Raw genomic sequence first — 143,548 nt, 5'->3', positions numbered from 1 at the left:
TTGTATTCCTATTTATCTATAATGCATTTTATTCCTATTTATCTATAGCCCATTTTATTCCTATTTATCTATAACCCATTTGGATGTTTATGGTTTACACGGCTAAAACGTGTATGTGCTGTGCCTTGTTAATCAGGTAGACAGAAGTGGAATTTCATGCACTACCTGGCTATCACAAAGTTTAGACTGGTCTTTATGTCAACATAAACCAAACAGCTTCAGCCCTAAATTCCATAGAGCATGGGTGTAATTATGACAGCAATGACAGGACCCTTACTGTTTATATCATACTTTTCTACCACCACAAATGGATTACAGCAAAATGCCACTGTAGATCCCCATGAAACAGACAGGGTGTGCCCAATTCACCTTCAAAAAGACTTGCCCTCCCAGCGGGCAAAACTGGTTGCAATGGTGTCTAATGTCTTTAGTGAAGTCATGGTCAGGTTGCGGATAGGTATGCACAGGTATGCTGATTGTAAAAAGGATGTTTTATAACATGCTTTTTCGGGGACTTGTGAATTCCAATTTGAGACACTGAGAAGTTGTTGTGAGAAAGACTTCAGGCAGACACGTTTCAGCCTTCGCACTGCCTGTCCTGAGCTACTTGGCTGCTGAGTCACAGATGATGTTCTATCTAGTTTCAATACTGCAGTCCAAGGAGCATCTGGTTTTGTCACACATCAAACATTTTCGAGAGTTAGTAAGCCAATGAACTCGTCTCTAGATAGAGGCACTGCAAAATACATTAGGGAGCAGAGAGAGAACAGAACCTGTGAAGTTAGTTTGGAGTGCTTTCAAGTCTTTTCCACTGAACAGATATCCTTACCTGTTTTCAAAACTGGAATTGAAATTGTGTATGTCTGCCGCTTGGCATCGTAGAAAACACTGTTCGAAAGTAGCTGCTGAAACAGATAATATAGGCTCAATTTGTAACTTCTTTATGGGACTCCAGACATTGGCATTCACATAAGTGTGAGGTCCTTTAAATCGAAATCTTCTGCTATTCTGATTGGTCAATCGACACTATGGAAGTTTGGATAGCAGCCCAAGGTGATAATATAGCTGTTCAGATTCTTCGGGGAACAGGGATACAACGCTTGAGCAATTAGAATAAAAAAATCCCTAGCTGGCTGTCAACATTAGAATAAACTGAATCAGTATAGATAGAATAAAAGTGGGAGCGCTGTAGACTGAATTTCAAAAACCAGAAAGTTCACAAAATGGCTGCCTTTTAAACATCATCAGTGTATCATCCAACCCTCTGTTCAAACACAAGCCAGAGCAGACAGGGAAGGAGGTACCTGGCAGGACACCAGTAATAATAAAAAATGAGAAAATTATATTCAAGGCTGCAATCTGTGTGGTACTAGGCCATAAACCAAGTTACCCAAACCAGTCAGTCCTTCTCTCTCTAAAGCCTCTAATTTGGGGACAAAGTATTTTAGTAGTTTATATTGAATGTGCTCCCTGCGCAGAGTCCACATCACTTGAGGCAATGACCTTGCGCTATTCTCTTTCATATGCCACTCTTTTTGTGTAGTCTATGGTATGCAATCCCAAATAGCACACCCTATTCTCCTCATAGGGTTTGGTCAAAAGTAGTACACTAAATAGGGAATAGTGTGCCATTTGGGATGCAACTATGAGTCATCTGAGACTGATGGGTTGGTTAAATCGGCTCTTTATTTCAGGCGTCTGAATTATAGAGCACTGCGTTATGGGAAATGAGTGTCTCTGTGCTATGAGAACTAAATGGGATTTTCTAAAGAATATGATAGAAGAAGACAATGCCTATCCTCTAGTGCAGGGGAGACATGTCACTTCAAGAAGTGAAAAGTACAGTAGCTCTTCTACTAACAGTAGAATCATGTCTATTTAGGTTCTGGATAGTCAGCCATTTTGGAACAGATTACTTTTGTGTGAGCCCATTGTTACGTATTTTGCGTATGTCTTTGACCATGGCAATAGGAAGAGCTAAACAGAAAACGCTCCGTTGATATCGTGTAAAGAAAGTCCGAATTCAAATAAGCAGCCATTCTGTCTTTAAGGGACATTTTAATGACAGCAGTTAACTGAGGAATTGGGCCGGAACGGCCACTGGTTAAAGGGGCAATCTGCAGGTTAAACAACAAAGTGAGCACCCGCCACTGATTTAGAAAACAGCTGAGGGATAGAGCTGGAGAAATTTAGCCACTCTCAAATTCATATACAGACCTATGGATGCAGACTGACCATCCAGAGATTTAAATGATTTACAGTGTTTTTCCCCCCAAATAAAAACAATGGAGTATTTTTTCTTTTTTTGGGGGGGGTTCTGATGGGATACGACAGTTGGAACTAAGCTCATGAGGCATAATATATTCTTTGAGAATCGATGGGTATATATCATTATTTAAAAATCCCCCAAAATTGATGTCGCAATCGCAGATTGCCCCTTTAAATTGCAGTGGCCACATTGAATGGTAAGAAATGGAGGTTGAAAGAGAGGACCTAATGTTCAGTCCAGGTGACTGAGAGCTGAGTCTGAGAATTACAGTTGCATTTCCGGACATTGAAAATATATAATTTACAGACATTGAAAATATATATTTTTTTGGTCATTGATTCTATGGGCAAATTTCAACTGCTATGCATTCTCAATTAAGTAGACATTATATCACAATAATCATTTAAGCCTCTAAGTGAGGATCGGACCATTTAAAAAAAATGTTCTCCTAAAATGACATACCCAAATCTAACTGCCTGTAGCTCAGGACCTGAAACACTGCAGTTAGATTAACAAGAATTGAAGCTTTCTGCCGATATCAGATATGTCTATGTCCTGGGGGGAGATCCTGTATAGGTTAATAACAAAGAGGACCCAACTGAAGCTTTCTGCCCATATCAGATATGTCTATGTCCTGGGGGGCGATCCTGTAGAGGTTAATAACAAAGAGGACCCAACTGAAGCTTTCTGCCCATATCAGATATGTCTATGTCCTGGGGGGCGATCCTGTAGAGGTTAATAACAAAGAGGACCCAACTGAAGCTTTCTGCCCATATCAGATATGTCTATGTCCTGGGGGGCGATCCTGTAGAGGTTAATAACAAAGAGGACCCAACTGAAGCTTTCTGCCCATATCAGATATGTCTATGTCCTGGGGGGCGATCCTGTAGAGGTTAATAACAAAGAGGACCCAACTGAAGCTTTCTGCCCATATCAGATATGTCTATGTCCTGGGGGGCGATCCTGTAGAGGTTAATAACAAAGAGGACCCAACTGAAGATTGCAACAAAATATGTATTATTGCTCCCATTTAACATGGCATATATACATGAACTTTTTAAAAGTTTTTTAAAAAGCTTTAAAGATGTCCTCCAGTGGTTTTTGGAGAAAAAAAAAGCGATATCCCAAGTTTAAATACAATAAAGTACCCATACGTACCCATACTTAAGGGTAAAAGAGGCAAACTGCAAACTTCAAGGAGTTGGTCTGATGGGAATCAATCAACCTCTTGCTTGAGGAACATTAGAGGATACATTTTTTTAAACTAAAGAGGAAAGACCCACCCCCCTACTTGCACTATGTCATGACATACCTGGACCACCTATTCAGATGTGCCTTCACCTACAATAACATACTGAGTAACGGTTACAGATTTGTTTTTGTACAGTACAGTTTAATTAATTACAGTACAGTAGAGTACACTACAGTACAGATTCAATAGAGTACAGTATAGTTTAATTCAGTGGATTATAGCACAGTACAGTAGAGTATAATATAGTTTAAATCAGTAGAGTACACTACAGTACAGATTCAATAGAGTACAGTATAGTTTAATTCAGTGGAGTATAGCACAGTACAGTAGAGTACAATATATTTTGAATCAGTAGAGTACACTACAGTACAGATTCAATAGAGTACAGTATAGTTTAATTCAGTGTAGTATAGCACAATAAAGTAGAGTACAATATAGTTTAAATCAGTAGAGTACAGTTTAGTTCAGTAGAATGGAGGACATTAGGGTAAAGTAGGGTATAATACAGTGCACTACACTTCACTTTCCTTTACTGTACTCTAGTATGCTCTACTGTATTGTACTGTACTCGACTCGACTTTACTTTACTGTGCTGTGCTCTACTTTACTGTGCTGTACAGTACTGTCCAAAGTTTTGAAACATAGATGTCTATGATTGGTTTGTATTTGGTCCAGACCAAATCTGAACCAATTATAAACGTCTATGTTTGGGCTAAATCAATGCTGGACCAGAATCGATCTGAATGTCTAAATCAAGGCTGGCCCAGACCGGACCTGAACGTCTAAATCAAGGCTGGCCCAGACCGGACCTGAACGTCTAAATCAAGGCTGGCCCAGACCAGACCTGAACGTCTAAATCAAGGCTGGCCCGGCCCGGACCTGAACGTCTAAATCAAGGCTGGCCCGGACCTGACCTGATCTGAACGTCTAAATCAAGGCTGGCCCGGACCGGACCTGATCTGAACGTCTAAATCAAGGCTGGCCCGGACCTGACCTGAACGTCTAAATCAAGGCTGGCCCGGACCGGACCTGATCTGAATGTCAAAATCAAGGCTGGCCCGGACCTGACCTGATCTGAATGTCTAAATCAAGGCTGGCCCAGACCGGACCTGAACGTCTAAATCAAGGCTGGCCCGGCCCGGACCTGAACGTCTAAATCAAGGCTGGCCCGGACCTGACCTGATCTGAACGTCTAAATCAAGGCTGGCCCGGACCGGACCTGATCTGAACGTCTAAATCAAGGCTGGCGCGGACCTGACCTGAATGTCTAAATCAAGGCTGGCCCGGACCTGACCTGATCTGAACGTCTAAATCAAGGCTGGCCCGGACCTGACCTGATCTGAATGTCTAAATCGAGGCTGGCCCGGACCGGACCTGATCTGAACGTCTAAATCAAGGCTGGCCCGGACCGGACCTGATCTGAATGTCTAAATCAAGGCTGGCCCGGACCTGACCTGACCTGAACGTCTAAATCAAGGCTGGCCCGGACCTGACCTGATCTGAACGTCTAAATCAAGGCTGGCCCGGACCGGACCTGATCTGAATGTCTAAATCAAGGCTGGTCCGGACCTGACCTGATCTGAACGTCAAAATCAAGGCTGGTCCGGACCGGACCTGATCTGAATGTCTAAATCAAGGCTGGCCCGGACCGGACCTGATCTGAATGCATATGTTTGGGCCAAATATAGGCCGGTCCAGACCATACATCTGAGGACCTCTATGATTGGTTCAGAAAAATCTACGTCAGAGGACCAAAAGAAAGACGCCCACAAATACATATTAGCAACTACTTTTGACCAGGGCCCTAAGGTCAAATGAATTGCACATGAGCCTCATATGTGATGAGCCACATGACAAATAATAGTCACAACACTATATTTCCCATGATGGGAAACTTCCATCCATGCTAATTGAGTCAGTGTGTCTCTCACTATGTAACTCAAAGTAAGGTTAAGTCCCAAATCCCAGCCCATTTCCTATGTCATGCACTATTTTTGACCAGAATGCACAAAGTAGGGAATGGGTGCCATTTGGGACACAATCCAATAACATTTGTTAACTCAAATAAACCGTAAAGAGGGTCTGCTGCCTCCAGCCTTGGCATCCTATAGTAGTTCTGCCCACCAATGACCCATCTCCAATCCCCATCCCCCAAGCAACATCTGAAAGCTTTAAGCAACACATTTCCTGGGTGAAATAGGAGGCTCTGCATAAATCTTGGTTCTCGTCTGCCCCTGCGTCACAAAAGAACATGTGGCTGGCACCAGGCGAGCCTCAAAGCGCACCACATGAAATATCCCCCTCACTTGCCTCCATGACAGAATCCTCCCCAAAACAAGGAGAATAGACTAATACAGAGGACATGGGATCACAGGTCAACAACAGTATAATGTCCAGGTCTGCGTCCAACTAGTGCACTACATAGGGAATAGGGTGCCATTTAGGACACAGCCCAGGTTAATCCCGGCACCCAGAACCAAATCTCCGGTGGTAGGCTATACCACTCACTAGAGGCTATGTTATGACTAGGTTGAAGAGGACCACAATTGTGGATGTTGTGTTGTGCCTCCTCAGCGTTTCCACAAAGTCAAACCAGTAAAATGAGACAGTCCAAATGGATCTCATTCTTTATTGAAGAGAGGATTTAGTACAATAAAGAAATAATTCAGTGGATGCAAACATGTGCCAGCAATAACTTCATTTTGATCCCTATTCCCAGTGAGAACAACAGCAGCAGGGAGGAGAAATAGTCTAACGTGGCAACCAATGTTACACTGATCCAGTGGATGGAGGAGGAAGGGGGAGGAAAGAGAACGGTTGTGGCCATTTTAAAATAGGAAAAGGCTTATTCTCTCCCTCCACTAAACAGTGGGTTCAGGGAAGAACACGTATTGAGTTGGATGTTTAGGGGAGGGAGAATCAACCGCGGCGCTGAATTCTTTTCCATTGAGGTCACTGCTGCTGCTTCTCTCTCTACCATTCTGATCTACTCAGCGAGCAGAAAGAGCTCCTGGTCTGGTCCCTCTGTAAGCTGTTTCAGCACAGAGTTGGGGTGCTGGGCCTCTGTCTGCACAAGCTCAGAAGAGTTTCCATCTGATGGTGCTCTCCCCATGACCCACAACAGGTAGAGACACAGACAATCTGACTTTTCACAGTATACCCCTTCATATAGGTCTCATTGGTTTACAGTACAATCCTGTACTGTATATACTAGCTTCAACATTTGTACCTTTATTTAACTAGGCAGGTCAGTTAAGAACATGGACTATGTCAAATTATACCATGGCATTGTTGAATACACATTTCTGATTGGCTTGAAGGGCATTATAGGGCGTGCATTATTTCCCAATTATGCACAGTATATTTGCACGGTAGAATTCAATGGCTATAGTTCTTACATGTTCTATGTTTGTGCTGCTTTTGAAAGCAAACGTTGAATTGAAAACATTATTGGCATTGTTGAATTTGATTGTCATAATAGCAAGCTAGGACTGATGGTTTGGTTCGCTAAACTAGCAAGTCTGTTAGGTCACCGAGGAAACTACTGTTGCCATCTACTAAACTGTCTAGCTATTTCGTGGATGTTGGACACGTTTCTACCTGCAAATGAACACATTTCTAGCAGTAAATGTGTTAAATTATAGCCTTAGTATGAAAGGGATAATCATCGAGGGGCTTTGCATTCTCTGGAAAATAATGCAACTCAGTTGCATATAATAATGCAACGTCATTCATTATTTTCCAGACAATGCATAACCCCTTGCTGATTATCACTTACATGTTCTCACTGGTTGAATGAGCAACTCAACCAATACATAGGCACTATTCAGGTATATATTAGATACTGATATTGGTCCATGACAATTCCGTATTCCAGTTGGGCGCCAGCTGACAACATCACATTCACATTTGGCATTCTAGTGAGTTACAGTGATACAAAATTACATGCTATATTTCTTGCTCATTATTTCTTGCTCACACATACGGTTTGCACATGTATGAGCTTGTGGTGCACATAAGTAGACACACAAACTCACTCTCAGAACACAGCAAAATCACTGGTGTACATTTAACTCTTAAAGTGTAAATATTGTCAGTGCACACGAGTCCCACTGTACTGCTGTTACAATAATACTTTTGAAAGTCTTAAAGCTTTAACTTTGCATAGTTCCACTATAGAGTAATACGCAACACCTACAGTGTATAACATAACACTTGATTTAGAGCAAACTGGACTCACTTTGCTTAGTGCTGACTCTGTTACACTTTCTCAGTGTAAGAAATGAACACCTGTAGTTTTACAGTAAATCATTGTTGGGTGTTGTTTTAACACTGTATGGTGTAACACCTATTTAGCATATTCCCCATGGTGCCTATTCTTTTTAAGTAAAGTGTAGCGTTAACACCCATGACTGTATGTGTTAGTGACAGAGACTGGTTGTCGGTGCTGCAGATAGCCTAGTGGTTAAGAGTGTTGGGCCAGTAACCAAAATGGCGCTGGTTTGAATCCCTGAGCTGACTACGTGAAAAAATCTGTCGCTGTACCCTTGAGCAAGGCACTGAACCCGAATTGCTTCTGTAAGTTGCTCTGGAGAAGACCGTCTGCTAAAATGTAAATGTTGAACTAATTAAAGGACTGTAGCTTTCACCAAGTGAGTTCTTGGGCAAACATTATCATTAAACTAAGACAATAAATTACTAGTATCATAAGGCCTTAATATTGGCCTAGTTTTACCAAAACATAATGGTGTTAGGAAAGTCCTGGTTTACAGGCCACATCAGGCCTGTAAGTCACATTCTGAAGTGACTTGTAATTCCTGTTGGAATCCAGCCAGAGTTAAAATAGCCAAAAGATCAATTTTAGTATTCATTCTGCATTCAGAATGACTTTCAGGATTAGGAAACTTAATTTAAAAAAACACACTACCTAAACCATTTCAATCGGAATATTACATTTAGTAACGGGTGCAATAAATCAAACTAACTGATTGGATTAGTTTACAACAACTAATGTTATTTATCTTTGTGTAGCATAAGATGTATCAATCCAGAAACGTACATGCAAAAACACAGATTTTAAAAACAATCCCCCAAAACTCTGCTTGCAGTAGAGCATGCTGGGAAGTATGATAATAATGGGTGTGGTTTTAATGAGACCGTTTTACTCTACACAATGTTAAACTATAACTCTGGTTATTAACACCAACACTGGGGGCTGTTTTACATCACTGAATGTTAATTTCACTCTTACAGTGTGAATTAAAAATGTTCCCGCAGTGGGCTAAATCAGGGTCACACAGAGTGTTTGTTGGTAGCCTTATACAAATCTACTTTGAAACAAAAGTATACACCTCACACACATGGTTATGGGCTTAAAAAGAAGAAGACACTTGTATTATGTCAGTATTCAATTTTGAGTTTGCATCCCAATATTACCCTTTATATACAGTGCATTTGGAAAGTATTCAGATCCCTTGACTTTTTCCACATTTTGTTAAGTTATAGCCTTATTCTAAAATGTATTAAATAAAACATCAATCTACACACAATACCCAATAATGATGACGTGAAAACAAGTTTTAGAAATGTTTGCATATTTATTCCAAATAAAAACAGAAATATCTTATTTGCATAAGTTTTCAGACTCTTTGCTATGAGACTCCAAATTGAGCTCAGGTGAATCCTGTTTCCATTGATCATCCTTGAGCTGTTTCTTAAACTTGATTGGAATCCACCTGTGGTAAATTCAATTGATTGGACATTATTTGGAAAGGCAAACACCTGTCTTTATACGAACCCACAGTTGACAGTACATGTCAGAGCAAAAACAAATCCATGAAGTCAAAGGAATTGTCCATAGAGACAAGATTGTGTCGAGGCACATATCTGGGGAAGGGTACCAAAACAATTCTGCAGCATTGAAGGTCCCCAAGAACAGAGTGGCCTCCATCATTCTTAAATGGAAGAAGTTTGGACCCATCAAGACTCTTCCTAGAGCTGGCCGCCCGGCCAAACTGAGAAATCGGGGGAGAAGGGCCTTGGTCAAGGAGGTGACCAAGAACCCGATGGTCACTCTGACAGACCTCCAGAGTTCCTCTGTGGATATGGGATAACCTTACAGAAGGACAACCATCTCTGCATCACTCCACCAATCAGGCCTTTATGGTAGAGTGGCCAGAAGGAAGCCACTCTACAGTAAAAGGCACATGACAGCACGTTTGGAGTTTGCCAAATGGCACCAAAAGGACTCTCAGACCATAAAGAAACAAGATTCTCTAGTTTGATGAATACAAGATTGAACTCTTTGGCATGAATGCCAAGCATCACGACTGGAGGAAACCTGGCACCATCCCTACGATGAAGCATGGTGGTGGCAGCATCATGCTGTAAGGATGTTTTTTAGTGTCAGGGACTGGGAGACTAGTCAGGATCGAGGGAAAGATGAACGGAGCAAAGTACAGAGAGATCCTTGATGAAAACCTGCTCCAGAGCACTCAGGACCTCAGACTAGGGCGAAGGTTCACCTTCCAATAGGACAACAACTCTAAGCACACAGCCAAGACAATGCAGGAGTGGCTTCAGGACAAGTCTCTGAATGTCCTTGAGTGCCCCAGCCAGAGCCCAGACTTGAACCCGATCGAACATCCCTGGAGAGACCTGAAAAAAGCTGTGCGGTGACGCTCCCCATCCAACCTGACAGAGCTTGAGAGGATCTGCAGATAATGATGGGGTATTGTGTGTAGATTGACGAGGGACAATTTTAGATTTTAGAATAAGGCTGTAATGTAATTTTTTGTTGAAAAAGTCAAGGGGTCTGAATAGTTTACGAATGCACTGTACATCAAAGAAGACTGAAATATAACAAGACCGTTTGACATAGAAACACAGAGGTATTGTTGATTAATTATGAAATTATTTTAAAAAAGATGAATAACATTCAACCCATGAGTCCACTAAAGGGTGATTTGGTCATTTTACTGCAGGAAAGGGGTAGCTCCTGAATCTACACTAGAAATGCTGCACTGAAGAATCGTCACCGGCCAATTTGCTGTACATGACAGATGGTTCATTTCCCACACTTCCTGCTTAAGAGGGAATACCACCAACACAACACACAGTCAAGAGGCAGACCTTTTCTCATCATTCATTAACAGCCTCTCGCTGATGTCATGTAAATCTTTATGGCCGTTATGGGCTCTGTAAAAATAAGTTGGGAGTGAATAGAGACTAACCTTTGAACATTAACCTTTGAACATTAACCTTTGGACTTTAACCTTTGGACTTTAGACATCGAGGCAGAGAGGTATAGTGCAAAACTGGTGATGCACAACATTATTTAGATGGGTGATAATTCCATCCACAGGAGGCTGCTGAGAGGAGGATGGCTCATAATAATGGCTGGATGGAGCAAATGGAATGGCATTAAACACATGGAAACCATGTGTTGGATTTCTGTGATACCATTCCACTCATTCTGCTCCTCCCCAATGAAGGTGCCACCAACCTCATGTGACTCCATCTTATACAGTACATACCAGTGCAAACAGTATAGACAGCTCTTATTATGCTGGTGAACTTTTCTCATTGTTTGTCATTGTTCATGCTGAATCCCACCATGTGAAGTTACGTAATTGCAAAAAGCACTCCAGACTTCTTTCAATACTTGTTTTGATTTCTAATAGGTATTTATTGTGAGGATGTTTCCTTGTGAGTGAATGCTATTTAGGTTTTTATAAGTTCACTCTGACTGCTGTTGAAAGCCATCTAGGGTTTACAAGACCGATCAGAGTAAATACAAACCATATTTTCACAACAGGAAAATAGACCTGTTAAACTAAGGTTGCTATAACAAAGACAGAAAAAATATTTTTGATTCAGGAATTAATTGACTTGTTCATTGGTAGTTTATGTTTCTTATAAATGCATCAATGATTTTAAGCATCAATGTGATATGGTAGATCTGGAACATGTTTTTGTGTGCGCAGTTTTTGTTACATTACAAGGAACACTGTTTAGCTGAGCCAATCTCAATGGGAAAAGAGTCCCCCTCCAAAGTGCGTTGGCTTAGATACCGGGACAGATGGGTCTGAGGAACCGTCACGCAGCTGGACCGATGGATTTACCTGCTGTTCTGTAGAGAAGCATAGAATAGGGGGCAGAATATGAAGAGGGAAAATGGGAAAGCAGAGAGGGGAGAGAAAAAAATAGTCCGCTAACTATGGCTGCCATGTGCTACAGTATCATAACATGCTGTTTCTGTTTGGAAGTGAAGAGAAATATGGGAAAATCAGAGGATAGGGAGGATAAAGTATGCTAACTGTGGCTGCCATGTGAGACGATCACATGCTTGTTTTTGGGCCTTCTTCTCAGTAGCCTGCTGTGAATCAGACTAAACCACATGCCTCTGCTGAGGTAGAGTTATTTCATTTTTTATATAGTATATCAACATGGTAGCTGTCGGTTAATTGAACTTTCCACATGGTAGATTCAAATTCCACATGCTTTTGTGCAGCGCTAACACAAAGAACGGAAACAAAACCCTTCATATGAATAGCGTGTCTCACAGACTATAAAAGCATCCCTGCACAAAATGAGGTCTTAAAAGGTTGTGGTGAGTTTAGTTTTAGCATGAGGGGAGAACGTGAGTCATCCGTAAGATGTGCACATTTTCCTCCCAACGTTCCAATCTTCTCCACTTCCCATCCTGGCTGAGTCAAGGGTGAGGTTTCCCCATCCCTCTTTCTCTCTCTCTCTCTCTCTCTCTCGCTCCTTTTTCTTTCTTTTTCTCGTTCTCTTTCTTTTTCTCGTTTTCTCGTTCTCTCTCACTCACATCTCACATCTCCCTTTCTCTCTGTCTCTCAGTTCCTCTTTCTCTCTCCCTATCTTATTCTTGCCTTCTGCCCTTACCTCTTCTTTCCCCTTCTCTCAGACTATGAACATCTCTCCAGAGCCTCAGGATTTATGAGTGCTTGCTTTACACTGGAGCGTCAGGTAACCGGGGTAACTGAAGAGATTTCCAGACCAGTCTTTATATGAGCTCATTTCCCCTAATCATTTTCACATACTCACCTGTTGACATGGGCCTCGGTGTAATGTTTGGCCTTGGCGTAATGTACCTCGTCTGAGACGTTTTCCTCCCAGCCTGTACACTGTACTATAAGTTAGGGTTTGCAGTTGAGGACGTACTGAATTCAGTCTAGGAATCCAGACTTAATTTAAACTATCAAGTGTGTAAAAAAAAGTAAAAAAAGAAACAGGGAATTTCAAGGCGAGATCTTTATAGATTTCATATACGTTTTCAAACAACGGACCTCATGCAGAACTTTTGTCTTGATCGTTAAAGCTGGCTGGACATATAAACAGCGGGACAGCCTCAATAAAGATGATTTGAAGGAATTAAAGGGAACAAACAAAAGATAAAAGGAGAAATAAACTGTGAAACCCCCTTTTCCCCAGATGTTTCTCTGGCATTGAACCAAGATGGAGATGGACAGCCAGCCTGCCAGGGCGAATGGAAATGATGGCTTATGTCAAACAGGCTGAGTGTTTCTGAGTTCCTCTGCATATTCCCAAACCCTGAAACCCTCTGCCATGGATAACAACGACTCCATAATCCATTTGATCAAATGTAAAAGATACATGATTAGCGTCAGCACTCTTGAGGACAGTCTGAATGCCACACTGAAAAGCTTGATATAACGGCTTTGGGGCGGTTACATCGGAAAAGCACTCAGCATAAGATTTCAATTTGAACACCTCACATGCAAAAAATGCATTCCTTTTTCTCTCCTCAAATGCTCAACCCCACCCAAAGCCAGACTCCCCCTATTCTCCGACACAATAGTCTCTCCCTCTGTTTGGGGGGGGGGGTCATAAGTTGGTCATCACTCATATCTGTTGACGTGTCTACAATGGAGCTTTCTCCATAACGGCTGTCTTCATGCTTTGTGCTCCAACGTCTCTCTATGACAAATTAACTAGTTGAACCATCAGTCGGTTCCCTTATAGCAGTGGAGTGGAGGCATTGGATACAATATCTCACCTTTTCATACAAGAAGTCCTTAACTCCCCCAGAACCTTTTTTAGATCAAGAATAATCAGCTGCATGTACAGCCATAAAAATGATGAACAAGTTGGAAAAACTCTTAGCTCTGCCATAGACATTAAGTATGAACAAGTTCCACCATTGCCCAGCTGTGAAGAAGGTTTCAATTGATGAATGTGTCACACTGCATCCAGACCAGCAACACAACCCCAGAGAAACTGCTCACTGCCTGGTATGCTTTCTTTACCCCTGTGTTTAGGTGTGTCATGCCTGCCCGCAGAGCACCAGAGGCAGCAGCACCAGCCTTGCACATTATCTGAAGTTAGGGAAGAATTCAGTCATATTTTCCATGTACTCAGTGTGTCTGACTCTGAATGTCTGAGTGGTGGTGGAGCGAGAGTGGGATGAGTGGAGAACACAGAGGGAGGGAGAGAGGGCTGGAGGGAGAGAGGGCTGGAGGGAGAGAGGGCTGGAAGGAGAGAGGGATGGAGGAAGAGAGGGATGGAGGGAGAGAGGGCTGGAGGGAGAGAGGGATGGAGGGTGAGAGGGATGGAGGGAGAGAGGGCTGGAGGGAGAGAGTGCTGGAGGGAGAGAGGGGTGGAGGGTGAGAGGGCTGGAGGGAGAGAGGGATGGAGGAAGAGAGGGATGGAGGGAGAGAGGGCTGGAGGGAGAGAGGGATGGATGGATGGAGGGAGAGAGGGATGGAGGGAGAGAGGGATGGAGGGAGAGAGGGATGAGGGAGAGAGGGATGGAGGGAGAGAGGGATGGAGGGAGAGAGGGCTGGAGGGAGAGAGGGTTGGAGGGAGAGAGGGCTGGAGGGTGAGAGGGATGGAGGGAGAGAGGGCTGGAGGGTGAGAGGGGTGGAGGGTGAGAGGGCTGGAGGGAGAGAGGGATGGAGAGAGAGAGGGATGGAGGGAGAGAGGGCTGGAGGGTGAGAGGGATGGAGGGAGAGAGGGGTGGAGGGTGAGAGGGCTGGAGGGAGAGAGGGATGGAGAGAGAGAGGGATGGAGGGAGAGAGGGCTGGAGGGTGAGAGGGATGGAGGGAGAGAGGGATGGAGAGAGGGATGGAGAGAGAGATGTCTGGAGGGTGAGAGGGATGGAGGGCTGGAGGGAGAGAGGGCTGGAGGGAGAGAGGGCTGGAGGGTGAGAGGGATGAGAGAGAGAGGGCTGGAGGGTGAGAGGGGTGGAGAGAGAGGGCTGGAGGGTGAGAGGGATGGAGGGCTGGAGGGAGAGAGGGCTGGAGGGTGAGAGGGCTGGAGGGAGAGAGGGCTGGAGGGTGAGAGGGATGGAGGGAGAGAGGGCATCCTCCAGCAATGGCAGGTTCCAGAGAAGGAGAAGAACACTGGACCAAGACAGAGGAAAAAAACATTCGCTACAATTTGTGTTCAGGCTGAGTCGAGGACAGAAAACACAATGCTTTCCAAAGGTATAGGTTTTTACCAGTATGTGTAATGTCTTCCTAAACACCTGAACATTCTCAATCAAATCTGACAAAATCTGCTCACTAGGTTTAGAGGCAACTTAACCAAATATTCATATGAAATGAGGTTTGTGTCTGAGTGCTGTCTTGATGGCTTATTAAGGATGAAGACCACAGAGGATTACGGTTTGGAGTCCTCACTACTTGTCCCATGGCCTGTTGGGGAGGTAGCACCACAAGGGGAGGAGATTCATTCAAAAGGGAATAGGGTACCTCTTTCGTTATAGGCTATTATTTAAATAACAGCATAAAGTCTTCAAGTTAGTGTTTTTTTCCCATTTGTTTACATTTTTATGCATTGGTGGTAAATCTGTGATTCAATGATCTGTCAATGAAGAAAGCTCTCATGAAATAAAGAGATAAGTCATTCCAACACCCACTAACTACATGGATCCACCACCATGAGGTGAAATTCATGGCAATACGGTTATCCCAAAATACAATAGAAGCCCCACCACTGGTATTTATGAGTCTGTCCAGAGATATACTCCTACAGTATGATACAGTCCTCTTCCAACATTCCATCCCCAGCTTAAGCAGAAAACTACCACCCTGGATGAAAATGACTGGTATGGAGACGACAAGAGTGGTGCTCCACTACCACCACTCTCGTGGTCCCCTGAAGCCAAACCCATGGGATTTACATGATTACAGTCCATTACGACACCACTGACAACACAGCCAGGCCCAGGTTAAGTGAGGTGGATTGGGTTAGGTGAGGAGCATCCACCCTGTAATAAATGTAATTGAGCTTTTCCCATATGCTGCAGATAGACGTACCCTCCTGATAATATTGGACTCTCACTTTGAACAAACTAGTACAGAGCTTGGATGGTTCATTTTCACAGAAGCATTGAACACTCCAGGACTACTAAAACACCATATATTTGACCATGTGACTCTCTCACTCTGAGAGAGAGAGATGAAGAGAGAGAAATGGAGAGAGAAATACTAATTATAAAAATACTTGAATCAGTTACAGAACCTTTTTAATGTGTATAGTATTGCTTTCTAGGTGTTGTCCAATGAATTCTGTAACCACTCCCTCTTCAAATCAGGGCTGATTGGAAAAATCTGTTCAAAAGAGGACATCGTTTTATCATTTCTTTGTACTCCCTGGCGAAGGACATGCAGCCGAAACGCATCAGAGTTTTAAAACTTTGTTTCCATTGAACATGCCATAGAAATAAAGGCATTTTAATTAATTATATTATATGAAGAGTGCCTTGGTCCTCCTTTCTTTTTGATGACCAGTTATAGAACCCATTGCCCTTTATGGTTGTGAGGTCTTGGGTCCGCTCATCTACCAAGATTTCACAAAATGGGACAAACATCAAATTGAGACTGCATGCAGAATTCTGCAAAAATATCCTATGTAAAATGTAAAACACCAAATAATGCAGGCAGAGCAGAATTAGGGCGATACCCGCTTATGATCAAAATCCAGGAAAGAGCTGTTAAATTCTACAACCACCTAAAAGGAAGCGAGTCCCAAACCTTCCATAACAAAGTCATCACCTACAGATAGATGAACCTGGAGAAGGGTCCCCTAAGCAAGTTGGTCCTGGGGCTCTTTTCACAAACACAAACAGACCCCACAGAGCCCCAGGATCATGAGACCCAACCAAATCACGAAAAAACAAAAAGATAATTACTTGACACATTGGAAAGAATTAACAAACAAACTGAGCAAACTAGAATGCTATTTGTCCCTAAACAGAGAGTACACGGTGGCAGATCACTGTGACTGATCACTGTGACTGACACAAATGTAAGGAAAGCTTTGACAACGTACAGACTGAGCATAGCCTTGCTATTGAGAAAGTTCACTGTAGGCAGACCTGGCTCTCAAGAGAAGACAGGCTATGTGAAAACTGTCCACAAAATGAGGTGGAAACTGAGCTGCACTTCCTAACCTCCTGCCAAATGTATGACCATATTAGAGACACACATTTCCCTCGGATTACACAGATCCACAAAGAAAACAAACCCCATTTTGATAAACTCCCATATCTATTGGGTGAAATGCCACAGTGTGCCATCACAGAAGCAAGATTTGTGAACTGTTGCCACAAGAAAAGGGCAACCAGTGAAGAACAAACACCATTCTAAATACAACCCATTGTTATGTTTATTTATTTTCCCTTTTGTACTTGAACTATTCCCACATAATATGACATTTGAAATGTCTCCATCATTTTGGAACTTTTGTGAGTGTTAATTTGTATCGTTTATTTCACTTGTGTTTATTATCTACTTCACTTGCTTTGGCAATGTTAACATGTGTTTCCCATGCTAATAAAGCCCTTAAATTGAATTTTGAGAGAGAGAGAGCGAGAGCGAGAGCGAGAGCGAGAGAGAGAGAGAGAGAGAGAGAGAGAGAGAGAGAGAGAGAGAGACTGGACTCAGAGCAGAAATGAGGTACAGCTGTCTGGCTGGCTACAGAGAGTGCAGGACAGCACTGCTCAAGGTCTCTTAGTGTTTCCTTATTACATTCCATGACTCCTTTTAACATGATATAGGCCTGAATAAATCTACCACACACCCCACAAGGCTGATAAGGTATAGGAAGATATGAGTTGAAAGCGAAGAAGAAGGCCTGTGCCTACTTGGGGTAGATGGACATTTCGATGCACTTCTCTACTCATTCTTACTCCTGATAGTGTTGTATTAATCATCTATGTTTACACAGAACATATCTGCTTGTAGGGTGGCTTGGAAAAATAACTGCAGAGATTGTGGAATATGTCGGTTTGTGGCAAGTTGCACAGTATCTAAAGAAAAAGTTGGAGTGTTATCAGGATAACACTACTTAATGTTTTTACGCTTCTATCGCTTCTGTCTTCAGAAAGAATAAAGATCTTAGCTACTTCAGATCTATTATGGCAACAATATGTTTTCTTTTACATAATAACAGACATTAACATTTAAAAGTAAACGTTTCAGGCAATCATATCCCAAATACAATTTGCCCATTCCTAACCTACAATTTGTCTGGAATGGTTGGGATCACAAAAGATGACTGCTTTCATTTTAGAGGACATAACATGTCTGCATGGAGCCAGGTTAACCCAAAACCTGGGCTCCAAAAATCCTAAATCGTAATGAGCTGGCCATTACATAGTAATCATTATGCATTATGAATAATTTCTTATTCAACTGATACATCGGGGGACTGTTCCGTGCCTCTAGCTATAGATGAACCTCTCAGGGTTCTAAATACAACTTTGTCTTCACAATGATTGATAGTATCAACCAGATTTTGGCATCACAATTATTTGGAGCAAATCTCGCATAAGCTCCATCCGTTTCAAGTAGAAACACGTGGACAAAGCCAGATGCTGTGTTGCTGCTTGCTACAGTGTATAGCTCAGAGGCTTGGAGAGGAATGCTCTGTTTTCTGCCTTTAATATTACCTTTAAAACTATGCCTGCTACAGTGCTCCAAAGCCTAATGGGCTTTAGGCTTTAGTTCAGATATTAGATTCCTATTACAGTATTAAAAGTCTTCAAAGGTGCTTTTTTGAGAACACAATTTTATTACATTCACGTCCTGGCTGACTTTCTGTTGTCTTATGTCAAGAGTGAGATGTGTTTTGACAATAGTGTCTTGGCCACCATTCTCAACCTAGCCTATTCTCTGTAAGGGATGAGTATTGGGTTTCATTGTGGAAAACAGTAAGTCATGTCAGAGTAGACTGTAGCAGTTGCCACTGTGGCATAACGCCTTCTCTCTCACACAGTTACTCTTTGGTTATGACTTCTATGGGCCAATGAAAATATTGGGATTTCCTCTTTCTTCTTCGAGTTGTAAGGATTCTGGGCATCTAATTCAAACGAGGGGGTTTCCTGTTCCTCCTTTCATTAAGATGTGAAGGCTATAAGTCTCCACTGTTGATAACATTACTGTGAGACAGTCATAAAGACGTCCTTCTCCCAAATCCTATTGTCAGACTTTTATTTTAATATAATTCAAAGGTAAGGGTATCTCATTTCTCCTTTTTAAAGATGTGAAGGCTTCCTCCTACCAAATACTGTAGACTTTTATCTCAAATCCTTCTGGCAGTTTGTGAGGCAGGTATTTTAGCAGTACTTGTGAGAAAAAGGTTGTCCCTGGAGGCCATACAGACTGCTGAAACGCCACACTCTCATCCAGTCTGTTTCCATACTGACCACCAGCCTGAACCTTGACACTGTGACCTCAGAAATATAGATTACTATCAATTCAATCCAACAAAAACACCAAAATCACAAGTTCTGCTTATAACTCCGTCCTGCAGGTTTCCTCCTCGTTTCACTGGAACGGCAGTGTCTTAGCATCTTTAACGACTATGCATGTTACAGAATAAACTAAAACGGCAGGGATAGACCATCACGAACTCATCATGCATATCAGTTGTCTTTCCATTTACTGTAGCATAGCTTTGATGTCCAACGCACTTAAATAAAACATTGACATTCTGATTAAGTGTTTGAAACTCACCGTTCTCACTCCATTCCGTTCCAACTGAAAGCAAGACCTTTCCCATTGCTCTGGTCCTAACATTATAAACTTAGTGAGTGATATTATTATATTATTATTATTAACTGACAACAGCTGCTTGATATCACTGTACAACTAGTACACATTTCTCCCCAAATTGAATTTGTTAGTTGAGCCAGACATTGAGTAGTTGGAACAAGCCTGATTTCTACTCAAAGATAGTGACAATGGGACTGCAATAACCAGATATCCCTATTTTGACAGGACACATTCATGATTACAGAGGACTGAAGGGCAGACGCAAACACTGTGTGACGGCTGGAAAGAAAGAGAGCAAGATTGTGTGTCTGCATTTTTAATTGTAGTTGAAAATACACACACACACACACACACACACACACACACACACACACACACACACACACACACACACGCACACACACGCACACACACACACACACACACACACACACACACACACACACACACACACACACACACACACACACACACACACACACACACACACACACACAGACTATCATTATCCCTAACATTCTCTCTCTTATCAAAGGAGATTCAGGAAGTGAGTTTGCTTGCATTGTGGCTTGAAACTTCTGCCTCAGGGCACCATGAACCATCTTCATGGGTTATTATGTGTCCTTTGTAAACAATGGCTTTATATAGTAGGCCTGTAGCAGTGAATTGTGAAGCACGTTAGAAATGAAATTATAAATGTGTAATAGACTGCTTATGAAGAGTATTCACAATATTATCAGGACATTGCACAATACAAGTACTTTCTTAACCACAGAGCCACAATGACAGTCAGCAAAATTGATCTTAAATAGGTGACATAAGATTTGATGAAATAGGTGATAGATTTCAAGTAATAGTACAGATCAACATATAGTACCAGTCAAACGTTTGGACACACCTACTCATTCAAGGGTTTTTCTTTATTTTTACTATGTTCTACACTGTAGACTAATAATGAAGACATAAAAACTATGAAATAACACATATGGAATCATGTCGTAAGCAAAAAAGTGTTTAACAAAACAAAATATAATTGCAGCGATACACCATCCCATCTGGTTTGCGCTTAGTGGAACTATCATTTGTTTTTCAACAGAACAATGACCCAACACACCTCCAGACTGTGTAAGGGCTATTTGACAAAGAAGGATAGTGATGGAGTGCTGCATCAGATGACCTGGCCTCCACATTCACCAGACCTCAACCCAATTGAGATGGTTTGGAATGAGTCAGACCACAGAGTGAAGGAAAAGCAGTCAACAAGTGCTCAGCATATGTGGGAATTCCTTCAAGACGGTTGGAAAAGCATTCCGCATGAAGATAGTTGAGAGAATGCCAAGAGTGTGCAAAGCTGTCATCAAGGCAAAGGGTGGCTACTTCAAAGAATCTAATATATACAATATATTTGTATTTGTTTCACAGTTTCTTGGTTACTACATTATTCCATATGTGTTATTTCATAGTTTTGATGTCTTCACTATTTTATACAATGTAGAAAATAATAAAACTAATGAAAAACCATTGACTGAGTAGGTGTGTCCAAACTTTTGACTGGTACTATATGTACTATATGTATAGGTTATTGACAGATGCCTGTCTCCTAATCAATTGTTTGAACAGACAGCACTTCTCCTCAACTTTCATTTGGTTTTTAACATAACAGACAGTAGAGAAAAACTGTTTAGAGCTACAAAATGGTACCTGCAGAAGGCTGTAAACATGGCCCTGCATATGGAAATAAAGGGCAAACCACCCATAGACAACAGCAGGTGCAGGAAGGACAGAAAAAACACAAAGTACTGCAACTGTATGGATACATGTTGAATCATTTCTGAAATATAATGAATATCTTCTGCAAGGCTTAACCTGTGTCCAGGATACTAGGCCATATAGTCTATCTTTTGTTTTACAACAGTAGCTCAATAACGTTTTAATAATAATGCAGCAAAACATTTCATTTCCCCCTCTGATATGACACTTTTTTTCATTGTAATAAGAACGTTAGACATGTTTCTAGGTTGAATGCCCTTAGTGACATACAGCAGAAGAAAACCCGAATGGGAGAAGGAATGAGGTCAGATGTGGCCACGTTTATAGAAGCTGCAACGTGTCCTCTCACTGAGAGTGCAATGAGAGGGCTTTGTAATACTGCCACATTTCTTCTCTTCTTCTTCTCTAGCGTCATCGTACACATGGGAGGGGCAACCCAGATTTGGATAAGCTGCATTATGCATGTCATGCAATTACAGTGCATTCAATGACAGCAGCGATCGTTGTGCTCGATTGTATGCCATTCAACAGTCTTTGTTAAATTTGTGTCAACCATACGCTGCATGTGATGAGTGAAACAAAATCACAAAATGAATGAGCCTTCTAACTCCTGAGAATAAAAAGAGAATGTTGGATGCACATTTTAGGTATTTAATTTAATATACGTTTTCTTCAATAGTAAACACTTGAATGAGAGTGTATACAAGTAATCTATTCATTTCTAAATCATCTCGACAACTTCATAAACTCATAACACATATCGTTCAAAACATCAGTATCTCAAGCTTCCCCCGGGGCATTTCTATAAGTCATCTATAACTGGGCCACTCACATGCCAGATAGTCTATGTCTAATCTCATCCTAATATGATTCAATAATGTTAACATCAGTGCAATCCATCAATACAATGACATGAGGCCCCTGACCCATGAGAGATGGAGGGTTCCCTAGCCAGCCTTGCATAAACAATTAACATCTCTATGTGTGAAAGTCTGTGCATATAAGTCAATCAACGCTTAAAGTAATTGTCCAGTAAAAATCTCCCGTTTAAAAGTTCATATATAATAACTCATACCCAAATAAGGTCCTATACTCATAGTTGTGGCCAATGTATGAATTGGAGGAAATAAACAAACACTTCAAAAACCCTACATCATACTTGTATCTCAAACAGATAAAAAAAAATGCTTGCTATTTTCTCATAGAGGATGATGTCATCCTCCTGAGGAGGATGAGCTGGCCAATCAGCCTTCTACTTGCATTAATATTTTGTATACACCCACACCATTCCAACACAGAACAGCTTATTTTGAACATACTATTTTAGAAGTTGAACTATTTAACTCAAATTGTAATTAATTGTAGGTCATATTTCATAGAAATCTGGAAACACTGGTGACTTTCTGTGCAATCAGATAATTATTCTGATCTTGCATTTCATGACACAGTCCTGAAAAACATCCCCATCCAACAACATCTCAAGATTCACAACACAAAACCAGCAGTTATGCCACATAAAAAAAAGTCCTTAGGCTACAACACAATTGAAACAATAAAACACTTAATTGCATCTATCAGATATACAGTTTTGGGGAGTAGTGAACTACATGTAGTTCAACTAGTAATTGAACTACATTTTGCAGTAGCTTGGTGGTAGTTGAACTAAATTCAAATCTAGGTCATGTTTTCAGTAGTTAGTTCATGTTTTATATATGTAGCAGTGTAGCTAACAACTGGAACTACACACTACTTTTTTTGCAAAATAAAATATGGGTGAATAAGGCAATAATGTCCTTTCATTTTCAACATCAGACCTGCCTAATTCTCACTTGAAACATAGTTTTTGTGTCTACTAGGCTAAATTACACATTCTGTTAACATCTGACTCCAGAGTGATATGTTCTTGCAATTTGTAGTCTATGACATTTCAGATGTAGATATGAAAGTAGTTTAGATGTAGTGAACTACTTTCCCAAACAAACTTTAGTTAAGTAAATTATATTTTATTCATTAAGTTTAGCTGAGAAACTTCCCCAACACTGCAGATATACAGCAGGGAATATAGCTTTCTGTTTTGGCTAAGAGAAAACAGATTCCAACGTGTTGACCAAAACGATGGAGTGTTCTCCACACCTTGCCTCAAGTTGAACAAAAGTGGTCAGTGCAAAGACCATCCACCGGGTCGGGTAACCGTTTGAAGATGAAAAAGGAAAAAACAACACCGGTGTTTGAATGTCCACGTTTTAACCAAAATGTGAACTTGTTTGACACCCTCCTCCCCTTGTGAAGGAGGGACTCCTTTCACTTGTACAAGTTATCTTCTGCGCCCAGGACCTCCCCAAAAGTTTGGCATATAAAAACCCAGTTCACTCATTTGTTTAGGCAGTAGGGAGGTTCTGTCAGGGTCTGGATTGGAGTAACAAAGTGCCGGACCCTACTTTTTATGGTTGGAGTCTGAGGAGTTAAAACAGGATTCCCCTTGCCTCAAAGAGTCTACATGTCTAATATTTAGACATGTTCAGCTTTGTGGATATTCGGTTAGCGCTGCTGCTCAGCGCAGCAGTGCTATTGGCAAGAGGTCAAGGAGAGGACGATAGTAAGTATCACTTTATATGAGATTATGGGACACAGGGACGCTCGCAAGAACAATGGATAGCGCGTAAAGGGACCGTTCTATTATGTTTGGGATGATGTAAATAACGCTTACCTACCCTGTGGGACACCTGACGTTATATTGTCAGCAAATATCATCGAAGGGGTTATATCATTGCTTTTGGAGCTCCGAAGCTCGATGCATTGAACAAGGATTGTATATTTTTTTGCTTCCATGGCTGCTGTTTTCTCTGGCGTGCAGACACATGTTCAGTGAGCCCCATGCGCTCGTTTTTCACGCGCTATTTCATGTCCTCCGGCAAGGGAAATTCTAGCTGTTGCAAAAGCTTGGATGCGCAATGATGACATGATGTTAAAATGGAATTGGAATAAAATACAAATATACAAACCACTTGAAACAATTATATTACTTATGTTAAATACAAATAAGAAATAGGGAAATGTTTTTCAGAAAAAATAATAAAATATTATTGGCATTGACGCCTATCACCAAAATCTAGGAATTATATTATGTACAATGGCAACAACGAATTGTGCCTGGACTGAAACAAACTCCTGAAAGATTAGGCGATAGGAAAGCCATATTCCCCATTAGCCTACTAGTATACATGGAAATGTGTAGCCTATTTAATACACTTCATGGCATCTGCAATAAGAACTTTCCATTGCTTGATTTATAATAACTTTAAACCAGGGAGGCTAATTAAGTGAACATAGTTGTACTATGACGTCTTCAGGAATTGTCTAGACATCAATTTATCAGATTGGGTGGGTATAGCTAGGGGGGTGTGGCTCGGTGGATTATAATGTCATTGTACAGGCTTGGAGCGCAGCTCTGTGGCAGATATTGGAAATGTTGGCTTCATCACCAGAATGACAAAACAAGCCTGGGCCGACTGCCCAAATCACCACACGAACCCTCGCCAGTGTGCCTTGCTTGGCTACATGTAGGATATACAGGCCTGTCTGACTTTGGCTACAGGCCTAGGCCTACTTCATATTCTTTCGCTTGTAGTTCAAAGTTCAAACATAGGCCTGGGTAAATGTCAGTACACATTATGCATGCCACGAAGATTCTCATGTCATTTGGAAACTTTTTTATGTTTTGCATTTTCACCAACCACGTCACAACTCCATTAGACATCCCCATGGCCTTTGGCCAATACTGGTCTACTGCAAAGGCAACAACCAGTGCAACACACTAGGACATTCAGATCATTTATGTCTATAGTTTGGAAAACAATGAAGGGAGAACCCTGTCTCTGTAGGCTACTTTCTCTTAAAAATGATCTAAATCTATGATATATCCAAAATATACTCTAGTTGGGCCATGAGCCTGGGATGTTGGTAGGTATAGGCCTTGCTAATCTTATGCCTATGTCATTCATTGGGAGTGGTCTCCTAGGATCCTACATTATGACTACCTGTGGCAGGACTCGAGTTTCACAGCCATGACTGGTTTGCTATTTTCGAATTGTTCGTGCATTGTGTCATTCATATTCAACAGGATTTGGGTCTAACCTACACATTAGAAGAAGTATGCTTAAACAGTTTGTTCTGTTTAAATAATGTATCCCTTTTTATCAGACATTCAGACAGTATAATTGCAGCAATCGTTTGCTTTTGAAATGCTCACTTCTGATAGGTCTATTCAATTGCCTTGTGACGTACCTCACGTTTCCAAAACTCTCCATCTTCGCAGGCGGATTCGGCAGCTGCTCGTTGGACGGCCAACAGTACAACGATAAGGATGTATGGAAACCAGAACCCTGCCAGATCTGCGTCTGCGACAGCGGAACCGTTATGTGCGACGAAGTGATTTGCGAGGACACAACCGACTGCGCCGACCCTATCATCCCCGACGGCGAATGCTGTCCTATCTGCCCCGATGACTCCGAGAGCGAGGGTAGCCTACCTTTGATGACCACTTACACCTGTGCCTTTTGGTAGCGTTCTGGCGCCCCCAGTGGCACCAATAGGCTGCAACGTTTCCAGTTATAGACAGAGGGGGACAAAGGGAACCGGTCGGGCCTTACACAGCCTTACACGCTGGCCATTACTTAGAATGGACTGTGGATACCTCATTGAGGATAAGCAGCAAAATAAATGGGATATTACTATTGCTTTTCTTTCCCCCCACATCTTCTTTATGAGTGGATTAACCCTGTTCAATGCTGGAGATGTGGATGTGCAGATACATTTTACACTCACATCTTCACTAGGCAAGTCAGTTAAGAACACATTCTTATTTACAATGACAGCCTACCTGGGAACAGTGGGTTAACTGCCTTGTTCAGGGGCAGAACGACAGATTTTGCTCCGGGATTCAATCCAGCAATCTTTCAGTTACTGGCCCAATGCTCTTACCACTAGGCTATCTGCCGCCCCAAGGCAGGTATATAGGCCTAATCAGCATTAGGCCTTCAATGCCTTCACACCCTGCTATATGGGATCCAGCCATACATTAATTGTCAACACGGTATTATTGTACATTGAGAATCATTGTTTTACAGGATACGTTTTTTTACTACCTAGTTCATGGGTGATATGAGTTTATAAGAGGTAATAATAATATGATCTCTTCCTCTTAATTGATTTCATAGATCCCCAGTTACCAGAACGTCCTCAGCCAGAGGTATTTATGCACATTTTACAACTAGTATTGATTGTGTTAATTATGTTATTATGCCATGTTTTATATGTGTTATAACACATGTATTAGTGTGTTATTATGTCAGTGAAAAATCAAATGATCAATGTATTAACATTATTGAATAATGATTGAACTCTGGCCTTCTTACAGGCCTCATAAATAAGCCCATGTGTTCATTATGGTTCATATTTATTCAAACTGTGATACCTTTCAACCATGTAATCCTCCACCAAAGGTTCAATGCCTTCATTTATGCTAGGCCTACTCTACATGTGTACTGACTCGAGTAGTTCATAGCCCAGTAGGCTTACACCGCTCTCATTGAAGTGTTGTGCAGTGAAACAAGCACTGCAGCACAGCTGATTCTCTTCCTCTTGTTGTACATCCACAGGGACCACAGGGAGGTGATGGCCCCAGGGGTGACGATGTAAGTTTTAAACGGTTTATTTTCAGAAATAAAATGAAATCATATATATATATGTGTCATTAGTGTCACTGATTCTTTGGACGAAGCATGGCTTTGTGGAAGTGGTGCTTAAGGTTGAGGTTGAGATTTGAATTGTAAAAGATTGTAAACACAGGTGGGTATTTCAGAAGGGGAGGAGCTGGGGTTTAGGCGAAGGATTTGACTTATCTGCTGTTTCTGTTCAGTACAGATTTAAGTACCTCAGCACAGAAAAGCTATTTTGCAGTATAGTTAATATAATGTCATTTTAACCACTTAACTTATACAAATTTTTCAAAGTAATGATTGACATTAGTTTCTAGAGACTGGTATGTATTTTTCAAGGATTTGACCTATTGACCTATCAACCCTTGGTGGAACTTTGACCTTTGCATCACAGGTCAAGTGCTTCTGTGGGTGGTAAAATCCAGATGTAGCTTTCTAGCACATGGAGCCCCAGATTCAATAATTTGAGATTTTTGTTTTGTGGGGAAAACAGTAGAGCCAGAACTGCTATTCATGGCATGCTTATCCATCTCTCTGTCTTTGCTACTAAGAACCTATGTATCTGTCTGTCTGTCCATCTCTCCAGGGTCCTGAGGGTGTTCCAGGTAACGATGGCGTGGATGGCCAGCCTGGCCTGCCCGGCCCCCCAGGCCCCCCTGGACCTCCTGGCCTTGGCGGCGGAGTAAGTTACCGCCATGACAAAATCATATACAAAGGCTATTTCCCGTGGATATTTACCAGTCACTACCAGTCTAGTACCAGAGTTATCCATATCCATGGTTTTTGGTATGCCTGAGAGGAAATATTAATAGATATCTAAGTTAGAGAGTAGTGAGTGTGTCTCCCTGCTCCTTTCAGCACCAGCGTTGTGTGGACAGCTCCCTAGTCTCTAAATCTGGTTTGTGGAGGAAAGGAGTTAGACTAGAGACAGAATACAGAGGCACACAATAAACTGTTATGATTGTTGAGACAGTTGGTAGTAGAGGGAGACTATTCCTCCTTCTTGATGGTGATGATAGTAGTGACTAGCCACATTGTATGATTCATTGTTTCATGTATCAAGCTGTTATTTCCCCCTCTGACTAAGGTTGCATCCCAAATGGACCCCTATTCCCTATATAATTCACTACATTTGACCAGGGTCAGTAGGGCGCTGGTCAAAAGTAGTGCACAATATAGGGAATAGGGTGCCACCTGGGACTCAACCTATGACTGAGTTACAGACCATTTGATAAACAGTTGTAACCAGTTATGAACCATTGTAACCAGCCGTTTTGTCACCTCTATGCTGTATGCTTAAGAAACATCCACAACTTAAAGAAATGAGAAAACAATTGATTATTTATTTCCTTTCCTGCAGGTCTTCTCTCCTCAGATGCACCATGGTTATGACCAGAAATCCAGCGGTGGCCAGGCCCAAATGGGACAGATGGTATGAATGTCCTCATCTTGTCTTCCTCTGTGCTGTTTTAGTGATCAAAGTGGAGCCACATTTGCAGGCTAAATTGAGCTAAGAGGTCTGGTCTCAGGCAGTATCGAGCACCATTGTGAACTGTATGCAACACATACTAGATGACAACATTTCTGTTGTCTGGATTCGGAAATGCACAACCATTATGTATGTGGTCTATTCCAAGCCCTCAGAGCAGTGTTTCACAATGGAAGAAGTTACGCTACACTATAGATACCCATATAACATATTTAGTTCTATAGTTACTTTGAAAAAGTAATTCACTACATCCAAACTACTTTGTGAAAAAATATAATATCTAAATCTGAAATGTCATGACTACAAATTGCAAGAACATATCACTCTGGAGTCAGATGTTAATAGAATGTGTAATTTAGCCTAGTAGACACAAAAACTATGTTTCAAGTGAGAATTGGGCAGGTCTGAACACTACCGAGATTTCAGTTGAATTCAACAACCACCAAGCTACTACAAATGTAGTTTAATTACTAGTTGAACTATATGCAAAAGCGTTCGGATGCTAAAACAACCAACATGTATGTGTTCGTGAGAGTCTCGCCTTTCCATTTCTTTATTATTATCAGCTCTAGCTGCATGGTATTGCTGTTTTGAAGATCATGGATCCTGTCCTGGTTAGGTGACGATGTGCCTATGCAGTGTAGTTTACACTAAGCTGTACAGTACAGTACAACACTTCCAGGTTTGCAGTAGTCCTCTGGTAGTGATTGCTCACAATGATCAGCTATGTATTTTATGCTTTAGATGACAATACCTCACATATTCACTTCATCTCAATCAAGGGAGGTAATGTACTGCTACCAATGGTGTCATTTATTAATTGACTAATTGGTTGTTGTGTTTTCCATCAGGGCCCTATGGGGCCCCGTGGTCTTGCTGGCCCACCAGGCAACACCGTAAGTATCCTTTCATTATTTCTTTTCATTTTCAACAACCTCACTCATCTCATGTTTTACAAGACATATAACAAAACATTTATTTGAATCTCTTTTTGTTATACCAGGTGTGAAAATCATTCCAGTTATAACATTTGTTGTACATACATTTATACAGTATACAGTGTAGTATATTTATATTTGACTTAAGTAATATATATCTTATAACAATACTTCTTATAGGGCCGGTTTCCCAGCCCTTTCCCAACCTTGATCCTGAACTAAGAAGATCATTCAATGGAGATTCTTCATTGAGCATGTTTTTAGGCCAGGAAAACCGGCCCGTATTACTAATAACAGTAGTGTATATAACCTGTGTCTCATGGTTGGATCTGTGTTCCTGTCCTCCACCAGGGTCCCCCCCGGTCACCATGGTCCCCCTGGCGAGCCCGGTGAGCCTGGCAGTACTGTGAGTATCCAAAAAATGAGAACTTCCTGTTGATTTAAATATCAACCGACACACATTCTGAAAGCACAACTTCCTGACCATGACCAAATAGTTTGTAGTAGCAGCCCCCCCATACCCCCCAAAAAGCCCCCCCCCCCCCCCCCACAAACACACACACAGACACACACACTTCATCCAATTGTGTATACTTTATATTTCACTGAGCCCTGACATTTGTGATGTACAGCAGTTATAGTAACTATACTCATGCACTAGCAACCTTTGCGAACCAACATCGACACACAATATCATCAATTTTGAAAGGACACACACACACACACACATCCACTCATCTTTGTTTGTTCCTTGTAGGGTCCCATGGGTGAACGTGGTGCAATGGGCCCCCATGGCAAGAACGGAGATAATGTACGTCATATTTTTTGCACGATCTCAATTTTCATTCTATTTGTTAGATCTGTATCTCGAAAGCCATGTTCATTTGTAAAGACAGAACTCAACATAAACTTGTCTACTTTTTCCCCTTTGCAACTCACACCACAATATTTTCCCATGTTATCATTACAATGTCCTTCTGTATTGTATTGACATGTTATCATTACATACATTTTAATAATATATATAATATAATCATAGTAATTGTATCATCCATTTTTTATACAGTTTTTTATGCCACATTATTATCACTGTTTGTATTAGCGGCAGAATTATTCACAGTGAGAGGACCTCTCTGTCTATGTGTCTCACTATTAACCTCTGTCTCCATCCCTCCTCTCTACTCTACAGGGTGAGCCTGGCAGGTCTGGTCGCCCCGGTGAGCGTGGCTCCGCTGGCCCTCAGGTGAGTAGCCCTTTAACCCTATAGTTCAAGGGTCAGTAGCTCCTGTCAAAACAGACTTTGTTCATATCAGTAAAGGACCTACAGGGCAGATTTGTGTGTTTGATGAGAACCATTCTAATAGACCAATAAAAATGCATTTTAGTTTCAACACTGAAAAGGCAACACTATTTTCTTTATGTCTCTTATGAAGACGAGTCCACAACATTTCTTCTTCTCCTATCCTACAGGGTGGTCGTGGAACCCCCGGAACTCCTGGCCTCCCCGGCATCAAGGGACACAGAGTGAGTAGTATAAGGAGGAGGGACTTGAGGATTCTCCAGGGTGAAGTTTATCCTAGGTACAGATCTAGGATCAGCTTTCCCTCCCCAAATCCTTTCCCTAACCATTAGCAGGGGAAATTAATAACTGACCCAAGGAAAGCTACTAAGGGCAACTTCAGTCTACTCCCACGATGATATGATGGCCATGACACTACAACTTTCCTACATTGCACTCTTAACCATACAGAATAACAGCTAACCTAACAAATGCTATTTGATATCCTCCTCAGGGTTTCAATGGTATGGATGGCGCCAAGGGAGACGGTGGCCCAGCTGGCCCTAAGGTTAGAAGTCTATCTAATGATATCTATCACCATGTGAGTCTATCATTACCTGTTGTGGAGAACTCATCTGTTCCCTGGTGTTTTCTTCCTATTTTTCTCTTTATCCCTCCGACCACAGGGAGAGGGTGGTTCCCCTGGATCCAGTGGCAACTCCGGTGCTATGGTGAGTATCCCGTTCATATGACAAGCTCTCGTCTCAATAAACACATCAGAGCCCATTAACTCTCGGGAACTTTAAAGATATCACCCTGCTTTCCAGGAGTAGCAAAGACTAAATAATGTCCGTTTTTTAAACAAAACATTATGGCCCAGTGAAAGTAGCCAGCCAGCATTACTGTACTATCTAGCATTACTGAACTCCCTCTGCCTCACCCCTCCCGTCTCCCCAGGGTGCACGTGGTCTTCCTGGTGAGAGAGGCCGTCCTGGACCCGCTGGCTCTTCTGTAAGTGCCACACTGCACTGCCCTCACTTCATTTGATTGATAGATTGTTTGATCACAACATGAATCGCAGAAAAACCTTAGACACTATCTCCAATGACACAGAAAAGTCTGAGACTTGATGTCATGTTGATGTATTGCTGCAATACCCCTAAATATCAACTCCTTTCTTTAATGTGCAGTATGCTTACACTTGTTCACCTGGCCAATATGCTTTCATAAATTGTTCTTATCAGAACCAGAAATAAATAGAATTGATCATCATTTCCCCCGCTTCTTCCTCTAGGGTGCTCGTGGTAACGATGGTAACTCTGGTCCTGCTGGATCTAATGTAAGTATCTTTATTACTGGTGACTAACCTGTCAACCTGTCAAAGCAATTCAGGGTACACCATTCAGTCTCATGTGTTGGTCCTGACTATGCGAATTTAACTTAAATGTTTATTCGATCTTTTCAGGGACCCACTGGCCCATCTGGTGCCCCTGGATTCCCCGGAGGTGCTGGAGCTAAAGTATGTCATACCCCCCACCCCACCCCAACCCGCTAACCCTAACCCTAATCCTCTTGTTGCATCTCAATTCTTAAAAAGTGTGCCCTTCTACAATCCTCACCATGCATTTTCAAAGCACTGGATAGAGGCAGTTTCACCCATATTTCTTACACCAGCCTTTTTCTCTCAAATCCATGATTTAATAAAGTGAACAAGTACACTCTTAGGGCAGAAGGGCAGAGAATTAGAACCCAGATTGAGAACCTGATCTGATATAGGCAGTGGCCACCAGATGGCATATGTACACCTCGTCAGTACAGAGCTCTATCAGAGAGGAAACAATGAGAGGAGTGAGAAGATGAAGTCGTAATTAATTATCTTCCTACATTCCTATGCACACACACACCCCCACACACACACACACACAATCCCCCCTCTCCATCCCCCTACACACACACACAACGGTAACATCAGTCACAAAGACTAAATATCCAGTATCCATACGCCCTCCTAATTCCCTCTCTGCTGCCCCCCTTAGGGAGAGACTGGTCCTCAAGGAGGACGTGGCTCAGACGGACCCCAAGGATCTCGTGGAGAGCCCGGTAACCCCGGACCCGCTGGTGCTGCTGGACCCTCTGTGAGTACTGTTGTGCATGCATATGCTTGCCCTGATATGATTATTTGTCCTGGTTGCTAATGCTTATATGTCCTTATCTTACATACTGTATATCCTTATCTTTATCCTTATCCTTATATATATGTATGTATGTATGTATGTATGTATGTATGTATGTATGTATGTATGTATGTATGTATGTATGTATGTATGTATGTATGTATGTATGTATGTATGTATGTATGTATGTATGTATGTATGTATGTATGTATGTATGTATGTATGTATGTATGTATTTACGTATGTATGTATGTATGTATGTATGTATGTATGTATATATTCGTATGGTTTCCCTCATAGTGCACCATCTAACCTCTGACCCCTGAAGTTTACTGTAATATAATGTCCCCCCAATCCCTTCCCCTCTCTCTTCCTCTCTTTTCCTCTCTTCTCCTCTAACCAAACAGGGTGCCCCTGGAGGTGATGGCCAAGCAGGAGGCAAGGGTTCCACTGTAAGTATGAGCCATGTGGATACAAAACTGATTGTTCAGATTATCTATGATAGATTATGTTCAAATTAATACAGTTAATACTTCATATAGAAATGATAATATATGCCATTTAGCAGACACTTTTATGCAAAACGACTAACAGTATAGTATGTCCATACTGGTTCTGGTACACTAACGTTTATCTCCTCTTGTCTGTCCCAAAGGGTGCTGCTGGTATCTCTGGTGCTCCTGGTTTCCCAGGAACTCGTGGCCCCGCTGGACCCCCTGGATCTGGTGGTGGACCTGGCCCCAAGGGTAACCATGTGAGTACCACTGTTACGATCACTATTTTGTAAATTGGTCAAATAGCATTTAATGTATACGCTCGCTGTGATGCATTATATTGTGATGTGCTTGTGCTATTTTGAACAAGCAGTCATGGCGAGTATTGTTTTGTAAATTGGTACAACACAAAATTCAATAGAACACAGTAATTTAATGCCTCTCTATGGGGTATAACTTTTGTAGCACTTCACTCTATTTTGTGATGTGTAATATTGACCAGGAAGTAGTGGTGTGTTACCTGATGTGATTTGTTTGTTTGTTTTCCCTTACAGGGTGAGCACGGAGCCCAAGGCCCCAAGGGAGAGCCCGGTGTAAAGGGAGAGCCTGTAAGTTTGCAATGAACTCTATGATATATCACCGATGGAAACACAATCTTGCACACTGTATTTAGCAAACAGCTTACCATGTATGAAAAATTTAGAGCCTGTATCCGGGACACCGATTAAACAAGCCCAGTTCTGGACCAACAAGCATCTTCACTGGAAAATCCCAATGAATGCAGCTTTTTGTTCAGGACTATGATCAATCTGTGTCTGGGACATAGGTGTCTAACCCAGGTGTATAACCTGTTTCTTCTGAAGCTGTTGTTAGACTGGTGAGTTTACTGTACTATGGGTCTGGTCTCATGTCTGACCCCTACTTTCCAACTCTACCTCCAACCAGGGTTCCGCTGGTCCCGGTGGACCCCCTGGACCCTCTGGTGAGGAGGGAAAGAGAGGCGCCCGTGGTGAGCCCGGTGGAGCTGGTGGTGTTGGACCCCCTGGAGAGCGTGTATGTTCCCCACCTCTGACTCCTCAGCCCCCTTCTCCTATGTCAGATAACCCTTCCCTGAAGTGCCTCTCATAACAAATGTGTCTCTACATAGACAGATTAATTTTAAAGTGTTTGCGTTTTGTTTTCTCCATATGATTACAGTAAATATGTTTATTTATTTTAGAATTTGAAAAACCATAAACCAACCATCAGAGCCTCATCCACCAGCCTATACTACTTAGAGCCTCAGCCATCAGTCTATACTACTTAGAGCCTCAGCCACCAGTCTATACTACTTAGAGCCTCAGCCACCAGTCTATACTACTTAGAGCCTCAGCCACCAGTCTATACTACTTAGAGCCTCAGCCACCAGTCTATACTACTTAGAGCCTCAGCCACCAGTCTATACTACTTAGAGCCTCAGCGACCAGTCTATACTACTTAGAGCCTCAGAGCTTCAGTCACCAGTCTATACTACTTAGAGCCTCAGCCACCAGTCTATACTACTTAGAGCCTCAGCCACCAGTCTATACTACTTAGAGCCTCAGCCACCAGTCTATACTACTTAGAGCCTCAGAGCCTCACCAGTCTATACTACTTAGAGCCTCAGCCACCAGTCTATACTACTTAGAGCCTCAGCCACCAGTCTATACTACTTAGCCTCAGCCACCAGTCTATACTACAGCCACCAGTCTATACTACTTAGAGCCTCAGCCACCAGTCTATACTACTTAGAGCCTCAGCCACCAGTCTATACTACTTAGAGCCTCAGCCACCAGTCTATACTACTTAGAGCCTCAGCCACCAGTCTATACTACTTAGAGCCTCAGCCACCAGTCTATACTACTTAGAGCCTCAGCCACCAGTCTATACTACTTAGAGCCTCAGCCACCAGTCTATACTACTTAGAGCCTCAGCCACCAGTCTATACTACTTAGAGCCTCAGCCAGTCCTCAGAGCCTCAGCCACCAGTCTATACTACTTAGAGCCTCAGCCTCAGCCAGTCTATACTACTTAGAGCCTCAGCCACCAGTCTATACTACTTCTAGAGCCTCAGCCACCAGTCTATACTACTTAGAGCCTCAGCCACCAGTCTATACTACTTAGAGCCTCAGCCACCAGTCTATACTACTTAGAGCCTCAGCCACCAGTCTATACTACTTAGAGCCTCAGCCACCAGTCTATACTACTTAGAGCCTCAGCACCAGTCTATACTACTTAGAGCCTCAGCCACCAGTCTATACTACTTAGAGCCTCAGCCACCAGTCTATACTACTTAGAGCCTCAGCCAGTCTATACTCAGAGCCAGCCAGTCTATACTACTTAGAGCCTCAGCCACCAGTCTATACTACTTAGAGCCTCAGCCACCAGTCTATACTACTTAGAGCCTCAGTCACCAGTCTAGCCACCAGTCTATACTACTTAGAGCCTCAGCCACCAGTCTATACTACTTAGAGCCTCAGCCACCAGTCTATACTACTTAGAGCCTCAGTCACCAGTCTATACTACTTAGAGCCTCAGTCACCAGTCTATACTACTTAGAGCCTCAGCCACCAGTCTATACTACTTAGAGCCTCAGCCACCAGTCTATACTACTTAGAGCCTCAGCCACCAGTCTATACTACTTAGAGCCTCAGCCACCAGTCTATACTACTTAGAGCCAGCCACCAGTCTAGAGCCTCAGTCACCAGTCTATACTACTTAGAGCCTCAGCCACCAGTCTATACTACTTAGAGCCTCAGCCACCAGTCTATACTACTTAGAGCCTCAGCCACCAGTCTATACTACTTAGGCCCACAACCATCTGCATACTGTAGAATACGTTGAATTCCCAGGGGTCAGTGTTTGTCAGTCAAGCCCTGACTTTGTGACATGGTGTGCCTGTGCTATGGTCCCATGTGTAATTTTGGTCCTGTTTCTTCCAACAGGGTATGGCTGGTATGCGTGGTTTCCCCGGGTCTGATGGAGCTGCCGGTGGCAAGGTGAGTCAACAGTCAGATATAATAATAATGATATAATCCTATAATAATATGTGTACAGTGTGTATACGACCAATACACTTTGATTTGGTTTTAATAGTTAATAAACCCTCAACTATAAAGCCATGGTCTGAGAAACATGACACCTGGTGTGTGGAGTGAAGCGCCATGTTTGGTCATACATGACACGAAGGAGTACTGTAAGCATCGTAGCAGAACATTGTATTGAACCTAGAAACACATTTTATTCAGCACGTGATCCTTAAATATGCTGTCTGCGTGTGTCCTTATGGTTACCCTCATATACCACTATTTCACCTCTGAGCCCTGGAGCTTACTGTAATGCTTACCTATCAAAACATGGCGCAGACATCACCAATTGATCTTCCTATGTGATAGGGTGGCCCTGGTGAGCGTGGAGCCAATGGACCAATGGGAGCCCAAGGTGCCACTGGTGAGGCTGGTCGTCCTGGCGAGCCTGGCATGCCCGGATCCAAGGTGAGTGGTACCTGTCCACATCTCTCTCTATTTCTCTCTTTCTCATTGAAAAAAAAACGACCATCAATTCACCATGTGACCTTTAACTTTACTGCATGCACAGTTTAGGACATGATATATCATTCACATAGATTTTGTGCAGACTTGTAGTCTTTGAGTATTGTAACCTGTATTCTCAGGTAGAATGCCATCTAATGTGTTTTCTTCTCTCCCTGCCTGCTGCAGGGTATGACTGGTAGCCCTGGTAGCCCCGGACCCGATGGGAAAGTTGGCCCTGCTGTAAGTACTACTGACCTATTCACTGCAAACTCAATGCATCCATAATTACTATATTATTACTATTACTATATTGGCAAGAGGACATTATCGAGAGGAACGTTTTGTCCTCCATGTCTCTTAGTCGTGATGCAACGACAGTGGATCATGTGGTAGTCATGTCATTTGTTCAATCTGGAAGGCACCAAACCCTTTCATGACCTGTGTGATCCTTCTCTTCTCCTGATGTACTGTAGGGTATCACTGGAAACGACGGTCGCTCCGGACCCCCAGGCTCCTCAGGAGCCAGAGGTCAGCCTGGAGTCATGGGATTCCCCGGACCCAAAGGACCTGGTGTAAGTAAACAAACAAGCTAACAAACATACAAACAAATTAACATTAATTTCCCTCCTAAATAGTTGTTACTAACTAATTATTTTCACCATACTATTTCATATACTGAACAAATCTAAATGAATGTTAGGGGTCGTGTGTTCAGTGTATTTTCTGACACACTGTATAAAATATAAATGTTGTCTGTCTCTTCCGTATAGGGTGACAATGGCAAGCCCGGTGAGAGAGGTGAAGCTGGAGCTGTTGGTGGTATTGTAAGTAAAGCTATACTTATACCTGAAACAGATAGGATCGATCCTTCATACTGTGTCCTGTATGCGATATGGGCCCAATTTTGGACTGAAGTCCATGTTAAGTCAACTTATATCAAGTCGGAATAGGGCCCTTTGTCTATAGGCCATTTGTGTGTTTTCTTCGGTTTGTAACAGACGCCATCTTGTTTCTGTCTAGGGTGCTCCTGGTAAAGATGGCGACTCTGGTGCTCCTGGACCCCAAGGGCCTGCTGTACGTATTCACAAATATCTTTCTTAGAATGAATGGTACATTTAGCCACACACATCTCCAGTACATTGTCTCCTTCAATATTGGATTGTCTCTTAACACATTGAGACACCTTCGTGTGAATTCATTCATGAGCCACCCAGACACCATACTTAAACTGCGCGCTGATATAGTTTCCCCCTTGTGTTCCAGGGTTCTCAAGGAGAGAAAGGAGAGGGCGGCCCCGCCGGGCCTAATGGATTCCAAGTAGGTTACCAATCACAAACCTAACCTCCACAATCATTACTTGTCTCCATATTCACATTTTCAACCAATAATGTTACATGTTGACCTGAAATCTCAACCACACCTCTCCCATCTTCCCTATAGGGCCTGCCTGGAACTCAGGGAGCTACTGGTGAGCCTGGCAAGGCTGGTGAGCAGGTAAGTAGTACCGTCCATCACAGAGGTCCTATAGGTTCTAGATGTAATTCCATGACATATTGAATTGAAATTGGAAAAGTATATCTTATATACTGCTGCAAAGCAAGTTTTTTACCCAAATGCAGTTGTTGAAGTCTAATCAGCTGCTATCTAGCAATACATGTCATTATGTGACAAATGTTGCTATAAAAAGGGCTATAAATACATTTGATTGATTGATTGATTGATTGATTGGTTGATTGACTGATCCTCTCTCCCCTGTCGCTCCACAGGGTGGGCCCGGTGAGGTTGGAGGTCCTGGCCCCAGTGGATCCAGAGTAAGTACAGTACCTTACTGCAGCTCTGAATAGGATCTGAACCCCCAGAAGCTGCCATCTGTCTAAGCTGCCCTCTTCAGTAGCTGTTCCATTACTAAACATGATGTTCACGGTCTTCTCCTCCCCTCCCATCTTCTCCTGCTCTTCTCCCCCCGTCTTCTCCTCTCCTCCCATCTTCTCCTCCTCCCCCCCGTCTTCTCCTCTCCTCCCATCTTCTCCTCCTCTTCTCCCCCGTCTTCTCCTCTCCTCCCATCTTCTCCTCCTCTTCTCCCCCGTCTTCTCCTCTCCTCCCATCTTCTCCTGCTCTTCTCCCCCGTCTTCTCCTCCCATCTTCTCCTCCCCCCCCCTCCTCTCCTCCCATCTTCTCCTCCTCCTCCCATCTTCTCCTCCTCTTCTCCCCCCGTCTTCTCCTCTCCCATCTCCCATCTTCTCCCCCCGTCCTCCCATCTTCTCTCCCCTCCTCTCCTCCCATCTTCTCCCCCCCCCCGTCTTCTCCTCTCCTCCCATCTTCTCCTCCTCCTCCCCCGTCTTCTCCTCTCCTCCCATCTTCTCCTCCTCTTCTCCCCCCATCTTCTCCTCTCTTCTCCCCCATCCCCATCTTCTCCTCCTCTTCTCCCCCTTCTCTTCTCCTCTCCCCCCCCATCTTCTCCCCCTCCTTCTCCCCCCTCTTCTCCTCTCCTCCAACCTTCTCCTCCTCTTCCCCCCGTCTTCTCCTCTCCACCCCTCTTTTCTACCTCTTCTCCTCCCCTCTCCTCCTCAGGGTGACAGAGGTTTCCCAGGCGAGCGTGGTGGCATCGGATCTGCTGGCCCCGCTGGACCCCGTGGAGCCAATGGTTCTCCCGGTAACGATGGAGCTAGGGTAAGAGAACACTGGAGAGCACAGATACAAGGACTGAGAATTACATTAGGCCCCATACAACCATATCATTAGTCATTTTCTTATTTATTATTGTACCGCAACAAATATTTTTCTGGATGTAACATTTTTGTTAATATATTATTTGGCAATAATGTGAAAGGAGTTTTAATGTATGTGTCTCTGTCTACCATATTTGTTCAGGGTGAGAGTGGTGCTGCTGGTGCCCCTGGCGGTTTGGGAGCCCCAGGTCTGCAGGGAATGCCCGGAGAGCGCGGCTCAGGCGGCAACTCCGGTGCCAAGGGAGAACGAGGTGATGGTGGCCCCAAGGGAGCCGACGGTGGCCCTGGAAAAGACGGCATGCGTGGTATGACTGGACCCATCGGACCCCCTGGACCCACTGGTGCTCATGGAGAGAAGGTAAGAGCAAAATGCTTTTTGGATGAAACAGTTTGATTACTCAGTAAACAGTGCAATATCAATTGTTGAAAAACTATTGTGTAGCTACAGCCTTGATGTATAACAGTATTTTTTAAAGTATTAAGTATTCAATTGAGACAAATATGAGATAGTTTTATTCTCATCTGGTCGCCACTCTCTCTTTCGCTCTCTGTGTTTAGGGTGAGGGTGGTCTCGGTGGCCCCCCTGGCCCCACTGGAGGTCGCGGTTCCCCTGTGAGTATCTTCCAATGACATACTACATCTTCTTCTGCTTATGACGGTGGTGTAATACGCCGAATGATGGCACGCCATTTCTCTTTATCACACTGTATAAGCTTTTCATTCCCAACCTCTGACCCTGTGTGTTTTCCACCCATAATCCTCCAGGGTGAGCGTGGTGAGCATGGTGCCCCTGGACCTGCTGGATTCGCTGGACCCCCTGTGAGTAGCATCATCACCCAGCCCGGTCCAGTCCAGAACACTCTGAAGCTGGTCACCGTTCTGTTTCCAGTGGAATCCCATAACCCAGTAATGACCAGTCCTGACCAGTCCTTTCCACTTCTCTCTTCCCACTTCAGGGTGCTGATGGTCAGCCTGGCAACAAGGGAGAGACCGGTAACAACGGCCCCAAGGGTGAGGCTGGTGCTCCCGGGCCCGGTGGACCTGTTGGTGCTCCCGGACCTCAGGTATGGCTGTCTGAGGCTGTCCAATCAGCTTTAACTCCCGACCCCCCAGACCCTCCCCCCCAACTAGAACATTTTTGAATGTGTCCAACTGATGCATACTTATCATTTGCATTCCAATTTCCAAGATAGATAGAAAAATACATGTTTCATGTTGCTATTTGTTCCTGAATCAACCAATTCAGGAGCAGTTTGCAAATATACAGGACAAGTTACTTTTAGCTAACAGGGCACATGTGTACAACATATATATCCTGAAACGTACTGTAATACAGTGACCGATTGAAAAAGTGCTGAGGACTGAATAGGTGATGTGACTGTTAGTTTGTCCCGTGTTTGTTTTCATTTGATTTCATTTCACCTTTATCTAACCAGGTAGGCTAGTTGTTCTCATTTACAACTGCGACCTGGCCAAGATAAAGCAAAGCAGTTCGACACATACAACAACACTGTTCTGAATAATATAGTAATGTTCAGTGCATATATTTATTATCCTAGGTTCTATTTATTGTCTTTATGGCCTAACTCCCTTCTGTTTGTGTCCTCAGGGGCCCGCTGGTAATTCTGGTACTAAAGGAACTCGTGGTGCACCTGGACCCCCTGTAAGAACCTCAAACTTCTCCTCAAAGCAACACTTTTAATTGCTTTTAAACTGAACAAAAATGTATACAAAACAAATAGTTGTAAAGTATGTGTTTTTTTGTGAAAGCTATTCTGTTATCTCATGTGTGTGTGTGTGTGCGTGTGTGTGTGTCTGTAGGGTGCTTCTGGTATGCCTGGTCCTGGTGGGAGAGTCGGTCCTCCTGGTGGAAGTGTAAGTTCACCTAACCAAGGTCCTCCATCTTCTCAACAATCTACCAAACAGTCCCATTCATGCACACTGAAACATATCAAGTTTGGCTTCTTGAGTTAAACATCTTTAACTCACATACTTTTATATTTAAAAAAATGTTGCTCTGAACAAACTCGCCTCATCTCCTAAATGTTTTCAGGGAGCCCCCGGATCCGCAGGCCCCCCCGGCCCCGCTGGTAAAGAGGGACAGAGAGGTGGACGAGGTGAAACTGGTAATGCTGGTCGCCCTGGTGAGGCTGGAGCCGCCGGACCCCCAGGTCCCTCAGGAGCCACTGGATCTAAGGGTAACGATGGTCCAATGGTAAGTAAAGTCAACATATATAAACAACAACAGCAGCTATAAACAAAGTAGTAAACAGAACAACACATCAACTACTAAAGGGATGAAGGGATATTGGGCCAAAACAACAATTATTATATATTTCAAGCATTACAAAACAAAATAAAAACTATGTAATGTACCAGATGGAATGTTAAAAAACAACTATAAAACAGAAAAAAAATACAAATCAAAATCTGTCATTCTACTTTATTTGTAACATATGTATGTAGTCAAGTTTAAACCATGTTGATGAATCTCTTTATAAAAGCTTGTTCTGTTTCTCCCTGCTGCAGTGAATAATCTGTCATCTTTTTCTCCAGGGAGCCCCAGGAACCCCCGGACCCGGAGGTATTGCTGGACAGCGTGGTATTGTGGGTGGCCCCGGAGGAAGGGGACCCAGCGGTACTGCAGGAATACCAGGAACAGCTGTGAGTGTTCCCATCAACAACAACCCCCCCCCCCCCCCAAAACACTGACCATATTACTCCTAACCTCTTATCAAAAGTATTAACTCACAAAAAAGCACTTTTGTCTTAGTTTTGTCTCTACTCCTAAAGCATTCACACTTGACACTTAACCCTTGACTTGTCCCTTGTCCTCTCTCAGGGAGAGCCCGGTAAGCAGGGACCTGGCGGCCCCGTCGGTGAGCGTGGCTCCCCTGGCCCCATGGGACCCCCTGGCTTGTCTGGTGCGCCCGGTGAAGCTGGTCGTGAGGGTTCCACTGGTCACGATGGTGTTTCTGGCCGCGATGGACCCCCCGGCCCCAAGGTAAGCTTCCACTATCAAACCACCTGCTACACTGAACCTCTGTAATAAACAACATTGCTGCTGGAAAATACATATAAACAGACTAGTTGTCTTAACATGTATACACTTACTGCATTTTTAAGTAGAGCTTTTCAAGATGCTCAAAGAGCTTTACAATGTAAGAGAGGAAACTCACCTCATCCACCAACAGGAAATTCACCTCATCCACCAACAGGAACCTCATCTCATCCACCAACACTTGTCCATATCACTGGCGACATTACCCTGATGGCTCTTTGTCTGTGTGTGTGTGTGTGTTTGTCCGTGTTTGACCGTGTGTGTTTGTCTATGTGTGTGTGTGTGTGTTCATTGCAGGGTGACCGTGGTGAGAATGGTAATGCTGGTTCCCCTGGTGCTCCCGGACCTCCCGGTGCCCCCGGTCCCTCTGGTGCTTCTGGCAAGTCTGGTAGCCGTGGAGAGTCTGTAAGTACCTCTTCTCGTCAATTTAGGTGTCGACTATATTAACATTCAGGCCTTAGAATTTTTTTAATTTTTATTTTGGACATTTGTTGGACTAGCTCGCAATGTTACCATGACATACCCTGGGATACATCAATGTTACCCTGACATACCCTGGGATACATCAATGTTACCCTGACATACCCTGGGATACATCAATGTTACCCTGACATACCCTGGGATACATCAATGTTACCCTGACATACCCTGGGATACATCAATGTTACCCTGACATACCCTGGGATACATCAATGTTACCCTGACATACCCTGGGATACATCAATGTTACCCTGACATACCCTGGGATACATCAATGTTACCCTGACATACCCTGGGATACATCAATGTTACCCTGACATACCCTGGGATACATCAATGTTACCCTGACATACCCTGGGATACATCAATGTTACCCTGACATACCCTGGGATACATACCCTGTGATACATCAATGTGCTGTATATGAGCAGATTAGTGAATCACCATTCATGCAGGTATTATTTATATATTTTATTATATGCAGTTATTCATTACACACTTTCATTATCCTTGATTCTCTCTCTCTCTCTCTCTCTCTCTCTCTCTCTCTCTCTCTCTCTCTCTCTCTCTCTCTCTCTCTCTCTCTCTCTCTCTCTCTCTCTCTCTCTCCCTCAGGGTCCTGCTGGTCCCGCTGGCCCTAACGGTCCCGCTGGTGGTCGTGGTGGTCTTGTAAGTTTTCTGTCAGCATTTTGGCATCCATACACCTTAACCTGCATTGTAAGGCTGTCCGATATTTATTGGCAGTGTTGAATACCTGTTTGACCCCTTGGCCTATCTCTGCAGGGACCTGCTGGTGCTCGTGGAGACAAGGGAGAGGCTGGAGAGGGTGGAGAGAGAGGCCACAAGGGACACAGAGGTTTAAACGGCATGCCCGGTCTTCCTGGACCCTCTGTGAGTATACCAGGCGTATTATATTGTACAACTCCTGACTAATCTAATGGATCATATGTTAAAGTAAGGTGCTACTCTTTATGCTTATGTACTGCCATTTTAAAAGTCGTTTTTATCGGATTTGAGGCATTAAGGAAGCATGCACATTATCTCTGGGTTGAAGATCTGTTGTTCTCTAGGCTTTACCACGGCTGATCTAATGTGTGATTACTGTGATGTGTCTGGTTCTAGGGTTCCCCTGGCGAGTCTGGGCCTGCTGGACTTAACGGACCTTCTGGACCCCGAGTGAGTGTGACACACACTTCAAGCCCACCAATAGAACATGAATCAAGGCTGATAATACAATATACATATGTCATGTTGTGTTCTTTACCATAACAACACGATTACACACGTCAGATTACGCAGGGATTTCCGATCTATTCCTTTATTAAAGTGATGGTGCCGGTGGAGTGGAAGGAATAGGACCTCTAAATGAAGGCAATTGATGAAGGCTGAAATGTCAAGTTGTTAATAGTTGTTTAAATAAATAATGGTGAGCGAGTGTTGTGCCTTTTCCTTTTCAAGGGATATGACTTCTAAAGGAGTTGTTGTTTTGTCTCTGTCCTACAGGGACCCCATGGTTCTTCTGGCTCCACTGGCAAAGATGGCATGAACGGTCTGCCTGGACCCATTGGACCCCCCGGACCCCGTGGTCGCAATGGAGAGATGGGAGCAGCTGTAAGTCTCACACTGACCACTTCCTTTCCTCCACAAGCACACACAGCACACACAGCACATAGCACACAGCCTTTGAGGCCAGTTTTGACCCCTTTCTATCCTCTTCTTTCCTACCCAGGGTGCTCCTGGTTCTCCTGGTCTGCCCGGACCTCCAGGTCCCGCTGGCGGCGGCTTCCATGTCGCACCGATCTACAACCAGGAGAAGGGACCTGACCCCATGCGTGGAGGAGGAGGATACCACTACCGCGCTGACGAGCCTGACATGATGAACGACCGTGACATGGATGTGGACACCACCCTGAAGAGCCTCAGCCAGAAGGTGGAGAACATCCGCAGCCCCGAGGGATCCCAGAAGAACCCCGCCCGCATGTGCCGTGACATCAGGATGTGCCACCCCGAGTGGAAGAGCGGTAAGTTCCAGGCTTAGTCCAGCCCACCTCCAGACAGATACTGGTCACGGACTAGGCATGCTGTGATCAGTGATTGATTGGTTGGTTGAAATTATAAGACACTGAAAACACAGCCAAAAACATCAAAGAGCTAGCAGCCTACATAAAAAAAACTCAAAGAATAACTTTACTTTATTTAACTTTTATTTTCACCTTAAGCACCTTGATGGCTTATCTTCTGTTCTTTCTTTAACCCACAGGCCAGTACTGGGTGGACCCCAACCAGGGCTCTCCTCTGGATGCTGTCCAGGTCTACTGCAACATGGAAACTGGAGAGACCTGTGTCTATCCATCCCAGGATACCGTCCCCATGAAGAACTGGTACACCAGCAAGAACATCAGGGAGAAGAAGCACGTCTGGTTCTCAGAGTCTATGGACAATGGCTTCCAGGTATGGACCATTCAGCGTAACCAGGTGACAAAATGACTCGGTCGTACACTCAAACCTGGATTGCTAGGGACATGGGACTTGACTTGGACTTGAGGTTTAGTGTCCTGCCTTCACTACAACACTACCTTCGTGATACTAACGCCCATCCTCTCTCCCTCTCCAGTTCCAGTATGGCAGCGAGGGATCCAACCCAGAAGACGTCAACATCCAGCTGACCTTCATGCGCCTGATGTCCAACGAAGCGTCCCAGAACGTCACGTACCACTGCAAGAACAGCATTGCCTACATGGACGAGGCCACGGGCAACCTGAAGAAGGCCCTGCTGCTCCAGGGAGCCAACGAGATCGAGATCAGAGCCGAGGGCAACAGCCGCTTCACATACAGCGTCAGCGAGGACGGCTGCACGGTGAGACGCCTACTACTACTGTCTACTTTTACTATCCTATACTCTCTTCCGTTATCTTCCAACTCCCTTCTGAGCTCTTCCACTCGCTGCTATTCTCTTCTCTCTTTACTCTCATATTTAACTGTCTTCTACGGTCTTCTACTCTCCTCTTCTCTCTTTACTCTCGTATTTAACTGTCTTCTACGGTCTTCTACTCTCCTCTTCTCTCTTCTACTCTCGTATTTAACTGTCTTCTACGGTCTTCTACTCTCCTCTTCTCTCTTCTACTCTGTTGTCTTTATATCTCGCCTCTCCTTTTTGTTTTGTTCATCTGCTATCACACGAGGTGGTGGTGCATTGGCTTCCTTTTGAGATTAGACAGTGTGAAATGCATATTAAGGAACTCAAGATAGATGAAGTGATTAAATAAAAGAGAGGTTATGTAGAGGTTAGTGTGTTACCAACCCCTTTTACCAAGACTGGTTTTTGATTCTGACCCATGCTCCCTCCTTTCCCTCTCTCTCCATTCCACAGTCACATACCGGCACATGGGGCAAGACAGTCATCGACTACAAGACATCAAAAACATCTCGCCTGCCCATCATTGACATCGCTCCTATGGACGTTGGTGCACCTGATCAGGAGTTTGGCGTCGAAGTTGGCCCCGTCTGCTTCGTATAAAAAAAAGAAATGTGGACATGAAATTGTTTTTTTTCTAGCCGTCATCTCTAATTCTATTTTCTATGCATTACCTACAAACTCATTCGGTTGCCAAACAGTTCCACGAGTTTGAAACTACTCTGCTGAAGACGTCGTTTGTGTGTTTTTGATTCTGAATAAATTGTTTGAGGGGACTGCTACTTCAACCGAAACCTACAACAAGCAAGGACACTTAAAAAATAATATTTTGTTTCCACTGGACACAAGAAAATGATTTTAAGTCGTAAAGTGTAAAATCTCCCCTGGAGAAACACAATGAGATACAGGTGACTTTTTCTACCACTGCGGAAGGACAATGAAACCATCAAATGCTATGTACCATTTTCTGGTATTAAATACATCTTAAAAATCGAGTGTCTTGTTCTAAATTCATGACAAAAAAAACATCTGAAAGTTCACCTTCACTTTAAATACCTTCATGGCTACCTCAGAGAAGAAGTCCATGTTACCCAACATGTTTCATGAACTCTAGGGCAGATTTTACGCTACAGGAGTATTATTAGAAAGAAAACAACTGTCAGAGGTGCTATAATATCAACACATGAGGTCCAGTTATTGGTATTTGATAGAGAATTCCTTTCCTGTCATAATTAGCTAACAACCATCGGATCTTTGGTGCTAACAAATCAACACAATGTCTTCCTTGTTGTCAATGTAGTTCAATTGTTTTCTTTGTCAAGTGTTGGTTAATTAACAGTTCCGGAATATGACTTACTGTGGATATAATTCATGCTATGGTGTCTGGTGCAGATTTAAGCAAGTGGTTTTGTTTTTAGTTATATTTCATTTCCCCTGCCCCCACCTGATGTTTAAGTGTCAACCCTTTATGTGTGCCTTATCCTTCCGATTGTCCCTTTCACTGCACCACTCAACCCCCCATCCTTTCGTTTGTGTTTTGTTTGTTGAAAAAATAGAGTTTCTAAAAAAAGAAAAGAGTAAAAAAAAATCTGAGAAGCAGACACACTTCCATGGTTTTGAAAAAAGAGAATCTGTACTGATGTTGTACATGTATAATAAATCAAGATGTTTTTAATTATTTGGATACTGAATAAAGCATGTGAAGTGGTCTACTCAATGTTTGACATGTCACCTTGGTTTCCTCCATTCATTTATAATATAATATAATATATGCCATTTCACATCATACCTAAATCAAACCAGCAGCCGACAATCCAGTGACAGTGGCTGATTGATTATACAAATGTAATATTTTATATAGGTTATTTTTGGCTGTTGGTAAAATAATCTCCCAAATAGTTTAAAGTGTAACTTCCCTTAAAATCCGGAAATGTGATATTCTTGGCATATTGTCAAACACATCATTCCAAAAAAAGCCCATGTTGACCCCTTTCTTGGGAAACATAATATTAAGGAATTAACTGTAGCCCTAGTTGTCACAACTGACTTGGTGGGCTATCCATTCCTCCTCATCGAGCCCTGAGTGTGACTTGGTGGGCTATCCATTCCTCCTCATCGAGCCCTGAGTGTGACTTGGTGGGCTATCCATTCCTCCTCATCGAGCCCTGAGTGTGACTTGGTGGGCTATCCATTCCTCCTCATCGAGCCCTGAGTGTGACTTGGTGGGCTATCCATTCCTCCTCATCGAGCCCTGAGTGTGACTTGGTGGGCTATCCATTCCTCCTCATCGAGCCCTGAGTGTGACTTGGTGGGCTATCCATTCCTCCTCATCGAGCCCTGAGTGTGACTTGGTGGGCTATCCATTCCTCCTCATCGAGCCCTGAGTGTGACTTGGTGGGCTATCCATTCCTCCTCATCAGGCCCTGAGTGTGACTTGGTGGGCTATCCATTCCTCCTCATCGAGCCCTGAGTGTGACTTGCGGGACAGATGCAGGATGGTAAGGAGCAGTTTGGATAAAAAGTGACATGCTATTAGGCATAGTTGTTTTAGACACACTTTTAAAAATCTATATTGCTCCAGATTTGCAGCTACACAAGAATTACGCAATAATAAATATTAGTTGACCACAATATACATGACCATCTGCATAGTCAGCCACACATTTTGATTGAAGCTTCTGAGCCTTATCACCGTTTTGTTGGATCCTATAATTAGCTATGTAGCCTTGTACTGACCCCTAGTGGAATTCCATGGAACAGCTCTAGAATTACGACAAGAGTGGGGCAGGCTACTGTGTGGCTTACTGTCCGTCTACCTACTGCAGGTCTACCATGGAACGACGTCTTAACATAATCTTCCAAACCAGAGTGCTGCGTGGCAAGACACGTTCACAAGTCCAGTCACAAAACGGAGACATGCTGAAACGTGTGGATGCTATTCTACTACAATGCCCTTTTATGGATCATCTGCAGTTTTGCTTTGTATATGAAGACCAGATGACAAGTGGAGTTTTGATTCTGGTAATATATATATCTTTTTTAAAGGGAATTTGTCTTCCTAGGGATGATTTGGATCAAATGGAGTAGTCGATGCTGCATGCTCCTGTGTGTGGTTCACTTTGAATTGTCTATTTGTTGTAGCCTATTTCTCCGTTTTTTATTGTGTTCCTCATTTGCTTCTCTTTGATAGTATTATGGTAAGTACTGGGCATGTCTTGGCAGCACTCCTCTGAATAAGCAATCAATGGACCAATGTTGTTAAATAGAAATGACATAATTATTACACAGACTATTTGGTGATGGCGCTGACCATTAAAACAATAATACAGTTGGTTAAGGGTTTTATTAAGGAAAAACATTCAATATATTCATTCTACCTCTACATGTAGGCTATATATCTACCAAGGATTTTGTTTTCAAAAATACATAATGCACTCCATTAGTCCAAACCTATGGCAGAATGAATTAAATCCACTAATGCATACACATGTTTAACACAAGTTCAGAGGTTACAGTCACTCAACACTCACTCTTACAGAAAACTCACATGATTTCACTATAAATTTCACATGTGAAATCACATTTAAACTGTGTTTTTGGAACACTTCACGTGATCACGTTTTCACATGTTTAACTTTATGTTATCACATGTTACTTTACATGTTGTCATATTTTAGCACATTGACTTCACATACATGACATTTGATCACATGAAAACATGTGTGTTTTTTTGGAACACTTCAAACATTCACATGTGAAATTAATGTGGTTATTCCACAAGGTGAGTCCAAAGTGTTTGTAATCAAAGTATAATGTGATCAAGAAAGAGGATAAATAAATTATAATGTGAAGCGAAAACATCTCAAATCCCACAGCAAACCAGCAGCAAACCCATAATACATTCAGTGGGAGTACAGTATGTCCTGTTTGGATAGCTTCATTTCCTGTTGGAACAAAAACAATATTGTAAAAAATAATCGTTATTTTCTTGTTGTTGTACAGTTCTACTCATTTATTCAGACACATTTATTCGACTGTGTTACCTGGGTAGTGTGTCAGTGTTGATTTCCCTGCGAAAACAAATGAACAATTTAACGTTATGGTTGAAATGAATAGCAATGATTATGCTTTTGTTTTGTTTACTAAACTGCTTATTCCTAGTTTAATTAAAGTAATAATGTGTTTATAACATACATGTGTCGAATAAAATAAAAAGTAAATTGTATATTGCAATTTTAACCATCAACCCCAATATTAACCACCTTTATGCCTGATTTGAAATTTCTCTCTCTCTCTCTCTCTCTCTCTCTCTCTCTCTCTCTCTCTCTCTCTCTCTCTCTCTCTCTCTCTCTCTCTCTCTCTCTCTCTCTCTCTCTCTCTCTCTCTCTCTCTCTCTCTCTCTCTCTCTCTCTCTCTCTCTCTCTCTCTCTCTCTCTCAATATCTATGGCAACAAACAAGTTGGCTAAAGCACAGACCAACTAGACCACCAGGCTAGGATTGAGTAGTAACAGTAGACTACTCACTGCTGGGCCACCAGGTTGAGCTACTGTAGTGAACAATCTACTAATAGTAGTGACAGTAGACTACTCACTGCTGGGCCAGGATGAGGGGGATGCTGGGGCTGTCAGTCTGGAACGGTGGGGCCGTCTCCCCGGTGCGAGCGTTGAACATGGACAGGGTGGAGAGGGGAGGAGGGACCCCACGACACCCAGCCATGCTCCGCAGCTCACTGCTGTTACCATGGATGGTGTGGTGGTGGTAGAGCTGGATACTAAAGGAACAGACAGAGGAGAGGAAGGTTTATATACATTAGTCAAGTGTGGGGGTCATACTAAGTTTATCCTTGGCAATTATCATTGTCCATCTTCCTTAATCTGCTTGATGGTATGATGTAATACATCTTCAGTCTCATGTCGTGGGTTTAGATATGTGGAATGGAAGGTTACGTACTCTGGTGTCTTTCCATCTCTTCTCTCACTGCAAATAAAAACAAAACATGTTATGTAACAACTATGAATAGTAATACAAAGTTGCCAAACAGTAAAGATATTTCATAATTGAAGGTTGCTAGGTTTTCAGCCAATCTCAGCGGAGTACAAAAGAAACATACACTCCCTCTCGTCTGCAGCACATGATGTAGGCCAGTAGGAGACACAGGATGATGGCCAGAGCCAGGGGGACGATCACAGTCACAATGTAGTCTGGCAGGAAGTCTCTGGGAGGGGGGGACTCAGGTGGGTCATAGACCTCCCCAGCATCCAGGATACCTGGGCCCATGGTGGGGGCAGGAGGGGGGATCACTGGTCTGGACAGATCAATCTATGTACAGTAGACACAGGGATGGCAGAGGAGGATACATATTTATGAGGGAGGGAATATAAGGTGATGACCGTGTTGATATGCTATTTAATGTTATTTAAATTATTAAAACGCTTGTTCCCACCAATCTACACCTTGAAAATTAATAGCAAAAAACATGTTGGCAATGCTTGTGTGTGAGGCAGATTTACCATTAAATGCAGCTCTGGATGTGTGTAGATTAGCTCACTCTACAAAAATTTGACATAATACCTGCAGGTGATTCATTTCATTATTCATTCAGATAAATGTCACTGTTAATAATGTTATGTTTTCCCCCAAAGTAATCTAATGACAAAAAAATGATGTTTTGGATATACCAGTGCTTGTCGACTCACCAGTGTGGACTTGCACCAGGTGACACAGTTGCCTGGGTAGGAGCAGACCTTGCAGTCCCCAGGGATCTTGGCCCTGCCCCCGGCCTCACACTGTCTCCTATGTTCAGCAGTCTGGAGCCTCAACAAGCACTCAGAGAAGTACTGGTCTGAACCCACCTTCACATACACCCTGGGACCCAATGCATGACACTGGCTTAGTTAACAATGGCTGTACTGTACCTACTGTATATTCTGAAATGTATCATGTGCTGAAAACGTCACAAAAATATTCCCTTCATTTAAATTTCAGTTTGAGTTTGACCTCTTTCATCCCCCCCCAAATGTTTTGATACTGAAAATGCTGAATGTTTTCTGATCATTAAATCTTCACGTTGCATGATATGACGATTTTAGTAAAGATACACTACCGTTCAAAAGTTTGGGGTCACTTAGAAATGTCCTTGTTTTTGAAAGAAAAGCACATTTTTGTCCATTAAATAACATCAAATTGATCAGAAATACAGTGTAGACATTGTTAATGTTGAATTTTTTTAATGGAATATCTACATAGGCGTACAGAGGCCCATTATCAGCAACCATCACTCCTGTGTTCCAATGGCACATTGTGTTAGCTAATCCAAGTTGATCATTTTAAAAGGCTACTTGATCATTAGAAACCCCTTTTGCAATTACGTTAGCACATCTGACAACTGTTTTCCTGATTAAAGAAGCAATAAAACTGACCTTCTTTAGGCTAGTTGAGTATCTGGAGCATCAGCATTTGTGGCTTCGATCACAGGCGCAAAATGGCCAGAAACAAAGACTTTCTTCTGAAACTCGTCAGTCTATTCCTGTTCTGAGAAATTAATGCTACTCCATTTGAGATTTTGCGAAGAAACTGAAGATCTCGTACAACGCTGTGTACTACTCCCTTCACAGAACAGCGCAAACTGTCTTTAACCAGAATAGAAAGAGGAGTGGGAGGCCCCGGGGCACAACTGAGCAAGAGATCAAGTACATTAGAGTGTCTAGTTTGAGAAACAGACGCATCACAAGTCCTCAACTGGCAGCTTCATTAAATAGCACCCACAAAACACCTGTCTCAACGTCAACAGTGAAGAGTTGACTCTGGGATGCTGGCCTTCTAGGCAGAGTTGCAAAGAAAAAGCCATATCTCAGACTGGCCAATAAAATAAAAGATTAAGATGGGCAAATTAACACAGACACTGGACAGAGGAAGTCTGCCAAGAAGGTCAGGATCCCGGAGTGGTCTCTTCACTGTTGACGTTGAGACTGGTGTTTTGTGGGTACTATTTAATGAAGCAGCCAGTTGAAGACTTGTGAGGTGTCTGTTTCTCTTAAAATGATCAACTAGTTTAGCTAACACAACGTGCCATTGGAACACAGGAGTGATGGTTGCTGATAATGGGCCTCTGTACACCTATGTAGATATTCCATTAAAAATCAGCTGTTTCCAGCTACAATAGTCATTTACAACATTAACAATGTCTACTCCGTATTTCTGATCAATTTGATGTTAATTTAATTAACAAAAAATGTGCTTTTCTTTAAAAAACAAGAACATTTCTAAGTGACCCCAAACTTTTCAACGGTAGTGTACATGTACACTACAAGGCCTAGTTGGGGAATGAATAGTGTGAATTCATAGTGCACTTCTGCTGCTGGTCTGGGAGGCTCTCTGTTGAAAGTTAGTATAGGTGACAGTTAGAGACAGTTGAAATGTGACACTTCTTTACCCTTCGTAGTGTCCAGCCAGAGGCAGAGGGACACGGCCACCTCGGTCCAACGCAGACGTGATGTTGACAAAGTCCAGTCTGTCTGTCTTCCACATCCTCATCATATCCTGCCTGATCTCTTCCTGAACTGTAGAGGGCAGCACCTTCTCAATCTCTCTCAGTGGGATGAAGAACTCAGCCTGGTAGGGCATTCTCTTTGCTGAAAGAAAGGCCAATGGGAGAAACAAATAAACCAGTATTCACTGCTGTCACTGTGTGTATCTGAAATGGCAACCAATTCCTTACTTTTGATCAGGCCTCATAGGGCTCTGCTCAAAGGTAGTGTGCACTATATCGGTCATTCTACAGAACTCGTGTAAATTGGGGGTTGAAAAAAAAATCACATTTGTGTCCTATTTCTCACAAACTTTAAGCACATATGTCTTCTAACATATGACAGATAGACATATCTACACAGTGTTTGTATTGAATATTTGAAATATTTACCTGAATTCCTTACCATCCCACTAAATGTGTCACTACTAGCATAGTGTAAAAGTTGCATTAAAGGGAGAACCATGCACAGTATTGATCATTTTCTATTACAGATTCATTTTAGAAATCTTATTTGCATACCAAATTAAGAAACTTGTTAGTTGATATAATTAATTAGATGCATAAGTAATTCAGTTTTAAAATGTTTAAATTTACCTATCTTTATTTTGGCAAAATAACAGGCATTTTGGTGTCCAATGCCAATCATAAAGTTAAATACAGGGCTCTAGATGGGACTAACTCGTTTTGGTATAGGCATTGCCATTGAGGGCTTCCACCATTTAAAAGTAGTCAACTGGGTGGGGATTCCTATGGGTTGGGAGGGATCAGCTTATGATCAGAGCACATTGTCTTCTTCAAATTGGGTTGCTTATGGTTTGTAAAGCAAAGACTATCCAGGAGCCAATACCAATATTTATACCAAGACATTGGTCCCAAGATCCAGACCCAGTGAGTTGAGACCATGACAACTTATAGACCGAATAGATCAAGAGTCCATGGGCCCTTCTTCAATTGTAATAAACTCAAGGAGAGTAAACTTGAGTACAGTACAGTACAGCACAGTACAGCACAGTACAGTAGAACATAGGAAATTAGGGTACAGTAGAGTAGGTTACAGTACAGTACAGTACAGTATAGTACAGCAGTCAATAACACAAGCCCACACCAACCTCGTGTGAAATAAACAAAACAAATAATTAGATCAGTATCTTTCAATGTAATAATAGAACAACTCAATATGTTCTATTGAAATAATAGTGCTAAAAAAGAATAATCATGAATTGCGTAATATTTTCAAACCATAAAGTTTAGGGGTCAGGGTTTGGGACAGCCACCTCTCAATAGATATCGGTGTATAAACAATGAATTTATACTATATCAGTTGAACAATATATATCAGTTGTTATTACCGAAGTTTGGATCCTTTTTTGGGGGTGGACAGCAATTTACACCACTTCTGTAGAATCACTCATATAGGGAATAGGGTGCCATTTTGAGCCTTGGTAAAAAAGTAGTGCCATTTTGGATGTTTAGACTCGATAGTATGATGTAATATATTATTTCCCAGAACTGTTCTCCGAATACATACCTGGAGGGTCAATCGTTATGATCAGTCTGTCTCTGAATGTGTCATAGCTCCGTTTGTTAGTCACTGTGATCTGAAATGGAAAGAGAAACAGTGAGATGTTAAAGGATGGCCGGGATGTATTAACCATCCTACAATCTAAGCTTGATGCCCTCAATCTCACACAAATGATCAATGAATCTACCAGGTACAACCTCAAATCCGTAAACACAGGCACCCTCATAGATATCATCCTAACAAACCTGCCCTCCAAATACACCTTTGCTGTTTTCAACCAACATCTCAGCGAATCACTGCCTCATTTCTTACGTCCGTAATGGGTCTGCGGTCAAATAACCACCCTTCATCACTGTTAAACGCTCCCTAAAACACTTCAGCGACCAGGCCTTTCTAATCGACTTGGCCCGGGTATCCTGGAAGTATATTGACCTCATTCCGTCAGTAGAGTATGTCTGGTTATTCTTTAAAAGTGCTTTCACAATCTTAAATAAGCATGCCCTGTTCAAAAAATTTAGAACCAGGAACAGATATAGCCTGTGGTTCACTCCAGACCAGACTGACCTTGACCAGCACAAAAACATCCTGTGGCGTACGGCATTAGCATCGAATTAGCCTCGCGATATGCAACTTTTCAGGAAAGTTAGGAACCAATATACACAGGTTAGGAAAGCAAAGGCTAGCTTTATCAAACAGAAATTTGCATCCTGCAGGACAAACTCCAAAAAGTTTGGGTACACTGTAAAGTCCATGGAGAATAAGATCACCTCATCCCAGCTGCCCACTGCACTGAGGCTAGGAAACACTGTCACCACGATAAATCCACAATAATTGTGAATTTCAAGAAGCATTATTCTACGGCTGGCCATGCTTTCCATCTTGCCACCCCTACCCTGGCCACCCCAACAGCCCTGCACCCCCCACCGCAACTTGCCCAAGCCTCCCCCATTTCTCCTTCACCCAAATCCAGATAGCTGATGTTCTGAAAGAGCTGCAAAATCTGGACCCCTACAAATCAGTAGGGCTAGACAATCTGGACCCTCTCTTTCTAAAATGATCAGCTGAAATTCTTACAACCCCTATTACTAGCCTGTTCAAGCTCTCCTTCGTATCGTCTGAGATCCTCAAAGATTGGAAAGCTGCTGCGGTCATCCCCCTCTCAAATGACTGCCTCGCCTGGTTCACCAACTATTTCTCAGACAGAGTTCAGTGTGTCAAATCGGAGGGCCTGTTGTCCGGACCTCTGGCAGCCTCTATGGGGGTGCCACAGGGTTAAATTCTTGGGCCGACTCTTTTCTCTGTATACATCAATGATGTTTCTCTTGCTGCTGGTGATTCTCTGATCCACCTCTATGTAGATGACACCATTCTGTGTACTTCTGGCCCTTCTTTGGACACTGTGTTAACTAACCTCCAGATGAGCTTCAATGCCATACAACTCTCCTTCCATGGCCTCCAACTACTCTTAAATGCAAGTAAAACTAAATGCATGCTCTTCAATCGATTGATGCCTTCACCTACCCATCCGTCCAGCATCACTACTCTGACTTAGAATACACATACCTAGGTGTCTGGCTAGAATGTAAACACTCCTTCCAGACTCACATTAAGCATCTCCAATCCAAAATTAAATCTAGAATCTAGAATCTAGAATCGGCTTCCTATTTCGCAACAAAGCATCCTTCACTCATGCTGCCAAACATACCCTCGTAAAACTGACTATCCTGCCGATCCTTGACTTTGGCAATGTCAATTACAAAATAGCCTCCAACACTCTACTCAGCAAATTGGATGAAGTCTATCACAGTCCCATCGTTTTGTCACCAAAGACCCATATATTACCCACCACTGCGACCTGTATGCTCTCGTTGGCTGGCCCTCGCTTCATATTCGTCGCCAAACCCACTGGCTCCAGGTCATCTATAAGTCTTTGCTAGGTAAAGCCCCGCCTTATCTCAGCTCACTGGTCACCATAACAGCACCCACCCATAGCACGTACTCCAGCAGGTATATTTCACTGGTCACCCCCAAAGCCAATTCCTATTTTGGCCGCCTTTCCTTCCAGTTCTCTGCTGCCAATAACTGAAGCAAATTGCAAAAATCACTGAAGCTGGAGACTCATTTCTCCCTCACTAACTTTAAGCACCAGCTGTCAGAGCAGCTCACAGATCACTGCACATGTCCATAGCTCATCTGTAAATATCCCATCCAACTACCTCATCCCCATACTGTTATTTATTTTCTTCTCTTTTTCACCCCAGTATCTTTACTTGCACATTCATCTTCTGCACATCTATCACTCCCGTGTTTAATTTGCTAAATTGTAATTATTCGCCACATTGACTTTATGTTTGCTTATTCCATGTGTAACTCTGTGTTGTTGTTTGTGTCGCACTGCTTTGCTTTATCTTGGCCAGGTTGCAGTTGTAAATGAGAACTTGTTCTCAACTTGCCTACCTGGTTAAATAAAGGGGAAATAAAAAATATCTTATCCTTTGACCATTACAAGCTACATACTGTGCCCAGAAATATCCTTCACATTCATGCTTCAAATATGTTTAACATTTTTCAATGCAGAATCATACATATTTCAACCGAGAGAAGTTAGAAACTAGATCCTCATGACAGTGTGAGTCCCAAATGGTACTCTTATCCCCAATCTGGTTCTGGTAAAAAGTAGTGCACTACGTAGGGAATAGGGTGCTATTTGGGACGTAATCTGTGTGTATCTCAGAGCACCCCTAGTTGATGAGTCTGCTCTGTGTACCTCTATCATACTCTTTCCCTGGGCCAGTGGGGTGCCGTAGAGGAAGCCGTTATCATAGTGGTGCCTCTGGGTAAATCGAAGCCAGCCAGGCAGGTCCGGGAAGGACTGCATGTTGCACTTAAACAGCATGGGATCATTGTAGACCCGCCCTGATTGTCAGAATGGGAGAGAAGAGAGAAGCATTATGGTTGTTGGTTGTATATCATTTGAACCTTACCGACACCTACCTCATGATACCCGCTGATTTGTTGTATGAATGTCAGTTGGGACATAACAATACATGTATTGAAGCTTTAAGTGTAAAGATATGAAGAAATTACAATAAACAATCAACATCTATATCTATTCATTGGGAAGGCTTTACATTGTTAGATTATTGCTATTAGTAATGACAAGCTTCAACCCACTGGGCACGAACTGGTTAAATCAATGTTGTTTCGACTTCATTTGTCAACGTATTGTGACGTGTCAGTTTACGTGGAAAAGACATTAGATTTGTTTTAAAGGTTATGAACTGTTGTTTTGAGTTTCAAATTTTAACCACAGGATTATGTCATCATGGTAATCATTTTTCTAAATAGACAAACCTTGTATAAAATATGTTGAATTTGTACCTTTGAAACCATGTCAGATATTCAACTTAATATCCACTATAAGAATACAATAGGCTGGACAGCACCTCCTACTGGAGAGTTGATCTATCTACAGTTATCCCTCCAGTCTCACACCCAGGGTTTTAACAACACCCAACCCTGCTGAGCTTTGATCTTTTTCAATGTCTGTCACCAATGTGCTATCATGGAAACAATTGTTGAAAAGTATCCACTTAATAGATTCACTGTTGTTATCGAAGTCATTCCAAAGTGTAGGTTCAACAGAGCAAATGAAATGAAACCAAACCTTATCAGTCGTATATCATCAAAGATGCTATTTAGGCCCATATCATTTGGGAAGTCATCAACAGCTGTTATTTCAATTCAACCCAGGATTCAACTAAAAATAGACAATACATACTGTATAGGCCAAGGGCTTCAAGCTTTGGTTGATTTCAAATAGAATCTACATGTTAATAATAAATACATTCCATTCAAGTCTCCATCTCAACCAAAAATAAAAGTGCAATAATAGGATTAGATCAAATCAAGCTGTATTTAAAGTATATGTCAAGTTTGACTTGATTTAGTCCTATTCTTTCATTTGTAGACAACCTGGATTTAAAACCAGTCTCAGTGGCACAGATGGAGCTGTCCAAGTAGAAGACACATCTCCTTTAAAACTTGATATTTGTTTGCGTTGGCAACCAAACACAATTCCATATATCTTTTGCAATACAGTAAATAGTCTTTTAACTTCTTGGCAAGTGAACAAATTATTTTCTGGATTCAGGTCTCCATCTCATCCAAAAATAGAAGTTAAAGAATGGGATTAAGCCTGTGGCTCAGATGGAACTATCCAAGCAGTAGATACATCTCCTTTAAATGTTGATATTTGGTTATGCTGTCAACCAAACACAATTCAATATTACCTTTGGAAGACAGTAAATCCCCAAATGTTAAGGCTATCTTACAAACTAATGTAACAGTATATACTCAACCTTAAAAGAAGTAACACAGCCATGGACATATTTTGAGGATACAGTAACAATAAATGTCTTCTTATGTTCAGGGTCACAGGTCTGTGGAAATCTTCACAATTGCTCTATTAATCTGCACATAATCTCAAACAGAATTGATCACTTGTACCATTCTTTAATGTAATCTCAACTAACTGTAATCCAGGTATTTTGATTGTGCTATTAGATCAAGCACAGTGAAAACACATGAAGCTTGTTGTATTAAATCAACAAAATACCTGACATTGTATTCCCATTTGAGCTTTATAGTGTGCTTTTAAATGGTTGAAAGCACGTTGATAACACAATTAGGTGACAATTAACCAAGAATATGACTTTTTATTTCATTGGAATTTGGTTGTGCTTTTCCTGGCAGTATTTTTGAGTGGGTGAAAATAGGTTGGAATCTCATTGATTAATGTACATGTATCTACCAAGTATTACTCACGTTGAAATGACGTGGTGTGCCCAGTGTAAAGTTCAACTGTACACTAAGAGGTGACTTACTGAAATCTCAGCCTTACCATAGTGTTTCAGGAAGGGTTCAAATTCATTCTGGAAGGCCTCTCTCTGCAGCTCGAACACAAACAGCTGTCCCACAGGGGTATAAGCCTTGATGTCTGCCTTGACCACTAGTACACTGGTCACACACACTGCGTACATGTAGATAGGAGCACAAGTACCAAAGGATATCACTATTGGATATGGCAAAGTTACATGAGGTTACAAATAGCATGAAACTTGGACAGTGAACTGATTTGCACTTAAACACCATGTCCACACCACTACGCAGCATAGCTGTTAAAACTATATTTTCTGTAATTTCACATGATGTCATATAACTTCAAAATTGTATATATACTGGCAGCACAATATGACTCCTCTTGTTAGACACCTACTTTATTTAATCACTGGTAAGTTATCTAAAATATCCATCATAAAACATACATTATATTAGCTATAGAAGAAGGGATCTTTGTCAATAATAAAACCGCTTGTCAATGTTGTCATATTCACTATTATAAAGTAACAAATACTTAACCTTGCCTGTTAAAATAAATCTCCAGCCTGTCCAGTCTGCCATCTTGTTTTGAGCTGTGATTGACAGGGCCAAGAGGAGAGGAGGGCTAGGGCACTCCCAGTCAGGCAGGCACTTCAGGGCTATTTCTGACCCACACACTATACAGTAATAACTTCCTGAAGTGTGTGTGTGAGTGCATGTGTGTGTTAGTCTGTCTGAATGTGTGTGTGTGTGTGTGTGTACCTGCATGTCTGTAGGTTTGAGGTATAATAAAAACACTAGCCGTGCAGTCTGCCTTCCCTGTCTAACTGTGTCCCCTAGTCTTCCATCCCTCCTATACAATGGTAGAAAAAACTATACTGAACAAAATATAAATGCAACATACAACAATTTGATTGATTTTACTGAGTTCAAGTTCATTAGAAAAAAACAACCCATTTTTTAAAAATTCATTAGCCCCTAATCTATGGATTTCACATGACTGTTTCACATGACTCACAGACACACAAAAAAATGGGCCTCAGGGCCTCATCTCGTCATGGTATCTCTGTGCATTCAAATTGCCATCAATAAAATGTAATTGTATTCATTGTTGAACACAATTGACATCAGTAAACCGCTTGCCCACATGACACAATAAACACGGTTTGAGGTTGTGAAGCTGGTTGGACGTACTGTCAAATTCTCTAATAAAACAAAGTTGGAGGCGGCTTATGGTTGAGAAATTATCATTAAATTCTCTGGCAACAGCTCTGGTAGACAGTCTTGCAGTCAACATGCCAATTGCACACTCCCTCACAACTTGAGACATCTGTGGCATTGTGTTGTGTGACAAAACTGCACATTTTAGAGTGGCCTTTTATTGTCCCCAGCTTAAGGTGCACGTGTGTAATGACCATGCTGTTTAATCAGATTCTTGATATGCCACACCTGTCAGGTGGATGGATTATCTTGGAAAAGGAGAAATGCTCACTATCAGGGATGTAAACAAATTTGTGCACAACATTTGAGAGAAATAAGCTTTTTGTACGTATGGAAAATGTCTGGGATCTTTTCTTTCAGTTCATGAAACATGGGACCAACACTTTACATGTTGCGTTTACATTTACATTTGAGTCATTTAGCAGACACTCTTATCCAGAGCGACTTACAAAGTTTATATTTTTGTTCAGTGAAGATTGCCATTGATCATATTCAATCAATCCTCCTAATTATCTGGCAATTGTGATTCCACAAAATATATGTGGGGAGAAAATGAATAAAAAAGAAAACAAATAAAAGCTATGAAATAGATGAGTCACTCTACTGTTTAATTTCTACTACTGATTCACCTCTTAAAATGTATCTTCTATGTTCTCTAAAAATGTAATTGCTGGTTGATGGGCCTTTCCAAATTATTCACACTGATATCACTGACTTTCCAGTGGCTTTCGTGAATTACATCAAATATGTAGCTATGCTACTATATCTAGCCTACACCTTAGACTATGTAATCTTAAACTATATCACGGATCATTAAAAAAAGTAGACTAGGTTAGCCTTATGCTGCATTGAAAATGCCACTATGTACTGTATGCGTCAGGGTGTGCACAACATGGCCTATCTCAATGGGAGTTCTGCTTCTTGGTTCCATATGTTGTAATTTCGAATAAAAATACATTAATGGTCGTTATGTTAACCGTTATCTGCCTATACATTTACAGTCTATTCGCAGCTAGGGAAAACGCATTGGACTGACACGGTATGGAGCGCATTATTTAGATGCAGACTACGAGGCATAGTCTACTCTACGCCCTCACAAGAATGTAGGCTATCACCGACTCCTGCTAAAACATTGTATAACATATTCTCATCAAACGTGTAGGCTAGACAGGCACTAGTGAATGCAGGAAGCGACGATATGAAAAGGATACATCATCATTGGACACAATAATCTGATGCATGCTGGTTTTGATTTCGTCAGGGTCCTAAAGTGCCCAAAAAGTTCAGTGTAAAGAATTCTGTTTATTTGTCTCGTCTACTTGATATCATAATTGTGATTATATAGAACTCGTGTATGGAGTAGACCTTCACATATATTGATTACCGCTAGGCTAATATTCATGGACTAAAAACGTAGAGTGAACCCGACCGGTGCTATGACCCAGTTTCGTCCCATCCTCCGTAGCGGTCTGCTTTTACGCGAGCGAGGAGGACCCAGAAATCAGCAGTTCAGAAAATCAAGAGATCAAAATGATGATGCTGCTCTCGAAAAGGGATTAAACTGAATAAATCTGTCGTCAGTGGAAAATCCAGCGTTCATTGGGTTACTGTTCCAGTTTTCTGCAGTGATGTTTTTGTAACCAGGGCATTTTCTGTCAGGTTGGTGTTTTAATTACTAGCGAGTTTGACTAATGAATGCATCGTTTTTCACTTTCCTCCATTCCATAGGATTGGGATACTGGATGCACGCGGCCTAAAACAATAACCGTTGTTTTTTTATTCTCCTGCTATACAGTTCTAGTCGGCACGTAGGTTCACCGTCTCCCCAACAGAATTGACTGTTGGTGAGAACGGACCGATTTGTGCTGACAACCGAGGAAGAGAAAGGGAGAGATGCCGTTGCTGAGCAGCCGTTGTGAAGCTTGACTGATCATGATGAAGACCGATAGCTCATCTTCCAAGAGCACCGGCTCTGGTTCGACGCTGAGGAGCCCATCCCCGCACCGGAATGCATACGAGGCGGGGATACAGGCGCTGAAGCCTGTGAAGGACAATGCTGCAAATGGCGATTATATGCAGGAAGGCCCCCGCGGCCGCCGGAGCTACGGCTCCAACGTGCACCGTATCAAGAACATGTTTCAGCAGATGCAAGGCCCAGGGAGCACATCTCCCGGCAGGGAGGGGGAGGGAGGGGAGGACCTGGAGAAGACTACTGAGAGGGTGCGTCTCTCCCTCCCCAGAGCCGGTAGCCTGAATGAGAATGTGGACCACAGCGCCTTGCTGAAGCTGGGATCCACTGTCTCAGAGCGGGTTAACCGGTTCAACCCCAATGCCAAAGCAGAGAACGGGCAGGCTCCCCTAGCCTCATCACCCAGCTACTCCAAGCTGCAAGAGACACGGAAGATATTTGAACAACAGCAGGCGGCACAGCAGCTGGAGCGGGAGAAGCAGGCCGCTGCCACCAACCGGGTCCTGCTGAAGACCGAGCGGACCTCTGGCCTGGGCTTCCATGATGGCAGGCTGGACGTGGTGGCCCGGTTCAACGGCAGCACAGAATCCCTGGACAGCCTGGACACCACCGAGGCCGTGTCCCCCACTGTCTCCCAGCTCAGCGCTGTCTTTGAACGGGCCTCAGAGCTCCGCAACAACCTGCACCGCCTCTCCTCCACCCCTCCACTGCCCTCCCGGGGGGTCAGCACCAAGGTGGGGGTGCAGCTCAACTCCAAAATAATCTCCAAGAGGGCGAACCGTGCTTCTGCCCTCCCAACTGCCAGCCAGGAGGAGGAGGGTGGTGGGGGGCGCAGCCAGAGGGACATGGATGGGCCTCCCAGAAGCCTCAGGGCTGCCCCCTCATCCTCCTCCATCTCCGATGGCCTGAATGGAGGGCAGAATGGAGGCCACAGTGGCCCGACACTCCCCAAGCCCAAAGAGGGCCGGGATAAGACTGGAACCCAGGCCAAAGCTGAAGGCCAGTCTGAGGATCACTCTGGTGACCAGGAGCCCAGCAGCACCTTAGTGAAAGCTGACATCCACCACATCTCTCTGGAGAATGGGGAGAACAGTACAGAGAGCGAGGCCCAGGTGAGGGAGACCTCTCCCAAGGGCACTAGCAGTGAGAGAGGGAGGCAGGGTGGAGATGGAGTGATGGGCCAGGGGGGTACAGCGGAGGAGGGAGAAGAGAGAACTGTAAAGGATCAGTCAGGGGGAGAACAGGTAGATATCAGAACGTACAGCGCAGTCGGGGAGGACTCTGGAGGGAGCCAGCGGGATGAGGAAGAGGAGGATGAAGATGAGCCGTATGAGCCTGAGTCCAGCTGTCATGAGAAACCTGGTCTGCCTGAGGAGGAGGACCCTCCACCCAGCCGGAAGATCTGCTTCAGCACGGGGCCTATCAAGGTGAGCTCACACTCTAATAGAACATACATGGTCACGTACACACCATTGCACTGCATTCAATTATATTTAACACGTCACAGTCCTTTTGTAGTTGTGTTTGACTTGGTCACTACCACGGATTTCCTTCACGCCATACATTACTATACGCTTAGTCCCCCCCCTCCTTTCCTCCTCTCCCCCTTTCCCCCTCCCTCTGTGCCAGTAGCCTTGTTCCTAGCCAGTTGCCACTGCCTGCCTGCATTCCCACTGTGCAGCTGACATGGCCCTGAAAGAACCAGTCTGTCGATCCTTATCTGAAATGCAGCGGGAGCTAGCGGTAGCTCCCTCCCTCTCTCTCTCTGTAGCCCTCTCTCTCTCTCTCTCTCTCTGTAGCCCTCTCTCTCTCTCTCTCTCTCTCTGTAGCCCTCTCTCTCTCTCTCTCTCTCTCTCTCTCTCTCTCTCTCTCTCCTCTCTCTGTAGCCCTCTCTCTCTCTAGCCCTCTCTCTCTCTGTAGCCCTCTCTCTCTCTGTCTCTCTCTCTCTCTGTAGCCCTCTCTCTCTCTGTAGCCCTCTCTCTCTCTCTCTGTAGCCCTCTCTCTCTCTCTCTGTAGCCCTCTCTCTCTCTCTCTGTAGCCCTCTCTCTCTCTCTGTAGCTCTCTCTCTCTCTCTCTCTCTGTAGCCCTCTCTCTCTCTGTAGCCCTCTCTCTCTCTCTGTAGCTCTCTCTCTCTCTGTAGCCCTCTCTCTCTCTCTCTCTGTAGCCCTCTCTCTCTCTCTGTAGCCCTCTCTCTCTCTGTAGCCCTCTCTCTCTCTCTGTAGCCCTCTCTCTCTCTCTCTGTAGCCCTCTCTCTCTCTCTCTCTCTGTAGCCCTCTCTCTCTCTCTGTAGCTCTCTCTCTCTCTGTAGCCCTCTCTCTCTCTCTCTCTCTGTAGCCCTCTCTCTCTCTCTCTGTAGCCCTCTCTCTCTGTAGCCCTCTCTCTCTCTCTGTAGCCCTCTCTCTCTCTCTCTCTGTAGCCCTCTCTCTCTCTCTGTAGCCCTCTCTCTCTCTCTGTAGCCCTCTCTCTCTCTCTGTAGCCCTCTCTCTCTCTCTGTAGCCCTCTCTCCCTCTCTCTCTCTCTGTAGCCCTCTCTCTCTCTCTGTAGCCCTCTCTCTCTCTGTAGCTCTCTCTCTCTGTAGCCCTCTCTCTCTCTCTGTAGCCCTCTCTCTCCTCTCTCTCTGTAGCCCTCTCTCTCTCTCTCTCTCTCTCTCTCTGTAGCCCTCTCTCTCTCTCTCTGTAGCCCTCTCTCTCTCTGTAGCCCTCTCTCTCTCTGTAGCCCTCTCTCTCTCTGTAGCCCTCTCTCTCTCTCTCTGTAGCCCTCTCTCTCTCTCTCTCTGTAGCCCTCTCTCTCTCTCTCTCTCTGTAGCCCTCTCTCTCTCTCTCTCTCTCTGTAGCCCTCTCTCTCTCTCTCTCTCTGTAGCCCTCTCTCTCTCTCTCTGTAGCCCTCTCTCTCTCTATGTAGCTTTCTCTCTCTCTGTAGCTTTCTCTCTCTCTGTAGCTTTCTCTCTCTTTGTAGCTTTCTCTCTCTTTGTAGCTTTCTCTCTCTTTGTAGCTTTCTCTAGCTCTTTTGTAGCTTTCTCTCTAGCTCTCTTTGAAGCTTTCTTTCTCTAGCTCTCTTTGAAGCTTTCTTTCTCTAGCTCTCTTTGAAGCTTTCTTTCTCTAGCTCTCTCTCTGTAGCTCTCTCTCTGTAGCTCTCTCTAGCTCGCTCTCTGTAGCTTTCTTTCTCTAGCTCTTTCTCTCTGTAGCACTCCCTCTGTAGATCTCTGTAGCTCTCTCTCTCTGTAGCTCTCTCTCTCTGTAGCTCTCTCTCTCTGTAGCTCTCTCTCTCTCTGTAGCTCTCCCTCTGAAGATCTCTGTAGCTCTCTCTCTCTGTAGCTCTCTCTCTCTGTAGCTCTCCCTCTGAAGATCTCTGTAGCTCTCTCTCTCTGTAGCTCTCTCTCTCTGTAGCTCTCTCTCTCTGTAGCTCTCCCTCTCTGTAGCTCTCACTCTGTAGCACTCCCTCTGAAGATCTCTGTAGCTCTCTCTGTAGCTCTCTCTCTCTGTAGCTCTCTCTCTCTGTAGCTCTCTCTCTCTGTAGCTCTCCCTCTGTAGCTCTCTCTAGGTAGCTCTCTGTAGCTTGATCCCTCTCTCTCTCTCTCTCTCTCTCTCTCTCGCTCTCTCTCTCTGTAGCTCTCTCTCCAGCACCCTCCAAAATGCTCTGTCTCTCAGTAGGTCTCTCTCTCTCTGTGTCTGTAAATAATTGTTAGGGAGGAACAAAGAGGCAGAATAACTAGCGTAGCTGCTTTCTTATTGTGTGTTGGGATAATCATGACAGGCTTGACTTGTAAAAGGTCAACAGCAGTGGTTGGTTTTATATCGAAGGCGGTAATGCACCTAAACAGATAGATAGGTGTACACTGCCATTCAAATCCAAAGAAGAAGAATGGTTGAGTTAAATTGGCTGGTTGGTTCATTCCCATGTGCTTTACTAAGTTACACATGAGGAAGAAGTAATATTGATGATTTCTCTCAGCATGGTAAAGAAGTTATCCTGATATGGCTGTAGCCTCCTTTATCCAGACTTAGCATATTTAATTGCCTGCTTATGGGCCATATACTGGAGATGGCTTCCCATTTTATCCAAACTCGTTAGGTAGGTTTATGCTACCAGAATACCTATCCCAATGGGCAATAAACAACAGTTGTCTGGCTTTCACAGAGAAGTGAACATTCACACATTTGCAATGTGTTTTCTACAAACCGATATGATATTGATATTGAATAAAAAATGAAACTGGTATTGATTTTCTGTATCGTTGCCCATTACAAATGACTCTAGACATAGACGTATGTTATTGTAGACCCTGTAATAAGCTGGAGGCTACATCCATGTCAGGGCTAGGAGGGGAGAAGTTGATTCAGTGACTCTACTGACTGGGAAGTGTAATGATCCACGAAGCAGCGTACGATTCTCTGCTCCCCCAGCTCAGTCTCACTGCTCTGTCATGAGCTGTGTCCCAAATGGTAACCTATTCCCTATATAGCACACTACTTTTGACCGGGGCACACTGTAGGGAATGAGCTCTGGTCAAAAGTAGTGCCCCATGCAGTGCAGGAGTACTATTTGAGAAGGTCCGGTCAGTAAAATGTCCTAGGTGTTAAAAGTCCAGATGGATATTGTCATTTATCAGCATAGTAACAAACCTCGTCTTGCAACCCATGTGACACCAAACCGTTAACTCCTCTTGTTGGCGTAGAGAAAATTTTGCTTTTTTAAAAGCTGAGTGAGAAAAGCCCGACTGAGCCACAACCCCTCCCCAAATAATATAATTATTTTACTTCCATTTTGTAGTCGGGACCCGCGGTCCGTATTGACCCAGTTCTGGTTCCGGATCCGGACTGTGGTCCGCCGGTTGAGTATGGGAGATGTAGGGAATGGTCGTTGGTCAAAAGTAGTCCACTATGTATGCATCTTCCTCACTAGCTTTAAGCACCAGCTGTCAGAGCAGCTCACAGATTACTGCACCTGTACATAGCCCATCTATAATTTAGCCCAAACAACTATCTCATCCCCTACTGTATTTATTTAGTTATTTATTTTGCTCCTTTGTGCCCCATTATTTATACTTTGCACATTCTTCCACTGCAAATCAACCATTCCAGTGGTTTACTTGTAAATGAGAACTTGTTCTCAACTTGCCTACCTGGTTAAATAAAGGTTAAATAAAATTCTAATAAAAAAAAAAATGTAGACAATAGGGTGCTATTTGGTATGTAGACCTGTTCTCTGCTACCCCAGTTCAGTCTCCCTGCCCGGAGGCCTCCAGCATTAACATGGAGAGAATAGGGTGCTATTTGGTATGTAGACCTGTTCTCTGCTACCCCAGTTCAGTCTCCCTGCCCGGAGGCCTCCAGCATTAACATGGAGAGAATAGGGTGCTATTTGGTATGTAGACCTGTTCTCTGCTACCCCAGTTCAGTCTCCCTGCCCGGAGGTCTCCAGCATTAACATGGAGAGAATAGGGTGCTATTTGGTATGTAGACCTGTTCTCTGCTACCCCAGTTCAGTCTCCCTGCCCGGAGGCCTCCAGCATTAACATGGAGAGAATAGGGTGCTATTTGGTATGTAGACCTGTTCTCTGCTACCCCAGTTCAGTCTCCCTGCCCGGAGGTCTCCAGCATTAACACGGAGAGAATAGGGTGCTATTTGGTATGTAGACCTGTTCTCTGCTACCCCAGTTCAGTCTCCCTGCCCGGAGGTCTCCAGCATTAACACGGAGAGAATAGGGTGCTATTTGGTATGTAGACCTGTTCTCTGCTACCCCAGTTCAGTCTCCCTGCCCGGAGGTCTCCAGCATTAACATGGAGAGAGAGAAGCCCTAGCTCTGCCAAGTCAAGTGTGCGTTGATACTATTAAGTCCCACACTCACACATGCAGCGCCAGCTCAAAGCAGCTACTGAAACAGCTATCATGACCATCCAAGTTCTCTCTCTCTCGAACAGTCATGCATCGTCAAATAGTGTTTGACCAATGAAGCAATTGAATCAATGTTGTTTCCATGTTATTTCACTGAAATGACGTTGAACCAAAGTGGAATAGACGTTGAATTGATATCTATGCCCGGTGGGTAGGCTATTTCATAAGTTATGTTTCAACCAGTTATGATAACCCATAATTCCAGATCACTTCAGTAGAAGAAGTTGTGACCCTATGAGAGTATCAAAAAGAGAACTGTGACTTCCTGTAGGGTTTTACATTGGCTCGCCATCTGCGTGGTCTGACAAAGCAGCGACAGCTCATTAGAACTAACAGAGAGCAGAGTGGGTCGGTCTGTGCTGTGGTCTTGTACCCGACAGTAATAACAATAATCTATTGCATTTCTGTCGCGCTTTTTTTCTAACAGAAATAACACTCAAGGCGCTTTGTGGCTGACTGTCTCCCTGTTCAAGTAGAGCTCGGAAAGTACGCCGAAAATTATATACACCAATCAACTTATCGCAGGCATTTTGGTGATCTCGTTCCGTACAATATATTTCTGAAATGTGAAGTTTGAAACTAAATGTGTTTGCTAATGTGGGTGAGAGTTAATGGGATAATTGCTGGCTACGACCATCAAACTAGTGGTGGTAGTTTAAAGGATCATTGATAAAAATGCACATGAAGGGTAGAACTTGTCATTCTATTTATCGTCATCGCATCAATTCAAGCAATTTTATCTCAAAATGGATTTTTGTCCATATCGCCAAGCTCTATGTTCAAGAAATCTCAAAGCGATTTGTGGCCGACTGTCAGTCTTTTTGATATGTTCAGTCTAGTACCACTGTATCCAACAGTGTCTGTCCTCTGAAACCCTCCCGTCACACAGTCCTTCACTCTGTATCAGAGTCTCTTTTTGTTATTGAGATTGATATGGGTACAGTGGGAATGCATGGGAGTCAGAGGAAGGACAAATTGAAGGCCCTTTATTTGGTGGCTAAAATGTCATGGTTTAATGACTGCCAGGACATTGGTCACACAGTATTGTCACTAGCTTTTTTGTTGTGGCTGAATGTCTGTCTGTCTCTGTATTTTTCTTCTGTGTCTTTCTTTGGCTATTTCTATCTCACTGTCTCTCTATCTGTGTGTCTTTCTCTCCTTCGCTGGTACAGGAAGTGCTCTTGCTTAGCCATTATTTTGTGAATATTTCCCCCTCATCTATCTGCGCTCTCTCTCTCTCTCTCTCACCCAGACACCCACACATAGGAGTTGTTGTGGTGACAGCCACTGGGGTCTGTGTCAAATGTATTTCTTTTTTCTCTCTCTTCTCAAACTGGCACACACAGCATCGCTGGGGTAAAGTTCAGTTCACACTACTGGCTTTGTTCACTCTAACACCCTCCTCTCTCTCACTCCCTCTCTTTTTTTCTCTTTCTCCATCTGTCACCATTCTCCTCTTGTTTTATGATAAGTTGATAAAAATAGCAGCGTTGTAATTACCACAGACAGGCCTCTCCTTTGGGGGCTGTCTGCTTGTTTTAAACACAGGAACCTGCTCTCCGGTTCCTCGTTTCTTATTTGTTTTATTGTCCTTACTCTATATTTCCTGTTTTACATCACTGTATTTCATAACTGTTCTCTCCTATTCTCCTGGTACAAGATGCTTTCAATTATTGATCCTAATGTTGATTGGAGTGATTTTTGTGTGTATCATTTAAAAAAAATAATCTCCTTTTGAATTTGTACCATGTGTGTAGAAAAAAACTATCTGCAACGTACACTCTTTCAACCAGGGACAGAATTCCCCTTTGTCCCTCTTCAACTATCTTTCCACCTCTGTCCATTCTTCACCAAGAATCTGATGAATATTTACAGCCTACACAGTGGCATCCCATAATAGTTGGAGCTAGCTTCAGTCATGAATACACATTTGATTGTTTGTCTGCAATTCAAACAAATAAAGAATACAAAAATATTTTTTGATGTGATTATAGCCCAGGAGACTTTGTTGACTAGATATTGAAATGGGTTGAAAACTTATTTAGCAGGTATGTTTGCAAGCGTTAGTAAAATGGAGGGTTTTTACACATCGGGGGTTTTTACTTGGACCACAAGGGAAGCCAGAGAGATGTAATGCATCACAATGTGGCCAGGTATGATAAAACAGGTTCACTGGTAAGGGACAATTGGCCAGTCATCTCACACACTGTACTACCAAGTGAATCTATTGGCCAGTCACACATTGCCCATGAGAGGGGGATGGGGGACCAGACAGATTATCAGCAAGGTCATTCTGTCCCACTTTTTTTGGCTGGGCTGCACCATATTATGCAGTCTATGGGCTGCACCATATTATACAGTCTATGAGCTAGCCGTATTATACAGTCTATGGGCTGGACCGTATTATACAGTCTATGGGCTGGACCGTATTATACAGTCTATGGGCTGCACCGTATTATAGAGTCTATGGGCTGCACCGTATTATACAGTCTATGGGCTGGACCGTATTATACAGTCTATGGGCTGCACCGTATTATACAGTCTATGGGCTGCACCATATTATACAGTCTATGGGCTGCACCATATTATACAGTCTATGGGCTGCACCATATTATACAGTCTATGGGCTGCACCATATTATACAGTCTATGAGCTGGACCTGCACCGTATTATACAATCTATGGGCTGCACCGTATTATACAGTCTATGGGCTGGACTGTATTATACAGTCTATGGGCTGCACCGTATTATACAGTCTATGAGCTGGACCTGCACCGTATTATACAATCTATGGGCTGCACCGTATTATACAGTCTATGGGCTGGACCGTATTATACAGTCTATGGGCTGCACCGTATTATACAGTCTATGGGCTGGACCTGCACCGTATTATACAATCTATGGGCTGCACCGTATTATACAGTCTATGGGCTGGACCGTATTATACAGTCTATGGGCTGGACCGTATTATACAGTCTATGGGCTGCACCGTATTATACAGTCTATGAGCTGGACCGTATTATACAGTCTATGGGCTGCACCGTATTATACAGTCTATGGGCTGGACCGTATTATACAGTCTATGGGCTGGACCGTATTATACAATCTATGGGCTGCACCGTATTATACAGTCTATGGGCTGGACCGTATTATACAGTCTATGGGCTGCACCGTATTATACAGTCTATGGGCTGCACCGTATTATACAGTCTATGGGCTGCACCGTATTATACAGTCTATGGGCTGCACCGTATTATACAGTCTATGGGCTGCACCGTATTATACAGTCTATGGGCTGCACCGTATTATACAGTCTATGGGCTGGACCTGCACCGTATTATACAATCTATGGGCTGGACCGTATTATACAGTCTATGGGCTGCACTGTATTATACAGTCTATGGGCTGCACCGTATTATACAGTCTATGGGCTGCACCGTATTATACAGTCTATGGGCTGCACCGTATTATACAGTCTATGGGCTGGACCGTATTATACAGTCTATGGGCTGCACCGTATTATACAGTCTATGGGCTGGACCGTATTATACAGTCTATGGGCTGGACCGTATTATACAGTCTATGGGCTGCACCGTATTATACAGTCTATGAGCTGGACCTGCACCATATTATACAGTCTATGAGCTGGACCTGCACCGTATTATACAATCTATGGGCTGGACCGTATTATACAGTCTATGGGCTGGACCGTATTATACAGTCTATGGGCTGCACCGTATTATACAGTCTATGGGCTGCACCGTATTATACAGTCTATGGGCTGCACCGTATTATACAGTCTATGGGCTGCACCGTATTATACAGTCTATGGGCTGCACCGTATTATACAGTCTATGGGCTGCACCGTATTATACAGTCTATGGGCTGCACCGTATTATACAGTCTATGGGCTGCACCATATTATACAGTCTATGGGCTGCACCATATTATACAGTCTATGGGCTGCACCATATTATACAGTCTATGAGCTGGGGCTGCACCATATTATACAGTCTATGGGCTGGACCGTATTATACAGTCTATGGGCTGGACCGTATTATACAGTCTATGGGCTGCACCGTATTATACAGTCTATGGGCTGCACCGTATTATACAGTCTATGGGCTGCACCGTATTATACAGTCTATGGGCTGCACCGTATTATACAGTCTATGGGCTGCACCGTATTATACAGTCTATGGGCTGCACCATATTATACAGTCTATGGCCTGCACCATATTATACAGTCTATGAGCTGGACCTGCACCGTATTATACAGTCTATGGGCTGGACCGTATTATACAGTCTATGGGCTGGACCGTATTATACAGTCTATGGGCTGGACCGTATTATACAGTCTATGGGCTGCACCGTATTATACAGTCTATGGGCTGCACCGTATTATACAGTCTATGGGCTGCACCGTATTATACAGTCTATGGGCTGCACCGTATTATACAGTCTATGGGCTGCACCGTATTATACAGTCTATGGGCTGCACCGTATTATACAGTCTATGGGCTGCACCATATTATACAGTCTATGGGCTGCACCATATTATACAGTCTATGAGCTGGACCTGCACCGTATTATACAATCTATGGGCTGGACCGTATTATACAGTCTATGGGCTGGACCGTATTATACAGTCTATGGGCTGCACCATATTATACAGTCTATGGGCTGCACCATATTATACAGTCTATGGGCTGCACCGTATTATACAGTCTATGGGCTGGACCGTATTATACAGTCTATGGGCTGGACCGTATTATACAGTCTATGGGCTGCACCGTATTATACAGTCTATGGGCTGCACCGTATTATACAGTCTATGGGCTGGACCGTATTATACAGTCTATGGGCTGCACCGTATTATACAGTCTATGGGCTGGACCTGCACCATATTATACAGTCTATGAGCTGGACCTGCACCGTATTATACAATCTATGGGCTGGACCGTATTATACAGTCTATGGGCTGGACCGTATTATACAGTCTATGGGCTGGACCGTATTATACAGTCTATGGGCTGGACCGTATTATACAGTCTATGGGCTGCACCGTATTATACAGTCTATGGGCTGCACCGTATTATACAGTCTATGGGCTGCACCGTATTATACAGTCTATGGGCTGCACCGTATTATACAGTCTATGGGCTGGACCTGCACCGTATTATACAATCTATGGGCTGGACCGTATTATACAGTCTATGGGCTGCACCGTATTATACAGTCTATGGGCTGCACCGTATTATACAGTCTATGGGCTGGACCTGCACCGTATTATACAGTCTATGGGCTGCACTGTATTATACAGTCTATGGGCTGCACCGTATTATACAGTCTATGGGCTGGACCGTATTATACAGTCTATGGGCTGGACCGTATTATACAGTCTATGGGCTGCACCGTATTATACAGTCTATGGGCTGCACCGTATTATACAGTCTATGGGCTGGACCGTATTATACAGTCTATGGGCTGCACCGTATTATACAGTCTATGGGCTGGACCGTATTATACAGTCTATGGGCTGGACCGTATTATACAGTCTATGGGCTGGACCGTATTATACAGTCTATGGGCTGGACCGTATTATACAGTCTATGGGCTGCACCGTATTATACAGTCTATGGGCTGGACCGTATTATACAGTCTATGGGCTGCACCGTATTATACAGTCTATGGGCTGGACCTGCACCGTATTATACAGTCTATGGGCTGGACCGTATTATACAGTCTATGGGCTGGACCATATTATACAGTCTATGGGCTGCACCGTATTATACAGTCTATGGGCTGCACCGTATTATACAGTCTATGGGCTGCACCGTATTATACAGTCTATGGGCTGGACCGTATTATACAGTCTATGGGCTGGACCGTATTATACAGTCTATGGGCTGCACCGTATTATACAGTCTATGAGCTGGACCTGCACCATATTATACAGTCTATGAGCTGGACCTGCACCGTATTATACAATCTATGGGCTGGACCGTATTATACAGTCTATGGGCTGGACCGTATTATACAGTCTATGGGCTGCACCGTATTATACAGTCTATGGGCTGCACCGTATTATACAGTCTATGGGCTGCACCGTATTATACAGTCTATGGGCTGCACCGTATTATACAGTCTATGGGCTGCACCGTATTATACAGTCTATGGGCTGCACCGTATTATACAGTCTATGGGCTGCACCGTATTATACAGTCTATGGGCTGCACCATATTATACAGTCTATGGGCTGCACCATATTATACAGTCTATGGGCTGCACCATATTATACAGTCTATGAGCTGGGGCTGCACCATATTATACAGTCTATGGGCTGGGGCTGCACCGTATTATACAGTCTATGGGCTGGACCGTATTATACAGTCTATGGGCTGCACCGTATTATACAGTCTATGGGCTGCACCGTATTATACAGTCTATGGGCTGCACCGTATTATACAGTCTATGGGCTGCACCGTATTATACAGTCTATGGGCTGCACCGTATTATACAGTCTATGGGCTGCACCGTATTATACAGTCTATGGGCTGGACCGTATTATACAGTCTATGGGCTGGACCGTATTATACAGTCTATGGGCTGGACCGTATTATACAGTCTATGGGCTGGACCGTATTATACAGTCTATGGGCTGGACCGTATTATACAGTCTATGGGCTGCACCGTATTATACAGTCTATGGGCTGGACCGTATTATACAGTCTATGGGCTGCACCGTATTATACAGTCTATGGGCTGGACCTGCACCGTATTATACAATCTATGGGCTGGACCGTATTATACAGTCTATGGGCTGGACCGTATTATACAGTCTATGGGCTGCACCGTATTATACAGTCTATGGGCTGCACCGTATTATACAGTCTATGGGCTGCACCGTATTATACAGTCTATGGGCTGCACCGTATTATACAGTCTATGGGCTGCACCGTATTATACAGTCTATGGGCTGCACCATATTATACAGTCTATGGCCTGCACCATATTATACAGTCTATGAGCTGGACCTGCACCGTATTATACAGTCTATGGGCTGGACCGTATTATACAGTCTATGGGCTGGACCGTATTATACAGTCTATGGGCTGCACCGTATTATACAGTCTATGGGCTGCACCGTATTATACAGTCTATGGGCTGCACCGTATTATACAGTCTATGGGCTGCACCGTATTATACAGTCTATGGGCTGCACCGTATTATACAGTCTATGGGCTGCACCGTATTATACAGTCTATGGGCTGCACCGTATTATACAGTCTATGGGCTGCACCGTATTATACAGTCTATGGGCTGCACCGTATTATACAGTCTATGGGCTGGACCGTATTATACAGTCTATGGGCTGCACCGTATTATACAGTCTATGGGCTGGACCGTATTATACAGTCTATGGGCTGGACCGTATTATACAGTCTATGGGCTGCACCGTATTATACAGTCTATGAGCTGGACCTGCACCATATTATACAGTCTATGAGCTGGACCTGCACCGTATTATACAATCTATGGGCTGGACCGTATTATACAGTCTATGGGCTGGACCGTATTATACAGTCTATGGGCTGCACCATATTATACAGTCTATGGGCTGCACCATATTATACAGTCTATGGGCTGCACCGTATTATACAGTCTATGGGCTGGACCGTATTATACAGTCTATGGGCTGGACCGTATTATACAGTCTATGGGCTGGACCGTATTATACAGTCTATGGGCTGCACCGTATTATACAGTCTATGGGCTGGACCGTATTATACAGTCTATGGGCTGCACCGTATTATACAGTCTATGGGCTGGACCTGCACCGTATTATACAATCTATGGGCTGGACCGTATTATACAGTCTATGGGCTGGACCATATTATACAGTCTATGGGCTGCACCGTATTATACAGTCTATGGGCTGCACCGTATTATACAGTCTATGGGCTGGACCGTATTATACAGTCTATGGGCTGCACCGTATTATACAGTCTATGGGCTGCACCATATTATACAGTCTATGAGCTGGACCTGCACCATATTATACAGTCTATGAGCTGGACCTGCACCGTATTATACAATCTATGGGCTGTACCGTATTATACAGTCTATGGGCTGCACCGTATTATACAGTCTATGGGCTGCACCGTATTATACAGTCTATGGGCTGGACCGTATTATACAGTCTATGGGCTGGACCGTATTATACAGTCTATGGGCTGCACCGTATTATACAGTCTATGGGCTGCACCGTATTATACAGTCTATGGGCTGCACCTTATTATACAGTCTATGGGCTGCACCGTATTATACAGTCTATGGGCTGCACCGTATTATACAGTCTATGGGCTGCAGTATGCAGCCTCTGTGTGTCGTTTCTGTATGTGAAGCCAGGGCTGTGGAGGTCATGCCATTTTGTCAGCAGGTGATTGTCAAGCAAATAACTGCCGGTCTCAAGGAAATTGACCGTTAACATTTAGCAGCTCCTGGCTTCCACTGATGCAGACTTTTGAAACATCCTACATCTTGAAAAAGTATAAGAAATCAATTTTAATATAGCCTACACCATCACAATAAATCGCTGTATTTATTTTAGACAAGTCTAAAGAAACATGATATAAAGAAAATGTAATATTTCAGAAGAACAGAATAGTTGTCCTTATGTTAGGTCCTCATCTGGCTATGCCATATGACTGTGGGCTACACTAGTTCATTGAGCAGACTAGATTTGCTTAGAATTCCGTGGCATTATTTATATTATGAAGAATACAATTGAACATAAAATAGGAAGGATGTTTTCTCCAAAATGAAATCTGAGGGAGTGCGCACATGCAGCTCTTCTGTGTTGAGCGGTTAACTAGGGTACATGGGACGGTAGCGTCCCACCTGACCAACATCCAACGTCCTTCTTATCGAATTCCGAGGTCCATATTGAAAATGTTAGGACTGTCAGCCAACAAGATGAGTAGGCCCAATGAACAGCAAAAGCACTAGCCTATGAGAAATAAATATTCCAAACATAGTCTGGGACAGTTGTGGGATGCGATAGATCCCAAATTAATTCAACTACTCTCGTCAAAAAAAACTTTCAAAAGCAATGATGCTCATGCAACCGATCGAAATGTTTAGGTTGAAATGTTGATAAACTATTAGGCTATTTCTGCACACTATAAGCTCAGTAATCCACACACGGCATAAGGCTAGTAGTGCGAACGTTCCAAAATGCAATCAATTAGCGATCAATTAGCGGGAAAACACCATCTTCCCCAAACTGTATGCCAGTTCAGGCTCAACACCATCTTCCCCAAACTGTATGCCAGTTCAGGCTCAACACCATCTTCCCCAAACTGTATGCCAGTTCAGGCTCAACACCATCTTCCCCAAACTGTAGGCCAGTTCAGGCTCAACACCATCTTCCCCAAACTGTATGCCAGTTCAGGCTCAACACCATCTTCCCCAAACTGTATGCCAGTTCAGGCTCAACACCATCTTCCCCAAACTGTATGCCAGTTCAGGCTCAACACCATCTTCCCCAAACTGTATGCCAGTTCAGGCTCAACACCATCTTCCCCAAACTGTATGCCAGTTCAGGCTCAACACCATCTTCCCCAAACTGTATGCCAGTTCAGGCTCAACACCATCTTCCCCAAACTGTATGCCAGTTCAGGCTCAACACCATCTGCAAAGCAGATTAATGTGCTTAATTAAGAAGTTATTTGGCCATTTCAGTTGCGATTCAAACCACATCAGTAGGTGTGTCTAAGCTTTTCACTGGTACTGTATATGCAGAAGCTTATACCTTTCCAGACCATTCAGATCTGCAAACATTGACGAATTAGGGGGAACGGGTGGCGAGCGCATTGGAACTGACTGATTCTTTGTTGGAGCTATCCCTTTTATATTTAGCTTGTTTATGCTGTTTAATTCACGTTCAATTGTCATCAGGAGATTTAGTGGGATTAGGTGTTTGTTAATTCTCTGAGAGACTTTAAGTGGTTTATACGTGCTAAGATTGTTTCCACAGTTTGATTAAGGTTTGATTGTCTTCAGGACAGTTAGTGGGAGATTGAGTGTTTGTTCGAGGTAGGCCCACCTGAGTGGTTCTCGGAGGGACGTTAAGTCTTTACTGAGCTTGTTGCTGCTGCGGTGTGATTAAGCCACAAGCCAGCTCTCAGAAACCAATTTATAACACATCTAGTGGGTTAATTGCAACAGATATCCGGTACATTGAAATTAAATGCTCTGAGACTGCAAGTAGCAGATAGACTGCCTGTTCTGAACTATGAATGAAGATGTTAATAGGACACATAAGACAACCAATCTCATCACTTTCCATCCCATAATTCTACTTTGGTAGTTGAAGAAAGCTCTGACTAAAGTGCCATTTCAATGGGACATGGGGAGAATCTCAATTGCGTTGCCTTGATTCCTTATGTCCACTCTCCTCGTCTCCTTCTCAAAACCCATTGGGTGAGATTGTCAGAGGGGAGGGATCTCTGACCTTTGCATCCAATGGGTTTTGAGGAGGCCAGGACAGAGGATGCAAAGGAATCAAGAAAATGCCATTGAGATTCTACCATGCATGGAGAGCAAATAGTATACAGTGAAAACTAACATCTTGTAAAAAAGAAAATGTAATCGGAAGAGCGACTAAGAGTGTTATAAAAAAAAAGTGTGAAACTCCCCAGTGTTAATGTTAATAGGTTAGCAGCTGAACTTGTGGAGAGGAACATGCTATTTCTGTTGTGAGAAACCAGCTAAACTCACCCGTCAACACCACATCCACACAGCCTATCGGGTTTAAGCCAGATTTGTTTTTGGGGAAAGCAACAAGAGGAGGAACAGGGTAAACTGCTTTCTACTAGGACCGTGTTTCCCAAAAAAGGAAAACGTACACCCTTTAGGGGTCCTGGGGACAGAGTTTGGGAAACCCGGTACCAGGAGGCTGTAACCACTTGACCACAATGTTATCCAACCACATCCCTCCCAGCCAAGGGCTGTGTACCAAGTGGCATCTTATTCTCTAGTTCAGGGGTAGGCAACCCTGGGCCTGGAGTGCCGCAGGCACTTCGTGTTTTGGATTTAACTGACCAGGTATGTTGAATTTAGGCAATGTACACTGTGTTGATCAAATCCTCAAGTTATTAACCTAGTTTCGACACAATTGGCAGGAAATGCTCAATGCTTCAGGAAGCTTTGTTTCCCCTTCACTACATTTGACCAGGGCCATAGGGACTAGGGTGCCATTTAGGGTGCAGCCAAGGAGCCATTGTGGTAATTGTTGAAAAAATATATAACAGCATGAGGGCATACCTCTATATACCTCCCATAGTACCAACCTAGTCATTTGTGTGTTGCTGGGGCTTTTTAATATGTGATACATTCCAAGCGGTTTCCCTGTTTGGATTCCCTGTTCTGACACAAACAGAAGGCATTAGCTTAGTTTAGCTACTGGCTGCACACAGCTTTTGTAGGGCGATTGGTGGCAGAGAGGGTTGGAGGGAGGGGTGTTCCTGACCATCTGTTATCCACTGTGACCTATTATCTGTCACAACTGGAGCAGCAGCAGCATGTATCCTGCCCCAGCCTCCCCCTGCCCTGCCCCCCACCTTAATCCTAATGTTTGTCTCCTGAAAGGGGGAAAGGCAGGCTCATGTCGCTCATTGACTGCCACCTTATCTACCCCGCCCAGCTCAGCCAGTGTTCAGCGACTGTGTGTGTGCGTGCATACAGTACAGAAGGGAGGGAGGGAGGATATGAGAGCATCATGTAAGATGATCAGTGTCTGTCTGGGATACTGCCATATAAGGAAGAAGTAAATCTCTTGACTTTGGAAGGAGAAAGTGTTAGCTTTCTGCATGTGTGTGCGCCATGTCAGTGTGTGTGTGTGTGTGTGTGTGTGTGTGTGTGTGTGTGTGTGTGTGTGTGTGTGTGTGTGTGTGTGTGTGTGTGTGTGTGTGTGTGTGTGTGCGCGTCATGTCAGTGTGTGTGTGCGCGTCATGTCAGTGTGTGTGTGCGCGTCATGTCAGTGTGTGTGTGTGCGTCATGTCAGTGGGTGTGTGTGCGACATGTCAGTGTGTGTGTGTGTGTGTGTGTGTGTGTGCGACATGTCAGTGTGTGTGTGCGACATGTCAGTGTGTGTGTGCGACATGTCAGTGTGTGTGTGTGCGACATGTCAGTGTGTGTGTGTGCGACATGTCAGTGTGTGTGTGTGTGCGACATGTCAGTGTGTGTGTGTGTGCGACATGTCAGTGTGTGTGTGTGTGCGACATGTCAGTGTGTGTGTGTGTGCGACATGTCAGTGTGTGTGTGTGTGCGACATGTCAGTGTGTGTGTGTGTGCGACATGTCAGTGTGTGTGTGTGCGCGACATGTCAGTGTGTGTGTGTGTGTGTGCGCGACATGTCAGTGTGTGTGTGTGTGCGCGCGACATGTCAGTGTGTGTGTGTGTGTGCGCGCGACATGTCAGTGTGTGTGTGCGCGCGACATGTCAGTGTGTGTGTGCGCGCGACATGTCAGTGTGTGTGTGTGTGTGCGCGACATGTCAGTGTGTGTGCGCGACATGTCTGTGTGTGTGTGTGCGCGACATGTCTGTGTGTGTGCGCGACATGTCTGTGTGTGTGTGTGTGTGCGCGACATGTCTGTGTGTGTGTGTGTGTGCGCCATGTCAGTGTGTGTGTGTGTGCGCCATGTCAGTGTGTGTGTGCGCCATGTCAGTGTGTGTGTGTGTGTGTGTGTGTGCCATGTCAGTGTGTGTGTGCCATGTCAGTGTGTGTGTGCCATGTCAGTGTGTGTGTGCCATGTCAGTGTGTGTGCGCCATGTCAGTGTGTGTGTGTGTGTGTGCCATGTCAGTGTGTGTCAGTGTGTGTGTGCGCCATGTCAGTGTGTGTGTGCGCCATGTCAGTGTGTGTGTGCGCCATGTCAGTGTGTGTGTGCGCCATGTCAGTGTGTGTGTGCGCCATGTCAGTGTGTGTGTGTGTGTGTGTGTGTGCGCCATGTCAGTGTGTGTGTGTGTGTGCCATGTCTGTGTGTGTGTGCCATGTCAGTGTGTGTGTGCGCCATGTCAGTGTGTATGTGCGCCATGTCAGTGTGTATGTGAGCCATGTCAGTGTGTGTGTGTGAGCCATGTCAGTGTGTGTCAGTGTGTGTGTGAGCCATGTCAGTGTGTGTCAGTGTGTATGTGAGCCATGTCAGTGTGTGTGTGTGCGCCATGTCAGTGTGTGTCAGTGTGTATGTGAGCCATGTCAGTGTGTGTGTGTGCGCCATGTCAGTGTGTGTCAGTGTGTATGTGAGCCATGTCAGTGTGTCTTTGCCTTGTCAGTCAGTGTGCAGAGCTGAATCTGCAGGCAGATGGTGCAGCCCAACACAGGCAGGTGGTACAGAGTACAGACACATCTGGATGTAGGAGACTTGTTTCCTTTGACACATGTTAATACTCTATACTGTCTGAACTGTAGTTGGTCTCTGGTCACCAGGCCTTGGGGTCAGGAAGGGCCACCAGCTGTGGCCATTAAACTCGAGGAGCGTACTGCCATTTGAGACTGTGGCTAAATCCCAAATTACACTCTACTCCCTATGTAGTGAACTACTTTTCAATTAAATTCAGAAAAGTGGACAAATCAAGTTAAGTGCAATTCTATTAGCACTATGGTGGTGCTGCAGACACAGAACAAACAGGCACAGATACAATAAATAGACCAGAATAGGGCTTTGGTCAAACGTTGTGCCCCATATAGGGAATAGGGTGTTATTTCGGATGCACACAGTTAGAGAGCTTTGGGGGACCACTTTCAGTTGTTTTAACTGTTGATGTACTAATGCCCTCAAACTCAAATCTGGACCTCCATGCCAGTTCCACTGCTTCCTGTCATTCTTCCCCTCTAATCAGGGACCTGGGACACCAGGTGGGGTGTTCTTAATTACCAGGTAGAACAGAATACCAGCAGTAGTCCAGACCTCGTAGGGTAAGATTTGAATACTCCTGTGCTAGTGCCAGGCTACATCCATTCACACGAAGGCTAAACATATTTTCTGTCTGCTTCTAATCCAAATGATCCTAATCCGCCGAGATACAATAGGTAACCTAAATCACACAACTTATTTAGACCATATGCCAAACCCACGCCATTGGTCTACAGCAGTCAAAGGTTTACTGGTTTAGGTAGCCATTAACGTGTGTGTGTGTGTGTGTGTGTGTCCTAAATGTATAGCTCTGAGCTGGCATTTACGTGGTCATAGGCTGCGTCGTCAACAGTATATGTACGGTACAACGGCCTCTTCCGGGTGTTCTATTTGAAAACCTTTGATCCAACTGCACAGACCTAGATACAGTTTAGCCCAGCCAAAGAAATGTGCCTCACCTCAACCTTCCTACTATTCAATGATGTATGAAAACAGATAATAGTCCATTTAGTTCTCTCAGGGGGAGGTTGGTTGAATCATAAGAGCAATGTCAAATCTGACAAGCACTTCACTGTGGTTGCTACGGAGACAGAGACCATGTGATTTAGATGACACTGTACAAGCAAAGAGGTGTGTGTGTGTGTGTGTGTGTGTGTGTGTGTGTGTGTGTACTGACTACTGTGAGACGGGCACAAACAGATGAGGAAAGGTAGCAAACATGAAGACCGTTGTAACAGAGAGGAGGAGGGTTATTCATTGGAGGGAAACGATTAAAAGATGAGAGGTTATATTGGGGAGTTTGGAGAAGAAGCAAAAGAGGGAGATATAAAAAAAATAAAAGCCAGAGAAAAAGAGGAGAGGAGAGAAGAGAAGAGAATAGATTATTGGGGATGGAGAGAAAAAGAGGAGAGGAATGAGGAGAGAAGAGAATAGGTTATTGGGGATGGAGAGAAAAAGAGGAGATGAATGAGGAGAGGAATGAGGAGAGAAGAGAATAGGTTATTGGGGATGGAGACAAAAATAGGAGAGGAATGAGGAGAGAAGAGAATAGGTTATTGGGGATGGAGAGAAAAAGAGGAGAGGAATGAGGAGAGGAATGAGGAGAGAAGAGAATAGGTTATTGGGGATGGAGAGAAAAAGAGGAGAGGAATGAGGAGAGAAGAGAATAGGTTATTGGGGATGGAGAGAAGAGAATAGGTTATTGGGGATGGAGAGGAATGAATGAGGAGAGGAATGAGGAGAGGAATGAGGAGAGAAGAGAATAGGTTATTGGGGATGGAGAGAAAAAGAGGAGAGGAATGAGGAGAGAAGAGAATAGGTTATTGGGGATGGAGAGAAAAAGAGGAGAGGAATGAGGAGAGAAGAGAATAGGTTATTGGGGATGGAGAGAAAAAGAGGAGAGGAATGAGGAGAGAAGAGAATAGGTTATTGGGGATGGAGAGAAAAAGAGGAGAGGAATGAGGAGAGAAGAGAATAGGTTATTGGGGATGGAGAGAAAAGAGAGGAATGAGGAATGAGGAGAGAAAAAAGAGAATGAGGTTTATTGGGGATGGAGAGAAAAAGAGGAGAGGAATGAGGAGAGAAGAGAATAGGTTATTGGGGATGGAGAGAAAAAGAGGAGAGGAATGAGGAGAGAAGAGAATAGGTTATTGGGGATGGAGAGAAAAAGAGAGGAATGAGGAATGAGAGAGAGGTTATTGGGGCTGGAGAGAATAGGTTATTGGGGATGGAGAGAAAAAGAGGAGAGGAATGAGAAGAGAAGAGAATAGGTTATTGGGGATGGAGAGAAAAAGAGGAGAGGAATGAGGAGAGTGAGAATAGGTTATTGGGGATGGAGAGAAAAAGAGGAGAGGAATGAGGAGTGAGAATAGGTTATTGGGGATGGAGAGAAAAAGAGGAGAGGAATGAGGAGAGTGGGAGAATAGGTTATTGGGGATGGAGAGAAAAAGAGGAGAGGAATGAGGGATACAAATGGGAGGGTGAACAGTGAGATGGAAAGAGAAGAGAGGGTAAAGCACCGAGCAGGTCCTGTGTAGCTTTAGTAGGAGAGTGGTTATGTGAGGTGCACATGTGACCTGAGCCTCCCTGGAAGACCAGAGAGAAGAGTGGCCGAGAAAGTGTGTATGTGTGTGTGTGTGTGTGTGTGTGTGTGTGTGTGTGTGTGTGTGTGTGTGTGTGTGTGTGTGTGTGTGTGTGTGTGTGTGTGTGTGTGTGTGTGTGTGTGTGTGTGTGTGTGTGTGTGTGTGTGGCAGCTGCAATGGCCAGGACTGCATTAGAATGCTGAAGGTGCTTATGTATACTGTCATGGGCTAATTCCCAAATAGCTCCCTATATAGTGCACTACCCATAGGGCTCTGGTCAAAAGTAGTGCACCATGTAGGGAATATGGTACCATTTGGGATGCAATAATGCTGTTGGAGCTGGGCTAAAGTGGAATCTCTGCTCTGAAATGGGTCACTATCTATTTTATGAGAGGTGCCTGTGTTTTATACCGGGGTTGATTTGAAGTCTGTTACCTGAATATAATAGCATTTTGGTAGTTGAAACAAGCTTTAACTGAGGCAAATTTGGTGCTGAAAATGGTTTGTGTCCATTTTGATTAGGTGAATGACGTGACAGTATATTGCACTAAACATTATGTGGTCACTCTTTTCACTGTGTCCCACCTCCATCCAACCTATCAGAACATAATGGAACTAAGGCCCTCTTCTAACACGGATAGAAACATCCTCATCCTCAATGATAAACCTGCAACTACTGCTCAATCAGTAAATCTATCAACAACAACAAAACTATATTTTATAAAGCCCTGTTTACATCAGCAGTTGTCACAAAGTGCTTTACACAAGTCCCACCTAGGTAAAAAGTTTGTTTAAACCGTTTTGTAAGAAGCTACTTTGTGTTCTCTTCATCTGTCAGGTGTTTGCCACCTACCCCAACGAGGACTATGATCGTCGGAATGAGGACGTGGACCCTATGGCTGCGTCTGCAGAGTACGAGCTGGAGAAGAGGGTGGAGAGGCTCGACCTGTTCCCCGTCGAGCTGGAGAAAGGTACACCTCAGCTCAGTTACCCCATAACCTTAATGTGGCAAATCTGTGATTCGAAAGACAACAAAGAACATTCCAGATTGCCCACTTAAGAAAAGTCCCCTTCACAGAACTGTAAAGAGGAGTTGTAATCGCCATTCTCTTGAGACAATCAGAGATCAATCCCCTCACTCAATCAGCACGCATCTATCATCCCTCCATCTGCCTTGCAGTTATCCCTTCTCCCAAGAGGGATGTTCTGATTTTTAGAAGCTATTATGAAACAAAAGAGCATTTCATTTTCATCATGGATTACAATGATTTTATTGTTTTCTCACTGTCTCACTGTCCTCAGATGGGGATGGGCTGGGTATCAGTATCATTGGGATGGGGGCGGGGGCAGACATGGGCCTGGAGAAACTGGGCATCTTTGTCAAGACGGTCACCGATGGAGGAGCAGCGCATCGGGATGGCAGGTACGTTACAAAATGGTGGCCTTCATCTACGGCTTTTCCAGCTACACTCCTGGCAGACTTACCTGAACAGGTTCTGCATGATTTAATACATCTAAGAAGCAATCAAGCATGTGAGATGAGCCAAACTTGTATGTCTAGTAGTAGTATTCACATCTCTGTCTACCTTGCGGATTTTGATATGTTATTGCTTTTCCAGAAATAGGTTTGGAATAATAAAGGGAGTCAATTCGGTCGCATTACGGTTCCTTGCGGGAGCAGGTCTCGTTAGCAAAACAGATTTCTATCTCCGAGACAAACCTGTATGAATGGAAAAGTAAGCATGTTATAAGACTGGTGCTGCTTTGTGTTTCTCCACCCAGGATCCAGGTGAATGACCTGATCGTGGAGGTGGATGGGACCAGTCTGGTGGGGGTCACTCAGACCTTCGCTGCCTCCGTCCTCAGGAACACCACAGGCACTGTCAAGTGAGGATATGTTTTTGGCAATAGTGTGCTACTTTTGACTAGGGTCTATAGGGATCTGGTGAAAAATAGTGCACAATATAAGGAATAAAGGTGCTATTTGAGATGCACACTTTGATGCAACACTCTGATGTTACAGAGGCTTGTAGTTAACACTTTTTTTTTCATTTTTAGCAGGTTTCTTCCTCACCAACTAAACTCAGCAAAAATATATACTTTTTTCAGGACCCCTTTTTCAGGACCCTGTCTTTCAAAGATAATTTGTAAAAATTAAAATAACTTCACAGAACATTGTTTCCCATGCTTGTTCAATGAACCATAAACAATTCATGAACATCCACCTGTGGAATGGTCGTTAAGACACTAACAGCTTACAGACAGTAGGCAATTAAGGTCACAGTTATGAAAACTTAGGACACTAAAGAGGCCTTTCTACTGACTCTGAAAAACACCAAAAGAAAGATGCCCAGGGTCCCTGCTCATCTGCGTGAAAGTGCCTTATGCATGAGGACGGCAGGCCATAAATTGCAACGTCCATACTGTGAGACGCCTAAGACCGCGCTACAGGGAGACAGGACGGACAGCCGATTGTCCTCGCAGTACATCCGAGCATCACACCTGCGGGACAGGTACAGGATGGCAACAACAACTGCCCGAGTTACACCAGAAACGCACAATCCCTCCATCAGTGCTCAGACTGTCCACAACAGGCTGAGAGGCTGGACTGAAGGCTTGTAGGCATGTTGTCTGGTGAGGACCTGCCTTACATCACCAGCAACAACTTTGCCTATGGGCACAAACCCACCATCACTGGACCAGAAAGGACTGGCAAAAAGTGCTCTTCACTGACGAGTCGCGGTTTTGTCTCACCACGGGTAATGGTCGGATTCACGTTTATCGGCGAAGGAATGAGCGTTACACCAAGGCCTAGAGGTGGAGGGTCCGTCATGGTCTGGGGCAGTGTGTCACAGCATCATCGGACTGAGCTTGTTGTCATTGCAGGCAATCTCAACGCTGTGCGTTACAGGGAAGACATCCTCCTCCCTCATGTGGTACCCTTCCTGCAGGCTCATCCTGACATGACCCTCCAGCATGACAATGCAACCAGCCATACTGCTCGTTCTGTGCGTGACTTCCTGCAAGACAGGAATGTCAGTGTTCTGCCATGGCCAGCGAAGAGCCCGGATCTCAATCCCATTGAGCACGTCTGGGATCTGTTGGATCAGAGGGTGAGGGCGTGGGCCATTCCCCCCAGAAATATCTGGAAACTTTCAGGTGCCTTGGTGGAAGTGTGGGGTAACATCTCACAGCAAGAACTGGCAAATCTGGTGCAGTCCACGAGGAGGAGATGCACTGCAATACTTAATGCAGCTGGTGGCCACACCAGATACTGCCTTTTGATTTTGACCCCTCCCCTTTGTTCAGGGACACATTATTCCATTTCTGTTAGTCACATGTCTGTGGAACTTGTTCAGTTTATGTCTGTTGAATCTTGTTATGGTCATACAAATATTTACACATGTTAAGTTTGCTGAAAATAAACGCAGTTGACAGTGAAAAATTGCTGAGTTTACTACTGCTTTGAGAACAATTAGCTACTGAGAGGAAATAGAGTTGCCTTGATGGACGTCTCTCTCAAACACTTGGATACAGACAGTTTAAATGACTTCATCAAGTCTAATCCCTACTCTATTTTCTTTGTAGTACTGTGCGACGCGAGACTCTTAAGGTTTTCTGTACACATCTTCTTCTTAGTTTTGCAGTGGCTTTAGACCCTAGAGAAGACTGTCTAAATGACCACATCCTCCCACATACATACAGTGTAGACCAGGGCATGCAGAGTAGTCAGTCATCAGAGGTCAAATGGGGCCATGATGAAGAGCGAAAACTTCCCTTCGAGATACAGCAACAGAACCACAGACAAAGCTGAAACTCACGTTTGAACCATGGAAGAGCATAAAAACATCCCCATCATGCTCACAGCAGGCATCAACACAATTATCATTCTGAAATGCCAGAGGGGTCTATTTGTGGCTGACTGAATGGGGCACCAGAGTCGCCTGCCTGTTCCTCAATCCCCAGCACTGCTTTGTCGTCGTATACAGGCTCATTCATTCATCATTCTGGAACTAGTGATCAGTAGAGCTATGGAGGTAATTGTTAGAGTGTGTGTGTGTGTAATTGTTAGTGTTGTGTGACTTTAGAGAGAGCTCATGCATTATAGATCAGTGGACGGGGAAGGAAGGGTTGAGGCAGGCAGGCAGTCAGTTGGGCCTATTCATCGAAATGTCAGCCATGGGAATGGATGGGTGAATGAGGATGTGAACTGTGTTGAGCATTTAATTACCTGATAGTTTACGGGGGGGATTCTAAGGCTGTTGTGGTGGTCTTGATAACTGACTGACTATGGGTACTCATTCTGAACTGCACTACTCCGATTCCTCTTCCATAGCTGAGGAGAGTATTACACTGAAAAACACGTCTCTCTCGGAGCATATTGGGTCAAGGTTGAGAGGTTATATAATTCAGATTATTTAACCTCTTGCTAAGGGACCATATCATAGAGGTTCCTCTTATTGCAGTCCACATAGAAAGCCATTTTCAAAATCTGTAATTGTATGCAGGTTTCTAATTGGTCGGGAGAAGCCGGGCGAGCAGAGTGAGGTGGCCCAGTTGATCCAACAGACCCTGGAACAGGAGCGCTGGCAGAGAGAGATGATGGAACAACGCTACAGCCAGTACATGGACGACCAAGAGGTAGGTCTACAACCAGTCTGTAACCAACCAGTACATAGATGACCAGAAGGTAGGTATACAATTGGTCTACAACCAGTATAGGTAGGTCTACAACCAGTCTAACCAACCAGTACATAGATGACCAGAAGGTAGGTATACAATTGGTCTACAACCAGTATAGGTAGGTCTACAACCAGTACATGGACAACCAAGAGGTAGGTATACAATTGGTCTACAACCAGTATAGGTAGGTCTACAACCAGTCTACAGCCAGTACATGGACAACCAAGAAGTACAGTCCAGATGGACAGACAGACAGGGGAGTTCCTACCAGAACGTGTCCAATAAGAATACAGATGTTTTCTTCATGTTGTGAAATGTTTTGCTACTCTGTGCCTTAAAGAACACGACTCTGAACACGGCTAGTTTAGAGAGAAACTGAAACCTGGTCACTATTTTAATTTAAAAAAAAATAATAATACGCGTTTTTAGGTACATTTTTCCCTCTGTGTGTTCTCTTTTACCCTTTAGGATTAAGATACTGTATGTGTGCCAATCACATCTTTGTCAGAATTGACCCAAAGCCGGTGGCTGTATCGAGTGAGCTGAATTGTCGTGTGTCCTTAGCTACGCTGTTACTGTCCAGTATAGCCTCCAGACAGTATAAACACACGTGTGCTTCCCAAATGACACCCTATTCTTCCTATGGGCTCTGGTCAAAAGTAGTGCAGTAAATAGGCAATAGGGTGCCATTTGTGATGCATACCAACAGGTCAGTTTAGAGAGCATAGGCCAAATAGGATAAATTAAATTCTGTCTCCCTCTGACTTCTTTTTCAGAATGAATCAATGTTTCTGATGTTTTGGCCTCGGTAGAGCATGGCGCTTGTAACGCCAGGGTAGTGGGTTCGATCCCCGGGACCACCCATACATAGAATGTATGCACACATGACTGTAAGTCGCTTTGGATAAAAGCGTCTGCTAAATAGCATATATTATTATATTATTCATCTCTGGGTTGTTAGGTTAGAGATTTTAGAGTACTTACAACCCAAAAGGATGACTTTTTTTTCTCTAACCTCTGTCCAATCAATATCCTACGAGGATGCAGGACATTCTTATGTTCTCCATCTTATTACTTTGACATGCAGAATGATGGCATAATGGTTGAGGGTTTGTTCTGTGTTCCCTCCCCCAATCTAGGGATGCTCTTCAATGGTGTTATACGCCATCTTGTGGCCAGTCTCAGTACCAACCAACCATTTATTTTATTTTACCTTTATTTAACTAGGCAAGTCAGTTAAGAATACATTTTTATAACCATGATGCTGTTATAGTAGCAGCAGGCACAGGTATTTTATAAAAATACTGTGAAATGGGATTGATGGAAGCATATTGAACCTATTCAAACCTATTCAAATATGCAGACACTTTGGCCCTGTCAATTAAGAGCTGGAGAATAATTAAACCCCAAACCGAATAGTTACTTTCGGGCTCACCGGTCCTCTCTTTCCCCAGGATGGTGAATATGGTACTGATGAGGAGGAGGATGAGGAGGAGGAGGTCAGCCCCACGGAGCCGTCTGCCATCGAGGTGTTTGACCTGGCTGAGAACGAGGACATCTCTCCCCTGGAGACGGACCCTGAGAAGCTGGCCCATAAGTACCGGGAGGTGAGAGGAACCATTAAAGATGAAGGGCGGTGTCGCCCTGTTCCTTATATACTGCACTACCTTTTGGACAGATTTTGCAACAACTTCCTTAACTCTCTCCTCAGCTTCAAATAAAGCATGCTGTAACAAAGGCAGAGATCCAACAGCTGAAAAGAAAGGTAGGCTAAGTTGTATTATGTTGCTGCCATGCTATGTTGTTGTCTTAGGTCACTCTTTATGTCGTGTTGTGGTGTCTCCCTTTTTCGTGCTGTGTTTTTTTGTCCTATATTTTTATTTTAAATTCTAGCCCCCGTCCCCACAGGGGGCCTTTTGGCAGGCCGTCATTGTAAATAACAATTTGTTCTTAACGGACTTGCCCAGTTAAATCCAGGTTAAATAAAAGAGAAAATATATATATCTTTAAATATTGGGATATATCGTGATTGTTATTAAATGTGATGTCCCAATGTGTAATTGTACAGTACATCTACTACTTAATTAATATTCAATGGCATTTACGGCCAGTCCGTTTGTTTACCTGTGTGTGTGTGTGTGTGTGTGTGTGTGTGTGTGTGTGTACTTACGCGCATCTGTGTGTGTACTTCTCCACACTCCCAGCTGAACCATGCAGAGCAGGACAAGCAGCGCTGGCGTATGGACAAGAACCAGCTGGAGCAGACCCTGCAGGAGAACAAGGAGCGCATGGAGAAGCTGGAGGGCTACTGGATGGAGGCCCAGAGTCTGTGTCAGGCTGTGGACGAGCACCTGAAGGAGACGCAGGCCCAGTACCAGGCTCTGGAGCGCAAGTACAGCAAGGCCAAGCGCCTCATCAAGGAGTACCAGCAGAAGTAAGGCCGGGCCATACATACACACAGACACACACAGAGGTTGCATTGGTACTAGCGTTAGCGCAATGACATGCTAGCTGTTCCCATAGACTTCCAGTCATGGAGCCATTGACTATCCATTTAAAAGCGCGTCTCTGCAGAATTTTTTTTTGCAGTGGCAACAATTTGGGCCACCGCTGCTAAATTAATATAGGGGAAACACTGAGTGTGATTAGTGTCTCTCTGTGACGTCTCATCTGTAGGGAGATTGAGTACCTGAAGAAGGAGACTCAGCGCTGTGTACAGGACGGGGCCGAGGCATCACTGAAGGAGGAGTCAGGACAGCTCCATGAACAGGTAATAGTGGAGACTGATGGCTGTATGTGTGGCTCCAACACCAAGGTTTGTCTGTTCGATTCCTGCTGGGGCCACCGATACGAAAAATGTATGCATGCATGACTGTCAGTTGCTTTAGATAAGTGTCTGTTAAATGATACATATTTCATTGTGTGCAGCCATTGGGGAGACAATTAGTGAAGCAGAGCATTGGTAAAGTTTCTAGTAGTCTATCATAATACATAACTGTAACCTTCTGTGTTACTTTGATTGCAGGTAGCAGATCTGGAATGCAGGGTTGAAGAGCTGAAATCTGAACCTTTATAAAAGCCTGGTTTCCTATGTCTCTTCAAGAACATGAAGTGAATACCAGGATGTTAGTGTATTTGCAGTGGACCCAGGGTATTTCTTGCCTCAAACTTTAGTATTGGTTTGCGGTTGCATACGTGTACCCTCAGGCTTTGTATTGCTGCATATAATCTCTTTATCTAACAACCCTTTTAATCCTGTTTTTGTTGTTTGTTTTGTGAATATTTCCCATCTGGTAATATTGCCAACGGCTACTGGTTTGTCTGATAGTTTAATCAACCATTTTCTTAACATTAAAAAAATACTGGCAAGAACTTCTGTGGAGCTCTAACCGTTGCTGTTCCGTATTTGGCCATTTGATAGAAAATAGTGTTTGAGTGAATTAGAAAACCAGGCTTTTGATTTCAATTTGCAAAAACAAATTCCTTTTCTTTATTTTGTGATGTTTTATTTTCTGGGATTGTCATTTTACAGCTGTAATACTGTGTGGTTTATCAAACAAAGTTTGGTTTGTATATATTATTTTATTAATACATGTAAAACATTTAACATGTATGCACTAATGGAGTCAAGAGTTGGTGCATATGATAACTTATGTGACTGAGGAAGACGTGTAATTGTAAAATGTTGACACTGGAGAAGATGTAGAATGATTGTGTTGGTGCTTCACTGGAACATAAGAGAATACCGTAGGTTATCCATCTCCTTCTACAATTAGATCAGCAATCCAACCTTTGCAGGGGTTTGTCACTCAACTTCAGTCAACTGCTGCCTACCTCTTGAGTTAACAACCGTAGAGCATGTGTATTGTTAGCCAGTCAACTCCGCTACCCAGTAATGGCTACTGATGCGATTCAGTAAGAGCATAGTAAACCTTCAGTAACAACCCATTTCTTAATAAGTAACTGAACGTACATAAAATAACTCATTGTAAAAAGGACCAGAAGAGAAAGTTTCCAAATCTGCTGTGCTACAAAGGGATATGGACAAGATTTGAAATCTGATTTTTTTTTTCTCCATTTTATTGTGGATGTTATCAATGTGTTCAACACTGACTGAATGGCAGACACAAGAACTGGTGATGGAAAGTGTTGGGAAACACAACTGGTGCATGTTCATTAGAAACCAAACAGAATAAAATGGACTGAAACAGGGAAGGACTTGTCTGTTGTGTACCCTAATGAACACAACCATGGACTTTGATGGTGATGAAACATCACCAGCAGCTATTGTGCACTCCCCATTCCCCTGACTGTAGCACATGGAATCACTGCCAGGTAGTATTCACCTGCTTCTTCAGTTTGGAGGGAAACTTACTGTAAAAAGCCTATTTATGTCAACTCCCATACCAGTGTGTTTGTATAGTTAAGATGACTGAAATATTTGATTGTTTATATGGTAAACGCCATATGTGAGGTATTGGATTAAAGCTGGTAAGATAAGCAATGGAAACTGTCTAGAATGGATATTTGTTGAATTTCGGGGGCAAGACCTAGGTGATTTCAAAAGACAGTGTTGGATAATTTTATGAAATGAAGAAATATCTCATGAGCATGTTATGTATTTTCATAAGATTTTAGGCTTGTACAGGGCACATGCTTTGCATTATGTTTTGTGGAATAAATGGTGAACCGTGATAATGAAGTCAGTATTTTTAAAATTCATTTTCTATTTCCCTCATCTTCAGTTTACAAACTGAATTGTCCTCCAGGTACAAAAGATACATCACATGACCAAAAGTATGGACACCTGCTCGTCAAACATCTCATTCCAAAATCATGCGCATGAATTTGGTCCCCCTCTGCTGCAACAACAGCCTCCACTCTTCTGGGAAGGCTTTCCACAGGGGCTTGCTTCCATTCAAACACGAGCGCGTTAGTGGGGTCAAGCAATAATAAAACACAAATCACATGCTTGTACTTGTGTTGTAAATAGTATGGTATTCTGATCTGTGAATGTTGCTCTGCTACAGAAAGATAAACTTAACCAAGTAGTAAAGTGTGTGTGGTGCAGCCAAATTATGAGTGCATCTTTTCATGGTGTCTCGTCAGGTGATAATTTCGTGAAAACCTTTTGACACACTGATCACACTTGTACAGTTTCTCTCCGTTGTGCAGCAGCTGGTGAGCTTTCAGACTCTGAGGTCTACTGAAGCTTTTCCCACATTCAGGACAGGTACATGGTTTCACCCCAGTGTGTTTTCTCTCATGGCGCTTCAGATCCCCAGACTGACGGAAGGTCTCTCCACACTCTGTACACAGGAAAGGCTTCTCCCCTGTGTGTATCCTCACGTGCACATTCAGCTGTCCAGAGTGGCTAAAACACTTCTCGCAATAAGAACAGCGGTATGGCTTCTCTCCCGTGTGAATCCGCTGATGCTGCTTAAGGCTGTAGAAACAAGAGAAACCTTTCCCACAGTCATTGCACAAGTACCGTTTGGCTGTGACTGACTGGAAACACCTGTGAGATTTGAAGCATTTAACATACTTGTAGCTCTTCCCACACTGAAAGCAGAGGTGGACCTCTCCCCCCTCCACGGCCTTCTGCTCTGGCGGAATGAGGCCTGAGCCCAGGCCTGAGGCTTGAGAGACATACTCCTCAGGGTGGTGTCTCTTAACGTGCTTCCGGAGGTACCTCTCCTCGGTGAAGGAGAATTGGCAGTAGGAGCAGGGGACAGCTTCAGAGCTCAGCTGGATGTCCTTACATACTTCTGCCTCCAGGTGGCGCTGTAGACCGGCAGCCTGACTGAAGAACCTTCCACAGCGGGTGCAGCAATAACGCATATTTTCCTTCGGGTGCTTGTTGAGCTTGTGCTTCTTCAGAGTGGTGTACCGTTTGAAGGTAACCCCACATGTAGAGCAAGAATACGGCGGCGGCCCCACCACGACTTGGATGCACTGATGGGATCTGAGAGACTCTGGGTTGTCGTAGGTTCCCTGACACTCAGTGCAGCTGTACTGGGCCTCCTCTCCAACAGCCTCTCCCTCCTTCTCCATGTCCAGATCATCTGAATCAGGATCTGAATGGGTTCTCTTCTTGGTACTGATTTGTCTTTGTTTTGGTGCGTTTGTCTTAGTTTTGGCTTTAGAGGTCCTAGTGGACTTTACTCTGAGGTTTCTTAGTCTCTGAGAGGGAGCTCTTCCAGTCTGGGTCTCTGTAGGTGAATCATTGGAGGGGGGCTCCGGTTCCCAGGCGCTGTCAGAGGGCGGCCGGGGCAGATTCTCCCCTCTGACCTCTACTACTCGATGCTTCTTCTTCGTTCCGTGAACTCTTAGCTGGTGCCTCGCCAGGTCATACCCCTGAGCAAAACACTTCCTGCACTGGGGGCAGCAGTAGGGTCTGACGTTGGAGTGGACAGCTCGCATGTGTCTTTGGAAGTGACCCTTCTGTTTAAAGCGCTTCCCACACTGAGAGCAGCTGTTGGCCTCCCCACCTCTTTGTGCCGGCTCATCTGTCTGAGGCTCTGTATGTAGAGCATCAGAGGGGAGTTCAGGGGATTCAGGTTTATGGGTGCTCTCCCCTCTGACCTCTACAAAAGCCTGCATTTTGATGACCTTTTCCCTTTGGTCATGGCTCTTCATGTGCTGACAAAGGCTGCTCTCCACAGTAGAAGAGAATGGGCAATGAGGACACGGGAATAAGACCGAGGTCCCTGTAGGTGGAGCATCGGAGGTGGAGGACTCTATTTCCTGGGTCCTGTCAGTGGGTGGCTGACTCTTCCCTCTGACCTCTTCAGACATAAACTCTTCTATTCCCTGCTTCTTCTTCTTTCCATGAACTCGTATCTGGTGCCTGGCCAGACAAGACAGCTGAGCGAAACACCTCCTACAATGGATGCAGCAGTACGGTTTCACCTTGGAGTGGACATTTCGCATGTGTCTCTGGACGTGGCCCTTCTGCTTAAAGCTCTTAGGACACTGAGGGCACCGGTAGGCCAACTCCACTACAGAGGACGACGACATCGGGTCTGGCTTTACATTGCCGTTAGAAAGGTGATTGTCAAGCTCACTCAGTTCAGACGCAGGTGATAGGTCCAGAGAGTGTGATTTCTCTGTATGTTTTTGAAGGTAGGACTTGGTGGTGAAAGTAAGCTGGCACTGACAGCAGAGGAAAACCTGAGACGACAAATCTGTTCTAAACTCTGAAACAGAGAGAAGAGAAGACGCAAAAGTTAGGTCTTACTAAACATTACAAAAGTGACTGGCATTCTTTCAACCTTTTGAGTTTCAGAAATTTAATATTCCCTATTATTATTCCTTACACACCCTCACGTAAGCCTTCTAGACGCCCAGTGCCCGAGCAAGGTCGTAAAAGGAGACTGGGAACAACAAGTACCTGAAGGGGTGCACTTTCGGAGCCAGATTTGGTCAGAGGGGTCCCTAAACCTTTCGATGAATCTGCCCCCAGGCCAAAACAGGAACTCATCTCCTGGGAGGATGGAGCGGCAGCAGTGGAAGAAAACAATCCCCCTGTACTGGAGTGCTATGAGATTACCCTCCTCTTCATTACGAGCACAGTTAACATACCTGAGAGAGACAGAGAGCGTAATGTGACTTAACAGACAGACAGACTGTAGAATAAGTGAGGGTACGTCCTACAAGTTACCTCATCCAGTTGGAATGAGTGTCTCGTGCAGCATCGATGTACTCAGATTCACTCTTACTGTTCCAGACCTGAAAAAAAGCAATGCTTTTTATAGAAAAACATGACAAATAATCTCAGCTGACTCGACACAACACTCATAAATAGAGTATAGAGACAATGCTTAAGATTTCCATGGAATAGCACTATAGGTGCACCCAAATATCCCCCAGGGTCCTAGGGTTGTGGTCAAGTAGGGAATAGGGTGCCGTTTGAGAGACAGTTTTACACAAACTATAGTACAGTATTTTGTACATTTAACCTTTATTTTGACAGGGAGTCAAGCTGAGACCAAGGTCTCTTTTATAGATGAGCCCTGCAAATAGAAAAATATACACCTATCACTACGGAAAGCAAAACAGATAAAACACATCATAGGAAACAAACACACTATTCAGTAAAAAGGTCCTAAATCAGCCATCTGAATATCCCTACATATCACAATTGCCCAGTATATCAGTACTCACTCACCTCCCAGGAATAGTCACTTGCTACTGCTCTTTCCCTGGTAGTCACCTCCCCCTCACAGGGGCCAAAGTGCATTCCTGGGGCCACAGCTGGCCCTTGGTTTAGGACCCCCAGGCCTGCCCCTGGGATACTGGACCTGCCTACCACCAGCCCATGGGGTAGGGTGAGGAGGGCCCTCTGGGGTATACCCATTGGAGTGGGAGAGTCCAGCATGAAGGACAGACCACCTTGGACATCACACTGGTCTTTGTTGGAGGTATGACACTCCTCACAATCTGTAAAAATAGAAATACAAAGTGATAGGCCTAAGTAAGCTGGTACAATCATGTGGTAAGCTAAACTGGATATAACATGGCCTTCCACTTACCAACTGTAGATCTAAGCAACTATGATTTGAAAGATGCATGCAAAGACCATTGATGGCCTTGGAATTCAAGATAGTCAGAGTACACAGAATTCGTTCTCACTCACAGAGGTCATTACCGTTGTCATCTAGTAGTTGATGACCCTCCTCTTGGCCTTGCACCACAGTGTTCACCAATATATTCTGGACCAGGCTGTCAGAGAACACTGTGACGACACAGATCCAGTGAGAAAATGGAGTATATGACAAATGTTCCTGACACAGGAGTACATGACAATCACTATCTGAAACTGATTGAATTTGGCTACTGCAGCCTGAGTACCACACCTGCAGAGGGGTTGTCTGTAATGATTTGGACTTGGCATCCCTCCTCTGACACACCAGGATCTGCCCACTCCACGACGATCACTTCTTCAGACATCACTATAGACTCCATATTCGGTTAGTAGCGTAGCAATGACAGTGTTAGCAAGCACAACAGCCATGTATCAGGACAAAACCTTCACCCTGTGTGATAAAACTATGGCAAAAGCAATTTGTCCTGATATTATACCAATTTCACGAATTAATTTAACAGTGCATTAGCTACTAAAGAAAATACAACATCTAAATGTCAAAATGCACAATGTTGTTGGCTAGCAAGCTACATACAAAAATGCTAGCTAGCAATGTGGAATTAGCATTATCTTGCAAGATAGATAGCTAGTGTTCAAAATAATATTGACACACCTGGAAACCTGAGCTTCTTGAAACCTGTAATTGCTAATAATCTTCGTTATCATTTAGATACTAGTGTATGTCAATTTTGGAAAACGGATTTGACTTTTGAGGAGAAAATTCACGAGTAGCTTCTCCTTCTTCAAGTTGTTTTGATGGCGGACCGCAACCATTCATGGGTAGCTGGTATCGCAATTCCCTTTACATGACCCGGAAGTGAAAATCTCCCACAATGACGGCTTGCCTCTAAAATGTGACTTTTTGCAATGATTGATTATGCCTTGATGACCAGAGTATTATTCATACACTTTGTTTTTCTATACAATAACACAATCTTATAAATTAATTTACACGATGAAGGAGATCTTCATATAATCGCAAATTACATCAACTATCAGCAGCGCCGCTGGTGTAGTGGTATCATGGAAGATTCCCATTCTTTCGACCCGGGTTCGATTCCCGGGCGGCGCACTGATTTTGCTATCTTACATTTACATTTAAGTCATTTAGCAGACGCTCTTATCCAGAGCGACTTACAAATTGGTGCATTCACCTTATGACATCCAGTGGAACAACCACTTTACAATAGTGCATCTAAATATTTTAAGGGGGGTGAGAAGGATTACTTTATCCTATCCTAGGTATTCCTTAAAGAGGTGGGGTTTCAGGTGTCTCCGGAAGGTGGTGATTGACTCCGCTGTCCTGGCGTCGTGAGGGAGTTTGTTCCACCATTGGGGAGCCAGAGCAGCGAACAGTTTTGACTGAGCTGAGCGGGAACTGTACTTCCTCAGTGGTAGGGAGGCGAGCAGGCCAGAGGTGGATGAACGCAGTGCCCTTATTTGGGTGTAGGGCCTGATCAGAGCCTGGAGGTACTGAGGTGCCGTTCCCCTCACAGCTCCGTAGGCAAGCACCATGGTCTTGTAGCGGATGCGAGCTTCAACTGGAAGCCAGTGGAGAGAGCGGAGGAGCGGGGTGACGTGAGAGAACTTGGGAAGGTTGAACACTAGACGGGCTGCGGCGTTCTGGATGAGTTGTAGGGGTTTAATGGCACAGGCAGGGAGCCCAGCCAACAGCGAGTTGCAGTAATCCAGACGGGAGATGACAAGTGCCTGGATTAGGACCTGCGCCGCTTCCTGTGTGAGGCAGGGTCGTACTCTGCGGATGTTGTAGAGCATGAACCTACAGGAACGGGCCACCGCCTTGATGTTAGTTGAGAACGACAGTTTGTTGTCCAGGATCACGCCAAGGTTCTTAGCGCTCTGGGAGGAGGACACAATGGAGTTGTCAACCGTGATGGCGAGATCATGGAACGGGCAGTCCTTCCCCGGGAGGAAGAGCAGCTCCGTCTTGCCGAAGTTCATCTTCACACAGAAATGCAGTGCTGTGTTATATTGTGCATTAAATGCACGATTACACAAAGTAACAACAACGATGAGTTTACTTGGTTAGTCATCATCAGAAAAACTGTCTACATTTAAAAAAAATCTTTCGACGCTTGGGCTTGCCTGGAAAACAGACGCTGAATTGCATTGAACTCTACATCGGGCAGAAATTGCATTTTGAATCTGGAAAGTTTCCTCTCATGACCCCCTCCAAGCCAGAATTTTGAATAAAATTACATTTGAACGTACTTTACCGGTTGTCCATGCGGTTGGTCAATTTGGTGGTAGGAATATGAGACAATATATCCACAGAAAAGTATAATTATGTCAATTTCCATCACCTGAAGCATGAGCACAAGATACAAATAATATAGTACATGCACAAGACACATGCATACTTGGCGAGCTTGTGCAGTTTACATGGTTCTGATCATAATTTAATGATCGAAATCTGAACGCACTACCAGTGCTTTGAAAGGTTGATGTGATTATACTTTCCTATATTGTCTCACATTCCTACCGCACAAACAACTGGTAGTGTACGTTAAAATATAAATGTATTTAACATTCTGGCTTGTAAAGGTTGTGACAGGAACATTTCCTGATTCAAACGCTAATTTCTGCCCGACGTAGAATTCAATACAATTCAACCTCGGGTTTCCAGGCAACCAAAAAAAAGTTGACAAGCAACCCTTGGGCTAGTCGCATGGCAACAACCAAGCAACAGCGATAAGAAGTTCCATACCAGGTTGCAGTGCAGCCAGTCGGAAACATACCCTTTTTAAAGATTTGGAATTAAACTACGCTTAATAAACCAACGCAATGAAACGCTTTGGATCAAAAGAACAGTGTGGATATAGAGTCGACACAATAGACAGGCTTTGTTGCAAGAAGGAAGATGCAGATTTCAACATCTGTGGAAATTGCCAATCTTGCATCTTCACTTCCAAGCTCCACGATTCGACCCAGTGGATGTCGCGCGCAGGGTACTCGTCCAAAAGGAGATTCCTTACTGGCATTCTCGTGCGGTGCCAAAGTATCGAAATTCTCGAAACCATCCAAAGAGTACTGCAAGTGACATTTGGGAAAGATTTCACCTATACCAGGTCACGACAGAAGTCAAGTGTTTCAGAAGATATGACCACCTGGAGCCAGGACCGAGCGCTTGACACCAAACTTCTTGGGATAGAGATGGTTGACACTTGGGACTGGTTCAGTCGCAGCCACCACTGGACAAAATCCAACTATCTTTTAGGAATTCTTTCCCTATGCGATACAGGGCTTCTTCACATGCTTGGAAACTTGACAAGTGTGCTTATAGTTAGAGCAAAACGGGCCTTCCTCCAACTTAACGGTACAGGTACTTAAAGTAAAGATTCACCCATTTTGAATGTGGCTCTCTGAGCGATGTTCTATCAATTCCATGTGTCATTTCATGTTTTCATGTGTATGTATGATATTATCGTTCAAGTATGCAGACATTCGCCTGGTATGACGTAGCATTGCGATAAAACCACTCTCACTACACTGGAAGTTAATAGGAATACGACGAAGTTAATAAGAATACGACTTTCAGTTCCCAAAAACTTATTTCATACATGTCAGATTTCAATACTGGCCGATGTCATAAATGCGGAAGGTTGACTTCTCTCGAATGAGCTATTTTTGCGATATTGCTACCTCGAGAAATGTGTAATTTAACAGAGGGTCTAAGGTTTCTCCAGCTTGTCTGCTCCTTCAGTCCAGGGTGCATTTCATGGTGCCATTGCGAATATCATACTCCTCTCTGACGCACAGATCTGCAGGTTGAACATGGGGATATTGTAGACTCCTAAATTGTTAGTGAAGTGCAATTTGTAGCCGATTTTACAGCTAACTAGCAACTTCACATGCCGACTTTTTCACATATTGACTTTGGTATTATTGTGTATGTAGTTACGCTTGCTAGTAGGTACTATGCAGGTAGGCAGCCCAAAGAGAGAGAATTGCATTGTGTGTGTTGTAGTCGACTTGAGCTGCAACAGATCACCACAACGATATTCACATGTTGCTACCAACCTTGTCACATATTAGTGTTAGGCAACACTGTAAATTATCAGAATGAGTGGTTTTGGGTTAATTTTTCTTTATACTACTAACCCCAGGAATATAATATAATAACTTGTATTTCGTGTCTTACTATCTTTCTTTTTATGATATATATCTATATATATCTATATATATCTATATATATCTATATATTTAAAACTCAGCATCGTTGGGAAGCGCCGTAAGCAAGCATTTCATGGTTAAGTCTATACGGTTGTATTCTGCGCATGTGACAAATAACATTTGATTTTAATTAGTTTTATGACAACTTACTGAGGCCCTAAGTTCATTTTCATTCGAGAACCTTTGTAGCCTATATAATGACCACACATGAAATGATATTCCATGCAAAAGTGTGAAAGTTATCTGTATGAATTGTAGGCTAATTTGCAAAACTGCATGTATTTTTAACCCATAATAATCAAACCTCTCTTTTCAGTGCTGGAGGATGAGGATTATGAGGATGACACCTCCTCTATCCCAGAATCCACCTACTCTTTCAACTCGCAGGAGGGTCATCCAGACCTGGACCTCCTCATCTGGGCCACCTCCTTCTATGACCCTGTCAACATGCATCATGAAACTGACATCAACACCATCGATGGAGGCCAGGAGACATGCCATGATCCAGAGCTCTGTGAGTGTTGCTGTTAGAAATGTTTTTGTGTTTTGTTGCAATCAGGAATGAATGTTAGTAACTGTAGGCTTATCTACGGTCAACCTGTAAGGGCAGTGGGGCAGGGTTGGATTGGCAATTCTGGCATATGCCAGATGGGCTGGACCATTTTTTAGTTGGGTGGCCTGGTTGAAATGTACACACATTTAAAAAATATATATATATACAGTGCCTTGCGAAAGTATTCGGCCCCCTTGAACTTTGCGACCTTTTGCCACATTTCAGGCTTCAAACATAAAGATATAAAACTGTATTTTTTTTTGAAGAATCAACAACAAGTGGGACACAATCATGAAGTGGAACGACATTTATTGGATATTTCAAACTTTTTTAACAAATCAAAAACTGAAAAATTGGGCGTGCAAAATTATTCAGCCCCTTTACTTTCAGTGCAGCAAACTCTCTCCAGAAGTTCAGTGAGGATCTCTGAATGATCCAATGTTGACCTAAATGACTAATGATGATAAATACAATCCACCTGTGTGTAATCAAGTCTCTGTATAAATGCAACTGTACTGTGATAGTCTCAGAGGTCTGTTAAAAGCGCAGAGAGCATCATGAAGAACAAGGAACACACCAGGCAGGTCCGAGATACTGTTGTGAAGAAGTTTAAAGCCGGATTTGGATACAAAAGGATTTCCCAAGCTTTAAACATCCCAAGGAGCACTGTGCAAGCGATACTATTGAAATGGAAGGAGTATCAGACCACTGCAAATCTACCAAGACCTGGCCGTCCCTCTAAACTTTCAGCTCATACAAGGAGAAGACTGATCAGAGATGCAGCCAAGAGGCACATGATCACTCTGGATGAACTGCATGGATCTACAGCTGAGGTGGGAGACTCTGTCCATAGGACAACAATCAGTCGTATATTGCACAAATCTGGCCTTTATGGAAGAGTGGCAAGAAGAAAGCCATTTCTTAAAAATATCAATAAAAAGTGTTGTTTAAAGTTTGCCACAAGCCACCTGGGAGACACACCAACCATGTGGAAGAAGGTGCTCTGGTCAGATGAAACCAAAATTGAACTTTTTGGCAACAATGCAAAACGTTATGTTTGGCGTAAAAGCAACACAACTCATCAACCTGAACACACCATCCCCACTGTCAAACATGGTGGTGGCAGCATCATGGTTTGGGCCTGCTTTTCTTCAGCAGGGACAGGGAAGATGGTTAAAATTGATGGGAAGATGGATGGAGCCAAATACAGGACCATTCTGGAAGAAAACCTGATGGAGTCTGCAAGAGACTGGGACGGAGATTTGTCTTCCAACAAGACAATGATCCAAAACATAAAGCAAAATCTACAATGGAATGGTTCAAAAATAAACATATCCAGGTGTTAGAATGGCCAAGTCAAAGTCCAGACCTGAATCCAATTGAGAATCTGTGGAAAGAACTGAAAACTGCTATTCACAAATGCTCTCCATCCAACCTCACTGAGCTCGAGCTGTTTTGCAAGGAGGAATGGGAAAAAATTCAGTCTCTCGATGTGCAAAACTGATAGAGACATACCCCAAGCGACTTACAGCTGTAATCGCAGCAAAAGGTGGCGCTACAAAGTATTAACTTAAGGGGGCTGAATAATTTTGCACTCCCAATTTTTCAGTTTTTGAGTTGTTAAAAAAGTTTGAAATATCCAATAAATGTCGTTTCACTTCACGATTGTGTCCCACTTGTTGTTGATTCTTCACAAAAAAAATACAGTTTTATATCTTTATGTTTGAAGCCTGAAATGTGGCAAAAGGTTGCAAAGGGGGCCGAATACTTTCGCAAGGCACTCATTTCAACTCAAATGAAAAACTCCCAGAAAACCTTACAGGGAATTATTATCAATTTAAAGTTCTTCCTCTCAAACACTGTGTCATTCAATATGTGTAATGTTGTGTGTGCATTCGGGAAAGTATTCAGACCCCTTCCCCTTTTCCACATTTTGTTAAATTACAGCCTGATTCTAAAATGTATTACATTATTTTATCCCTCATTAATCTACACACAATACCCCATAATGACAAAGCGAATCAAAGGTTTTTAGAAAGTTTTGCAAATGTATTAAAAAAAACTAAAACAGAAATACCTTATTTACATAAAAGTATTCAGACCATTTTCCTATGAGACTCGAAATTGAGCTCAGGTGCATCCTGTTTCCATTGATCATCCTTGAGATGTTTCCACAACTTGATTGGAGTACACCTGTGGTAAATTCAAATGATTGAATTTACCCAGTGACACCAAGGGGAAATGTTGTGATGTTAGTGAATCACATGCAGTCATGTGATTCACTAAAATGAAATGATGACAAATACATTAGTCCGTAGGTCACCCCATAGAATTAACTCCCACTAAGGCCTACTTTGAATCATTGATATCCCAGACTTACTGTATATGCTCAGTGTGCAATAGCCTGGGGATGAGGTTAGGAGCCCTGTAATAGTAATTAACACTTAGGGTAGGTGTAGAACGAATAAGGGTTAATAAGCAGACAGACAGAGAACAAGAAGAAAAACAGAGTGACAGCAGAAAAGATGCTGAGACTGGGAGGCAAACAAAATGGTGAGCTGGCGGTGTGCGCAGTGATGTGAGCTGGTGTGGATAAAATGCCAGGGCTGAATTCTTGTCCCAGTCCGCTCCTGCATTGCCAGTGTTAATGAATTATTAAGATAAAAATTTAATATGATAAAAATGTCATGTTTGATTAATAGGACAAATATAAGCACCCAATAAATTATTATTATTATAATCAAAGTAGACTATAATGATCATTGACATTTTGGTTGGTCAAGTGTTTGTGCACTCTTCAAAGTTCCCCATATCCAGTCCACTATGAATTTCTACCTCACTGTGTTTCTTTATTTTCAGCCAATAGCTGCCAACTCCATGTAGCTCCATGGGTGGTGGTGGGTGCCAGCCCTACCTCTGAAGGCCTGCAGGGCTTTGGCAGTGTGTGTCTGGGGGTGGTGAAGGAGGATAGTGACACAAATTCCACCTGTTCAGACGACCCTGCTCTGATGGTGGTCCCTCGGTCCTCCACCTCTCTGTCTGGGGTCCGCCGATACAGAGACTTCATCCGGGGTCTCCCTGTCCATCTTGCCAAGAGGATTTTAGGTGAGCCACCATGCACCCCCCCCCCACCCTCTACCCCTCCAAAACATGTCTAAGATATCATTCAAAGGACTCTGTGGTGTTACATGAGAATATCTATCCTCAGATGTGTAGTGGAGGGTAAATGCAACTAAATATGCATTGAAAAAAATGCATTCAAAGTATAGGGAGCACCGTGATCGGTGATCAGTTAACCCACCTATTTTGTTTACTACTACATCACTGCATATCCCCCTCTCCAGTATTCTACATAAATAATACTGGTCTCAGGAGCTATTATCAATTCATATTTGTCACATGTGACTGTGCATAGATAATAAACAGCGAGTAGCAGCAGTGTAAAAACAAAGGGGGGGGTCAAATAGTCCGGGTGGCCATTTTATTAATTGCACAGCAGTCTTATGGCTTGGGGGTAGAAGCTGTTAAGGAGCATTTTGGACCTAGACTTTTGGACCTAGACGCTCTGGTACCGCTTGCCGTGCGGGAGCAGAGAGAACCGTCTATGACTTGGGTGACTGGAGTCTTTGGCAATTTTCTTCTGACACGCCTAGTATATAGGTCCTGGATGGCAGGAAGCTTGGCCCCAGTGATGTACTGGGTCATACGCATTACCCTCTGTAGCACCTTACGGTTGGATGCCAAGCAGTTACCATACCAGGCGGGGATGTAACCGCTCATGATGCTCTCGATGGTGCAGCTGTAGAACTTTTTTTGAGGATCTGGAGACCCATGCCAAATCTTCTCTGTTTCCTGAGGGGGAAAAGGCATTGTCGTGCCCTCTTCACGACTGTCTTGGTTCGTTTGGACCATGATAGTTTGTTGGTGATGTGGACACCAAGGAACTTGAAACTCTCAACCCGCTCCACTACAGCCTCGTCGATGTGAATGGGTATGTGTTCAGCCCTAATTTTCCTGTGTATTACAATCAGCTCCTTTATCTTGCTCACATTGAGGGCAAGGTTGTTGTCCTGGCACCGCACTGCGGTCTCTGACCTCCTCCCTATAGGCTGTCTCATCGTTGTTGGTGATCAGGCCTACCACCGTTGTGTCGTCAGAGAACTTAATGATGGTGTTTAGTGATGAACTTTGACGGCACTATGGTGTTGAACGCTGAGTTGTAGTCAATGAACAGCATTCTCACATAGGTGTTACTTTTGTCCAGGTGGGGAAGGACAGTGTGGAGTGTGATTGAGATTGCGTCATCTGTTGGGGCGGCATACGTATTGGCATGGGTCTAGCGTTTCTGGGATGATGGTGTTGATGTGAGCCATGACCAGCCTTTCAAAGCACTTCATGAGTGCTACGGGGCGGTAGTCATTTAGGCTGGTTACCTTAGCTTTCTTGGGCAAAGGGAATATGGTGGTCTGCTTGAAACATGTAGGTATTACGGACTCAGTCAGGGAGAGGTTGAAGATGTCAGTGAAGACACTTGCCAGTTGGTCCGCACATGCATTGAGTACACGTCCTGGTAATCCGTCTGGCCCCGCGGCCTTGTGAATGTTGATCTCTTTCAAGGTCTTGCTCACATTGGCTACGGAAAGCATGATCACACAGTCGTCCGGAACAGCTTCATGCATGCTTCAGTGTTGCTTGCCTGGTAGGCTCGTGTCACTGGGCAGCTCCCGGTGTGTTTCCCTTTGTAGTCCGTAATAGTTTGTAAGCCTTGCCTAGTTAAATAAAGGTTAAATAAATAATAAAATAAAACAACATCCAACAAGCGACAGAGCCGGTGTAGTAGGTTTCAATCTTTATATTGACGCATTATATTGACGCTTAGGATTCTATCTCAATATTGACGCTTTGCCTGTTTGATGGTTTGTCTGAGGGCATAGAGGGATTTCTTATAAGCATCCGGATTAGTGTCCTGCTCCTTGAAAGTGGTAGCTCTAGCCTTTAGCTTGGTGCGGATGTAATCCATGTACGTACAGTCACTGTGGGGGGGGGCATCTTCGATGCACTAGACTGGAGGAGTGACTAGTGACTAGACGGTGACTGAGGTGGTATACTCCTCAATGCCATTGGATGAATCCTGGAACATGTTCCAGTCTGTGCTAGAAAAACAGTCCTGTAGTGTAGCATCTGCTTCATCAGACCACTTCCGTATTGAGCACGTCACTGGTACTTCCTGATTTAGTTTTTGCTTGTAAGCAGGAATCAGGAAGATAGAATTATGGTCAGATTTGCCAACTCTGTGTATGGAGTAAAGGTGGTCTAGAGTTTTTTCCCATCTGGTTGCACATGTGACATGAGGTAAAACAGATTTAAGTTTGCCTGCATTAAAGTCCCCGGCCTCTAGGAGTGCCGCTTCTGTATGAGCATTTTCTTGTTTGCTTATAGCCTTAAACAGCTCGTTGAGTGCAGTCTTAGTGCCAGCGTCGGTTTGTGGTGGTAAATAGACGGCTCCTAAAAATGTAGATGAAAACTCTCTTGGTAGATAGTGTGGTCTACAGCGTATCATGAGGTACTCTACCTCAGGCGAGCAATACCTTGAGACTACCTTAATATTACTCCAAACCTTCCCTAGCTGCTAGTTTATCTGGTCGATCATATTGCAGATTCAGTGTGTGCAGAAGTGAACCTGTGCGTGTGCACTTCGCTGACCCCTTGTGCAACCTGATATGCAGTGCTTATCTGGGTCTGTTCAGGGACAGCGGTATACTCTGCACTGTCTTCTTTTGTCTAGGTTGAAGCACCCGTTGACATTTCCTTGAATCAGCCCCATAGAGAAAGGTATCCGGGCTAAATAGCTATGCCGTGGTGATGACTTTGTTTTGCAAGGCTACCCTTTTAAAGATCTATGTCTTTCCTGCTTCACACCTTGAGCTGTTCTCCCTGGATATTGATGAGATGGAAGAGCAACAAACCTTTGCTTAGCAATCAGTACAACAATTCCCTTGGAGGTGTTGTAAAAATGTTGTTATGTAGCCTTCATTTACATTTGAAAGATATATGTTTGCATAATGATGGTCCAATTCTTATATAAAAAATATATATCATTTTAAAATACCATAATAGTTTTCTATTTTTTAAACAAAAGACATTTACCTTTTCAACAACTGTTCAATATTTGAACCACTATCTCTGAATAATTTTCTCATTCCATGCTTTTAAACACAAAATGCCTTGTGACATCACCTAGGTTTCCTTGGTGCAGACGGAATAGAATTTCAATCCGAATTCTCTCATTCTGTTATGAATAATCGCAAGTAGTCGTCCTTCAATGGACCACATATCGATCAGATCTACAGTATGGACCGCGGCAACCTTTGAGGGATGGCTGCTTTTCACCATACCCTCAAAGATTTAAGTTCAGAAGTTGTTTGTTTCAGGTCTTCTAGACAAGACCTCTCTGTACAGCTGCAGGGATGTCTCCCAACACTGGCGCTACCTGACGGAAGACACTCAGGAGGACCTTAATGCCAAGAAGATGGTGGAGAAACAAGCTACGTTGATGCAGGTACTGTATGGTGACTATTCAAATACCACACTCTAAATCCACCAATGACACAGATTTTTAACATTCGGGACAATAAAGATATTGATTATTGAAGAAAAATAAGTAGCAGGAGCTGCTCTTGAAGGGGAATAGTACTAAAAAAGTGAATGGAAAAAGAACAACTACAAATAAGTGTTAAGTGAGTCTTGCCCTTAAGGCAGAACTGATCGGTTTCTGCTAGATGGGACAGCTGCAAAGTCAAATTTGTCTATATTGTATAAAAAAAACTTTAAAAAAACGTTTTTTTTTGTGCTTTTTGGTCTGCATATAAGGTAAGGTTAGCAGTGAGATTAAGGTTATGGTTAGGTTTCCAATCAGATTTTAGTACTTTATGGCTGTGCTAACTAGTGACCACGATGCAGTCATCTCAATAAATCCCAAATGGCACTCTATTCCCTACATAGTGCCAAATGTTGTAACCACCTGATTTAGATTTAATGTGTGCATCAGTATGATCCCCAGAGTATCTTGAGCCACTTTTAAAATCAATCAAACACTCAAACACTCTTTGCCAAGTGGCATAAAAAAATCAAAGTCAAGGCACTTGTGTGGGTTTGCAAGTTAAAAAGCTTTTCATGGGTGGGCTAGTTCATTATTAAAATACACCAACACGTTTCAGCTAACGCCTTCACCTTGAAGAAACGTGTTGGTGTATTTCAATAATGATCTAGCCCACACATTAAAGAGTGACTGAACACGCCAATTGGCACTTGTGTTTTTCTGTTTCTCATTAGGAAAACAAGATTTCAGTCTTGGAGATGTGTTTTCTGATCGATTCTGCATTTGGTTCATAATGTTTGTCCCCTTCACACACTGTAGATGCCATACATAAGCTTATTTCACCCCAAAAAATCGAAGATAACTGAAGAAATATTAAATGAATTTGGACATTTTTGGCAAGGATGTTATAGTTGTGTAATATTAAATCTAAGGTGTTTAGTGCAGTGTGTATATATATATTTTTTTAAATGCGCAACGTGTTGTTTTGTGCTGGGCAGGTCTGTCTCACTGTCTATGATATTGGATAGAGAGCAATTACTGCAGCTGTTCTCCCCATTTTAGTAGGTAAATGGACATCATCAAATCCAAACCCAACCTACATTTACCCGTTGTGACACACGGACGTTCCAAACTCCATTTTAGACGAGACTGACTTTATGACCAAGATTATCCTATTCACACTCTGTAGTATATTTTGACACCAGAATAACTGTTTCTGACTCATATCAATGCCACATAGGGCGATTTAAAAGGGATACTCTAAAAACTCTTTAAAGGCTTTTTAGCTTTGCAAACCCACACAAGTGTTTGGATTTAGATTTTTTTATGCCACTTAGCAAATATATTGATTGATTGATTTTAAAAGTAGCTCAAGATAATCTAGAGATCACACAGATGACAGGTTGTCCATTATCATCATGGCATGCAAAGTACATGTTAATATAAACCTGTGTGACTTTTTTCCCCCTCTCAGAGCAACAATACAGGTGTCAGCCCTACATATGCCAAAGTCCGCAAGGTCCTAGTGCCCATCAGGGAGGATGAGAAGCACATGCACCACGTAGAAATCTTCTCCAAGATCAGACAGGTAAACACATCACTATCTACCTTATTATCATATCAATCAATGTCACCACTTATCCAAAATGACAAAACTGCTCCAGGGGATGCTGCTTTCATCGTATGTGTGTGTGTGTGTTTGTGTGTGTGTCTCTTGGGGCTTGTGAAAAGCAGAAGACGATTCTATTCTATATTCTGATGACTAGAATATGATCCGCTGATGTTTGTACTGGCTATCCGTGGTTGTCTGTCCTACAGGAGAGGGGCTTTGAGGCCATCTATGCTGGCGTTAGAACCCGAGCCATACAGATGGAAGAGAGGAATGTCTACTGTGGAGTGTACAACGTTCTGGTGCTGCTGGACAGGTCAGTAATGGTAACCACAGTGTCTTTGTAACATTATAGCACCTGCTGCAAGCAAATAATACAGTAACAAGGCCTATATTTCTGGGAGTGCGTCCGAAATGACACCCTATTCCCTATATAGTGCACTACTTTTGACCAGAGCCGTATGAAAAAGCAGTGCATTGGGGCCATTTGAGACGTAACTGATGTATCTTTGTTGTGGTCAACAGGGAAGACCCCTCCAGGGTGGTGCACTACAGTGGAGGTCAGCTGGTGGCCGTGGGCTCCAAGGACCGCGTGGTGCGTCTGCTGGACGTGCTGACACTGAAGGAGGTGTCCCCGGTGATCCAGGGCCACGCCGGCTCCATCAGGGCCCTGCTGCTCTGTGAGGAGAGAGGACTGGTCATTAGCGCCAGCTACGACCTCAGCATCAGGTAGGAGGAGAGTAAAGGCATAGAAATAGAATTACTAGAATGGACATCTCTAGTCAATAAGGCCATCATGGTAGTTTGGACCCATTTCACTCAATTCTATGGGTTTTTGAATTTGGCTTGAAAACACAGCAATGACTGTGATGAAGAATGACTGTGTTTCTAATGCTAAACTTGTGATTTACTGTCAATTGTAGTTGACCGTGCTAATTTAGGTGATGATACTTATTGATTCTTTATGAATGACTGGTTTGATATATTGTATACTGTACATTCACTATAGGTGTTGGAATCTGAAAACAGGCGTATGCCTTGTGCTCTTCCGTGGCCACTTGGGTACCATCAACTGCCTGGACCTGCATGGGAATTGTCTAGTCTCAGGGGCCAATGATTGCAAAGTCAAAGGTAAATAAGTGTCACACGTAAACCTCACCAGCCATGTTGCGTGCGTGAGCGTTTACACATGTTATTGAATCATTTCACCCACACCACTCAATATGTAGTTGACCTTGCTAATTTAGGTGATGATCATTTGTTCCCCTTTAAAAATATGTTCATCTTTTTTATTTTCTCGAGCTTGGTTCTTTCTTTCAATTAAAACTTTAATGTAGATGTGTTCGCTTAAGTCAAATTACTACAGGATTTAAACTTTAATGTCACGAAATAACAAGTCTTCAAGAGCTACAGCGCAAATTCTCTTGACTGACGGTCTTTTTCCTGAATATGCCGCACGTTCCCTCCTTGTTGGATATCAGGAAGACACAAACCCACGTGGATGCTTGAAAGACAAAACGAGGAATGATAACTAAAGATAACTAACTAAAAACTAGCTCGGTTTCCCATTTTATCTGTGGATTAATCGTTGGAGTAGAAAAACACACGATTCTTTTATGACTCCGGGTCAAAATTCTACAAAGAAGCAGATAAAAAAAGAAGACTATATGTATGTCTGGTAAAATTACAACCCAGTGTTCATCTCCCATGACAACAGCAGCTAGATAAATGTCTATCAATATGTGATGTGTTTCGACCCCTAATTAATATAGTTGGTGGCTGGTGTAGTCAGCATGTCAGGCAGTTTGCTTGTAAATGTATCAACCTTGTTTTGTGTGTTAGTAACTTTGTGCGCTTTCACCTCCACGGCAGTGTGGAACCTGCAGACAGGGCATTGCTATGAGAAGCTGAAGTTCAGGCACCACAACCCCATCCTGTGTGTGAAGATAGACAAGGCTCTAGTGATGAGCAGCTGTGACAAAGGGCTGGTCAAAATGTGGGGTATGGAGACCGCCTCACTCCTCAAGGTAAGATGGTCTGTACTCTGTCAGGTCAATGTCTTCATTGACCTTTTTACACAAAAGGCATCCATATCTATATTTTCAGGAGTCTTATCTAGTGGTCAGAAGAAAAGATGTATAGTAAACTCAAACAAGGGCACATGGAATTTGGTCTCCCATTTCAGTAGGTTTCGATTTGAATGTTTCTTGAGTGAAATTGACAATGTCCTCCCTCACCAAAGTCCTTGTCTTCCAGGTAATCGATGCCCACCAGAGCTCTGTAAAGTGTCTGTTCTTCGACCAGTGGCACATCCTGTCAGGTGGTTCTGATGGACAGGTCATGGCCTGGAGCACCAACTGTGACATAAAGAAGAACCTGATGACCTATCGCCATCCAAAGTGAGCATAAAAAAATGTCCTACAAAAAACAACAAGTACTTTTGTTTTTGGTACTGTTTTTGACTGCTTGATCTCGAGGTTAGTTGAATGCTGTGAGTGTGTGTTTGTCATCCTCTAGGGAGGTCCTGGCGCTGATCTACCTCTTTCTGCGTGTCATTACCGGCTGTGGGGACGGGAAGATCCGCATCTTCAACTTCCTGACAGGTGACTGCCTGAGAGTCATCAAGGCAGGGGGTCAACACAGCCCTATCCAGTCCCTGCACACACACAGCAACAAGTAAGTACTGTACTGTCCCTGCACCCACACAACAAGTTAGTGATAATTCATTTAACAAGTGAGTAATCATTCATTTAATTCTTACTTTGACAACCATGATTTTACCCAGAAGCGTATGTCTTTAAGACATCTCCCTCTCTTCTCTGCCCCTCCTGGTTCCCTTTCAATCAGTCAACTTCGGTAGAAACTACTATGAGGAGTCACACTCTTGCGACTTCGGTTGAAGGATGTAAAATCATGCCTGACGGATTGCTTGGCCTTGCTATACCAATTAATAAGATGGCAAAAAATGCAACCTAGACAATGAAGTCTTAGCCGGGTTAGTGTTGGCGACCATGCCCAAATAAATAAATAGATACTCACGATTGTTGTCTTGTATGTCTCGGCTCAGTGCATGCTCTGGCATGCCCTTGCTCAAATCAGTTTGTGTGAAGGACTAGGGGATGGCTGACACTGTTCCCCTACAAGTCCACGAGCAGGTACTCTTAACAATCGTGTAGCATTTTTAAGGGGGCTTGGTGTTTCCGATAGGGACTTCCTCTCTCGAGTGCCCGTACCTCGGCTGTCTGAGTTGTGGGATGCGGAGATGGATTGGCTCTTTGGCCAGAGCAAATGTTTTGTCTGACTGGGTGTCTGACTGGGTGTGGTGTGTGCGTTGGCTGCCCGCTCTCAACCTGACTCCTGTATGCTCTGTCGCTAGTTATGGGAGGCTACTCGAAGAGAGAGGGTGGCCAGTTTCGGTGGGTACCCCACCACCGCCTGTGTCTGCCTCGGTCAAGCACTTCTTGCCCTTTCTTCCCGGACTTGTCAATGAAGGGTCCAGTCCCACCTTGGGGATCCAGTCCTACATAGACTTTTGAGACCAGGCTAGCTAACAAGCGCTGCATAGCGTGCTAGCCAGGTTAGCTAACTCATCGAGGAGAGCTAGCTCATACTAGCTATTCCTGCATCCGATGGAGTTGCTTGGGTAGCTCTGTTCTTTAGTATACGTAGCGTTAAGTCGTTTGGTTATTCTAAATGGACGGTGCTGCGGTCAAAGATGCTAGCTAGCCTAGCTTAGACTGAAGAACATCCTGGCTAACGTTGGTTACCATTTTTTTTCACTTCCAGTGAATGAAGCTTACTAGTGTTCCCCCGGCATTAGGCAACCCAATTCCTATTTTCAATTTCAAGTTGGAAGGAGTGGAGAAAGCGGGGCTTGCGCGCTCCTCCAATTAGGAAGCAGCCCCCAAATCGCTGGCTCGGTACCTGAGCAACCAGTGCGCCATTCTGCAAAAACATTACTGTGATGGCAGTGCCCCCACGTTTTGTTATGGTAAACAGGGTACTATGTCAGTCATTTCCAGAGCCCTCTGTGCCCATAAGGGCCCAGGCTTAATGCATGCTATTCAGTCTCATGTATTGGAAGCTTGTCCATGTTTAATGCCCCACTGGTACTCCACATTCCATTCTGTTCATGGTGTCCAGGGGGCATATCAATCTTACCAGGATGAGAGACATAAGTTGGACATATTACCTTTTTGTCCACAAGGGGCATCCCTCCCCCGTAGGTGGCTCATAATATATAATATAATAATATACAGTGCAATCGGAAAGTATTCAGACCCCTTCCTTTTTTCCACATTTTGTTACGTTACAGCCTTATTCTAAAATGTATTACATTCTTTATTTTCCTCATCAATCTACACACAATAACCAATAAGGACAAGTGAAATCTGATTTGTATAATGTTTTTCAAATGGATGAACATTTAAAAACAGATGGCTTATTTACATAAGGATTCAGACCCTTTGCTATGCGACTCAAAATTGAGCTCAGGTGCATCCTGTTTCCATTGATCATCCTTGAGATGTTTCTACAACTTGATTGGAGTCCACCTTAGGTAAATTGATTTGGAAAGGCACACACTTGACTATATAAGGTCTCACAGTTGACAGTGCCTATCAGAGCAAAATCCAAGCCATGAGGTAGAAGGAATTGTCCGTAGAGCTCCGAAACAGGATTGTGTCGAGGCACAAATCTGGGGAAGGGTACCAAAACATTTCTGCAGCATTGAAGGTCCCCAAGAACACAATGACCTCCATCATTCTTAATGGAAGAAGTTTGGAACCACCAAGACTCTTCCTAGAGCTGGCTACACGGCCAAACTGAAAAATCAGGGGAGAAGGGCCTTGGTCAGGGAGGTGACCAAGAACCCGATGGTCACTCTGACAGAGCTCCAGAGTTCCTCTGTGGAGGAAGGACAATCATCTCTGCAGTACTCCACCAATCAGGCCTTTATGGTAGAGTTGCCAGACGGAAGCCAGTCCTCAGGAAACGGCACATGACAGCCGACTTGGAGTTTGTCAAAAGGCACCTAAAGGACTCTCAGACCATGAGAAACAAAATTCTCTGGTCTGATGAACCCAAGATTGAACTATTTGGCTGAATGCCAAGCGTCACCTCTGAAGGAAACCTGGCACCATCCCTAAGTTGAAGCATGGTGGTGGCAGCATCATGCTGTGGGGATGTTTTTCAGCGGCAGGGACGGGGAGACTAGTCAGAATTGAGGAAAAGATAAACAGAACAAAGTACAGCGAGATCCTTGATGAAAACCTGCTCCAGAGCACTTAGGATTTCAGACTGGGGCGAAGGTTCACCTTCCAACAGGACAACGAGACAATGCAGGAGTGGTCTCTGAATGTCCTTGAGTGGCCCAGCCAGAACCCGGACTTGAACCCGATCAAAAATCTCTGGAGAGACCTGAAAATAACTGTGCAGCGATGCTCCCCATCCAACCTGACAGAGTTTGAGAGGATCTGCAGAGAAGAATGGGAGAAACTCCCCAAATACAGGTGTGCCAAGCTTGTAGTGTCATACCCAAGCGGATTCAAGGCTGTAATTGCTGCCAAAGGTGCTTCAACAAAGTACTGAGTAAAGTGTCGGAATACTTATGTAAATGTGATATTTCAGTTTATACATTTTTTATAAATGTACAAAAAATTCTACTGCCTATTTTTACTTTGTCATTAAGTGGTATGTTGTGTAGATTGATGGGTAAAAAACAATTGAATCCATTTCAGAGTAAGGCCTTAAAGTAATCAAATGTGGAAAAAGTTAAGAGGTCTGAGTACTTTCCGAATGCACTGTATGTCATTAAGCAGAAGCTTTTATCCAAAGCTTTATCCGGGAACATTGCTGATTCTTGCCTGTCCCTAATTACTCCCTATGAGGTGTCTAGTGATGCAGGTTATGGGCCTTGTAGGCGATTGGTGGTTGGTAGCAGAGTCGAGGGAACAAGCAGGGTTGGACACGGCCATGCTATTTTGCCACACACAGTCTCTGTGGTTCATATAGATAGCCTGCAGAGTTCTGTCCTACTATCCAGGTCTGTACCCAAACAATTTGAACTTCTACTTTTAAAAAATCCACCTCTCTAAAAACAAGTCTCTCACCGTTGTCGCCTGCTATACACCACCCTCTGCCCCCAGCTGTGCTCTGGACTCCATATGTGAACTGATTGCCCCCCATCTATCTTCAGAGCTCGTGCTGCTAGGCGACCTAAACTGGAACATGCTTAACACCCCAGCCATCCTACAATCTAAGCTTGATGCCCTCAATCTCACACAAATTATCAATGAACCTACCAGGTACCTCCCCAAAGCCTTAAACACGGGCACCCTCATAGATATCATCCTAACCAACTTGCCCTCTAAATATACCTCTGCTGTCTTCAACCAAGATCTCAGCGATCACTGCCTCATTGCCTGTATCCGTAATGGGTCAGCGGTCAAACGACCTCCACTCATCACTGTCAAACGCTCCCTGAAACACTTCAGCGAGCAGGCCTTTCTAATCGACCTGGCCGGGGTATCCTGGAAGGATATTGATCTCATCCCGTCAGTAGAGGATGCCTGGGTATTTAAGAAAATGCCTTCCTAACCTTCATAAATAAGCATGCCCCATTCAGGAAATTTAGAACCAGGAACAGATATAGCCCTTGGTTCTCCCCAGACCTGACTGCCCTTAACCAACACAAAAACATCCTATGGCGTTCTGCATTAGCATCAAACAGCCCCTGTGATATGCAGCTGTTCAGGGAAGCTAGAAACCATTATACACAGGCAGTTAGAAAAGCCAAGGCTAGCTTTTTCAAGCAGAAATTTGCTTCCTGCAACACAAGTCAAAACAGTTCTGGGACACTGTAAAGTCCATGGAGAATAAGAACACCTCCTCCCAGCTGCCCACTGCACTGAAGATAGGAAACACTGTCACCACTGATAAATCCATCATAATTGAGAATTTCAAGAAGCATTTTTCTACGGCTGGCCATGCTTTTCACCTGGCTACTCTACCCCGGTCAACAAGCACTGCACCCCCCACAGCAACTCGCCCAAGCCTTCCCCATTTCTCCTTCTCCCAAATCCAGTCAGCTGATGTTCTGAAAGAGCTGCAAAATCTGGACCCCTACAAATCAGCCAGGCTAGACAATCTGGACCCTTTCTTTCTAAAATTATCTGCCAAAATTGTTGCCACCCCTATTACTAGCCTGTTCAACCCTGAGATTCCCAAAGATTGGAAAGCAGCTGTGGTCATCCCCCTCTTCAAAGGGGGGACACTCTTGACCCAAACTGCTACAGACCTATATCTATCCTACCCTGCCTTTCTAAGTTCTTTGAAAGCCAAGTCAACAAACAGATTACCGACCATTTCGAATCTCACCATACCTTCTCTGCTATGCAATCTGGTTTCAGAGCTGGTCATGGGTGCACTTCAGCCACGCTCAAGGTCCTAAACGATATCTTAACCGCCATCGATAAGAAACATTACTGTGCAGCCGTATTCATTGATCTGGCCAAGGCTTTCGACTCTGTCAATCACCACATTCTTATTGGCAGACTCGACAGCCTTGGTTTCTCAAATGATTGCCTCGCCTGGTTCACCAACTACTTCTCTGATAGAGTTCAGTGTGTCAAATCGTAGGAGTCAGCTGTCCGGACCTCTGGCAGTCTCTATGGGGGTGCCACAGGGTTCAAGTCTTGGACCGACTCTCTTCTCTGTATACATCAATGATGTCGCTCTTGCTGCTGGTGAGTCTCTGATCCACCTCTACGCAGACGACACCATTCTGTATACTTCTGGCCCTTCTTTGGACACTGTGTTAACAACCCTCCAGGCAAGCTTCAATGCTATACAACTCTCCTTCCATGGCCTCCAATTGCTCTTAAATACAAGTAAAACTAAATGCATGCTCTTCAACCGATCACTGCCTGCACCTGCCCGCCTGTCCAACATCACTACTCTGGACCGCTCTGACTTAGAATACGTGGACAACTACAAATACCTAGGTGTCTGGTTAGACTGTAAACTCTCCTTCCAGACCCACATCAAACATCTCCAATCCAAAGTTAAATCTAGAATTGGCTTCCCATTCCGCAACAAAGCATCCTTCACTCATGCTGCCAAACATACCCTTGTAAAACTGACCATCCTACCAATCCTCGACTTCAGCAATGTCATTTACAAAATAGCCTCCAATACCCTACTCAACAAATTGGATGCAGTCTATCACAGTGCAATCCGTTTTGTCACCAAAGCCCCATATACTACCCACCATTGCGACCTGTACGCTCTCGTTGGCTGGCCCTCGCTTCATACTCGTCGCCAAACCCACTGGCTCCATGTAATCTACAAGACCCTGCTAGGTAAAGTCCCCCCTTATCTCAGCTCGCTGGTCACCATAGCATCTCCCACCTGTAGCACACGCTCCAGCAGGTATATCTCTCTAGTCACCCCCAAAACCAATTCTTTCTTTGGCCACTTCTCCTTCCAGTTCTCTGCTGCCAATGACTGGAACGAACTACAAAAATCTCTGAAACTGGAAACACTTATCTCCCTCACTAGCTTTAAGCACCAACTGTCAGAGCAGCTCACATATTACTGCACCTGTACATAGCCCACCTATAATGTAGCCCAAACAACTACCTCTTTCCCAACTGTATTTATTTTATTTATTTATTTAGCTCCTTTGCACCCCATTATTTTTATTTCTACTTTGCACATTCTTCCACTGCAAATCTACCATTCCAGTGTTTTACTTGCTATATTGTATTTACTTTGCCACCATGGAGTTTTTTTGCCTTTACCTCCCTTATCTCACCTCTGTTATGCAGGTGAATGAGGACCCAAAAGCGACTTGGCGAAAACAGAGTCTTTAATCCTGTAAAGTAAAATACAATCAAAAAACACAACTAAAAAACACAACTTCCACTCGTAATGACGAGAACCGACTGGAGACTCGATCTTGAACAGCAGGTTGCCTCGGGAAGGCACTTGAACCTAGCAGACTCAGACACCTGCTCACCACGCAGCATCTGAGGGAAACACGACACGACAGGGCGATACACAAACACAGCACGGTGAACAATAGATAAGGATCCGACAGGGCAGGAACGGAAAACAAGGAGAATAGGGACTCTAATCAGGGAAAAGGATCGGGAACAGGTGTGGGAAGACTAAATGATTGATTAGGGGAATAGGAACAGCTGGGAGCAGGAACGGAACGATAGAGAGAAGAGAGAGAGGGAGGGGGAGAGAGAGGGATAGAAAAAGGGAACGAACCTAATAAGACCAGCAGGGGGAAACGAACAGAAGGGAAAGCATAATGACAAGACAATATATGACAAAACATGACAGTACCCCCACTCACCGAGCGCCTCCTGGCGCTCTCGAGGAGGAACACTGGCGGCAACGGAGGAAATCATAGATCAAACGGTCCAGCACGTCCCGAGAAAGAACCCAACTCCTCTCCTCAGGACCGTAACGGAAAAATGAAAAAAAAAAGGAAACTAGGGTACTACTCTAAAAAAAAAAAATGAGACACGGGTAGAGAACTGAAAACTTTAGAGCAAACAGGACCAAACAGGCCAGGAGAGTAACAACTAGGGACAGACTGAGACACAGCAAGGGCAGGAACAAGAACAGGAGAGATGCGATGGCAGGGAACAGACTGAGACCCAGCAAGACCAGGAGCAGAAGCAGAAAAATACGCACAAGGGTGGACCCCATCGTCAGTATCGGAGCGCTGGGACAGAATGGCTCCCACGCCCACCCCGACGCGTCAACCTCAACAATAAACTGTTTAGTGACGTCAGGTGCAACAAGGATAGGAGCGGATGCAAAACGCTTCTTAAAGAGATCAGAACAACAATCATACGACCGGTGAGGAGGAAGGGAGTTGGTTCTGGACCGACTGAAGACCGTGCGCAGACCATGATATTCCTCCGGCACTCCTGTCAAATCACCAGGTTCCTCCTGAGAAGAGGGGACAGAACAAACAGGAGAAATAGCAGACATTAAACACTTCACATGACAAGAAACGCTCCAGGAAAGGACAGAACCACTAGACCAATCAAAAGAAGGATTATGACACACTAGCCAGGGATGACCCAAAACAACAGGTGTAAAAGGTGAACAAAAAATCAAAAAAGAAATGGTCTCACTATGGTTACCAGATACAGTGAGGGTTAAAGGTAGTGTTTCACATAATATACTGGGGAGAGGACTACCATCCAAGGCAAACATGACCGTGGGCTCCCTAACTGTCTGAGAGGAATGTCATGTTCCCGCGCCCAGGCTTCGTCCATAAAACAGCCCTCTGCCCCAGAGTCTATTAATGCACTGCAGGATGCTGCCGATCCGGTCCAGCGTAGATGGACCGGTAAAGTAGTACATGTACTTGACGGAGAGGACCGTCTAGTAGCGCTTATCAGTCGCCCTCCGCTTACTGATGAGCTCTGGCCTTTAACTGGACATGAAATGACAAAATGACCAGCGGAACCGCAATAGAGACAGAGGCGGTTGGTGATTCTCCGTTCCCTCTCCTTAGTCGAGATGCGAATACCCCCAGCTGCATGGGCTCAACACCTGAGTCAGTGGGGAAAGACGGTAGTGTCGGAGAGAGGGGAGACACAGTTAACGCGAGCTCTCTTCTATGAGCTCGGTGACGAAGATCTACCCGTCGTTCAATGCGAATAGCGAGTTCAATCAAAGAATCCACGCTGGATGGAACCTCCCGAGAGAGAATCTCATCCTTAACCTTAGCGTGGAGTCCCTCCAGAAAACGAGCGAGCAACGCCTGCTCGTTCCAGTTACTGGAGGCAGCAAGAGTGCGAAACTCTATAGAGTAATCCGTTATGGATCGATTACCTTGACATAGGGAAGACAGGGACCAGGAAGCTTCTTTCCCAAAAACTGAGCGATCAAAAACCCTTATCATCTCCTCTTTAAAGTTCAGATAATTGTTAGTACACTCAGCGCTTGCCTCCCAGATAGCTGTGCCCCACTGCCGAGCCCGACCAGTAAGGAGTGATATGACGTAGGCAATCCGAGCTCTCTCTCTTGAGTATGTGTTGGGTTGGAGAGAGAACACGATATCACACTGGGTGAGAAAGGAGCGGCACTCAGTGGGCTGCCCAGAATAACAAGGTGGGTTATTAACCCTAGGTTCCGGAGGCTCGGAAGAACCGGAAGTAGCTGGTGACACGAGACGAAGACTCTGATACTGTCTTGAGAGGTAGGAGACCTGAGGGGCCAGGGTCTCAACGGCATGCCGAGCAGCAGACAATTCCTGCTCGTGTCTGCCGAGCATCGCTCCCTGGAACTCGAGAGTAGAGTAGAGAGAATCCATAGTCGCTGGGTCCATTCTTGGTCGGATCCTTCTGTTATGCAGGTGAATGAGGACCCAAAAGCGACTTGGCGAAAACAGAGTCTTTAATCCAGTAAAGTAAAATACAATCAAAAAACACAACTAAAAAACACAACTTCCACTCGTAATGACGAGAACCGACTGGAGACTCGATCTTGAACAGCAGGTTGCCTCGGGAAGGCACTTGAACCTAGCAGACTCAGACACCTGCTCACCACGCAGCATCTGAGGGAAACACGACACGACAGGGCGATACACAAACACAGCACGGTGAACAATAGATAAGGATCCGACAGGGCAGGAACGGAAAACAAGGAGAGAAATAGGGACTCTAATCAGGGAAAAGGATCGGGAACAGGTGTGGGAAGACTAAATGATTGATTAGGGGAATAGGAACAGCTGGGAGCAGGAACGGAACGATAGAGAGAAGAGAGAGAGGGAGGGGGGAGAGAGAGGGATAGAAAAAGGGAACGAACCTAATAAGACCAGCAGGGGGAAACGAACAGAAGGGAAAGCATAATGACAAGACAATATATGACAAAACATGACAACCTCATTTGCTCACATCGTATATAGACTTGTTTATACTGTATTATTGACTGTATGTTTGTTTTACTCCATTTGTAACTCTGTGTCGTTGTATGTGTCGAACTGCTTTGCTTTATCTTGGCCAGGTCGCAGTTGTAAATGAGAACTTGTTCTCAACTTGCCTACCTGGTTAAATAAAGGTGAAATAAAAAATATATATAAACCCCGAAATGAGTTGTCTTTCTCCAGCTCAACGCTTTTTATTCCTGTGAATTTTATTTTATCTTCAATCTCCCCCCCTCTGTTACCAAAGAAGGGGATCCATTTTTCAGAGCTGTCTGGCCCATTACCAGGTAGGTTACAAGGTGCTTTTGTTGCCTGTACCTTTGACTGTGGTTGGGTAACCTCCATGATAAAGTCTTTTCCCTGGGTCTATTTTTATTTGTGCGGACCAGCGCTGGCTGCCAGCCGGCACTGCCAATAGGGGTACATCACTGACGGGCATAGCCCTTGTACCCAGGGTGGACTGGGCTTTAGGCAAACCTTGGCACATATACACATTTTTTTCAACCCCAAGTCTCACATTGTTCATGCATATCAAATGTTTTGTTTCTTGCACATGTGAGTTTGATGGAAAGTGTCCCTTCTCCATGTTCAGACACATAGTTGTCAAGAGTGGTGGAAATGGAAAAATAATCAATCTCTCCAAGTCCACAATGTGGTGTTCTGCCCCTTCAGATGGCACTTCACAGGAAGCTCGCTGTCTGCTCCGACCAATGGCGTGCATGCGCAGTGTCGCCCTGAATCAAGCGAACAGTGACATCAGGGTACTGGCTACAATTTGTTGTGCGTCCCCCACGCTTCTGCAGTGGCATCACGTCAACTGTCCCCGAGGCCTCAACACCCGTTTTGAGGGAGGAGATATCCTCCCATCTCTAGAAGCAGGCAATCTGAGTGGTTCCTATGTCGAAGATCCAGGTCAGCTGGTACAGCCAGTACTTCCTGGTTCGGAAAAGGGACTGGACTTTACCTCCCATTTTAGACCTATAATACATGCCCTCAAAAAGCACCTCAGAGTCTACAAACTCAGAATGCTCATGAGCTGCTAGCTATTACAGCCAATTGGCTGGTGGCAGCGGATTCGAGGGGGCAAGCAGTGTTATACACATCCATGCCACTTTCCTGTATTCAGTCTCTAGGCTTCATAAGAAACCTGAAAAAGAGCTGTCTGACTCCATCTCAGCAGATTCCATTTCTGGGTCTCAAGCTAGACTAATTAGCTTATTGCACTTTTCTATCCTCACGGAGGGTGTCCAGGTTCCAACTCTGCTTAGCCAAATTACATCTGAGGCACATAGTGCGTTTTTGCCAGTGCCTACACCTACTGGGGATGATGGCCACGGCCAAGTGCTGGGACCCTCTGCTATTGTCAGGGGTCTCCCATGGGCTGAGTGTTGGGTAAGCTGTACGAAGGCAACTCTATTCGGGGGGTATGGACCCTGGTGCCGAGCACACTGCATATCAATTACCTGGAAGTCCTAAGTGTATCTGGCGCTTCTCCAGGCTTTTGTCGGGCCATCTTGTGCTGGTCAGAACCAACAATATGTCAGTGGTGGCGTGCATCAACGATCCCGAAGAGACTTTGTCTCTCTCCCTCCTAACTTTGGATCGCTTCCTATTGCTGGGGAGCAGTGCACACATACTCTCCCTTTGGGGATGCATGTCCTCGATTGCCTCTAGCTCCGGTCCAGATCTTTTATCCAGAAGTCACCCTCTCTCAGGAGTGGAGGCTACAAATCAAATCAAATCAAATCAAATTTATTTATATAGCCCTTCGTACATCAGCTGATATCTCAAAGTGCTGTACAGAAACCCAGCCTAAAACCCCAAACAGCAAACAATGCAGGTGTAAAAGCACGGTGGCTAGGAAAAACTCCCTAGAAAGGCCAAAACCTAGGAAGAAACCTAGAGAGGAACCGGGCTATGTGGGGTGGCCAGTCCTCTTCTGGCTGTGCCGGGTAGAGATTATAACAGAACATGACCAAGATGTTCAAATGTTCATAAATGACCAGCATGGTCAAATAATAATAAGGCAGAACAGTTGAAACTGGAGCAGCAGCACAGTCAGGTGGACTGGGGACAGCAAGGAGCCATCATGTCAGGTAGTCCTGGGGCACGGTCCTAGGGCTCAGGTCCTCCGAGAGAGAGAAAGAAAGAGAGAATTAGAGAGAGCATATGTGGGGTGGCCAGTCCTCTTCTGGCTGTGCCGGGTGGAGATTATAACAGAACGTGGCCAAGATGTTCAAATGTTCATAAATGACCAGCATGGTTGAATAATAGTAAGGCAGAACAGTTGAAACTGGAGCAGGAGCATGGCCAGGTGGACTGGGGACAGCAAGGAGTCCTCATGTCAGGTAGTCCTGGGACATGGTCCTAGGGCCCAGGCCAGTTGAAACTGGAGCAGCAGCATGGCCAGGTGGACTGGGGACAGCAAGGAGTCATCATGTCAGGTAGTCCTGGGGCATGGTCCTAGGGCTCAGGTCCTCCGAGAGAGAGAAAGAAAGAGAGAAGGAGAGAATTAGAGAACGCACACTTAGATTCACACAGGACACCGAATAGGACAGGAGAAGTACTCCAGATAAACAAACTGACCCTAGCCCCCCGACACATAAACTACTGCAGCATAAATACTGGAGGCTGAGACAGGAGGGGTCAGGAGACACTGTGGCCCCATCCGAGGACACCCCCGGACAGGGCCAAACAGGAAGGATATAACCCCACCCACTTTGCCAAAGCACAGCCCCCACACCACTAGAGGGAAATCTTCAACCACCAACTTACCATCCTGAGACAAGGCCGAGTGGGTGGTTTTCGGCAGGGCCGATGTATATATTTACGAAACGCGCATTGTCCTCAGTTTTTCTCGATGAGGAAGCCGAGCGTTGGGAGGGTGCTCCTGGAGGGCTTGTAGTTGAATTTTGTGCTACTCATAGCCCAAGCAACCATGGTTCGCGGAGATCTATTGGGCAGGGTCCCATGGCAACTCTCGCTGTGCAGGAATCAACTATTCCAGGCGCACAGGCAGGTTTGACACCCTCGGCCAGAAATATGGGGTCTGTGGACTTGGCCCCTCACATGTCCACTCTCGCGGTGGACTATTCGTCTGCAAGGGCACCTTTTTCCCACTGGAGAGCTGTATGTGTGCGTGGTAGCCAGACAGAAAGCCAGCGGGTGCAGTATGAAAAGATGCGGGAGGAAGAAATCGGTCCTGCACAGACCTCTACTTTGGTCCCAAAATAAAGGAATTGTTCCTTTTCAGAGCAGGGTCATTCATTCTCCACTTTGAAAGTGTACATGGTGTCTATTTGAGCGTGTCGTGTGGAAATGGATGGCGCCACAGCAGGGCTTGTGTCCGGGCAGGTTCTTAAAGGATGTGCGCCATCTCATGCCGGTTTCTCAACCTATTCCGCCGACTTGGGATTTGGGTTGGGATGCTCTGCGTGTGGCCTCCTTTTGAACCACTGGAGTCTGTGGATCTGAAGATCCTCTCCTGTAAAACCCGAGGCTTTGGCCTCAGCTAAAGGTTCCTTCACACGTTATTCGTACATCGTTTCTGTACTCAGTTCGCCCAAGACGACTCGTGTCCAAATGGGACCTTTGCCCTGAACCTCAAGGCTATGTTCTACAGGTCCTTAGCTTTTGAGACATTTTCCTTTATGCCTCCTCCTTTTGGTTCTGAAGAGCAACAGAGGTTACATGCCCTATGTCCTGTGCTAGCATTATGCACATACATTGAACGGACCAGGAATGTCCGGTTATGTGACCAGCATTTCGTCTGTTTTGCTAATCCAGTTCATGGCAGGGCACTCTTTATGCAGTTGGATTGTGGAGGCTCCATTGCAAATAGCAGCCAGGGTTACCTAGCGGTGTACATGCGCACTCAACCAGGGCCCTGCCAGCGTTTTGGCTGTTGTTTAAAGGGTTGACTATAGGAGATATTTGGGCTGTGGCGAGTTGGGCATCACCACAGACTTTTGTGAGGTTTTATCGCTTGGATGCCACATTTTGTAGGGGCATGTCTGAGTGGTCTGCCATGGGCCGTTTCATTTAGTATCTGTTGGAGTCGTCATGGGGCGTGATTCTATTTCCGCACAGTGTGTTGTACCGAAGTTGACTGACTGAAAGGGAACGTTATGACTAGAAATACTGTTTCCTGAAGGAGGGAACTGAGGTACAACATCTGTTTGGAAACACGCCACCCGTTCCTGGGTTCGGTGAAGAGCCGTGTTAAATTGAAGGAATGAATCCGAGTCTCACACTTATCACCTTTGGAAGGTGCGGTTTCCAGCGTGGCGCGGATTACATTGGCCTTGTCAGGTGTGATTTGAGATACTTCAATTGAAGTCGCTGGAGTGCAACTCCCCATAGTAGGTATGTTGTACCTCTCATTTCTCTCCTTCAGGGAACAGTAGTTATTGTAATAACGTTCCCTTTCATTCTTGCCCTTTCATAACGTTCCTCTTTCTTTTCCACCCTCCGTCTCTCCCTCCCAGTATGGTGGTGAACACAGGGACCAGTGTTCTGATCTACCAGTTCACCAGGGTGCGCTGGGACTACTCCGTCCTGGCCGAGAGGGAGTTCTTTAACGAGTTCAGGGGTACTCTTAAAAGCATGCTCAATAAAGACAAGTATCCCTACTCCTACGTGCGGGCTGAGCGCATGACACAGGTGGGCTCGTCCAATCGTAAGATCTACGACCGTGAGGGCAAGAAGCCGGAGAGGCCCGCGCTGTCCCACCACGCACGCTCTCTGTCAGCCCCCAGCATGCGCCGAGCACAGGGTGAGTGGTTTTTGGGGCCTGGTGGTCGATTAGCCTACTGCTAGCCTTAAATTCAACCTGAATATCGCTCCATTATCGCTCAATTTAATTAACCCCTTGTCTTTCCAGACACCTTCCTCTACCCTCATGATTTATCTCCTGTCTCTCATCTGAATATTGCTCTGAAATAGTGTGTTATTTCCATTTGCAGACACCTCTGTATTCATTGATTGTTACATGTATGTATGGCATAACAACAGAACATAGAGCATGGGATAAAGCACAAACAGACTGGACCACCAGGCTAGGCTAATATCATCCTGCTGTGACTATACTTTATCAAGGTCTCTGACATAGAAATATAATTTCCATGAGGATGCAGTCAAATTGCCATGATCTTAGACCCTTTTTCCTCGTTCTACTAATTATATTTCTGTGGTCTCTCTGCTCTCCAAAGCTGCGCAGCAGGAGTCTATGAGGCCGGCCACGTGGAGTGAGCTTCAGGGCCACCGTAGGAGCCGGGCCTACATTGACATGCAGCCAGAGTTCATCACCAAGCCCCCTCGGCCATCTCTCCTGGAAGACCAGTCAGCGGACACAGCCAGGGCTCCCAAAGCAGGGCCAGTCACACGCCCAGGAGCGAAACCACTGGCTCAGGTGAGATAGAATGGAATGCAATAGAAGTTGAACATAATTGAGAGAGACAGAAAAGAGACAGACTATAGTCCTTATGACTGTATAACAAAGGGCATGTTTACTATTGTTCCTTGAAATCAACCGTATATGCACCCTCTCACAGCCAGGGAGCTGTCTGTAACGACTAAGTGGGTGCTGACGCGCAGCGAGAAAGCAGTGAAAGACCGAGTGAAGAAGAGGGGCCCCCATCGGCCCGTCACCCCTCAGCATGTCCTCCTCAAGGTCAACTCCACCAACCAGCCGCAGGGAAGCGACCAGGCCGGGGCCAACATGAAACTCAATGCCCAGGTACGAGACGCCTGGGGCTCCCCTCCACCTCTACCTGTCCAGGGGATGGATCCAGAGCCCCACGCCTCACCATTCCCACCTACAACCCCAAAACAGAGCCCCCAGAGTCAGTCACAGAAGGCCCCAGCAGGACCCAGCCACCACGTCTTGCAACATGGCATGACCAAGATTTACGTCCCCCTTATGACCCGCACTCTGGATCTCAACCTGAGGCAATCCCTCGACAGCCGTGAAATCTGTTCCAGCAGTCCCTCCCCAGCTGTGATGCGGCCTCACACCAGCCACGCAGCTTCCACCCAGCGCACGCCATGCCCCAAGTCAGAGAAGAAGAGGCCCCAGACCTCCTGTGGTATTGCGGGTCTGGCAGTGCGTAAGGTGGGGGCATTCACTACCACTGCCCAGTCTAATGTCCAGGCCCCACAGCGCATGTTCATGAAGGTGAGCAGCAAGCGGCCAGGACGCCACGTGAACTTTGAGATGCCCAATAAGACCATTAGCCAATACAACCCTCTAGACCCATTCAGGTATGATATGCATAGAATTACACATAGAACAAATACATTATAAGATCTCTTTGACGGTATGCCTTTATGTTGTCAAACTAATTTTTAAGTATTTCTTGATTTTTTTATATCCATCTATTCATTCATTTGTTAATTAATTTATTAATTCACTCAGGGAGCGTGGGGCCTTCAGGCTCCACACAGACACCCAGCTGGAGGAGTACTTCAGGGTCCAGAACCACCAACTGAATCAGCAGGGGGAGGGATGCTATAGGACCAGGGAGGACCAGGACAGACAGAGGAAGGGGGTCTGGAAGAGGAAGGTCAAAGGTGTCCCTGCCTTAGACTTCCCCAAGCAGGACCAGGTGTACGCCCCCGAGCTGGGCCATGAGATCTACATCTGAGATTGTCTGAGAATCAGCTGGACAGGTTTTTGGCTGGCTAAACCCAATACACACATGGAGCTTTTTGAACTGTGTGACCATGCCAGGGCAAGAATAGAGCCCAGGGCTTTTGCATGTATGATTCTCCCCCTCTTGGTTTGCTGATCCTGGACCTTCTATGCAAGAGTTATTTTTAAAGAGACTATGTGCACCACTATTTGTGTATCATGTAAATATATAGATGCATTTCTGTACTCCCACCAATCCATATATTATTTTTGTAATCTGATGAGGAGATAGCAGATTATTTTCTTTATCTGGTCTAATGAATGATTTTTACTTCACCTGTTTTGTGTCAGAAATGTGTATTTTTTCAAAGTGACCATATGTTGATATGTTCCAAACTCAACCTGAATATTGCCCCAATGTCCAGTAGGGGTCAGTATAATACCATCTGATTGTTGGTCAGTCAGCTCAGAGAGAGAGGTCATAGGGGTTTCCATCACAATAACCTCTCCTTCCTCCAGAACTGGGCACTCAATCACTACTCCCCACTGAAGTCCACAAACAATGGGAAAAAGTGAGAGGAGGAGAGCACTTAGATGAGAGAAGGAATTATACAACGAGCAAAGTGATGATGCTGTTTGTATGTGGCTGCAATGAAAGTGAACTGTGCGGGGTGTACTCATATCATCAATTCTGTTGAAAAAATGTTGGCAACACTTTACTTGACACCCAGCGCCATAACACGTTATGACATGGTCATAACCATGTTATAATATGTCATAACAGCTGACATATGTCATAACATGCAACCTACCACACAAGGCAAAACATAACATTACACCATAGCCTACTTGTCAACAGTATGTATTGTATGCAACAGTATTTTCATAAATGTAACATATTAAATTATCATTGTAATTGCGCACATATTGATGTCATACATGCACCTACCACAATACTCTGTTGCTGATTACTGGGACACACGCATGAGCAGATTTCAGGAGCAGATTTCAGGAGCAGGACAAGACTAGAGGTCGACCGATTAGTATTTTTCATGCGAAAAATGCGCTTATTGGAGGACAAAAAAAAGCCGATACCAATTAATCGGCCGATTAAAAAAAAAATTGTATTTGTAATAATGACAATTACAACAATACTGAATGAACACTTATTTTAACTTAATATAATAAATAAATAAATAATGAAACATGTTCAATTTGGTTTAAATAATGCAAAAACAAAGTGTTGGAGAAGAAAGTAAAAATGCAATATGTGCCATGTAAGAAAGCTAACGTTTAAGTTTCTTGCTCAGAACATGAGAACATATGAAAGCTGGTGGTTCCTTTTAACATGAGTCTTCAATATTCCCAGGTAAGAAGTTTTAGGTTGTAGTTATTATAGGGACTATTAGGACTATTTCTCTCTATACCATTTGGATTTCATATACCTTTGACTATTGGATGTTCTTATAGACACTTTAGTATTGCCAGTGTAACAGTATAGCTTCTGTCCCTCTCCTCGCTCCTACCTGGGCTCGAACCAGGAACACAACAACAGCAGCCACCCTCGAAGCAGTGTTACCCAAGGGGAACAACCACTCCAAGTCTCAGAGCGAGTGACGTTTGAAAAGCTATTAGCACGCACCCCGCTAACTAGCTAGCCATTTCACATCACATTGTTACATCAGCATAATCTCGAGAGTTGATAGGCTTGAAGTCATAAACAGCAGAGCTGCTGGCAAAACGCACAAAAGTGCTGTTTGAATGAATGCTTATGAGCTTGCTGGTGCCTACCATCGCTCAGTCAGACTGCTCTATCAAATCATAGACTTAATTATAACATAATAACACACAGAAATGCCAGCCTTGGGTCATTAATATGGCCGAATCCGGAAACTATAATCTCGAAAACAAGACGTTTATTCTTTCAGTGAAATACGGAACCGTTCCATATTTTATTTAACAGGTGGCATCCATCAGTCTAAATATTCCTGTTGCATTGCACAACCTTCAATGTTATGTCATAATGTAACGGCGTTCGTCTGTTGAAAGAAGAGAGTCGGACCGAAATGCAGCGTGTTGGTTACTCATGACATTAATGAATGAAAATGAGGTTCATGAAATAACTGAAAGACGAAAACAACAAACGGAACGTGAACCTATTACAGCCTATCTGGTGAAACTACACAAAGACAGGAACAATCACCCACGAAATACAAAGCGGAACTATGGCTCCCTAAATACGGTTCCCAATCAGAGACAACGATAAGCACCTGACTCTGATTGAGAATCGCCTCAGGCAGCCAAGCCTAACAACACCCCTAATCAGCCGCGATCCCAAATAATACAAACCCCAATACGAAAACAACATATAAACCCATGTCACACCCTGGCCTACCCAAACATATAACAAAAACACAAAATACAATGACCAAGGCGTGACAGAACCCCCCCCCCCCCTAAGGTGCGGACTCCCGGACGCACCTCAAAAGCATAGGGAGGGTCCGGGTGGGCGTCTGTCCATGGTGGCGGTTCTGGCTCGGGACGTGGACCCCACTCCATAAATGTCCTTGTTCCCCCCCTTCACGTCCTGGGATAATCCACCCTCTCCGCCGACCATGGCCTAATAGTCCTCACCCAGATCCCCACATAACTGAGGAGCAGCTCGTGACTGAGGGGCATCTCGGGACAGAGGGGCAGCTCGGGACAGAGGGGCAGCTCGGGACAGAGGGGCAGCTCGGGTCAGAGGGGCAGCTCGGGACAGAGGGGCAGCTCGGGACAGAAGCAGCCCGGGACAGAAGCAGCCCGGGACTGAGGGGAAGCCCAGCACTGAGAGGAAGCCCAGTACTGAGAGGAAGCCCAGTACTGAGAGGAAGCCCAGTACTGAGATGAAGCTCAGGCAGGTAGTAGGCTCCGGTAAATCCTGGCTGGCTGGCGGAACTGGAAGATTCAGGTTGACAAGCAGATCTGGAAGATTCTGGTTGTCTGGCAGATCTGGAAGAGACTGGTTGTCGGGCAGATCTGGAAGAGACTGGTTGTCTGGCAGATCTGGAAGAGACTGGTTGTCTGGCAGATCTGGAAGAGACTGGTTGTCGGGCAGATCTGGAAGAGACTGGTTGTCTGGCAGATCTGGAAGAGACTGGTTGTCTGGCAGATCTGGAAGAGACTGGTTGTCTGGCGGCGCTGGGCTGACTGGCGGCACTGGCGGCGCTGGGCAGACTGGGAGCACTGGCGGCGCTGGGCAGACTGGCCGCACTGGCGGCGCTGGGCAGACTGTGAGCACTGGCGGCGCTGGGCAGACTGGCGGCGCTGGGCAGACTGGCGGCGCTGGGCAGACTGGGAGCACTGGCGGTGCTGGGCAGACTGGGAGCACTGGCGGCGCTGGGCAGACTGGGAGCACTGGCGGCGCTGGGCCGACGGGAGACTCCGGCAGCGCAGGAGAGGAGAAAGGCTCTGGCTGCGCTAAACAGGCGGGAGACTCCGACAGCGCAGGAGAGGAGAAAAGCGCTGGCTGCGCTGAAGAGGCGAGGCGCACTGGAGGCCTGGTGCGTGGTGCTGGAACTGGTGGTACTGGATCGAGGACACGCACAGGAAGCCTGGTGCGGGGAGCTGCTACCGGAGGACTGGTGTGTGTAGGTGGCTCTGGATAGACCGGACCGTGCAGGTGCACTGGAGCTCTTGAGCACCGAGCCTGCCCAAGCTTACCTGGCTCGATGCCCACTCTAGCACGGCCAATAGGAAGGGCTGGTATGTGCCGCACCGGGCTATGCTCCCGCACTGAAAACACTGTGCGCTCCATAGCATAACACGGTGCCTGCCCGGTCTCTCTAGCCCAACGGTGAGCACAGGGAGTTTGCGCAGGTCTCCTACCTGGCATAACCATACTCCCTTCTAGCATCCCCCCAATAATTTTTTTGGGCTGCTTTTCGGGTTTCCTTGCCAACCGTGTTCCCTCGTATCGTCGGCTCCTAACTCCGGCTGCCTCTGCTCTCCTTAGTGCCTCCACCTGTTCCCATGGAAGGCGATCTCTTCCGGCCAATATCTCCTCCCAAGTGTAACAACCTTTACCATCCAACACGTCTTCCCATGTCCATTCTCCGAATAATTCATCCACCTTTTGCTGCTCCAGCTGTCGCTGCCTGTTTATACCAGCGCCTCTCCGTTTTTGTCCGGCGTGTCTTTTTCTTTGACTCCATTCGCCTATAGCCCTCTTCGCACTGCTGAAGCGAATCCCAGGCGGGCGCCTGTACTCTCTCTGGGTCGGCCGCCCACCTGTCGATTTCTTCCCACGTCTTATACTCCATGCCTCTACCGTCCATAACGTCCTCCTTTCGCTCCTGCCAGTTTACACACTGCTCGGTCCGTGAGTGGTGGGTGATTCTGTAACGGCGTTCGTCTGTTGAAAGAAGAGAGTCGGACCGAAATGCAGCGTGTTGGTTACTCATGACTTTAATGAATGAAAATGCGGTACATGAAATAACTGAAAGACGAAAACAACAAACGGAACGTGAACCTATTACAGCCTATCTGGTGAAACTACACAAAGACAGGAACAATCACCCACGAAATACAAAGCGAAACTATGGCTCCCTAAATACGGTTCCCAATCAGAGACAACGATAAGCACCTGACTCTGATTGAGAATTGCCTCAGGCAGCCAAGCCTAACAACACCCCTAATCAGCCGCAATCCCAAATAATACAAACCCCAATACGAAAACAACATATAAACCCATGTCACACCCTGGCCTACCCAAACATATAACAAAAACACAAAATACAATGACCAAGGCGTGTCACATAATTACGTAAAATTCTGGCAAATTAGTTCGCAAAGAGCCAGGCGGCCCAAACTGTGACATATACCCTGACTCTGAGTGCAAGGAACGTAAGAGAAGTGACACAATTTCACCTGGTTAATATTGCCTGCTAACCTGGATTTCTTTTAGCTAAATATGCAGGTTTAAAAATATATACTTGTGTATTTTAAGAAAGGCATTGGTGTATATGGTTAGGTACAAGTTGGAGCAACGACAGTCGTTTTCGTGAATGCTACCGCATCAATTATATGCAATGCAGGACACGCTAGATAAACTAGTAATATCATCAACCATGTGTAGTTAACTAGTGATTATGATTGATTGATTGTTTTTTATAAGATAAGTTTAATGCTAGCTAGCAACTTACCTTGGCTTACTGCATTCGCGTAACAGGCAGGCTCCTCGTGGAATGCAATGTAATCAGGTGGTTAGCGCGTTGGACTAGTTAACTGTAAGGTTGCAAGATTGAATCCCCGAGCTGACAAGGTAAAAATCTGTCATTCTGCCCCTGAACGAGGCAGTTAACCCACCGTTCCTAGGCCGTCATTGAAAATAAGAATTTGTTCTTAACTGACTTGCCTAGTTAAATAAAGGTGTAAAAAATAAAAAATAATCGGCCAAATCGGTGTCCAAAAATACAGATTGTTATGAAAACTTGAAATCGGCCCTAATTAATTGGCCATTCCGATTAATCGGTCAACCTCTAGACAAGACATCCTCTTTTTGACTGATGACTGACATAAGGGCATGTACATGATAGGCCTATCTGGCTTATATGATTATGATGGTGTATTATGATTTTCTTAGTCCAAGTAAAATGACACAGGATGGTCATAATGCATGTTCGACAAAAAAAACACAACTGTTAAGAATTCATTACAACATCAACAAAGGAATTAAGAAACAAACTTTCAAACGAAAGGAAATTCTTGCCAGGGAAAAAAATAATTTAATAAATGTGGGTTTTGACACTAATGTAGGTGTCATAACCACCCATTAAATAACCCAATATATGTCACAACAGGTGTAAGTATATGGGTCAGGACAGTGTTATGATCATATTATGACAGGTTATGTCAGCTGTTATGATATGGTTATGACCATGTCATAACGTGTTGTGACGCTGGGTGTCAAGTAAAGTGTTACCAACGTTTCTTAAACAGAAGCAAATGGAGCGAAACGGGGTTAAACCTACCTGAATTTGTCCAATAGAAACTGATTGGACTAATGATTACACCCTAGATCAGTGTGCAAGGCTGGTATTGAATGTGTCACTGTCTGTTACCTTGATTACTACAATTTGTCTCTCGACCTGTTATAAACTTTTATTCATAGGCTAGGTTATATCAGCCTCACGATGGACATATGGAACATTTGAGTATCATGTAGTAGCCTAAACCTATCAATGTTACATTGAATATGTGAATGACAGTCATCCAATTTTGTTTTATTTCACCTTTATTTAACCAGGTAGACCAGTTGAGAACAAGTTCTCATTTACATTTACAACTGCGACCTGGCCAAGATAAAGCAAAGCAGTGTGACAAAAAACAACACAGAGTTACACATAGGATAAACAAAAGTACAGTCAATAACACAATATACAAATCTATATACAGTCTGTGCAAATGGAGTAAGGAAGTAAGGCAATAAATAGGCCATATTAGCGAAGTAATTACAATTGATCAAATTAACACAAGTGATAGATGTGCAGATGATGATGTACAAGTAGTAATACTGGTGTGCAAAAGAGCAAATAAAAACATTATGAAGATGAGGTAGGTAGTTGGGTGGGCTATGTACAGCTGCAGTGATGGTAAGCTGCTCAGATAGCTGATGCTTAAAGTTACCGAGGGAGATATAAGTCTCCAACTTCAGCGATTTTTGCAATTTGTTCCAGTCATTGGCAGCAGAGAACTGGAAGGAAAGGCGGCCGAAGAGGGTGTTGGCTTTGGGGACAACCAGTGAAATATACCTGCTGGAGCGTGTGCTACGGGTGGGTTTTGCTATGGTGACCAGTGAGCTGAGATAAGGCAGAGCTTTACCTAGCAAAACCTATAGATGACCTGGAGCCAGTGGGTTTGGCGACGAGTATGTAGCGAGGGCCAGCCGACGAGCATACAGGTCGCAGTGGTGGGTGGTATATGGGGCTTTGGTTACAAAACGGATAGCACTGTGATAGACTGCATTCAGTTTGCTGAGTAGTGTTGGAGGCTATTTTGTAAATGACATCGCCTAAGTCGAGGATCGATAGGATAGTCAGTTTTACGAGGGTATGTTCGGCAGCGTGAGTGAAGGAGGCTTTGTTGCGAAATAGGAAGCCAATTACAGATTTAATTTTTGGATTGGAGATGCCTAATATGAGTCTGGAAGGAGTTTACCGTCTAGCCAGACACCTAGTTTTTGTAGTTGTCCACATATTCAAAGTCAGAACCGTGCGGGCAGCGATCGGTTGAAGAGCATGCATTTAGTTTTACTAGCGTTTAAGAGCAGTTGGAGGCCATGGAAGGAGTGTTGTATGGCATTGAAGCTCATTGGACATTTGATAACAGTGTCCAAAGGGCCAGAAATATACAAAATTGTGTAATAGAAATAAAGCCATGCTCCTTGAAAACATATTAATCCTCCCTAATCTTAAACGGCACTGACTGCCTTTGAATTTCATGACTGTTTAGGTGGTGGCGGTAATGCATCAGTAGGTTGCCAATAGCCATTTAAAAAAACAGAATAAGAAGGCAGCTAATGGTTCTAACGTTAGGCAAGAAACAATTACACTATAAAAACTAAGAATTTGTCTCTCAAAGAGATTGAATTAATTAATGGACCTTGGATGGAGGGGGGGCAAGACAACTTAAATGTGAAATCCATTTACGCCAAGATAATGGCATTCATTGCCCTTGGCAATCAACCGTTCTCTCTGTCGTGGGTGTTGTTGGCTTTCGCGAGGGGTCGAGCACCGGTACACACTACCAAGTGCACTATTTTTCATATGTTGCCCTACTAGTTACACAGTAATAGCGTCACTGCTATTAGCTTCACGACACACTATGGAACGTCGTTTGGGTCTTTGCGTGTCAAAAAAGATACACGTCAAATAACACTATTTGACTCGTTAAATAAGCTTTTAATTTGACAAGTCAAACAACACAATTCTATTAAATAATGTTATGTTCTGAATTTTCACGCGCAAGCAAGCGCCACCACTACCAGTAGCACTGTCAAAGATGTACAAAAAAGTATGCAAACAAGCAAACGCCGGCCAGGAACGATGTGTTTACAATACCGCATTGGTAATAAAACATGATTTGTTCGACCTAGCTAGCTTTAGCTTGGTACCTAGCTAGCACCGGGACAACCAGCCTGAAAACATTGACCAGTAGAAACTGCAGTCATTTTCATTATTCTTAGCAATGATTTGGGAATGTTTCTCAATTCACAGTTGTTTCAGAGTCCCGCCATAAGAGCTACAACGCTAATGTTCTCTGGGTGTCACTGAGTACACAGATATCCCCATGTCATTGATCCACAATCCATAGGTAAGGCTGTACAGTGAAATAAGTATGCCCCCAATGCAATATTGAAGTATAATACATCCAATGTGATCCAAACAGATTTTTGTCAAATTGACAAATTATTGTATTTTGTTGATTTTATATAACAACATTTCAACCTCGTTTAGCATGATCTATTCAATTATGGCATAATTATACTATTTGTATTCATTTGCGTCACTGTCAATGACATACTTTTATTTTGAAGGCTAACCGCAAAGTCCACTAATCCTTATTGCTAATCCTTATTGTGGCTAATTTCACATTAATGGGCCCGAACACCATTAATCAAATAAGCACTGCCTTATAAATTAGGGTAATTTTAGAAGATAACACCTAGCTATATAGTTAGCTAACTAATCTATGTGTAATAATAACGTTAAAAAATTATGAACGCGTTAAATTATTATGTGACGTGCAGTCATATTCAGGTCTGATTGGTCAACAAGCTTACTTGGGAAAGTGATCAGCGCAAACCCTGAAAGCGTAGCGGTAGAAAAAGTTGAGCTCTGCTCTACTTGATGCAAATTTCGAGCGAAGCGTTGGAGTGAAGAGATGTCAAGAGGAGGTGCCCGCCTCTGGACAAAACCCGCTGTACGGGTATTAAGCTATGACTTTAGCATTATGTCACTAGCCTACAGAAATCCCCCTCTTCAAAAACCCTTTATTGTCTAAGAAAATTCCTCCTCCAGAGATTGTAAGCAGATACCTGGTACAAATGTACTGTGCACTTCACTGCTCTCAAAGTTCAATCACGGCCCTCTCTCTCTCCGATGCCTGAGTGAGGAGCTATGAGGTCATTAGAACGAGACCAGTTGGTTGAATTGTCCTTTCCAACAAACCAAAGCCATTCAATCTGCCACCTGCCCTCTGGCCCCGGTGCCTTTGGGGCATCATTAAAGGGTTGAGGAGGAGGAGATTTGGGGAGGGAAGGTTGGACTCTTCCTTTGACTACAGCAGCAGAACAGCTGGAAACTATAGCGAAGAGAGTAGAAAGAGGTAGAGAGGATAGCGGCAGGAGAAGAGAAGACACCCCCTTCTGAGATGATCCTCATTCAGAGGCAGCCCTGCTGCTAATTTGATTTAATCTGCAGAAAATTGGGGGTTTACGGCAATGCGTCTTCCCCCTCTCCCTTTTCTCCCCGGGCACCGGCTGTGTGAGGTAGCAAGAGGACAAAACACCCCCTGTTCCCCTCTCCAGCTTAGCCCGATCAGGCAGTTCAAACCTCCATTGTTCCCCCAGGTATGGAAGCCCTTGTCTGGGGTCACCAGAGCCACGGGGAAATAACGAGCGTGAAATCAAAGTAAAGGTAGAAAAGAGAAAGTCTTCATGGATGGTGGAATGCCCAGAGACCTTCTGCTCCTAGAGTTGGCCTAGGGGTGGGGTGACGTAAGGGGGAGGGGATGTTGGAGGTTGGGGTAGAGGACAGGGGGGTAAAAGCTTTAAAGAAAGGATAGTTACCCATAGATCTATGGAGGCTATGGGGTGGAGGTTGGGCCAGAGGATACAAAGAGACTTTTTGGAATAGGACCTTGTTGACCCCATGACATAATCTGCATGGTTTTGCATCTGCATAGACTCAGCGATATAGGCAGATATTTGCATTTCCTATAGTTAATTTGTCAAATCAATTTTCTTATTTTTCATGCTGTTTCGGTGGCAGATTTGAACTCTAGGACTAAGGGCACTTAGCGAGTGCCTGTCTGTCATGGTTCAGAACATGGTTGACACGATCAAGATCTGAAGTTGTAGGCTATTTGCATGACACTCAGACAGTAGGCTAACCTGCCCCGAGGCTGTGAAGACAGACATCACACATACTAACACTGATACTAACAAAAAATTGTATTGACAACCATATCAAACTTCTGACAAGAATAGCCATTGATTAAACACTGTTGCAAAGTATGTAAAAAAAAATGTCTGCGGTTTGGGCCTTTTATGATGTTATTGATTACAAGCTATGGACTACAGTGACAGATTGTTTTAAAGAGGTAGCCTGTGTATCATATCCCAGGGACCCATTGGCCAAGGGTTAAGGTTAGCGTTAAGGTAATGGATATGGCTAATAAAGGAAACTTAGTACACTTGAAAGGTAGGCTCTGAGACACAGAGATATCTATTCAGAATCAAAACCACCAGGGACTGATAACAGCAATGACATCATCACATGGATGGGATCAGAGCTTTAGATTTGGATCTATTTGGAGCATTTGATCTCAATATAAGGCTATGGTGGACATGCCAATCAGTCAAGCACTCTAATTCTTGAATAGAATAACCCCAACAGCCAAGCCTCGTTGGAACAGACCAATGTTTCCATCCTTCCCCGTTCCTTAGGAGTGAGTGTGTTTGTATGTTTGTGCTTGTGCGTGCACGTGCTTGCGTGTGAGTGCAAAGCTCAGTGTACGCCCAGTGTGTGGAAATCAGATCGGCCTGCTTTGCCTTGGCTACTGACCTCATTCGCAGATAAAGATCACAGGTGTAAGGGGATCTGACCACAACGAGGAGGAAGCAATTAACGGTAACACCACCACCACTTTACGGAACGGATTAAGAACCAGCCAAGCCAAATGGATGAGGCAGATCTGATTGGCTGGTTGCTCATTGATTGGCTAACCAGTCAGTGATCGGGGTGACAGGTAGCCTAGTGGTGAGAGCATTGGACTAGTAACCAAAAGGTTGCAAGCTCAAATCCACAAACTGACAAGGTAAAAATCTGTCAGTCTGCCCCTGAACGAGGCAGTTAACCCACTGTTCCTATGCCATAATTGAAATTAAGAATTTGTTCTTAACTGACTTACTTAGTAAAATAAATCAAATGGACTGATTGTGTTTTTGTGGTATAATTATTTTCCATCCCAGGCCAGGGCTCTTGATTCAGCCTAGAAGAGTGGGAGGTGAAAGAGAAACCACTGACCACACATCAAGGGAGGGTGATCAGAAAGGGTGCTGGGAGCCGGTGATTGGTTATGTATAAGAGTGGCTCCATTTGATTAGTTGTATATATTAGTAGCGAGAGTGGCTCAGTCTCCCATTAGTCAGAGGTGATAGAGCAGAGTTGTTCTCCACCGAGCACCAAGGTCTCTCTCATACTCTCTTACTTATCACTGTACATCAAATGAAAGGCATGACTTTCATCTCCAAAAATAAAACAAACACAGCTAACACATCTCTCCCTGTCTCTCCCTCTCAGCCCTATGTGCCATTTGGGGACAGTTTGAACTGTTTGTCTCTAGAGGTCGCCCTTGCTTCACATATCACCATCATGGCTGTGTGTCGAATTTATATGAAAGCAGTTTTAATAATGCACATGCCAGTTATAAATGGTTTACCAGGAGCAGCCCTACACTGCACCGTGTCATTAGTTCCAAATAAAACTCTGTGTTTTCACTGTCAACCCACTGTCTCCTTGTACGTCCAGTTACTATCAGAGTTTACTGTCTATCTGTGAGTTTTGTACTGAAATGGAGGAACAGGACAGAACAGCATGGCTCTTCATCCACTACGGACCCTGCTTAGCCTGGTCCCAGATCTGTTTGTCCTGAATTGTCAACTCTTATGGTCATTGTTATGCCAAACAGCACAAACATATCTAGGACCAGGCTACATATTCTGCTTTAGTCCGAGTTGTAATCTATTGAGGGCTGTAAAATAGACCATAACAACAAAAACATTATTTCCAGTCCCAGTGTAACCAAAACATGAAGTAACAAAAGCAATGGCAAGGGAATTACAATAGCATTGTTCATGCTGTCAAGATGCTGATAATGGTTAAGTAACATATGTTTTACAAGCTATTTCAAATCCAGTTATTCCATTTTCATGAGATGTCAATGTGAATGTGTTCCAATGTGTGCCACTACTACTATTAAGCCATAGAAAAGGAGTGCCAGCCCAGGGATTGACCTGTGGTCTCAATAGCTCCCAGTTATAGCCAAGCTACCCCAGACATCTGCAGGAGACAGACAGTGTTAAGTGTCATAATTCCACTATTTTCCGAGACGTAAATAGGGAGTCCGCGTCACAAATGTCACCCTATTGCCTTTTACAGTGCATTACATAGGGATCATTGCACCCTAAATAAAGGGAATAGGATGCAATTTGGGACACAGTGGTGAAGGTTAAAGGTCACCTGCATAAAACTTCCCTATTTGGGGCCAGTTGGACATTCGGTGGCTGGGGGGTAAGCAACTAGCAATCTGAAACAAGTGGCCAATTCACACAGGAAAGGTTTTGGGTAAGCAAACTTTGACTCGGTTTCCTGCCCCGAACAGAAACAAGACATTAATTGTAACACAACACTACAGAGGTTCTTCATGCACCAGGGAAGCAGAACAAAACTAACCAAGTGGCCCAGAGCTGCAGCCTGGGCACCTGACAAAGGATTAGAGGTTCAATGTTTTCAATGTTGAACAAAATCGCACCATGGTAGCTAACTCGAATTAGAGGAAGTGAGTAATTGCCAGGAAAAAATTTAGTTTATGGAGGCGATAGCAGAAGTAAATCAACTGAATCAGTCTGCTAATTATGCATAGCTGTTTAGCACTGTATATTCTGTGTACTGGTGTGTCAAGACATCCACAAGCCCTGCTATGCATTAGGCTGCAAATGCTAGGCACCTCTTCAATCTTTTTTGAATAGGCTGCTGCAAGTCAGACAGTTGTCGTCAGAATGAAAAAATAAGGGTAGATGATTGGGTTAGAGAGACACTTGAGGTAAAATTCCTTCGCTGTGAGACAGTGTGTGTAGCAGATAACCTCCCGGGGGCCAAGTGGAGGGGCCACATCAATCACACATATCATCATTCAGTTTAAAGTAAGGGGTTCAGAGGGGTTTGATCTCTGAGTCTTTTTGCCAAGTCTTCGACAATCATCTACATAAGGCTTCCCTGTCATCTGGTGCCCTGTCTGACCCAGACTCAAGGATTCATCCACTTACCCTAAAGACAGAGTGAAGTAACACTGTTTACTCCCATATGTTTAGAAAAGAAAAGCAACAATGGTGCTTTTTTTTATTACGGAGTCTGCTGTGGAATGCCCACTCTAGAAACTTAGTCTACATTCCAAATGGAACCCTATTCCCTATGTAGTGTACTAGTTTTAATGGGCCCCGGTTTAAAAGTAGT

General features: G+C 44.1%; 6 protein-coding genes and 1 non-coding gene across 12 annotated transcripts; 5 read left to right on the top strand and 2 right to left on the bottom strand.

Moving 5' to 3' along the window:
* Positions 1-23,711: 23,711 nt before the first annotated feature.
* Positions 23,712-47,894, top strand: col1a1b (collagen, type I, alpha 1b). Of its 2 annotated transcripts, XM_046357217.1 has the most exons (50): positions 23,712-23,933; positions 25,653-25,856; positions 26,554-26,585; positions 26,995-27,030; positions 27,641-27,736; positions 28,415-28,486; positions 29,395-29,439; positions 29,662-29,666; positions 29,833-29,887; positions 30,239-30,292; positions 30,671-30,724; positions 30,952-31,005; positions 31,275-31,328; positions 31,447-31,491; positions 31,718-31,771; positions 32,055-32,099; positions 32,226-32,279; positions 32,797-32,895; positions 33,342-33,386; positions 33,590-33,688; positions 33,983-34,036; positions 34,374-34,481; positions 36,392-36,445; positions 36,842-36,940; positions 37,166-37,219; positions 37,453-37,551; positions 37,750-37,803; positions 38,000-38,053; positions 38,243-38,296; positions 38,420-38,473; positions 38,746-38,790; positions 39,551-39,649; positions 39,851-40,066; positions 40,267-40,320; positions 40,474-40,527; positions 40,665-40,772; positions 41,318-41,371; positions 41,530-41,583; positions 41,762-41,923; positions 42,265-42,372; positions 42,551-42,712; positions 43,067-43,174; positions 43,865-43,918; positions 44,033-44,140; positions 44,372-44,425; positions 44,753-44,860; positions 44,979-45,270; positions 45,510-45,700; positions 45,864-46,106; positions 46,620-47,894. In XM_046357217.1, the coding sequence occupies exons 1-50, from the start codon at positions 23,852-23,854 to the stop codon at positions 46,764-46,766; spliced, it is 4,389 nt and encodes a 1,462-aa protein (XP_046213173.1). In that variant the 5' UTR covers positions 23,712-23,851; the 3' UTR covers positions 46,767-47,894. The 2 variants fall into 2 exon arrangements, with proteins under 2 accessions (XP_046213173.1, XP_046213172.1); XM_046357216.1 differs by lacking the exons at positions 23,712-23,933; positions 29,662-29,666 and having other exon boundaries at positions 25,693-25,856.
* A 1,597-nt stretch (positions 47,895-49,491) lies between these two features.
* Positions 49,492-60,747, bottom strand: sgca (sarcoglycan, alpha). Its single transcript, XM_046357214.1, has 11 exons — positions 60,641-60,747; positions 60,118-60,246; positions 57,982-58,130; positions 55,221-55,290; positions 53,597-53,795; positions 51,861-52,029; positions 51,275-51,483; positions 51,115-51,141; positions 50,756-50,935; positions 50,207-50,233; positions 49,492-50,107 (listed from the first exon to the last, which is right to left on the bottom strand). The coding sequence occupies exons 1-11, from the start codon at positions 60,675-60,677 to the stop codon at positions 50,101-50,103; spliced, it is 1,203 nt and encodes a 400-aa protein (XP_046213170.1). The 5' UTR covers positions 60,678-60,747; the 3' UTR covers positions 49,492-50,100.
* Positions 60,748-62,492: 1,745 nt separating this feature from the next.
* Positions 62,493-94,079, top strand: LOC124040235 (neurabin-2-like). Its single transcript, XM_046357213.1, has 11 exons — positions 62,493-62,975; positions 63,112-64,712; positions 86,020-86,152; positions 86,484-86,604; positions 86,964-87,068; positions 89,690-89,822; positions 91,319-91,471; positions 91,576-91,629; positions 92,069-92,298; positions 92,541-92,634; positions 92,890-94,079. The coding sequence occupies exons 2-11, from the start codon at positions 63,249-63,251 to the stop codon at positions 92,938-92,940; spliced, it is 2,538 nt and encodes an 845-aa protein (XP_046213169.1). The 5' UTR covers positions 62,493-62,975; positions 63,112-63,248; the 3' UTR covers positions 92,941-94,079.
* Positions 94,080-94,430: 351 nt separating this feature from the next.
* On the bottom strand, positions 94,431-99,309 carry LOC124040233 (histone-lysine N-methyltransferase PRDM9-like). Of its 5 annotated transcripts, none has more exons than XM_046357209.1 (7): positions 99,125-99,309; positions 98,723-98,915; positions 98,503-98,601; positions 98,035-98,306; positions 97,528-97,595; positions 97,258-97,448; positions 94,431-97,063 (listed from the first exon to the last, which is right to left on the bottom strand). In XM_046357209.1, the coding sequence occupies exons 2-7, from the start codon at positions 98,829-98,831 to the stop codon at positions 94,941-94,943; spliced, it is 2,862 nt and encodes a 953-aa protein (XP_046213165.1). In that variant the 5' UTR covers positions 98,832-98,915; positions 99,125-99,309; the 3' UTR covers positions 94,431-94,940. The 5 variants fall into 5 exon arrangements, with proteins under 5 accessions (XP_046213165.1, XP_046213168.1, XP_046213167.1 ...); XM_046357212.1 differs by having other exon boundaries at positions 98,723-98,825; XM_046357211.1 differs by having other exon boundaries at positions 98,723-98,818.
* Positions 99,310-99,512: 203 nt separating this feature from the next.
* On the top strand, positions 99,513-99,583 carry trnag-ccc. Its single transcript has one exon. It is a non-coding gene; the product is annotated as a tRNA-Gly (tRNA).
* Positions 99,584-101,233: 1,650 nt separating this feature from the next.
* fbxw10 (F-box and WD repeat domain containing 10) lies at positions 101,234-129,132 on the top strand. Its single transcript, XM_046355287.1, has 14 exons — positions 101,234-101,848; positions 103,022-103,219; positions 106,118-106,363; positions 109,690-109,817; positions 111,331-111,444; positions 111,675-111,781; positions 111,991-112,194; positions 112,475-112,596; positions 113,338-113,492; positions 113,722-113,864; positions 113,983-114,141; positions 127,909-128,195; positions 128,632-128,831; positions 128,974-129,132. The coding sequence occupies exons 1-14, from the start codon at positions 101,317-101,319 to the stop codon at positions 128,989-128,991; spliced, it is 2,613 nt and encodes an 870-aa protein (XP_046211243.1). The 5' UTR covers positions 101,234-101,316; the 3' UTR covers positions 128,992-129,132.
* Positions 128,992-130,386, top strand: LOC124039333 (F-box/WD repeat-containing protein 10-like). The gene is made up of 2 exons (XM_046355288.1): positions 128,992-129,682; positions 129,837-130,386. The coding sequence occupies exons 1-2, from the start codon at positions 129,141-129,143 to the stop codon at positions 130,063-130,065; spliced, it is 771 nt and encodes a 256-aa protein (XP_046211244.1). The 5' UTR covers positions 128,992-129,140; the 3' UTR covers positions 130,066-130,386.
* The last annotated feature ends 13,162 nt before the right edge of the window (positions 130,387-143,548 follow it).

This window comes from Oncorhynchus gorbuscha, linkage group LG07 (assembly GCF_021184085.1).
Source record: "Oncorhynchus gorbuscha isolate QuinsamMale2020 ecotype Even-year linkage group LG07, OgorEven_v1.0, whole genome shotgun sequence".
NCBI lineage: Eukaryota > Metazoa > Chordata > Actinopteri > Salmoniformes > Salmonidae > Oncorhynchus > Oncorhynchus gorbuscha.
This window is presented reverse-complemented; position numbering and strand designations above follow the sequence as displayed.

What these genes read in the sequence shown, in the direction of transcription:
- col1a1b (XM_046357217.1), top strand. Translation starts at nt 23,852, where the DNA reads ATGTTCAGCTTTGTGGATATTCGGTTAGCGCTGCTGCTCAGCGCAGCA. An exon ending in AGGTCAAGGAGAGGACGATA is followed by an intron (nt 23,934 to 25,652) that starts GTAAGTATCACT and finishes CCATCTTCGCAG; the next exon opens with GCGGATTCGGCAGCTGCTCG. An exon ending in TCAGCGAGGACGGCTGCACG is followed by an intron (nt 46,107 to 46,619) that starts GTGAGACGCCTA and finishes TCCATTCCACAG; the next exon opens with TCACATACCGGCACATGGGG.
- sgca (XM_046357214.1), bottom strand. Translation starts at nt 60,677, where the DNA reads ATGGCAGACTGGACAGGCTGGAGATTTATTTTAACAG. An exon ending in ACCCTTCCTGAAACACTATG is followed by an intron (nt 58,131 to 60,117) that starts GTAAGGCTGAGA and finishes TCTGACAATCAG; the next exon opens with GGCGGGTCTACAATGATCCC. An exon ending in CTGGCTGGACACTACGAAGG is followed by an intron (nt 52,030 to 53,596) that starts GTAAAGAAGTGT and finishes ATTGGGTCCCAG; the next exon opens with GGTGTATGTGAAGGTGGGTT.
- LOC124040235 (XM_046357213.1), top strand. Translation starts at nt 63,249, where the DNA reads ATGATGAAGACCGATAGCTCATCTTCCAAGAGCACCGGCTCTGGTTCG. An exon ending in GCAGCGCATCGGGATGGCAG is followed by an intron (nt 86,605 to 86,963) that starts GTACGTTACAAA and finishes TTCTCCACCCAG; the next exon opens with GATCCAGGTGAATGACCTGA. An exon ending in ATCAAGGAGTACCAGCAGAA is followed by an intron (nt 92,299 to 92,540) that starts GTAAGGCCGGGC and finishes TCTCATCTGTAG; the next exon opens with GGAGATTGAGTACCTGAAGA.
- LOC124040233 (XM_046357208.1), bottom strand. Translation starts at nt 98,831, where the DNA reads ATGGAGTCTATAGTGATGTCTGAAGAAGTGATCGTCGTGGAGTGGGCA. An exon ending in ACTCATTCCAACTGGATGAG is followed by an intron (nt 97,449 to 97,527) that starts GTAACTTGTAGG and finishes TGTCTCTCTCAG; the next exon opens with GTATGTTAACTGTGCTCGTA. An exon ending in CCGAAAGTGCACCCCTTCAG is followed by an intron (nt 97,064 to 97,257) that starts GTACTTGTTGTT and finishes TCTCTGTTTCAG; the next exon opens with AGTTTAGAACAGATTTGTCG.
- fbxw10 (XM_046355287.1), top strand. Translation starts at nt 101,317, where the DNA reads ATGAAACGCTTTGGATCAAAAGAACAGTGTGGATATAGAGTCGACACA. An exon ending in TCTTCTCCAAGATCAGACAG is followed by an intron (nt 111,445 to 111,674) that starts GTAAACACATCA and finishes TCTGTCCTACAG; the next exon opens with GAGAGGGGCTTTGAGGCCAT. An exon ending in CAGCATGCGCCGAGCACAGG is followed by an intron (nt 128,196 to 128,631) that starts GTGAGTGGTTTT and finishes TGCTCTCCAAAG; the next exon opens with CTGCGCAGCAGGAGTCTATG.
- LOC124039333 (XM_046355288.1), top strand. Translation starts at nt 129,141, where the DNA reads ATGAAACTCAATGCCCAGGTACGAGACGCCTGGGGCTCCCCTCCACCT. An exon ending in AACCCTCTAGACCCATTCAG is followed by an intron (nt 129,683 to 129,836) that starts GTATGATATGCA and finishes TAATTCACTCAG; the next exon opens with GGAGCGTGGGGCCTTCAGGC.